This window comes from Rutidosis leptorrhynchoides, chromosome 3 (assembly GCF_046630445.1).
Source record: "Rutidosis leptorrhynchoides isolate AG116_Rl617_1_P2 chromosome 3, CSIRO_AGI_Rlap_v1, whole genome shotgun sequence".
Classification (NCBI taxonomy): domain Eukaryota; kingdom Viridiplantae; phylum Streptophyta; class Magnoliopsida; order Asterales; family Asteraceae; genus Rutidosis; species Rutidosis leptorrhynchoides.
Genome location: NC_092335.1, coordinates 509,115,891 through 509,260,069, shown reverse-complemented (window position 1 = coordinate 509,260,069; position 144,179 = coordinate 509,115,891). Strand labels below are relative to the sequence as shown.

General features: G+C 33.5%; 3 protein-coding genes and 1 pseudogene across 3 annotated transcripts; 1 reads left to right on the top strand and 3 right to left on the bottom strand.

The window, feature by feature from the left end:
• Positions 1-39,229: 39,229 nt before the first annotated feature.
• On the bottom strand, positions 39,230-46,397 carry LOC139898266 (protein NUCLEOLAR FACTOR 1). Its single transcript, XM_071881003.1, has 25 exons — positions 46,311-46,397; positions 46,122-46,235; positions 45,117-45,261; positions 44,911-44,999; positions 44,623-44,791; positions 44,304-44,439; positions 44,087-44,210; positions 43,904-44,004; positions 43,696-43,827; positions 43,502-43,582; positions 43,238-43,413; positions 42,909-42,981; positions 42,738-42,797; positions 42,573-42,611; positions 42,365-42,450; positions 42,020-42,084; positions 41,857-41,903; positions 41,700-41,759; positions 41,333-41,404; positions 41,085-41,114; positions 40,905-40,999; positions 40,715-40,820; positions 40,230-40,292; positions 40,053-40,124; positions 39,230-39,919 (listed from the first exon to the last, which is right to left on the bottom strand). The coding sequence occupies exons 1-25, from the start codon at positions 46,339-46,341 to the stop codon at positions 39,845-39,847; spliced, it is 2,241 nt and encodes a 746-aa protein (XP_071737104.1). The 5' UTR covers positions 46,342-46,397; the 3' UTR covers positions 39,230-39,844.
• Positions 46,398-55,762: 9,365 nt separating this feature from the next.
• On the top strand, positions 55,763-118,630 carry LOC139901841 (probable protein phosphatase 2C 44; annotated as a pseudogene).
• Positions 116,042-117,526, bottom strand: LOC139896361 (leucine-rich repeat extensin-like protein 2). Its single transcript, XM_071878992.1, has one exon. The coding sequence runs from the start codon at positions 117,524-117,526 to the stop codon at positions 116,042-116,044; it is 1,485 nt and encodes a 494-aa protein (XP_071735093.1).
• A 22,944-nt stretch (positions 118,631-141,574) lies between the features above and the next one.
• Positions 141,575-142,759, bottom strand: LOC139901840 (leucine-rich repeat extensin-like protein 2). Its single transcript, XM_071884513.1, has one exon. The coding sequence runs from the start codon at positions 142,757-142,759 to the stop codon at positions 141,575-141,577; it is 1,185 nt and encodes a 394-aa protein (XP_071740614.1).
• Between the last annotated feature and the right edge of the window lie 1,420 nt (positions 142,760-144,179).

The following is a 144,179-nucleotide window of genomic DNA, read 5'->3' as shown; positions in this document are numbered from 1 at the left end:
AGTTCATCAAGATTATCATTAAGTCAATTATGGATAGATATATTATGAAATGGTATGCATGCCGTCAACTTTCGATGTAAAGGAAGTTTGTCCTTTAAAAACGAATGCAATGTTTGTAAAATGTATCATATAGAGGTCAAATACCTCGCGATGTAATCAACTATTGTGAATCGTTTATAATCGATATGAACGGGTTCTTTCAGTTGGTATCAGAGCGGTGGTCTTAGCGAACAAGGTCTTGCATTAGTGTGTCTAACTGGTAGTTGTTTAGATGCATTAGTGAGTCTGGACTTCGACCGTGTCTGCATGTCAAAAGTTTTGCTTATCATTTCGTGTCAAAAATTACCTTCTTATTATTCTTAGGGAATCATTTGCTTATCATTCTTAGTCTAGACACTTCTTACTGCATTGATTGCATGAATAGTGTATAGACAAAATTTATATCTTAGAGTATCTGTTACTGTAAACTTTGCCTGACATATTCCGTAAATTCCTCCGTAATCTAAGGAAATATTTTGTTATATATATATAAATATTCTATGTAATTAGAATACCATCCAATATCCGAAAATCATTTCATATCGAAAATTCTTTATTCAATCGTACGAAATAGAACTCGCCACTAGTTCAAGTTCCTCGGATTTCGACAGCTATTCCGACATGGATGTCCACCTAAGCTCCGAAAACAGTATGACCGGAATGAACTAACCAATTAGCCATCATCTATTTTGGATGAATTGAAGATGGGTTCGTAGTCTACTTAATCACTGGAGACAAGAAGAAGGTGATCCCTTCCACCCACCTTATTGCCCTCTCAAAGATGAACCTGAAGCACTTACCGGCGAACCTATCCGAAACACCATTTTCAGCCTCATTTCCAGGGTATCTCGACACGATTATATTCTATCCACAATTATAAAGCTTATTCATCCACTTGTTCTGACCGACAATCATACCGGAGTAATAGCAGAAGTCAACGAGCTTCGCGCCCGAGTTGTAGCCTTGGAAAATATGGTGCAAAATGTACCAGCTTCAACAACATCACCGGCACCAACAGTACCACCAACAGTACCACCAACAACCCAAGTTTCAACGTCACACGCCTCAACATCTTATTATGTACCTCGAGCATAATCATCGTTCTACATATCGTTCTACATCAATCATCTTCGTTCTACATGGTAATTATGTAATCTCTAATGTTATAGAGATTATGTATTCTAGTTTTGACGGTAAACCAAATGAGTTTAATACTACATTAACTCATTAAATCCACGATTACATCTGAAGAAAATATATATGTATATATGTTTTCATAAAGATTGTAATTAAAATTTTTTTGTACAAACTGTTAATGGTAAAAATATTTTAACGGGTAGGTAATACCCGAGGAATATTCAGATTGCACATTAATCAGTTACACGGTACATTCTGCGAATCTGGTTTAACAGTCATTTACTATCCTACTTACATTCACCGATATATGAACCTGTTCACCACAAAATAACCATTTTTCATTCATTTTCATAATTGGATTTTGACTTATCAGAATCCAACAAGTGGCATAATGAAGAAAACATTGGACAAATAAAATTTGTTAGAAACCAACAATTTAACTATGAGAAGAATTTTGTTAAGAATCCACGCTAACTGTTCCTAGCTAACTGTTCCTAGCTAACTGTTTACATTCTATTTATCGCAATTTACATTCTCGCAATTTTATTTATCGTCATTTAATTTCTGTTATTTATTATACGCACTTTAAATATCGGGACACGTATACAAAGTTTTGACATATCATATCGACGCATGTATATATATTATTTGGAATAACCATAGACACTCTATATGCTGTAATGCTTGAGTTTGCTATACAGGGTTGAGGTTGATTCTACAATAATATATATACTTTGAGTTGTGATCGAGTCTGAGACATGTACACTGGTCACGATACGTATTATTTAATTCAAATATTATATATTAAACTATATATGAATTATTGAATTACTAACTGTGGACTATTGTGACGATCGCTCCAAATCCATATGGATGAACACGTCATTCATTGATTTCATTGCGAGGTATTTGACCTCTATATGATACGTTTTGTAAACATTGCATTCTTTTGAAAAGGCATATCATAAATGAATATTTAATTCCAAGGTTTTTGACATCTGATGATTTCTACATATAGACAATCACTGTAAATAATAGTTTACAATAATACTTCTGTTGACAATGCAGTCAAAATAGATACATGATGATGGTTTTGTGAATGCAACGTTTTCTTGAATAAAGCATGCAAGACTCCATGCACATAGCTTGTATAACATGTAAACAAACAGCAGAAGACTTCTAGGGAACCTGAGAATAAACATGCTAACAAGTGTCAACACAAAGGTTGGTGAGTTCATAGTTTTAATGTTTTGCATAATCTGTACATAAAGGTGGATCACAAGATTTCAGTTGTTTCATCCAGAAACGTTTATCAAAATATTCTACGAAATTGAGCAACCTGGTAACTAAACTTAACGTATATATAATTTGTACCCTTTGTATAATCATCTTAATAAATACACGCAAACCAACGTGTACGCTTCTCAAATAGCATACGTCCGTTAAAAGGCTAGTGCTCTAGCTCGGACGGGGATATCAAGCCCTATGGATCCATATACAACTACTCGCGCCCACCAGTTCTTATAACCGGCAGTTACTAGTTACCAAAGCTAAGGGATTTTCGGTTCAAACTCGGTGTAGAATTTAGTATATACTTGTATCCATTGCGTTTAAAATAAAGTGCATGTATTCTCAGCCCAAAAATATAGATTGCAAAAGCAATTAAAAAGGGAGCAAATGAAACTCACCTTAGCAGCATATAAAGCCGTTCACCAAAATGTGATTGAAACTCGGATTACCAAATAACCGTAGATCTCAACCTAGAGAACATATGTTGGTCAATAAATGTCTATCAAGCTAGGTCAGGTCATAGTGTATCATAATCCTAATGCTCGAGATCGACATACAAAAGTTATCCAAAGTCGTTTCAAAAAGTCAATTTTGACAATAGTTCAACAAAACGAGACATACCTTATATAAGGAGTCATTTACTCGGTTGGTAATATTTAAAAGTTCACTTTATCAATCTCGTAAACAAGTTGTTTAAATCTTAATTGCAGATTCAAAAGCAATTTCAATTAACGTCAATCATAATTCAGTTGATTATATCTTTTAATCCGTTCATCGAAACTATTCGGTGTCTAAATGAAAAGTTATTGATTTTTCGCCAGCTTTCCGAAAACATGTATATCATATACCTTTTACCAGTAATATATGTATTTAATTCGTGATTCATTATAAACTGTTTAACGACGAAATTTAGCATACAAACATGTATAAATATATATACTCGAGCACTAGACATGGATACACAATTAATGTATAAAAGATAAAATATAAATGCTTACGTATCAATATTGTGATTCAATATTGCAGAAAAGTACGTAGACACAACATAGATGATAACAGTAGGTTTGACTTGTAAATAATACCCATGAACATTACCCATAACCTTCATAGCTATAACCCATAATTTCCTTAACTTTATCCCGCTCAAAAACCCATTTTTGAAAGTGACACGCTCATAACCTCGTCGTAGTATTTTATGTATATTACTAATTAATAATTAATAATACTAATAATTAATAAGATTAATAATAATATTAATCTTAATAATAATAATAATAATAATAATAATAATAATAATAATAATAATAATAATAATAATAATTTAAATACGGAGGAAGTAACATAAATAAATATGTGTGTGATTGAAATGAAATCGTTTGAATTTATAGAATCTTTTCTGAAAAAGTACCCCATGCGATCGCATGGGATTTGTGCTTCAAGGCCATGCGATCGCATGGCACCCTGGGACAGCTCACAAATTTTTAACTTCTTGTTTGTCGACATAATATATTATAATATATATAATATATATAATTTAAATAATTAATTATATATTATATTAAATTTATGTGCATAGTTGACTTGTAATTTTCGTTCCGATGACTCGTAGGTTGTCACTCGACTTATATCCCGGTTCCGGTTTCTCGAACGCATTTTTGTACGCTTAGAAAACTCGCAATTTACGTTTTGTGACTCGTACCTTTGTCAAAATATAGTCTTAAATTATCAATAAACTATATCATTCAAAGTGTATCTTAAACTTTCGAGTCTTTTGGTCATTTACTTCTATAAATCGTTGTCTCACTATTTGTTAATATATATATAATAACAAATCGTTTTATGACCAAGTTAATACATATTTTCAACATTCATAAACACGTTTTAAATATACGTCGCAAGTTATTCATATAATTAATATTCTAACTTATCATATATATTCAAATAAATATTTAAACCAATAAGTTTAATGTACAGTATCAAACAATTAATACATTGTTACGTTTTCAAGTTATAGTATATATATATGTATCTATATACATATAATTGTTCGCGAATCGTCAAGAATAACCGAAAGGTATTTGAATATATGAAAGTAGTTCAAAAATTTTGAAATTCAGTTTTACAGACTTTACTTATCGTGTCGAAAACATTAAATCATTTAAAGATAACGGTTAAATTTGGTCAGAAATTTTCGGGTCATCACAACTATCAACTGAGGACCAACATTGGACAATTAAAATGAATTAAAATATTGATTATAACATATGAAACTAAACAATTCTTCAAGTTTGCCACTTGATTTCATCTTAAACCTCATTTGTATCTTGACAATTACAATCTACGTTCAAACCTTTCTTGATTCTTGAAAGCACCTCAATCGAGAGGATGAACCAACCGCACTTCGTCTACGGAAGAAAAGATTGATGCATATAGTTATGCACCTGAAAACACTCGGAACTTGAGTAAACGTTTAACAGCATCTGTGCTAACTCCTTTGGCGTTGTTATTACCGAAAATAACTTTGCAATCCCTTTTTAAAGTAGCAAATTTTGTCACAGCTCCAGCAAGTCAATCTCGACTTTTCGTTTGAAACAACCTTATTATAATCTTGATATATACGCGTGCTCTTTTATTGTTACCGGAGAACCTTTTATGTCCCACCATTGTACCATCAGCGTTTAATCATCTAAAAATACAATTCTCTTGAAACCACCTCGGATTGATAACCGACGATTCAGATATGGCTGCATTAAATGCAGAGGAAACAGTAAAGTTGTAGATGGCCTAAATGGCCAAGAGTTTGATGATAAAGAATGGAGTGTTGGGAACGCTCAATAGAAAATTTGGTACTGAAAAACAGATTGAGCTAACCATGAAGGAGACCAAGGATAAATACAAGAACCAAACCCTATATTCAAAGAATCCAGGTAATTCTGGATCCGTTGAAATCCTTAGAGGATATCTTGCTCTGAAGTCATGTTAAAATCTTGCGGAAAATTTTTCTTCACCAACCTTCGAACTTAGAAATTCCAAAAAAATATCATCATAAATATCTTTGATATTTCTGAGGATATTTTCATAAATATTTTTGTCCGAAATTATCTACCTCTTCGTGTTTTCTGTATTCCGTTATATTGGAAACTTCTGTAAAATCTAAGTATAAATTATGAATGAATTGTGGAGAAGTGTAGGGAATTGAAACACGAGTTAGTATAATATAATGGCGCTTGACCAACGTGATTATATTACAGTAAGTCATGCTGAGTTGCTAATGAAACGTGATGATGGTTCACAGTAGATCATACCATTATCATGTGCCATGTACATAATTCTTTCATTCTGCTTAACTTCTGAACATATCAAGAAAATATAATCTTGATAGTTCTATTTTCAGTAATTCTGGTAATTTGACAAATTAAATCGTGCTATTACCTTTCTTTTCTGCTTATAATTATAGTTAGGTTCATTCAAAACTTCATATCTACGAATTCTGGACCATTATTCGCTCGACTTAAATTAGGGAAAAGAAACAAAAGCGTGGAGCTTCGAAATATAAGGGAGAATATAAAGCCCAATACCGACACAGAAATCACAAACCGTGTATATCAATACGTATAGCAACGTAAATACATGGGAGAATGAAAAATACTATAACCCTAAGGTAATAGTAGAAGTGAATAGATTCCTCCGGTGGTAAATGGAAGAGAAGAATGACAGATACGATAGTCAGGACAAGTACAAGGATCAGAACTGGATTAAACATTTTCAAACTTTTTGGAAATGTGAATTAAGAAAGAAATGATTGAAGTGATGAAAGATAATGGAACGGAAAAAGTAAATTTATATGGAAATATCCGACAAAGCAATCGAGAAAGATGATCGCATTTAATTAAAGAGATCTTAAATTCCATAAATCCGGAAGAATCATATCTTATAGATTTCCAAGATTTTCTTTTAAATCTCTTGAATTCCGGAATTCAACCAAGACAACGTCAAAAGTTAAGACGCACCTCATTTTCTAAATTCAAACGTGACTACGTCAAAAGTAAAGACGAATATCTATTATCCTATCTCAATCTTTTGTGATAGTTCCACTCATACGCTTCGATTAATCGAATCATTTTATCTAAATTATTCAATGGTGATAAAACTCTATTTATCAACTCATATTCATCATGAAAACATTTTTATTGTTAGCCATGACCACCTCACTCAAATTTCGGGACGAAATTTCTTTAACGGGTAGGTACTGTGACGACCCGGGAATTTCCGACCAAATTTAAACTTAATCTTTATATGTTTCCGACACGATAAGCAAAGTCTGTAATGTTGAATCTCAAAAATTTTGAACTAGTTTATGAAATCATTTGACCTTCGACTGTTCTCGACGATTCACGAACCTTTAATCTTAAACTGAAATGTAAATATAAATAATTATATATGTAAATAATTATATATAATAAAATAAATATATTAAATGTAATTACAAGTTTAATTATAAGTATTATACGATTATTATTACCATTTCATTAAGAATTATTATTATTTTTATAAATAATTATTATTATCATTATTGTAGTTGTGATTATGAGAAAATAATACATTTTATTATTATGAACATTAATAATATGAATATTATCATTTTATTATTATTTGTATTAATATTATTTATTTATATAATTATTATTATTACTAATACATTTATTAATTATTAGTATTTATTATATAATTTGTAAATCAAGAAAATTGTACAATTCTGTTCCTTGTTGCAATCAAACTGTATGAGATTTTGTTTCTGTCTTTAGATTATTACTTGCTGGACATCAATTAGCCATTACACAACAAAATCAGTTTTCCTTCGTTATCTACTTTGATTCTATTATATTTTTTATTCGATCTTCTTTGTCTGGTTAATACTGTCAACCACTCCACCTATAAGTGAATCGAACTGTTAAAGTCTTGCAAGTACCCATCATCTTTATCAATTAAAAAAATTTCAAACCAATCACCATGAAACCACTTTCACCATAAACATATTCATGCATCGGAGTTATAGAGATATATATCTACTCATCTTCACAAACCCATCAACACCATTTTAAACTCTACCAATCTTCTTGCAATATGATCAACACAACCATTAACAGACTCGTATTTCTTCTATTTCTTCGATCATTACAAGCAAATCAACAAACCAAAACCCGTGTGTTCTTGCTTTTCATTCATGTACCCATAACTTATTCAACACACACAACCACATATATAATCATCATCTTCGGCAACCATCACCTCCTTTATCACCATTGTAAACCCACAATGACTTCTTAATACCCTTTTCGTGAACTCACTTCACCTTTACCATATTTCGATTTTCAAAGATCACGATCAAACCACATCATCCTATCATTATTGATCACCAACTCGACAAACTCCATCACCTTTAAACTTAAACCGCCACCACCGCCACTTTGTCTCTCTCTCTCTCTCTCTCTACCTCACCATCTTAATTACTTGCGAACTTAAAAAAAACACCACAACCATTAACCCGTTAAATTAAATTTATGTTTCGTACGAGTAAACGCCACTCTACAACCAATTTATATTTAGGAATGCCGTCCACAATTAAATATAGATCAAGTTGCTGTTTGGCGTAATATTAATGTATCATGGCCGACACATTAGGTATCCTACTTGATTTAATTAATTCACCATTTCAACTTCTTTTTATAAATACAAGAGTGTTACTCGGTAAACTACAAAACATAAAATATTGGGTAGGGACGTGAAATGGGATCCAAGGCCTTTCTTTTTTCAAAGTGTTGATAATAAAATTGGTTGGTTGATAATGGAACGTGATTGAGGTGGTGTGGGACAAGTTATAAGCATCATGGCCGACATGTACATATAAATTGGGACGTTTCCTGTTTCTTTTTTTTATATATAATCATAACAATTTTTAGTGGAGCATTATTATATAGGTGATGGAAATTTTGTCTAGTAATTATGATAAGGAAACATGATACATGTACAATAAGGGAATAATAATTAGAATTAAGATGATGATGATGATGATGATGAATACAATATTAATGATATTGAAGATGATGACTGTGATATCGTATGGTGATGATAGAAGCACGGTTATGATAGATGATGATGTTTATGAGATACGCGATAATTGATGATGATGTTATGAGCATAATAGAAGATTATGATAATGTTATAGTGATGAATACCGAAGGTAGATAGTGACTTGCGTTTTACATAATTTTTTTTCTTTTCATCTTCGTTCCTTTTCCTGTTTCCAGCTGGGGTCGAGAACACCCAAACTAAGTATTGGACTGATCTTATTTTTGGCCGTGAATTATTATATTGATGTTGGGCCACATAATTTTATTTAGGAGTTGCAATTTGGGCTAGTGATGTTGAGCCTCCCAATTATTCCTCAGGAAAATTAAGAATGATGATATCGTGTATTCATTATGAGGGTGATTAGCAAAATAAATGAAGATCATGGTGATGATAAAATGAATGATGCATTTATGATGATGGTTAGATTAGATGATGATGATTTGGGTTTGAAGAAGAGGAAACTGTTCGGACACAATAAATAATTAACCGAGCAAATTAAGACAAGAATGGTCATATGGTTAGATGGTTTGGGTGTGGTTGTTAAACGAAAGGTCGTGGGTTCGAGCCTGGTCCAGGGCTATTCTTTTAGAAAAACTTTTCCAAAAGGGTATACCTTTTCTTTTCTTTCATTTTTTTTATTATTATTATTTTTAATGTAAGTAGTATTATTATTGAAACTAATTTTTTTAAAAATTTTCATTTTTATTATTAGAACTATCATTATTATTATTATTATTAGAATTATCATTATTTTTATCATTATTATTTTCATTATCATTTTTATTATTATTTCTAACACTAATAATATTATTTTTATTAGTATTATTAATATATCAAATAAAGATTTTCTGTATAAAATATATTATTTACATAAAACATAACTATATTAATATGTTTGTAATAAATATTAATTACCTATTCAATGTATATAAAAATAAATATAGTTAATTTAGTTATTAATGAAATGTACAAGTTACTAAAATAACAATTAATAATAATATCTAAATTTGTTCAATTACCATTATATGTGTTAATAAATATATGAATAATATAGGTTCGTGAATCCGAGGTCAACCCTACACTTGTTAAAAGACGTCATATGTATTTTTACTACAAAATACAGTATGGTGAGTTCATTTGCTCCCTTTTACTCTTTACGTTTTTTGGCTGAGAACACATGCAAATGCTTTTTTAACTGTTTTACAATATTTATATGCGTGAGTTCATTTGATTCCCTTTTACTCTTTACATTTTTGGGACTGAGAATACATGAAAGGACCCGTTCATATACATTATAAACGATTCACAATAGTTGATTACATTGCGAGGTATTTGACCTCTATATGATACATTTTACAAACATTGCATTCGTTTTTAAAAGACAAACTTTCTTTACATTGAAAATTGACAGGCATGCATACCATTTCATAATATCCACTATCCAACTATAAATTAATTTAATAATAATCTTTGATGAACTCAATGACTCGAATGCAACGTTCTTCGAAATATGCTATGAAAGACTCCAAGTTATATCTTTAAAATGAGCAAATGCACAGCGGAAGATTTCTTTAACACCCGAGAATAAACATGCTTTAAAGTGTCAACCAAAAGGTTGGTGAGTTCATTAGTTTATCATAATCATTTATTTTCATCATTTTAATAGACCACAAGAATTTCATTTCCAGTTCTCATAAATATACGTCACATGCATAGAGACAAAAATAATCATTCATATGGTGAACACCTGGTAACCGACATTAACTAGATACATATAAGAATATCCCCTATCATTCCGGGATCCTCCTTCGGACATGATATAAATTTCGAAGTACTAAAGCATCCGGTACTTTGGATGGGGTTTGTTAGGCCCAATAGATCTATCTTTAGGATTCACGTCAATTAGGGTGTCTGTTCCCTAATTCTTAGATTACCAGACTTAATAAAAAGGGGCATATTCGATTTTGATAATTCAACCATAGAATGTAGTTTCAATTACTTGTGTCTATTTCGTCAAACATTTATAAAAGCGCATGTATTCTCAGTCCCAAAAATATAAAGGGTAAAAAGGCAAATGAAACTCACCATACTGTATTTCGTAGTAAAAATACATATAACGTCATTGAACAAGTGCAAGGTTGGCCTCGAATTCACGAACCTAAATTAATTATATATAATTATGTGTTGGTCAATATTTGTCTAACAAATTAGGTCAAGTCATAGTGTACCACAATCCTAATGCTCGAGACTAATATGCAAAAGTCAACAAAAGTAAATTTGACTCAAAATAATTTCCAAAAAATCTATACATGATTAATATATAGTTTAAATATCGTCGTTTTATATTTTTAAATATTTTTAAAAGATTTATTAGAGTAATAATATAATTTATTTATTAATAAATAAAATTTTATATTAAATTTATGTAATAAAATATACTTTTATATATATTAAGTAATAAAATTTATAGGGTTCATTTAATATCATAAAGATAATATGATAGGTATTATTAAAGTAAGTTATTACACGTAGTAAAATATGTTTGTATCACATATTTATTTGATAAAATAATATCTATAATGATAGTAAGTAAAAGTTGTATTATTTTGTAATAATTATTATTATTATAAAAATATCAATATTTATAATTACTAAGATGACATTATGATAAAACGATAATTCTAATTATGATAACTTTAATATTTACGATAATTTTTAAAATTATCTTTAAAATAATAATTCTATTTAAAATAATAATAATAATAATATTTTATAGTAATAATGACATTTCTATTAAAATGATAATTTTTGTTAAAATGATAGTTTTACTACTAACGATACTTTTAATAATAATAGTAATGATAAAAATAATAAGAACGATAATTTTATCTAAATCAATATCTTATAATATTTTAATTTCATCATGATACTCTTACTCATTATTTCCTAATCGTTTCGTTTAATAGCTTTTAATCGTCTTTTATATCGTGTTCATAATAATGATAATAATAGTAATCAAAATAATTAGGTGTTACAAATATTTGTTTTAATTACACTAATATTAATAATGATAGTTACTATAACATTATTAACGATAATACTAATAATTATCTTAATGATAATATAGTAATAATAATAATAACAATAACAATAACCATTTTTAAATAATGATATATATATTAATAATGATAATAATAATAATAATAATAATAATAATAATAATAATAATAATAATAATAATAATAATAATAATAATTGGATAATAATAATAATACTAATTATAACTTTAACGATAATAACGATAGTAATAATAAAAAAAAATAACAATTTTTAATGATAAATCCCTTTTATTGATAAAGATAATAATAATGATAATAATAAGATAAAACTAGAACGACGATAAAAACGACGATAATAATAATCAATTTTAATAAAAATATCAAAAATTCAATTGATTATAACTTCTAATCCGTTCATCGAAACCATTCGATATCTAAAGAAAAAGTTCTTAATTTTTCGCTAGCTTTCCAAGGACATGCATATCTTATACCTTATCTCAACCGCAAGTGTAACTAATTCAATATTCAACCTAACCTGTCTAAGGGCAATATCAAAAGTACAAGCATGCATAATCCTAAATACTCGAGCACTAGTCGGGGATACACTATTAGTATGTAAAAGTTAAATTATGAGTACTCACGTATCAATATTGAGATTCAATATTGCAGGAAAGGTACGTAGACGCAACGGAAATGATAAACACTATATTGACCTCATGAGCATACCCATGAACCATACTCAATCACCTCCATAGCTATAACCCATAATTTCCTTAATCCTATCCTACTCGAAAACCAATTTCGAAATCACTCGGACAGCACTCCGTCGTAATATTTTATGTATACTAATAATATCTTGAAATAATACGGAGTAAATATATATATGTAAATCGATTGAGAGAGTTTAGAGAAAAATATTTTCAAGTTTCTATGAAATAATGAAACCTATTGAATTCTATTTATAATAGATTTTTGAATTATTAAAGTGAATTATTAAAGTATGAATTATTAAAGTGAATTATTAAAGTATGAATTATTAAAGTGAATTATTAAAGTTAAAGTAAAGTAAAAATAAAGTAAAGGTAAAGTTTAAGTATAGTAAAAGTATAAAACTATGTACGTATAATACACGTATAAATATATATAATATTAATTTAAATTGTTATATATATTTAATAAAATAAAATATAAATATCGTTATCTTTATCATACTAGTTAAGTAATGAGTTGTCAAAAGTGGTTCTAGATATTTATAAAAGTTATATACGTTTTAATAATAAAGTTCTTTTTAAACTAAAAACGTTTTTGTACGTTTGAAACTAAATAGATCAATCGAGTCTTTATAAGATTCAATCTTCCACTATCCTTTGTCTAGTTCTCAATGATTGACAATTTGTTCTTATTTATAAATCACTTTACCATTTTCCGAATATTGTTAAAATGGAAAGGTTTCTCAAATCAACGTGGGCCTTTCAACAGAGACTTGTAATCATAATTCAATATATCTGATAATTCAATCATTTGATCTTATCTTCTAATTCCATTGATAAACATTTTGAAACAGATACAATCATATAAAGTATTTAATCTAATATTTTGTTTACGTTTCAAGTTATAATATATATACACATATACATATATAATCATATTCGTTTAATGGTTCGTGAATCGTTAGAACTTGGTCGAGATTGAATGAATGTAGGAACATAGTTTAAAATTCTTGCAATTTAACTTAACAAATATTGCTTATCGTGTCGGAAACATATAAAGATTAAAGTTTAAATTTGGTTGGAAATTTCCGGGTTGTCACAGTACCTACCCGTTAAAGGAATTTCGTCCCGAAATTTGAGTGGAAAGGTCGTGAATGATAATAAGTATTTTTCATGATGCATACGGGTTGAAAATTAGAGTTTTATCATCAGCGAATAATTTGGATAAACAATCCATTTATATGAAGAGTACGAATGAAGCTAACATAGAAGAGTGAAATGAGTAAGTGTAGATTCATCTTATCATTTGACGTAGATATGATTGATTCCCAGATTTCAAGGGATTTGAAGAAAATCTTCTTAATAAGATTTGACTCTCCGGTAATCAAGGGAATTAGGATCTGCTTTAAATGCGATCGTCCATTTTAATTATTCTGTAGGAGATTTTCTTATAAATTCACCTCCTTCGTTTCCTTACAACTCACACCTTCTGTTGATGCATTTTATGCAACTCCCAATACATCTACCCACGTCCATTGCAGGTACAATAGTTTACAGGCCACCATGATTGCTCGTTATTATCCTATCCGTGTTTGTATGTGGTTACAAGAACTGCAGGAACGAGATTTAGATGTTTGACTATGTTAGACTTAGTCAGACGTACGAGTGAAGCCTCACTAGTACGGCTGACAGGCTCATACGCACGGTTGATGCTGAGCTAAGTCACAATTACAACCTAAATGAGAAGACACGAGTGAGTGATCACCCGTACGGCTGATGAAGCCAACTCGTACGTGTGATGAATGAATCGTATGGGTGAGTCAACAGCAGGGGTATATAAAGTCTTATATTCTTCATTTTAGGTTAAGCCTCTCATTTGTTACACACACTCAGATCTAGTGAGCTCCTCCGATTCTCACTCAGTCCAAATCACCCAGGTGGTGAATAATAGCTCTAGGTGTTGATCTAATCACACTTGATTTAGTTGTGGTTTGACTAAATTAATCAAAAAAAAAAAAAACTTAACCTATTCACTAGAGGGTTTGATTCACTTATTCCGCCATTATGTGAGTTAAATCTGTTGATTTCTAAGTTCCTAGTCATGTTTCATCACCTTCTATTCTTTTACCCTCAACTCATATTTTAAAGTATTCATCAATATGCTCCATCCAGTTCTGATTCTCGATATACTTCTAACTTTCATATCGGTCATTCTTCTTTTTCATCTACCGTCAGAAGAATCTATTTACTTCTACTATACTCTTGGGTTTATAGTGTTTCTAGTTCTCCCGTGTCTTTATATTGCTATATGCATCGATATATATGGTTTATAATTTCTGGTTTTGTCGTTGGAATTTATATGTTCCCTTATATTTCAAAGTCTCTGCTTCTGTCTTCTATAATCATTATCATTCACAGTTAATGCTCTCTTTTATTTGCTACAATTTATACCCCAATTTCTATTTCGGAGTTTTGTCCTTTCGTTTCTTCTTCTTGCGATTAAGCACCACTTGTAATGGTCCAGAATTCACAGATATGAATTTCGGAATGAACATTGTTATTGTTCTAGGAAGGAAATTGTGATGGCACGATCTTGACTTGTCAAATTACTAGAATACCTTGGAAAAGGCCGAATCATCAAGAAATATTTTCTTGATATTTTAGAGGTTAAATAGAATACAAGAGTCGTATAACATGGCACATGATGATGTTATGATCTGTGAATCATCACGTTCCATTTAGAAACTCAGCATGACTTACTGTAATATAATCACATTGATCAAGTGTCATTATATTATACTAATTCATGCTTCAGTTCCCAACATTACTTCAAAATATTCCTATTTTAAACTTGAATGTTTCAGAATTTAGAAACTAAAATAGTTTCTTTTATGATGTAATACAGATAGCGCGAAGAGGTAAATGATTTCAAATAAGAAAAATTAAGAAAATATCTTCAGAAATATGGAGGATATTTATAATGAAAGATATGATGATATTTTAGAATTTCTAATATCAGAGGATGATGAAGAATATTGTCCGCAGGGGTTTAGAGTCAGGAGCAAGGTATTCGTTAACGACTTCAGCAGGTACTGAATTATTTGGATCCTTTGAATTCAGGTTCAGTCTTTGTAATTTGTCCTCAGCCTCCTTCCTACTTTGCTCAATCCGTTTTCCAGTTCCAAAACTTCTCTTTTTCTGCGCTTTACCAGCACACTTCATCATTATAATCCAGCTTTTACTGTTTAAAGTCGTTTATAGTTTTTGCTGCTTCATCAGCATTTTTTTTTTCCATTTTTGGAGAACCAATTCGTAGTTCGGAGTGTTTTTCAGAAACTTCACATTCAAATTAAGTCCAGAAGATAGACGTTATATATACACATATAACTGTTGGCGTAGACATCCTGCGAGATTTCAAAATACTGATTGCTAATTCCCAATGATACGTATGGCAATTCTCATTACAAGATGCGAATGAGTAAATGATGGGGTTTCAATGAATAATTATAATGACTTTTTGGAGAGGCTAAAGTCAAAGGGTAATGAAGTTGTTGGTACATCTGCTAATAATGTGGTGGAATGTAAAAGGTTCCCTGGTAACGATGGTGTATATCTCAAGGTTATAATAAGGTTAGTCTGACTGAAAAGTCGAAGTTGACTTGCTGGAGCTGTGACAAAACTGGCTACTTTGAATAGGAGTCGCAAAGTTATTTTTGCTAATAAATGGCAAAGAATCTGACGCGGATACATTGTTTAAACTTTTACTTTGGTCAAGAGTTTTTCGGGTACATAACTGTGGGTAACATGTGGTTGGATCATCATCTCGATTGCTCATCATTCGAAGTGTCTTCAGAAATTTTCGAAGGGTTTGAACACAGATTGTAATCGTTAACATACATTTGATGTTCTAACACAGTTTTGAAGTCAAAATATAGCTTGTGAAAGATGTAAGGATCTAAGAGTGATGATTTTGGTCATATCTCAAGTTAAATTTTGAGATTTCAAAATCAGAATATGTAATTAAATTTTGAATGAGTATGGTTGTTTTGATTTCTATAAAAGAATGTATATTGTTGTGAAAGTAGGGAGTATAATGGATGATTTGCTGAATTAGATTCGAAGAATGTAACATATTAATTGTGAATTTATATATCTCTCGGGTATTACCTACCCGTTAAAAAAATTTCACAATTAATATTTTGTACAAAAGAATTTTATTACAGTCTTTATGAAAATATATATATATGTATATTTTCTTCAGATGTAACATAGATTTAATGAGTTAATGTTAAATTAAACTCATTTAATTTACGGTTTTTTTTTTTTTTTTTTTTTTTTGACATATCCCTAAAGGCTTTAAAAAGTACATAACTTTTACGCAGTATTTCTTTAATGACATTGAAATTATGAATCAATACTTCGTTATTTGTTGATGTATGATGTTCGGTTCGTGGAATTCTTGTGAATTTCGCAAAGTACGAATGATGTTATCTGAAAAGTTTCGGGTACATCGATGATGAAAGTGTAAAATCAAATATATACTTGATTTATTATGAATTGAAATTTGTTGAATTGCGACAGAGATTGTAGTTAACACTGGTTAAGTTGCGGCCGAAGGACGTACATTATTGCATATTTGTAATATGAATTAACCGAGTAGTTAAGATTCACACACAATAGCTTAGCACGGAAAGATTTATTTCAAATATATATATATATATATATATATATATATATATATATATATATATATATATATATATATATATATATAATATACATATAATTTCTTCAGAGGGAATGAGTTAATTCTTCATAACTCGTTGATACAATATACACGTTATTGATTCGTAATGATGTCCACAGTGATTCTTGAACTGGCGGAGTTTGTGATGTTATCGGTGTTGTTGATTCGGATGTTGACTGTACTGACGATGCTGGTAACGCTGACGGTACTGTTGATGCTGTTGGTAAAGCAAGTTTAGCTTGTTAATCACACACCATTTTTGTCAGGGTTTCTACTCTTCCTTCTATCATTTTGGTTCGTTTAACTGATTTATGGTTAGGGCTAGATTAGATAATCTCTAAGACTTTAGAGATTACATAATCGCCGCGAAATGTTTCTCCAATGAAGTTATGAATTAATACTTCGTCAGTTATTGTTGTTGGTACTCCTTGGTATCTATGGTGCGTATGACGTTGATGCTCGTGGGACAGATTGTGAAGTTGAGGTTTACGACGCGGTTGTGGTTGGAGGTGGTAATGGTACTGTTGGCGTTGATGATGGTGGTACTGGTTATGCTGCTGGTGCTGCTGCTGGTGTTTGTAATCTTTGCACCATATTCTCCAAAGCCACTACCCGAGCGCGAAGCTCGTTGACTTCTTCTATTATACCGGGGTGATTGTCGGTTCGGACGAGCGGATAAATATAATCTAGAATTTGATGTAGTATATAATCGTAATGAGATACTCTGGAAATGAGAGAGAAAATGGTGTTTCGGATTGGTTCGCCGGTAAGTGCTTCAGGTTCTTCGTTAAGAGGGCAATGGGGTGGATGGAAGGGATCACCTTCTTCTTGTCTCCAATGATTGAGGAGGCTACGAACCCATCCCTAATTCATCCAGAATAGATGATGGCTGATTGGTTGATCCATTCCGGTCACACTGCTTTCAGAGCTGGAGTGGGATTCCATTTCGGAATCCGAGGAACTTGAATTAATGATGAATTTCATTTCGTACGATTGAATATGGATTTTTCGATATGAAATGATTTTCGGTTATCGGATGGTATTCTAATTACATAGAATATCCATAGATATAGAACAAAAGATTTCGTAGATTACGGAGGAATTTGCGGGATATGTCAGGTAAAGTTTAAAGTAACAGATACGATAAGATATGATTTAGCAGATACGCTAAGATATGAATTTTGTCTATACACTACTCATGCAATTAATGTAGCAAGACGTGTCTAGACTAGTAATGATAAGCATGTAATTTCCTAAGAATGATAAGCAGATGATTTCCGACTAAAAATGATAAGCAAAACTTTTGACATGCAGACACGGTCGAAGTCCAGACTCACTAATGCATCCTAACGACTTATCAGTTAGACACACTAATGCAGACATGGTTCGCTAAGACCACCGCTCTGATACCAACTGAAAGGACCCGTTCATATACATTATAAACGATTCACAATAGTTGATTACATTGCGAGGTATTTGACCTCTATATGATACATTTTACAAACATTGCATTCGTTTTTAAAAGACAAACTTTCTTTACATTGAAAATTGACAGGCATGCATACCATTTCATAATATCCACTATCCAACTATAAATTGATTTAATAATAATCTTTGATGAACTCAATGACTCGAATGCAACGTTCTTCGAAATATGCTATGAAAGACTCCAAGTAATATCCTTAAAATGAGCAAATGCACAGCGAAAGATTTCTTTAACACCTGAGAATAAACATGCTTTAAAGTGTCAACCAAAAGGTTGGTGAGTTCATTAGTTTATCATAATCATTTATTTTCATCATTTTAATAGACCACAAGAATTTCATTTCCAGTTCTCATAAATATACGTCCCATGCATAGAGACAAAAATAATCATTCATATGGTGAACACCTGGTAACCGACATTAACTAGATACATATAAGAATATCCCCTATCATTCCGGGATCCTCCTTCGGACATGATATAAATTTCGAAGTACTAAAGCATCTGGTACTTTGGATAGGGTTTGTTAGGCCCAATAGATCTATCTTTAGGATTCGCGTCAATTAGGGTGTCTGTTCCCTAATTCTTAGATTACCAGACTTAATAAAAAGGGGCATATTCGATTTTGATAATTCAACCATAGAATGTAGTTTCAATTACTTGTGTCTATTTTGTCAAACATTTATAAAAGCGCATGTATTCTCAGTCCCAAAAATATAAAGGGTAAAAAGGCAAATGAAACTCACCATACTGTATTTCGTAGTAAAAATACATATAACGTCATTGAACAAGTGCAAGGTTGGCCTCGAATTCACGAACCTAAATTAATTATATATAATTATGTGTTGGTCAATATTTGTCTAACAAATTAGGTCAAGTCATAGTGTACCACAATCCTAATGCTCGAGACTAATATGCAAAAGTCAACAAAAGTAAATTTGACTCAAAATAATTTCCAAAAAATCTATACATGATTAATATATAGTTTAAATATCGTCGTTTTATATTTTTAAATATTTTTAAAAGATTTATTAGAGTAATAATATAATTTATTTATTAATAAATAAAATTTTATATTAAATTTATGTAATAAATATACTTTTATATATATTAAGTAATAAAATTTATAGGGTTCATTTAATATCATAAAGATAATATGATAGGTATTATTAAAGTAAGTTATTACACGTAGTAAAATATGTTTGTATCACATATTTATTTGATAAAATAATATCTATAATGATAGTAAGTAAAAGTTGTATTATTTTGTAATAATTATTATTATTATAAAAATATCAATATTTATAATTACTAAGATGACATTATGATAAAACGATAATTCTAATTATGATAACTTTAATATTTACGATAATTTTTAAAATTATCTTTAAAATACTAATAATAATAATATTTTATAGTAACAATGACATTTCTATTAAAATGATAATTTTTGTTAAAATGATAGTTTTACTACTAACGATACTTTTAATAATAATAGTAATGATAAAAATAATAAGAACGATAATTTTATCTAAATCAATATCTTATAATATTTTAATTTCATCATGATACTCTTACTCATTATTTCCTAATCGTTTCGTTTAATAGCTTTTAATCGTCTTTTATATCGTGTTCATAATAATGATAATAATAGTAATCAAAATAATTAGGTGTTACAAATATTTGTTTTAATTACACTAATATTAATAATGATAGTTACTATAACATTATTAACGATAATACTAATAATTATCTTAATGATAATATAGTAATAATAATAATAACAATAACAATAACCATTTTTAAATAATGATATATATATTAATAATGATAATAATAATAATAATAATAATAATAATAATAATAATAATAATAATAATAATAATAATTGGATAATAATAATAATACTAATTATAACTTTAACGATAATAACGATAGTAATAATAAAAAAAATAACAATTTTTAATGATAAATCCCTTTTATTGATAAAGATAATAATAATGATAATAATAAGATAAAACTAGAACGACGATAAAAACGACGATAATAATAATCAATTTTAATAAAAATATCAAAAATTCAATTGATTATAACTTCTAATCCGTTCATCGAAACCATTCGATATCTAAAGAAAAAGTTCTTAATTTTTCGCTAGCTTTCCAAGGACATGCATATCTTATACCTTATCTCAACCGCAAGTGTAACTAATTCAATATTCAACCTAACCTGTCTAAGGGCAATATCAAAAGTACAAGCATGCATAATCCTAAATACTCGAGCACTAGTCGGGGATACACTATTAGTATGTAAAAGTTAAATTATGAGTACTCACGTATCAATTTTGAGATTCAATATTGCAGGAAAGGTACGTAGACGCAACGGAAATGATAAACACCATATTGACCTCATGAGCATACCCATGAACCATACTCAATCACCTCCATAGCTATAACCCATAATTTCCTTAATCCTATCCTACTCGAAAACCAATTTCGAAATCACTCGGACAACACCCCGTCGTAATATTTTATGTATACTAATAATATCTTGAAATAATACGGAGTAAATATATATATGTAAATCGATTGAGAGAGTTTAGAGAAAAATATTTTCAAGTTTCTATGAAATAATGAAACCTATTGAATTCTATTTATAATAGATTTTTGAATTATTAAAGTGAATTATTAAAGTATGAATTATTAAAGTATGAATTATTAAAGTGAATTATTAAAGTATGAATTATTAAAGTGAATTATTAAAGTTAAAGTAAAGTAAAAATAAAGTAAAGGTAAAGTTTAAGTATAGTAAAAGTATAAAACTATGTACGTATAATACGCGTATAAATATATATAATATTAATTTAAATCGTTATATATATTTAATAAAATAAAATATAAATATCGTTATCTTTATCATACTAGTTAAGTAATGAGTTGTCAAAAGTGGTTCTTGATATTTTTAAAAGTTATATACGTTTTAATAATAAAGTTCTTTTTAAACTAAAAACGTTTTTGTACGTTTGAAACTAAATAGATCAATCGAGTCTTTATAAGATTCAATCTTCCACTATCCTTTGTCTAGTTCTCAATGATTGACAATTTGTTCTTATTTATAAATCACTTTACCATTTTCCGAATATTGTTAAAATGGAAAGATTTCTCAAATCAACGTGGGCCTTTCAACAGAGACTTGTAATCATAATTCAATATATCTGATAATTCAATCATTTGATCTTATCTTCTAATTCCATTGATAAACATTTTGAAACAGATACAATCATATAAAGTATTTAATCTAATATTTTGTTTACGTTTCAAGTTATAATATATATACACATATACATATATAATCATATTCGTTTAATGGTTCGTGAATCGTTGGAACTTGGTCGAGATTGAATGAATGTATGAACATAGTTTAAAATTCTTGCAATTTAACTTAACAAATATTGCTTATCGTGTCGGAAACATATAAAGATTAAAGTTTAAATTTGGTTGGAAATTTTCGGGTTGTCACAATACATGCGCTGCTTTTACAACTTCTATATTAAATGCTTTTGAAATACATTTTGAACTGCGAATACATGAAATGCTTTTATAAGTGTTTGACGAGATAGACACAAGCAAAACATTCCTCGAATGAATTATGTGGACGTGATAATTTCCACAATTGATATGAATATTTTTCCCCCTGATTATTATTGCTTGGTAACCTAAGAATTAGGGAACATCACTAATTTTGGGAATTAGTGCACGCCTAATTGACGCGAATCCTAAAGGTAGCTACCGGGTTTAACACCCCCACCCAGAATTTCACTAGACGGAAGGGCTAGTGGGCGTGGTGTTTAGTACTTCGAAGTTTATATGATTATTATACAGACGAGATGTTCTGTTTTGGGGATATTATTATGCGCATTATATGTTAAGATCGGTTACCAAGTCAAGCTATGAAAAGTGAATGTTATGTATCGAGAGAATGATTTTATACACAGGTTATGTGTATGTTATTTTTGTGCACGAGATATGTGTACGGTTACTAAGATTTATGAAAGATGATTTCGTACACGAGAAAGGTGTACTGTATTTAAAAGATATCGCATGTACATTACAGGTGGGTATAGGATTCGGGCCCATTTGTACCATGCAGCATTTAAATCTTGTGGTCTATCAAAATGATGAATTTTATTGTTTACGATAAACTTATGAACTCACCAACATTTTAGTTGACACTTGAAAGCGTGTTTATTCTCAGGTATGAAAGAAATCTTCCGCTGTGCATTTGCTCATATTAGATATATTACTTGGAGTCATTCATGACATATTTCAAAAGACGTTGCATACGAGTCGTCGAGTTCATCAAGATTATTATTAAGTCAATTATGGATAGATATATTATGAAATGGTATGCATGCCGTCAACTTTCGATGTAAAGGAAGTTTGTCTTTTAAAAACGAATGCAATGTTTGTAAAATGTATCATATAGAGGTCAAATACCTCGCGATGTAATCAACTATTGTGAATCGTTTATAATCGATATGAACGGGTCCTTTCAAGTGTGGGGGGCTTTTGTGGTGTTACTTGAAAGAAAGAAGGGAAAAGGGGAAAAAAAAGTTGAAAAGGCAAAAATACCCCTGACACTATTCATAAAAGGGGAAAAAAAGTTGAAAAGATGAAAATACCCCTGACACTATTCATAAGTTTTGTCTAATAGGTAATATGGTAATTACCTTGATGAGCAGATTTTTTTTAAAGGAAATAATATAATAACCATTTTTATATTAAATAAACACTAGCAAAATGTTACGAAGTATAACGATTTATCACATATCTTAACGACCTTATAACTAAAGTCTACGATTGCAATGATTCTAAAACAAATGGCAACCCGAATCAATTCAAGAACACAAATTTTAACATGACCTTAAAACAACAACGATCTTAAAACTCTCGCTCAAATTGGCTCAAAAACACAATTCCTAAAAAATAGCTACAACATATAAACGATCTAGCTTTTCAAAAAAAAAAAAAAAAAAACATATAAACGATCTAGCCATTAAAAATATCCCTCATTATCCGATACAAAACACAATACATGATCACTTATGGGTAGTCGCTCGATAGAAAGCATGGAATCAGACCGTTTGGCCTGAAGCAACAACCACAAAACCCTTCAAAATCTAAACTAAAAAAATCTGACCACACAATCAAAACAAAATAAATTAATATTTTCACTCAGGGGCGGACCTACAGTGTCCTCAGTGGTAGCACATGGACACCAGTGAAATACGCGATCTAGTGGAAAAAAATTGGGGTTTTAACTAGTTACAGTAGTGGATAGTGTAAATTTCTTTATGTGACACCACTAAAATCAGAGAATTAAGGGCAGATCTAGCTTGAGGCAATCGGAATTTTTGTTTATGGAATTATAAGTATTTCTATGAAAAAATGGTTGAAGATAAGTTGTTTGAAGTTACAGAGAAGATGGTATACAAGTGAGTAAGAAAAAGAGAGTCATGAAAGAGAAGGATAAAATGAGTGGTTGACAATGATGTAAAATGAGTTGTTTAATATTTATTTATTTTAGTTGTAGGATTTATAAGAGAGACCTCACATCTAGGAATGTCAATGGATCGGATATGGAGCGAGTGATACCGTATCCACATCCATATCTATTTAGTTTTTGTTCATCCATATCCATATCCATATCCGTTTAGTTTCATGTCATCCATTCATATCCATATCCAGTGGATTAAGCGGGTTAATGGATATCCAATGGATATTAAAAAAATGTTATGCTATTTTCTAATATGCGATTAAAGTAAAAATGTGGTATAGCAGAAATAAATATAACATGACATATTTAAAATCTATCCATAAGAATGTGTAATCTTTGTCGAAGATATAACAAAATTTGTTAAATTTTACTATAAAACATGGATTATGAAAAATTAAACATGAAAATTGTAAGTTTATTTTATTAGATATGCGTGTTTTATTGTAATATATTATAGTTATTTCATTATAAGGTTGAAAGCAAAATATAAATTTAACGATAAATGAACTTGTAATAGTAAATATGTAAGCATATATCTATATTTATGTATTTGTGTATGTATTTCGAGTGGTAATGGATATATCCATGGATGAAACTTTTCATCCATGTCCATATCCTTATTCATATCCATTTAGGTTCATCCATATCCGTATCCATATCCATTTATGTTCGTCTATATCCATCACGAAGCGGGTGGATCGGATGGATATCCACCTAATCGGGTGGCCATTGCCATCCCTACTCACATCTAACTAGATGCCCATATGAGTATATGACCAATTGATCGTTTTTTACTACTCCGTATATATATCAAATCAAAATAATTAATATTTAATTTATTTCATAGAGAAAAACGGTGGTGATATCAAGTGTATGGATAATTCATATATTTATATTTTATACAGTATTATATTTAACTAATAAGATGTAGTCTCAAGTTTATAGAATTAAATTTTAAAATTATCATATGAGAAAATTTATTAAAATTTTTATTATTTAGCTTATGTAATGTCTTAACATTGTGTTATGTAATTTATCAAATCTTAATTTTTAGTAAAAATTTTTTACCCCATACAAAAATATTTCTGGATCCGACACTGATTGAAATAACCATTTTAATAGAAAAGAATATTAAGTTTTTAACCAATGACACCACTAACTGTCATTCCTAGATCCGCCACTGTTTTCACTTCTTGAGAAAATTAAAAATGATCAATTTGGCCTGAATAATTTAAAAGTTATTTGTGTTATAATTCAGTAGGCTTATAACTACCTTTAGTGATTTGATTCTTGATTTAGAATACTAAAATGAAGTGTAAGAACAAAGATGATAATGGAGAGAAAGAAAGAAACACTTTGTAAGTGTGAGAAATGGTGCAAGTTTAATGCTTGCATTCATGAGTATTTATAGTCTAAAATCTCAATATAAAAATACATACTTTGTGTACCAAAATTGACTATATGTATACACCAAAATTGACTATCCATATCTAAATTATTATTATTATTATAACACTCCCCCTTGGATAGCAATTTTATTTTGTTGAAGATCAACTATAAATTACTGCCTCGTTAAAAACCTTGCTAAAGAAAACCCAGTGGGAAAAAACTTTAGCTAAGGGAAAAAGAGTGCAGCATGGAGTTGACTCCCCCTCAAGTAGACATCGCTTCAGCTGTTACATCTTTTGAACATGTCTCATGCCAATGTTATGAACGTGTGTTCTGAAAATAGCAGTTGGAAGTGCTTTCGTGAAAAGATCAGCAGAGTTTTTGCTAGATTGCACATATCTCATTTCAATCTGGTTGTCCTTAATGAGATTTTGAGTGTATGAGAAGAATCTAGGTGGTATGTGTTTTGTTCGGTCACTTTTGATATACCCTTCTTTCATCTGTGCTATGCAAGCTGCATTATCTTCATAGATAGTTGTTGGACTTTTATCGCGTTCTAGTCCACAAGAATCAGTAATGAGTTGTGTCATTGATCTCAACCAAAAACATTCTCGAGTAGCTTCATGTAATGCAATCACTTCGGCATGATTTGACGATGTAGCAACAAGTGTTTGTTTTTTGAGAACGCCATGATATTGCAGTACCTCCATTTAGGAATACATATCCAGTTTGAGATTTAGCTTTATGTGGATCAGATAAATAACCTGCATCTGCATAACCAACCAAATCTTGTTTTGATTCGTTAGAATAAAATAATCCTAAATTAGTAGTTCCTCGAAGGTATCGAAATATGTGTTTGATCCCATTCCAGTGTCTTTTGGTAGGAGCAGAGCTGAACCTTGCCAACAAATTAACTGCAAAAGAAATGTCAGGTCTTGTACAATTTGTAAGATACATAAGAGCTCCAATTGCACTAAGATATGGTACTTCTGGTCCAAGAATGTCTTCTCGATCTTCACATGGACGAAATGGATCAGCTTCAACATTGAGTGATCTAACAACCATAGGAGTACTTAATGGTTTTGCCTTGTCCATATTGAAACGTTTCAAAATCTTTTTAGTATATGTTGTTTGATGTACAAGTAAACCATTAGGCATATGCTCAATTTGTAAACCAAGGCAATACTTGGTTTTTCCGAGATCTTTCATTTCAAATTCTTTCTTTAGAAGTTGAATGGCTTCATGGATCTCTTTATTTGTACCTATGATGTTAAGATCATCAACATAAACAGCTATGATCACATATCCGGATGTTGTTTTCTTAATGAAAACACAAGGGCAAGTAAGATTATTTGTATACCCTTTGCTTATCAAGTAATCACTTAATCGGTTATACCACATACGTCCCGATTGTTTTAACCCATATAAAGATCTTTGTAATTTAATCGAATACATTTCTTTGGGTTTTACATTTGATGCTTCTGGTACCTTAAATCCTTCAGGTATCTTCATATATATATCACTATCAAGTGATCCATATAGATAAGCAGTCACAACATCCATGAGATGCATTTCTAAATTTTTAGAAACTGCCAGACTGATTAAGTACCTAAAAGTAATTGCATCCATAACAGGAGAATAAGTTTCTTCATAATCAATTCCCGGTCTTTGAGAAAAACCTTGAGCTACAAGTCTAGCTTTATACCTTGTAACTTCATTTTTCTCATTTCTTTTTCGGACAAAAATCCATCTGTATCCTACAGGTTTCACATCTTTAGGAGTGAGAATGATGGATCCGAAAACTTTTCTTTTATTGAGTGATTCTAATTCAGCTCGTATTGCTTCTTTCCATTGAGCCCAATCATGTCTATTTTGACATTCAACCATAGATGTTGGTTCTGGATCATCATCATTATTCATGATGTCATATGCAACATTAAATGAAAATTTCTCATCAAGATTTTTCATTTCATTTCGGTTCCATAATATTTTTGAATATGCATAATTGATTGCAATTTCTGTATTGACATCATCAATCTCCTCTGCAGTAGGAGTACTGATTTGTGGTTCTTTTTGAACACTTTCTTTTACTTCATTATCAGCTGATTTTCTTTTTCGAGGATTTTTATCCTTTGAACCGATTGGTCTTCCACGTTTCTGACGTGGCAAAGATTCATGAGTGACGTTATTGCCAGCTTTTGGAATTTCAATTCGAGCTGGAGTATTTACTGCTGGTATATATGATTTTGTCACCGTTTTTGTATCTGTAAATGCATCAGGCAATTGATTTGCAAGTTCTTGTATATGCATTATCTTTTGAACTTCTGTCTCGCATTCTTTTGTGCGAGGATCAAGATACTTTAATTGAGGTTCACACCATGAAACATCATTTTCTTTATTTTTCATTTCTCCCCCTAATCTAGGGAACAATGTTTCATTAAAATGACAATCAGCAAAACGTGCTGTAAAAACGTCACCTGTCATAGGTTCAATATACCTTAATATTGAAGATGTTTCATATCCAACATATATTCCCAACCTCCTTTGAGGACCCATTTTTGTACGTTGTGGTGTCGCAATTGGAACATACACTGCACAACCAAATGTTCTAAGATGGGAAATATTTGGCTCTTGACCAAAAGCAAGTTGTAGGGGGGAATATTTATGACTTGCACTTGGTCTGATGCGAATCAATGCAGCAGCATGTAAAATTGCATGACCCCATATAGATACAGGGAGTTTTGTTCTCATTATCAATGGTCTAGCGATTAACTGTAAACGTTTAATCAATGACTCGGCTAAACCATTTTGTGTATGCACATGAGCAACAGAATGTTCAACAACAATTCCTATAGACATGCAATAGTCATTAAATGCTTGAGATGTAAATTCACCAGCATTATCAAGTCTCACCCTTTTAATGGTGTAATCAGGAAAATGAGCTCTCAATTTAATAATTTGGGCAAGAAATTTTGCAAATGCCACATTACGGCTTGATAACAGACAAACATGAGACCATCTGCTAGATGCGTCTATTAGAACCATGAAATATCTAAATGGTCCACATGGTGGATGAATTGGTCCACATATATCACCTTGAATTCTTTCAAGAAACATTGGTGATTCTTTCTCAACCTTAAGTGGTGAGGGTCTAGTTATCAATTTTCCAAGAGAGTAAGATGTACATGGAACCATTGTATCATGATGGATTTTTCTATCCTTTAGTGGATGTCCATGAGTACATTCAATAATCCTTTTCATCATTGTTGATCCTGGATGGCCTAATCTGTTATGCCATAAACTGAATACACCAGGATCAATATATTTTTCGTTAACTACCATATGTATTTCTGGTACATTTATATGTGTATAATGTAATCCAGAACTAAGTCTTGGCAGTTTTTCAACCACATGACTCTTGTCAGTGATACTTAAATATTTCTCATTTTCTGTTGTCACTGACTGATAATCATACCCGTTAAGGTATATGTCGGAGAAACTCAATAAATTTCTGCTTGACTTGGGAGAAAATAAGGCATCATTTATTAAAAATTTTGTACCATTTGGTAGTATGAAATTTGCCTTTCCTATCCCTTTTATCAAGTTAGCAGGTCCTGATATTGTATGTATAGTTCCTTCCGTTGGTTTTAGATCAATAAAATATTTCTCGGATTTAAGTATAGTGTGTGTAGTTCCACTGTCTGCTATACAGAGATCTCCACCACTTGATTGATGTTGTATTCCAGCAAAATTCATATTGAACTTCATATATAAGAAATAAATAGTGAGTACATTAATATTACACAATATTTTAAACGCAAATAGATAGTACTGAAACATTTAGCAAACATAATGACAAAGACAGACGATATTAAATCGTTTATTTTTCAAAAAACACACAACTTAAACATTCAAGAAATCTTCATATAAATCAGATGGTTTCTCAGTGACTGTTGGATCAATATTATCCACAAAATTTACTTCCTTTTCTTTACCTTTCAGCGAATCCTGATACATCTTAACAAGATGTTTAGATGTTCGGCAAGTATTAGCCCAGTGGCCCATTCTACCACATCTGTAGCAAGATTCTTCAGAATTTTTAGAAGAATTTTCTTCAACATCTTGTTTAATGGGCTTGTTTTGTGGTTGATATTTATATTTTCGTGGATTACTATTTCTTTGACCACCACGGCCACGACCACGACCACGTCCACGCCCATTACCATTACCATAAGGATGGTTTCTACCATAGTTATGGCTTTTGGCATGATGATGGTGATGGTTATTATAACCACGACCTTGCCCGCGTCCTTGTCCCTGTTTATAATTATTTGCAGTATTTGCTTCAGGGATTGCAAGTGTACCAGTAGGACGGGATTGCTGATTTTTCATTAATAGCTCATCATTTTGCTCTGCAACTAAGAGATATGAATTAAGTTCAGGATATGTTTTGAACTTTAGCATTCTCAAATTTCTTTGCACTGTGATGTTTGCAGCATTCATTGTGGAGAAAGTTTTCTCCATCATGTCTGCATCACTAATTTCATGTCCACAGAATTTAAGTTGTGAACATGTATTATACAGAGCTGAGCTGTATTCATTTACTTTCTTAAAGTCTTGGAACCTTAATGTTCTCCATTGTTCCATTGCAGCTGGAAGTAAAATTTCTCTTTGATTATTGAATCTGCTTTTGAGACCTTCCCATAAAACATGGGGATCTTCTACAGTCACATAATTATTTTGTAAGCATTCATCAATATGTTGATGAATAAAGCAACATGCCGTAGCTTGTTCTTTTTCAGAACAAGTGTTGTTTTCATTTATGGTTTCAAGAATGCCCATTGATTTAAGATGCATTTTTACTTTTATAACCCATGGCATGTAGTTGTTTCCAGTTGATTCTAAAGGAGTAAATTTAAGCTTTTCCAGATTCGACATTTTCTATTATCAAAAATTAAAACAAACATCATGATAAATTAGAGTCAATTTATATTCATAAGTATATAAACATTAAACATAAATTTAATATAACATAAATGATAAGTAGGTGACAGTGTCGACCATGTGTAAGCAATCATAAATAAATGTTATATAACAAAAATATAAATATTAGTAAACATAAATGAAAATTTGGCGACAGTGTCGACCATATATTTTTTCAGGTGGTATAACCGACCTATATCATTCTGGTGGTATAACCGACCATATATCATTTTGGTGGTATAACCGACCATATATCATTTTGGTGGTATAACCGACCATATATCATTTTGGTGGTATAACCGACCATATATCATTTTGGTGGCAGAGCCAACCATATTTAGTATTAAGATTATCGTGCTGATAACGTGTTATAATTCAGTGGGCTTATAACTACCTTTAGTGATTTGATTCTTGATTTAGAATACTAATAATGAAGTGTAAGAACAAAGATGATAATGGAGAGAAAGAAAGAAACACTTTGTAAGTGTGAGAAATGGTGCAAGTTTAATGCTTGCATTCATGAGTATTTATAGTCTAAAATCTCAATATAAAAATACATACTTTGTGTACCAAAATTGACTATATGTATACACCAAAATTGACTATCCATATCTAAATTATTATTATTATTATAACAATTTGATACGCCAAATGTGTGGAATCGTTTTCTATTGGTAGAATATTCACAAACGAAAAACATCAAAGTTTGAGCTGTATTTTAACGTACTAAATAACTATTTTGAATCGGAATTTTTCAGATAAGTGTGTTTTTTTCATTAAAATTAAAAAATTGAGTGATACCACATGTGGATATATTAGTATAAAAAATACTTCAACAACGTATACGTAGGACTTCAAATATCCATGTTCTCAACGTGTCACTCAAAACCCTTAACAAAACAACATAGTTGTTTTGTTGTTACTGTTTGATATATTTGGAGCTACCGTTACGTAACGATGTTATTTTTGCTAACAGGTTGATGAAGAAAGAGATGCTTTTTGATTCCGTTTGTATTTTTTCATTCAATTGGATCCGTGGTCGTAGTAATTGTAATCTACGTTGGGACTTATGGCTTTTGAAGTCGTCGTAATTCTGTTGATGCGTTTTCTAGTTGTTCGTTAGGGAGACTTTTTTAATAAAATTTGTCGTTCCAAAAAAAAAAAAAACATAGTTGTAAACCGTTAGATTTCGTCACGAGTTCAAAATAATTGAGAGTGACTAAAAAACGAGTTGAAATTGATCACGAGACAACTCAATTAAGCCACGAATGAATAAAAACACTTACAAATAAACGTAAAAATCTTACTCATTCACCAGTTCCATCTAGGGATGTCAATAGATGTCCGATTCATTAGATATCCATCCGATCCGATCCATATAAAAGGATATGGATGATCTAAATGGATGATAAATGGATATGGATATAAATATGGATGATGTGAATAATTAGTGGATCGGGTATGGATGATAAGATCTCATCCATAGATATATTCATTTACCACCCGAAATACATAAATACTTATAAATATATACATATTTACTTAAATATATGTGTTTACATTTACATATCCTAATATATGTACACTATAAACTTTTAAAATGTTATCGAAAATATAGATTTTGAAGATACAACTATGTGAATAGTATTAAATTTGTATATCTTGCATATATTACATATTTTTGTTAAAAATACTTTGACGATTTCATTTCATAATAGGAATATTTTTAGAAAAACTTAACATCTAACGGATACCCGTTTACCCATTTCATCCAACGAATATGGATGAATAAATTATATTTAAATAGATATGGAAATGAATATGGACATGCCCTATCTGGTCATCCCTAGTTCCATCACTTCACTCGCAAAAATAAATTTCATATTTCATTTTATATGATAAAATTACAACGTTTGAATTGGATTGTGTAAACATACCACTTAAAGATACATATATAAATAGTCAACAACAAGTATTAACATCATTATGGTTCCTAAAATAGATTATTTTTTCTATAAAAGAAAAAAAAAACTTATGCTATATATTTAGATTTTAGATTATCTCTGAAATACGAGTGTATATATAAACATCAACATTTGTTACAAAGTGTACATGCCCAAATCCATATATCATTCATGTATTTAACACACACACACACACACTGTTTGAGAAAAGTTTATACAATCTAGCTATTTGATACAGTGTAGTCTAACTTTTGTAAAGAAGAAGAAAAACCATACAATTAATCAACCAATCACACAATCATATGTCCTTAATTAACATAGACTAATAACAATTACCAAACACTAATCATCACTTAAATCAGACTCTCTTCTCTTAAACGAAAACTCTCTGACTGTAGACAAAAGTGGCTTCCATGCAAAAGCTCTCCTCCTAGCAGCAAGATCAATTTTCTTGTTATTCTCTTTTGAATTCTCACTTGACTCATTATCTTGTTGGCTAGCCGAATGGTCCTTGGCTATGTTACTAAGCTTCTTAGTAAGTGATCTAGCCGAAGAGGGTGGCTTGTTCTTGGACCGATTTGGTGAAGGAGGTGGCTTGGCCACGGACCTATTATGAGATGCAGGGGCTTGATTATCAGCCATGGACGGGCTAGCCGAAGGTATGGTCTTGGGTATGGACCGGCTAGCCGAGATTGTTGGCTTGGGGTTCGACCGCCTAGATGAATTTGAAGGTGGTTTGGTCATGGGCCGATGTGTTCTGGCTATGTGGGTGAGTTTTCTTGTAAGGCAGATCAAGTTGTCTGAAGACTCGTTGAACCGAAGAATAGAGTTAGGTAAAAGAAAGTAGATTCGTCCTGGTTCGAGTTGTGTGTCGAGTTTTAATGGTACTAACCCATATTGCATAATTCGGATCGGAGTAGTAACAAAGTATTTTTGAAAAATACCGATGACACGATTGACTGTGGTTGGAGGTTCAAAGTCTTCTACATATCCATCTAGGTGAACCACTCTTGCAGTGCTAAAAGTTGGTCTTGATGTTGGTTTTCGAAAGCAACAAGCATCCATGATGTAGCGCCCTTAACGGATGCACGAACGTGAGACCGTTTACTAGATGGCTCGGTATGGTTGCACCGGTTTCTCCATCTCTCTCTGTTACTCTCTTTCAATAGAGGTTTATTTTTATATAGAGGAAGTGACGTATACTATTCCTTCACTTGCAAGTGTTTGAGACCTTTGTATTTATAATCTATAAGATGTGTACTTTTAGAGTACTAGTGGCTATTTAAAATAAAGGGCATGGTATTATTGTTTACTACTGTTATTTACTCCGTATAAAATAATGTCATATTGATATATTAACATCTTTTTCATTGGTTTCACATACAAAAATGATTTCAAATAGTGTATGGACCTGGTTATATCTGTCAATTGAGACTCATACTCTCAAATTTGGGTCAAATGGGTCAAACTTTCGGGTCAATTGGGTCTTCAAAAAATTTAGGCGTGCCAATGTAAATCAAAACTTAAAAAAACTCTAATGAGTTTTTCTTTAACCTATTGGATCCTATACAAAATATAGAAGAATGAGTCAAATGGGTATCAAATCCTAAAGTTCAATAAATAGAGATATGTCTGATGGGTCTTGTGAATTAGTCAAATGGGACGAGTATAACAAGATTCATCCGTCAATTATTTATGAAAGCATTAATGGAATATCTATTGTGCATATAAATATATTCTTATATATATAAAGACAAAATAAATATTAATAACTAATAAGAAACAATAATAACTAAAACAATATAACAAATGAAAAAATCAAAAGTAAAAGTATATGACTTGTTTGGACCCCCATTACCCGTTTCGACTTGTTACCCAAACCGACCCAATCTGACTCGTTTAAAATTTTCACCCGTTTGACTCATGACTCATTTCAACCAAAAACCGTTTTGACCCCGTTACCCAAACCGACCCCGTTACCCAAACCGACCCAAGCTGACCCCGTTGCCAAGTATAGACCAGGTGCACCTTTGATTTATTGTGTCTTTCTAATACGTGGGTACATAAATATATAATGTCGAAAAGTGAGGTATAAAATGTGAGATGTTGACAGTTAGTTATTCATTTATTTTCTCACGGGAATACATTAACTTTGTGTTACTTTGGCGACCCACCAAACCCACCTCCAAGAGTCAAATACATGTAAAAGATCTCTACTGGAACTATGTGTATGACATGTCGACCTATACCCGGGAGTCAAAGAGAATACCTGACGTACCCGATGATCAGATCTGCACAGAGTCATGTTGATTACAGCTGGAGAGTCCAAGGAAGGGAAACAAAGTGATACTAATTGAAAAATGAAGAAAACTTGACTGGTTAGTGTGGTTATCGAATCCGAATTCATATATTTGCTTAACATAGATCCAAGGTCGCTTACTCTGCAGCCGTAATTCTCGTGTACATGTATATGCGATCTCATGATTTGTTGTGTTTTCTAGTTTGGGCTCACATTTGGTGGTGCCCTTTTGTATTGTAAACTTTGTTGATTCATATTATAATCCACCTTGCATTTCAAAAAAATAAAATAAATAATAATAATAATAATAATAATAATAATAATAATAATAATAATAATAATAATAATAATAATAATAATAATAATAATAATAATAATAATAATAATAATAATAATAATAATAATAATAATGTCAAGCAACACATTTTGCAATTAGTATCACTTTGTTTCCCTGTCCTTGGACTCTTGAGCTGTGTGACAACCCGAAAATTTCCGACCAAATTTAAACTTGATCTTTATATATCTCCGACACGATAAGCAAAGTCTGTAATGTTGAAATCTCAAAAATTTGAACTGTGTTCATGTAATCAATTACTCTTCGACTGCTCTTGACGATTCACGATTAATTATAGATATATATATATACATAGGTGTAATTATTAAATTGAGATATATTAATAAAACATTTAACGGTTTAATTGATATGAATATAAATTATGAGATCTATTTTATGACTTGGAAACGTTAACAATGTGTTGGATGAATAATACTTTACATGAACGCATTTGTTTTGATATAAGTTTAATATATTTATCAACAAGATTAAAAGATAATATTAAATGATTGAGTTATATGATACATTGTGATATGAGTACGGGTCTACGTTGAGAGGTCCGCTATGATTTAAGAAATCTTTCCTTTTTAACGATATTCGAAAAATGGTAAAGTGATTTACAAGTAAAAAACAAATGTGTCAATTAACGGGAACTAGACAAAGGTAGTGGAAATTCCTATTTGAATCTTAAATCAGGTTTTATAATATTTTCCTCGTGACTTTGATAAAATAACTATTTTAGTTTTCATTTTACTTAAAGTAAAGGTAAGAACGTGGAGTTTGAATAGTTTAGATGTTGGATACCGACGTATAATTAAATTGACACTGTATCCTAAAGTGATTTCATACATTCATTTAATCTTTGGACTTTATCTCACGCCTCATCAACAAATGGTAATTCAAAAACTTGAAATTTATTAAGAGTACATATAATTTTACTTTTTGTATGATATAAGGAATTCTATAATTTTAAACTTTTAAGATAATTCTTATATATTTAGTTTTGTAAAACAAAATGTTCATATTTAGTTGATATAGTTTCGAACGTACAAAAACGTTTACAGTTTAAAAAGAGCTCTATTATTAAAACACTTGATAGGACAACTTGTTTAGGAATTTTAAAGAATTTAATTAAAGTTCGAATTACAAATTGAAATTTTTTTTTTTATTATTTCAAAAAGATAAGAGTATTACTAAATAATAATATCGAAACGATTTTAAACCTTGAAATATAATTAAGTTCTGAAAAACTATATATTATAAATATTTCAAATTTATATTTCGAAATGAATATATATACATGTATATTTTTCAATGTAATAAAAATTTAATATTAAGTTATAAAACGTTTTGAGTTAAAAATAATACAATTATATATATGTGTATATGTATATATAACGAGACGTTGATTTATAAAAGCTAATGACCAAAACACTCTAACATTCAAGTTACACTTCGAATGATTGAGTTATTAACCAACATATAAATATATATACTTAATATAGGTTCGTGAATCCAAGGCCAACCTTGCACTTGTTCAATGACGTCATATGTATTTTTACTACGAAATACAATATTGTGAGTTTCATTTGCTCCCTTTTTAAATGTTTTTGCAATATATATTTTTGGGACTGAGAATACATGCGCTGCTTTTATAAATGTTTTACGAAATAGACACAAGTAATCGAAACTACATTCTATGGTTGGATTATCGAATCGAATATCACCCTTTTTAGTCTGGTAATCTAAGAATTAGGGAACAGAAACACTAATTGATGTGAATCCTAAAGATAGATCTATTGGGCCTAACAAACCCCATCCGGGTTACGGATGCTTTAGTACTTCGATTTTATCATGTCCGATGAGAGTCCCGGAATGATGGGGATATTCTAGACGCGTTTTGTTAATGTCGATTATCAGGTGTTCACTATATGAATGATTTTTATCTCTATGGAGTTTGTGCGAAATGCCTTATATGAGATGTATATTGAAACGAAAAATGAAAATCTTGTGGTCTATTAAAATTATGGAAATGATTGATTATGATAATCTAATGAACTCACCAACCTTTTGGTTGACACTTTAAAGCATGTTTATTCTCAGGATTGAAAGAAATCTTCCGCTGTGCATTTGCTCAATTTAAAGATATTACTTGGAGTCATTCATGGCATATTTCAAAAGACGTTGCATTCAAGTCATTGAGTTAAGTAAAGATTATGATTAAGTAAATGACAGATTAGATCATTTATAGTTGGATATTATGAAATGGTATGCATGCCTGTCAACTTTCGATGTAATGAAAGTTTGTCTTTTAAAAACGAGTGCAATGTTTGTAAAATGTATCATATAGAGGTCAAATACCTCGCAATGTAATCATATGTTATTGTATTCGTTCTTATGGATTAGGACGGGTCATTACAAGCTGTAATCAACATGACTATGTGCAGATATTCTCCTTTGAATCCCGGGTATAGGTCGACCTGTCAAACACAGAGTTCCAGTAGAGGTCTTTTACATGTATCTGACTCTTGAGGGTGGATTTGATGGGTCGCCAAAGTAACACAAAGTTAAAGTATTCTTGTGAAAAAATAAATGAATAATTATCTACATCTCACATTTTATACCTCACTTTCGTTCAATTGTGTATTGTATGCTACTTTAATTTCGAAAGCTAAACGTGTGTATTTGCTATGAAATAATGCTCCCAGTGTGGATAGGATAAAAGGTAGGTAGTATTTTCAAAACCCAACACACTTTTACAAGTGATGCCAAATTCCTATGTCCCTCTCAAAACCTAACACAAATTTGTATCCTTAGTTTGAAACACATGTATTTAGGTTCTTAAAATAATTTTTGAGGTATTTCATTAAATGATTCTATGCTTTTTATAAGGTGGATGATTCTTATATCACTATTTTATAAATATTATATTGTACAACACTCATAAAGTTTATTGGTGTATGACCTAAAAGGTTCTTGAAGCATGTAATGTCCAACAACGAGAAGTGTTTCGAGGTCGTATAAAAGAACATAGAAATTCGTTGAAGAAATATACGTTTGGGAAACATATCGTCGCTCGCTTTGAACACTTATATGGCGAAGGTGCGTACTTGTTAATCTTAGAGCAGTACATGTTCCGCCTAGTTTCTTATTTTGTTTAGGAAAATATTACTGGTTTTTTAAGTGATATGATATGATCATTTAGATGGTTTTTCATCAAGTTTCATGAGATCTCAAAATAACATAAAAGATTGAATCTTTCGAAATTTTCTTTTGTCTCGGTGAATGTATGAAGCAGAACTTGAGGCATCGGCTTTGTAGGTTGCAGTTAATCGGTGATCACGATCTTTATGTTAGTCTTGAAAAACCAAGAAAGGTACAATTCAAAGGGGAGTTATCAGATAGTAGTTTGACATATAGCAGGTGTGACGGTATTCACAAAAGCCAAAAGCCCGGTTTCGAGTCGGTTGACATCTGTTATAAAATTGTAATTTCATCTTTATAGTTTAATGCATAAGGTTTAGGCAGAATAGATAATTCTTCTTAGTGATGTATATAGCTAAATTACATGTTTCAACTGTGTGGTTGTTCAACTACTCTAAATTAAATTTAAGGTTTACTGTAAAAAGAAAGAAAGAAACATGCTGCTGTTATTCTTTTGTTCAAGTGTGTGAAATACACAATGTATGTGAAGCTGTAACACGTGAAGATGGATTTAAAACATTGGAACATTACCTGACAAGGTCAATGATCTAACATTGATTCTAAAAGCATAGTTACCATACTATATTTTTATCTGATATTATAGTTTACATGCTCATATATGATATGGGAATTTGATATTTCCACTATTGAATTCGATAAATTAGTTAACTAAGTACTTGTACATTTACTTGAATGTCATCCTTACCTTCCGCCTGCTTATCACCCGGCAGCCTGTACAGGGTTCCAAACTCACCGACAATACAAGTATTTGAATGTCATTCTCACCTCATTCAGGGTTCCAAACTCATTGATGGCAACTAAACACGAGGTAGGGCTCATTGCAAGACTTAACCCAACACCTTACGGCATGAGCTTACAATAGCCATGCATCACCTGTGTCGGTAAATAAGTTAGCCCATGGATTCCTTACTCAATTGGACGTTACTGTTGATAATCAGTGGTGGTTCAAAGTCCACTACTTGCTGGTAGCAAATTCAATGCTACTATAACTCTAAATTTGGTGAGACTCAAACACTATTCACGATGGCATTTTGGAAAATGCCCCGAACTTTGGGGCTATTTTGGTAACCCTTTTTTTTTTTAATTAAAAACATATTATAGGTAACCTCTCAACTAAAGGTAAATAGCTAACACATACAATGATATTCCCAGGCAAACAACCAGAGTATTTAATGGCACAAAACTTAATCAAAATTGCCATTTGGGGTACATTAACTATAAGTATTTCAGGTAACATATAAAGTACACTAATAAACTTAAGTTAAAATAATGGTGACGCTTAAATCAGCTAAAATTACATTTTCTAAAAATAACTCACAGAGTCACAGGTTACCCGGTTTGATGAAGCAAAACTAGTTCTTCACAACGAAGGATCAATAATCATCACTCAGAAGTAGAGCTCCAATAAAAGTATCATAATCATGAAATTACCCTTTTATAGGTATGCAAGTTTTTTAGTTATATTCCATTATTACTAATGGAGACTAAAAAAAGTGTTATCTAGCAGAAAGTGAAGATTCGTTTATCTGATGTCATCATTCTCTTAGCTGGTGCGGTACCAACAATTCTCTCCAGCTGAACACAAACAAGTACATAAAGTCATTTACTTGTAAACGGGTCGACTTGTCTCATGTTAATCTCTAACGGGTCAAATCATCCTATGTATGTTTAAAATTTTAAAAAAGTGTAACAAAGAATAAATTGTTACCCGAAGAAGATCAAAGCGAGAGAAGAGTACTGTGCAGTTCATGCTGTTTGATCCTTCAAGCATATTGACAATCTGCAGTGACACATACACACTATAAGTTCCTTTTTATAAAAAAAAAGATAGTATTAAACGGTTTTAGTAACATGAAAAATAAGGGTAAAATTGGAAAATGCATGCCTCTGGGTAATATTCTTTCCTCTCGGGAAGAGAATAGATGATTAAATTCTGAATGCCTCGAATCTGTTATCAATTAAAACACATTATTAAAAATAAAAAAATGTAAATAGACTTTGAACTTGATCATATTAATGAAAACGTTTAAGCACAACAAGAATATTTAAATACTGAAAGAAAATCAAGCTTCACACTTTTGCCCAATTTCTTATTTTAATTATCTTTTTATAACTAGTGCCATAATTATCCTCACATATGATTTTACTCCAATAAAATATGTAACAATCTAACAAAAATATTTTCGAAGTTTTACGCGCTCTAAATGAAATTCGAGTGCCTTTTGCACCGTTTTGACCCCTTCAAACCAAAATTCGAGCCAATTTTTATTATTCAAACAATTGGACTTCTTAAAGATATAGCATAACAACCCAAAATGACAAACTTTATACAAATAAGTAATAAATAAATGACCAATTCTATTAAAATACCTTGTATCTATTGTAAAAGTGGCATCTTTCAGTGTACAACATGATTTTCTTCTTTCCTTGAAAGAACCAAACTCGTGAACGAGATATATCACTCTGTGCCATGGACCTAGTAGACATATAATCAAAGAATACATAATTAAGTGAAATGAAGACTCCGTAACAAAATAAAAAAATAAAAATAAATGCTCACTCTTGAAGCAGACACATGGATGCATCTTGTGACATCAAAAAGCTACGTATCTGAACATACTCAAAATATGAACTAATAAAGATCATAATTCCACCCTGCGTAAAAAAATATAATCATTTACTAGATAACACAAGTTTTTAAAGAAATTGATTATGCATTAAAATAATTATAATAAAGTACCTGAACAGAATCTTTGATTTTTGGAAAGACCTACAACAAACATGGAAAATGTCAAGTTAACTACTAAATCAATCTTAGAAAGTACTAGGCAACCCGGGGAGTACTCGGATGTTGACCAAGTTTGACTTTGACCAATCTTGACCGAACTTGACTGATTTTCCGAGTAATCCCAAGTTTTGAAAGATAATACGAGTAATCCCGAGTTTTGGCAGAGTTTGACCAAGTTTGACCGAGTAGGAAAAATGTACCTTTTTCTTAAAGTAATCAAGGCGTGCATCATCAGACTCTACTATTGATTCAGTATCAAAACGCTCATAAATCTGAATGTTCAATGATCAAAAACATGTTAGTAAAAATGTGTTCCCGCCTAAAATAGGGTGATAAACTACACTACAAAGAGTCAACGGTACTGTTCATAGATAAAAAAAATGGGAGGTGATACACACCCAAAATTGATCCATCCACACTTTTTAGCACAAAATTGACAGTTATAACCCTAAGTTTATCTAGGGAGTTGAACCTCTATAATTATAAATTAAGGGTATAATATGGATCAATTCTTGGTGTGTGAGTATCACCTCCCAAAAAAATTACTGAGATTCATGAGATACAAACCTGTCTCACTTGAAGCAAAACTTTTGGAAGAACACCTTTGTGCTCGCATGACAGTTTCACCTGCAAAATCAAGCTTCAAACTTTAATTTGTGAACCAAAAAATATTAAATGAGAATAAATTTTGTGACTATAACAAAAAAACAAAATAATTCCTCACCCGTCCTTCATAGTTGAGGCAAAGGTTGTTGTACAACAAGTTTATATCTAGTAGATGAAAATTTTCAGAAGTAAGATATATTCAAACACAGAATAAATACAGTGCACAGATTAAGTAAATGTTATATACATATATACAAGTATACCAACCTATGTGGTCTTACCTGGATTTGTATGCGATCCTAAAATGATTGTCTGCCGATAAAACCGAGCTTGTTCATCAAGATACCTACATATCAAAACGGATTAAGAATGCATACCTACAATTCAAGCTTGTTGTAATACTTATATGGCTATGGACCAAGATAATCATATCCATACTCTCAAATTTGGGTCAAATGACCCATTAACCGTTTCGACCTGTTACCCAAACCGACCCAACCTGACCTGTTTGGATCAGTTTAAAATTTTTACCCGTTTGACCCATGACCCATTTCATCCCAAAACCGTTTTGACCCGTTACCCAAACGGACCCAGCCTGACCCCTTTTTCCGGGTATAGAGTAATACCATGGTCTTATGCGCATTATATCAGTACGTTGCTTTGAAGGTAAACGATTCAACTGCTCAACAACCGTATTCACATGTGACCAATTCTGCACAAGTGATGTTATGAAACTTATCAGCATAGATTTGTAAAAAAAAATTAACTACTTGAATCCAATTTTAGAGGGTCGAAGTGTATAATCGAACAGAAATTATATTAGGCAAAGTTTACCTGCTTTGCTATAACATCTGCATGATCAACAATTAACACCTATTCACAAAACCTCCATCCATTAGCATGTAATCAGCTAAAAAAGGTCTTTTTAAATAAATAAATAAATAAAAGAAATAAAGCACGTGTCTTTTACTATATACCAGAAAAGTGTTACCGAATTACCTCAATAGATGAGAGATAATCCACATCTTTTTCCTTTTTAGATTCAGCCGCCTCCATTTTCTACAAGTAACAAATCAAAGATGCAAAATTAGCCAAAATGAAAGGTGATTAAACATGATGATAATATACAAAGTAATTTAAGAAAGATAAAAGTAACTTTTATATACTCACCAAGATCAAACCGAGAGGAGAAGCAATAATAATGTCTGATGTATAAAAATCACTATACAACTTCACAGTTTTCCTACAAATAATTCAAGATCAAAAAACATTTGATAACCGGTTATACTGTTTCCTACATAAATAGCACCTTGAAACTGGCATTATATCATAAAGTTAGATTAGATTATTTAATAAAATTTGGACACACGTGTTTCGGGTCAGCCCAACATGTACAAAAGTTACCCATTTTTGACTCGTTACCAAATCCCAAACAAACATTTAATCTTTTGCTACCTCTAAATAAGATAAATGAGATACTTGTCTGATACAAAACTTACTTCGTAAATTTGATGCCAACCACGAAATCATCGATGTTTTTCCCTCCAAAAATTGACTGGTGGTCAACTGGTTTTGACTTTTTCCATGGGTTAGAAAGACCATCCTTATCTTCGGGATCGTTAGACAGTCCAGCACCAAATTCATCAGTAAAACGACCAATATGGTCAACATTAACCTAGTCAAACCAAAATAAATAAATAAAAGGTAAAAAAATATTCTTTTAAATCCATCACAATTTTGTACACCATAAAATTTACCATTACCTTATTCCCTGGAGGAGTCAGCTGAATAAGCCTATTGACTACACGATACGCAAAACTTGCGAACGGTAATAAGATCAATATCTGAAAATTGTAATTATTAGTACCATAAGTTGATATAGCAGTGAGAATACAATCATACATACACCATTTCTTTTCTGTTTTTCTATATAACATTAAAAATTACTATAATTTACCTTAGGACGAGTAAACCCTTGGTCACGAAAATCCTCACCGACTACAACTTCCTCGTCCTTAGACTCTTCAATTTTCGCCAACTTTTTATCATTCTTTGTCACAATATCTCTTGTTTTAAATACATGATTTAGCTGCATAACAAAAATAACCCATTGTTGACCCGTTTAGTTGATAAAAAAGATGTACAAAACATGAAAAACTACACACCGAGTGCAACAAGTAGGCATCCATGATACTCTTGTCTTCTTCTTTGCCTTTAAGATAAAACGGTTTTTTGTTGTGGTGCAATATGTCTCGATAGCTGTTACCTATACATATATGTATCTTTAAGCAAGTAATAATTCTAATACTTCAAAATGAGTTCAAAAAAGTCTATTTTTATTCACTTACAAAGAGTAAAAAATGATCTTTGTCTTGATGAATGAAGATCATTCCCTCCAGACGCCTTGTAAATGTCTAACCAATGATCGTATAATTTTGAATTTAAACCATAAGGAGCATTCATGTATGAATCCTGTAATCATCATCATTATAAAATTATAAAAAAAAATGTAAAAATAAAAGAATAATTATATAACGGGTCAAAAATGTTGCATAGTAGCCAAACCTCTAAACGCAGCTCTTTAGTTGATACCCACTTGCAGTTAGCAGCAACAACTTCCCATTTATATTTCCCTTTTTTAGTTGATAGACTTTCAATTTCTTCTTTCGATAACTTGTAGTTTAGGTGAGTAGAGAACGAACTGCACGAAAATCACAATTCAAAATAATATAAAAAATACATATTCAACAAAAATGTAATCATATAATATATGGTTCACTAATCAGATCCTTTGTGCTATTCAAAAGTTTAAAACTTTACTTATAAAACCAAATATAAAGGAGAGATACACATCCAGAAAGTAAAATGCGAGTTAGCACAACACCTTGAGCTTTCAGATTCAATTGAAACAGAATGATCGTTCTCTGTTACTTCATCTCCATCCATATCAGATGTCTCATCATCATCATCATCACCATCAGCATCGTCACTAGGTTTTCCCATAGAAAGATCACTTGGATCCAAATCGCCACATTCAGACCCACTTTCAGACTCTAATTAACACACACACACACACACACACACACACACACACACACACATAAAAAAGACAGTTAGTACCACAAAAGGATGAGAAACCTCTAGAAACTGAGTTAATTTAAGTGTTTCTTACCATCTTCATCTTCTTCAGAATCGCCTAATGATCCCATATCATTTTCCTTATCTTCATCGGTGTCACTTTTACCTTCTTCTGCACGTTTTCTACACATTGTAGAAGCAAGTAACCAAATAAAGTCTTATCTACATACTCCAATATGCAAAAAATATATGTATAAACACTAAGAGGAAACAAAGATTGTTTCATACGAAACAGGCTACCTCCATTTGTAAGCATCAGCAATCGATTCATTAGCTGACCCAAGTGTCTTCAACAAATTATCATACATTGATGGTTCTTTGTGAATTGCCACTTCTTCTTGTTCCTCTTCTGAGGCAATATCCGATTGTTCCTCGGATAAAACACCTGCAATTGCATTTATGTAAACATCAATAATTGCAACGTTGTTGCAACTTATCCTCTAAGCATATCAAACAATGGACCAAAGATCGAAATAATAACATAAGCTAACCTGCAAAAAGGTATACTCAAATGTTATCCGTGTAAGAGGTGCCTCTAGATTATTTACTAATCAATGCTTCGATAAATAGAATTGTTTCAAAACATATGATTATTTACAGGTCTGATTTTCAGTTTCATATCAACACAACAAAACCAATTAGAGCATGATGAAAATACATAATTATCCAACAAGTTTAACAGACTTTTAGTCTCATCTTACATCACAAAAAATGTCATTTATCTTACTTATTCTGTATCCCTGAAATGACAACCAAATATCTAATTCTGATTATTTAGCATCACATAATCAGTTACAAGATGCACACACATCCAAACACCCCCTTAATCATACAATAGAACCATGCCTCAAAGGAGTTGTTTCGATTAACTTCTTTTCATTGCTTACGAGCTAATTTTATTGGATCGTTAAAAAGCCAATAAGCTCCAAATATTTTGCCCTATGAAGCTTATCATGTGAGCTTATAGTGATAATCTCCATAATAAAAATCAAAGATGCCCATAAACCATGAAAATAAGCTAATCCAAACACCCCTAGTCAGCCTACTTAAACGATACATAATTTTCTAACAAATTAGCAACTAAAAACATATCCACTATACTTGTAATCACAGTTTTCACATATGCAATTTCAGGTAACAAATTTATGCAAACAACAGTCAATGAAATTCACACTTTTCATACCAAATTACATTGATTTATGTGTTTTAACAACACTTGCACTACATCTTTTGTATGTGTTGTACCTGAATCACTTGGAGAAGATGAATCATTATTTAAAAATTTCTCATCTTCAATCTGTTTATTTCGTCTAGGGCGCTTATACTGCGTGGATTCATTTGATTTTGAACCAATGGATCCTGTAACAACAGTGAATTTCAAAATTAAGACAACTGAAAAAATAAATAATGAAAAAACAGATATGAGAAAATTACCTCGTTTTCTACCAAACCTAGGTTTAGCCATTTATTTATGATTATAACAAGTGAAAATGACGGCGAATTGGAAGAAGAAGAAGAAGAAGAAGAAGTTTGTAATAAGGGTTTAAGGGTTTGCTGTGAAAAAAACGTTCCTTGGTGCTGTTATCTGATGCGTTAACTTGGTGCAGCTGCGATGTTTATTTTCCAGGCTGCTCAACATTCAAATGCTTTAATTAAAGGTTTTTATTTCAGTTTGGGCTTGGTATGACATGGGCCTCGAGTTGTTAGTTTTTAGTGTAATCCTTTCTTTGTTCAAGTTTTTTCTGTTTGGATGTTTTTAGGCCTGGCTATGTTACGGCTTTTATTGTAATCCTCTTGGGCTTCATCTGTCTATTGGATAATACTTCCTCTATTTAAATGAACTAGGAAGTGGCCGTTGGCCCACTTCGTTGGGCCAGAAAATTTGCTACTAAACGAAGTTTGTTAAAAAAAAAAAAGAAAAAAAAAAAAGTACTGTAGCTATTTTACTGTAGCTGGTTTGCTACTAAACGAAGTTTGTTAAAAAAAAGTAATGTAGCGATTTTACTGTAGCGGTACTGTTCATTGCTGCCGGCTGTTATATATATTGATAATTATTTTATAGTGATTGAGAAAGATGTATGTAGTAAGCCACTCTATTTATCTGAAGGAGGAGTGATTCGTACACCACTAGAAATTATCCATACACCACTAAATATGCTTTAAAGGGTCGTACAATACAACACTATACATATTTAGTGGTGTATGGATAATTTTGGTGGTGTACGAATCATCACCCTTAACTCAAAGGCTCGTTGGGTACGCATTACGTGATGGTGTGTGAAGAGTTTCCTTTTAACGTGTGAGTGAGTGGCATATGATCGCGAAAGTAGTTATGTCCGCTAAGTGATGTCAATGTCGTTTTATAAAAAAAAAAGAGTATAGTCTACGCACATTAGTGTGTGACCCGTTTGTAACCAACACCGTCACACTCCATTTGATAAACATTATTATTATGAATGAACAACATAAAATGAGGTTTAATTACTCTATTAACTTTTTTTAATAAATAAAATAATATAACCATCTGAACTCTAAATATTCATCATGAATTTTTGTGCCATTTAGCCCTAACACCCCATTAGACCACGGATAATGGTGATTGTGACGTGAAGTGGATAATGTGCACTTTTTTAGGTAAGTCAGTTACTGGACCATGGCAGGGAATGGGGGAGTTGTAATAGGGGGCTTTTGTCAAAGGTTGTTGAGGCGTTTGTGGGTGATGTGACAAAATATAAATGAATGTTGGGTTAAAAAGTGGTTAAAATGGTAGGAAAAGAATTTAAAAAAAAAAAAAAAAAAAAACCCACAAACGCACCAAAAGTCTTCCGTCTTCTTTTGACAAAAGCCCACAAACGCCCTATTTCGGGCATTTGTGAGGCGTTTCTCGAGACAACTAGGCGGCATTGGGGGGAATCACACAGTGTTATTTGTGGTCTTAGCAAAATCCTGAATCATTCCATTAAAGGTTTGTTCAAAAATCTGACTTCAAATAACCACACTTTCATAGATGTGTCCGAACTCACTTATACTTTAATTTAACGCTTAACTTTTTAACAAAAGAAATTACATTTTTACATTTTTCATTATAAAAAATTAATAAAATCTCAGGAAACCATTATGTTTTTGTTTAGAAAATAAGAAGAAATTATTGTTTGATGGAGAAGGGTGGAATACTTCAAAAAAATCAAGGTATGTTTTCTATTTTATATTTTTTGTTTAATTTTTTGATTCAGTTCTTGAATAGTTGTTATTGTTGGTGCATGTAATCCCTAGTTCTTAGTCATTTGTCGTTTAATACATTTGGTTATTTAATAACATTTACTCTGTGACTATTGATTTGCTATGTGCGTGTGTGTGCTTGAATATTTTATTTCAATAGTTAAACCGTACACAGTTGACCGAGTGTGTTGACACACACGACCGACTGTGTCTAAGATGCTGGATATGAAATGTCCCGTTCATATTGATTATAAACGTTCCATATTAATTGATTTCGTTGCGAGGTTTTGACCTCTATATGAGACATTTTTCAAAGACTGCATTCGTTTTTAAAACAAACCATAACCTTTATTTTATCGACAAGGTTAAAAAGTCACCACCTAGATTATCAAGAAATGATAATCTACAATATCACACTTACACACTACCAATACATATTGGTTTACAATATTAATATGTTACAACAAAGTAAATCTCGAATGCAGTTTTAAACAATATTATACAAGCATGCTAACACCAAATCTTGTCCATATTTTAGCATGCAACAGCGGAAGCTCTTAATAATCACCTGAGAATAAACATGCTTTAAACGTCAACAAAAATGTTGGTGAGTTATAGGTTTAACCTATATATTTATCAAATCGTAATAATAGACCACAAGAATTCATATTTCAATATACATCCCATACATAGAGATAAAAATCATTCATATGGTGAACACCTGGTAACCGACCTTAACAAGATGCATATAGAATATCCCCTATCATTCCGGGACTCCCTTCGGACATGATGAATTCGAAGTACTAAAGCATCCGGTACTTTGAATGGGGCTTGTTGGGCCCAATAGATCTATCTTTAGGATTCGCGTCAATTAGGGTGTCTGTTCCCTAATTCTTAGATTACCAGACTAAAAAGGGGCATATTCGGTTTAATAATCCAGCCATAGAATGTAGTTTCATTTACTTGTGTCTATTTTGTAAAATATTTATAAAACTGCATGTATTCTCATCCAAAAATATTAGATTTTAAAAGTGGGACTATAACTCACTTTCACAGATTTTTACTTCGTCGGGAAGTAAGACTTGGCCACTGGTCGATTCACGAACCTATAACAAAGATGTACATATATATCAAAGTATGTTCAAAATATGTTTACAACATTTTTAATACGTTTTAATGTTTTAAGTTTATTAAGTCAGCTGTCCTCGTTAGTAACCTACAACTAGTTGTCCACAGTTAGATGTACAGAAAAATAAAGCAATATATTTTATCTCGAATCAATCCACGACCTCGTGTATACAAGCCTCAGGCTAGATCACAACTCAAAGTATATATAATATTTTGAAATCAACCTCAACTCTGTATAGCTAACTCCAACATTACTGCATACAGAGTGTCTATGGTTGTTCCGAAATATATATGTATACATAGATAGGTCGATATGATATGTCAAAACATTGTATTCGTGTCTATGGTATCCCAAGATTACATAATATATTAGAATACATGTATAATACAATATGAGTTAGCTAGGATATGATTAATATAGATTTGTTACCAATTTTCACGTAGCTACAACAAGAAAAATTATCCAATCTTATTTTACCCATAACTTCTTCGTTTTAAATCCGTTTTGAGTGATTCAAGTTGCTATGGTTTCATATTGAACTTAAGTTTATGAATCTAAACAGAAAAAGTATAAGTTTATAGTCAGAAATATAGATTACAAGTCATTTTTGTAAAGGTAGTCATTTCAGTCGAAAGAACGACGTCTAGATGACCATTTTGGAAAACATACTTCCACTTTGAGTTTAACCATGATTTTTGGATATAGTTTCATGTTCATAAGAAAAATTATTTTCCCAGAAGAACAACTTTTAAATCAAATTTTATCATAGTTTTTAATTAACTAACCCAAAACAGCCCGCGGTGTTACTACGACGGCGTATATCTGGTTTTACGGTGTTTTTCATGTTTTCAGGTTTTAAATCATTAAGTTAGCATATCATATAGATATAGAACATGTGTTTAGTTGATTTTAAAAGTCAAGTTAGAAGGATTAACTTTGTTTGCGAACAAGTTTAGAATTAACTAAACTATGTTCTAGTGATTACATGTTCAAATCTTCGAATAAGATAGTTATACATATATGAATCGAATGATGTTATGAACATCATTACTACATCAAGTTTAGTAGGTAAACCTACTGGAAATGATGAAAAAATAACTTGAGCTTCAAAGGATCTTTGATGGCTTGAAAGTTCTTGAAATAGAATCATGACACAAAAACAAGTTCAAGTAAAATTATTACTCGAATTAAGATAGTTATAGTTATAGAGATTGAATCAAAGCTTGAATATGAATATTACCTTGTTTTAGAAAGATAACCTACTATAAATAACAAAGGTTTCTTGATCTTAGATGATTGCTTGGAATGGATTAGGAAACTTGGAAGTAAACTTGTAAACTTGGAAGTGTTCTTGATGTGTTCTTGAGTAATTGTTCTTATGATGATTACAGGTAATAACCAAAGCTTGTATTTGATGATTTTTGCTGGAAAAATAGTAACTTAGACGTTCATGGAAGAGTGTGTGTGTTTTGAGAGAGAATTGGGAAGAAAATTGGAAGTGAAATGGAGTAGGTGGTGAGTGGTGAAGGTGAGTGGGGTTAAAAGGAGTTCTTGTTTTTGTTTCCTTGCTCATAAGTCATACTAGTTGTCTAATTGTTGGTTCCACATGTTTTTTGACTATCTAGGGCTGCTAAGAGCTGAATTATTATGTGTATATACCAATAGTATATACGTTTAGGAGCTGGGTGTTGTACGAGTACGAATACGGTTGCATACGAGTAGAATTGTTGATGAAATTGAACGAGAATGTAATTGTAAGCATTTTTGTTAAATAGAAGTACTTTGATATGTGTCTTGAAGTCTTCCAAAAGTGTATTATTACAACATAATACACTACATGTATATACATTTAACTGAGTTGTTAAGTCATCGTTAGTTGTTATATGTAAGTGTTGTTTTGAAACCTTTAAGTTAACGATCTTGTTAAATGTTGTTAACCCATTGTTTATAAAATCTAATGAGATGTTAAATTATTACATTATCATGATATTATGATGTATTAATATATCTTAATATGATATATATACATTTAAATGTCGTTACAACGATAATCGTTACATATATGACTCGTTTCGAAATCCTTAAGTTAGTAGTCTTGTTTTTACATATGTAGTTCATGGTTAATACACTTAATGATATGTTTACTTATCATTTATCATATTTAAACATAGTGTAACAATATCTTAATATGATTCATATGTATTTAGTAAGACGTTGTTATAACGATAATCGTTATATATATCGTTTCGAGTTTCTTAATTCAATAAACTCATTTTTATGTATAACACTCATTGTTAACATACCTAATGAGATACTCACTTATCATAATATCATGTTAACTATATATATATCCATATAAATGTCATCATATAGTTTTTACAAGTTTTAACGTTCGTGAATCACCGGTCAACTTGGGTGGTCAATTGTCTATATGAAACCTATTTCAATTAATCAAGTATTAACAAGTTTGATTGCTTAACATGTTGGAAACACTTAATCATATAAATATCAATTTCATTTAATATATATAAACATGGAAAAGTTTGGGTCACTACAGGATATATACGGGACTTGACCTCCTTTGAGAGGTTACACATCCTAATAACCCCAATTCGTTTACTTTGCATTCCAGTCGATCCCAATACTGAATACCACCGAATACCATCATTTAGTAGTTGTCCTAATCTAGATTAAACCCTAGGTTCGACTAGTTCGACCAGATACGACCCAATATTTGATTTACCTTCGTTCTAGTGATTTCCGCCACTAGATCGGATTACAAGCGTCCTAAGATCCATACAAACAACGTCTACATTTATAATGATAATGATGTTGAAATTTTGCTTTCATGTATTATAATCATAGTAAGTTAGTAACAGTTATAGGTTGCTAATTTCAAATTAATATGATTACTAATTACTAATTTGTTCGGATTTTTGAATGACTGTAATTTATATAGTTCTCATTGAATATTATGGTTAAAATTTTGTTGTAAATTTGGCATGCAGAAAGTTTTTAATTTTTCGCATAACTATTATCCTTGTTTGAGTGAGTTGTTGTGCTTATATGATTTAGTTCATCGGTTTCAAGGTTTTCTTCCGGGCAGTGATGGGGGCGGGGTAATTATCGCTGCATCAGAATAGTCGAAACGGGAGATGATCGCAACGGGTGGTTTTGTCCCCCTCGAGTAATCCCAATCGCTGTCAAAAAAAAAAGTTCATCATTACTTTGTTTACAAAATGTACACTCAGTTTGTATGATGAATACATAATAGTGTAGATTTGATTTTTGAAAGTTTACATAATGTGCTTATTGTACTAAAGTTTATTTACATGGTTCCACCAGTTTATACTACCTATTGTTTATCGATATGAAAGGGAAAATAATGTTGGTGATTTTAGCATGATCCAACGTTATTTTAGTTGATTGGATTGCTAAGTTGGAAGTGTTTTCGAACCATTGATACGTTACACGAATTCGAAGAGTGTGGAGTACACGTTCGTAAAACGTGAGGTGGTTTAAGGCTTCATTTTGGACTTGGTAATGATATTTGGAACTTAAGGAATGCGAAACGCGACTTGAAAAGGCCATACACACGAAAACCATGAGCACGAAATTGAGATGCTGGACACAGGGTTAAGCCGCGGCGCGGCTAGGAAGCCCGTGACGCGGCTTAAGGCGTGGTTTTGAGGTCGAGCTTTTTGGCCTGTTTTAAAGTGGGATACTTTGTTAGCCCGCGGTGCGGGTCTCAAGGCCGCGGCGTGGCTTAATGCTGTTTCGCTGAAAAGGTGTCTTTCTTACCCAAAAGGCACATTCGAACCCCAAACGTTTTGGGGTTGTTCCAGGGCATTTATTTGCGGCTTTTCTATGTTTTTAGACCATTTTAAGTCTAAATACATGAATGTTAACTACCAAGTCACTAATGGGTATGAATCAAAGGTTGTGACTATTCAAGAAACCTTTTGACTCATTATAAATACACCCTTTGTGTATTTGAAAAAGGTTTCAGAATTTTGATCCTTTTACACACTTCCAATTTCAAACAATTAGAAGATACATCTCTGCAATTGTTTGATTGTTATCTTTTTAGCCAAGACGATAATCTTATCTTTGTCTTATCCCAATCGAAACTTCGTGTAACCCGTGGCTAATAGGGTCGAAATATTCGATTAGGAAAGTGTTCACACGATTCAAAGATCAATCCGGAGTCATCACCGTTTCAGGCATGAAGTTTTTTCAACCCCGGTTTCTAACAATCTAATCGAATATTTTGATTTCTATGCCCGGAGAAACGGTGGGAGAAATGAGTTCCAATTTGATGTGAAGTGTGAAGGATTTGAATTGTGTTGATGGCAGAATTTCTATGGTCTTATGGGATTCATTTTGGATGTGCATAAGGGATTTGATCATCATGTTGATGGGTTGAAGATTCAAGTGAAGGATCTCATATTGGTTTCATTCATAATTACAAGTACACATTCTCTGTTCATTTTCTATAATGATTTATAGTAGGAATGTGTTAATTGTGCATGTTTAAGGATCCACTGATGCATATCCATTAATTGATATTTTGAGTAAATGATTCAATTGTGATAATTCAATATTAGAAAGATTTTCTTATGAAAGTTTTCATCATTTAATTAATGGATACATACGTGTTTGGTGGGCATCAATTTTCGTTGGAAAGTCGGTGGATCCTATATGTGTTTAATAGGTTGTTTTTATTATTATGATGAATCATTTCATTGCATTAGTATTGCGATGGTGATGATGATTAATATATGTGATGACCATAAGTTTTATGGTTTCATGATATGACACTGTATTAATTTAACAAAGTCAATGAGAAATTAAAGTCAATTTGGTGAAAAGCCACATGTACGGTTATTAGTATGTGTGGTGTGGTTAGAATTTGCAGATTTATGTTAATGTAAATGCAAATTGAGATCCACCATTTCATGATTAAAGGCTTTATTAACTTTCATGCTATATTGCCTTTAAATGAATTTGGCATTTCTCCCCATGCGTGATTGAGAGGGGATGACGGTTATTGGATCAGAATTTTAATAAAACATAACCAAACTTGTTGAGTCTAGCTTTCCCCCATTCGATATTGGAGAAAGGAACATTGATTTTCATGTGAGTGTCAATTGATAATTATCATAATATAAACAACCCATATACAGAGTAATTTCTTTCTATGTATGATTAATGGTTAGTGAAACCATGCATAATCTACTTTTTAGAAAAGAATTACTTGAATAATATTAAACATGGATGTGATGTCAATAAAAGAAATTGTTTATATATTCTTTGAATATTGACATGGAAACCCCCTGTTATTAACAATCGCGATTGTTGGTAAGACAATGGATTAATTGATGACAATCGTTATTCTAATTTAACGGGTGGTAATAATCCGTTGGAGAAGTTACAAGACAACATTGTATGGTTGTGAAGTAACAATAAATAATCATGAAATCTTTATTCATTGGTGATATATGTCCAAAATCTTTTGATGTTTATCAAAATGGTACAAGTAAGTGAAACAAATATGTATTAATATGGAATGAGGATTTGAAGTTGCTTGATTGATAACAAATGATACCGGTACAGTATGAACATTGTTTATGCTTGAAATTGGTGGTATGGTGTATGTGATTACATCAAGTGACCAATGTAGCATGGTGATGGAAAGATTAAGCATAATCTAGTGGAATTCATTGTGATGGGACTTAAGTATTTTAATACTTGTAAAAGCCAACCATGGACTATGGTTTAATTCACAATGTGAATCCTTAAAGCATATTAAATTATTTTGAGTTACTATTGATCAAGAGGTTTGTACATCTACAAGTTGTTGGATTTTAACACTTGGTATAGATGGGGTATCTTGGATCAAAAGGTTGATGTTGAGATTATAGATATTATAAACTTGTTGTCATTACTTCTTGGATTTAGAAGTAGATTGACTAGGGTAGGTTTATAATCATAATCTCATGCCTAATGTAATGGTAATAATTGTGTACACAAGGATAATGGGGATACATTATCAAGGGTGTATGAATTATAGGTTACATTGATTACTTATGAGAGGTGGATATATGCTAGGACTAATCAATCAATTAGTTTGAATACTCACGAGTTTCTTATGGTAAAATAAGGACTTGGTAAATCCTTGGTTTAAAGGATTGTAAAGAAAAGGAAATTGATTGAAGACATAATGAATGAGATGAAAATTCGTGGTGATCCCTAGTGATGGGATGTCACGTGACTAAGGCATGTATTTGAATGTACAAGTGAAAGTCTAGCTAGACACTTATGCCTTAGACAATTTATGTTTCGTGAGGTTTATCACGAATGAAGTGATGTATGTGGATTTTGTTGGGTTACAACAAAAGTTTGACTAAATCACTTGAGAAAAGCATTAGATGGTAGTGCGCACAAGTTGGCTAATGTTTTGGGATTGAAGTCCATTTAAATCTTCCTTAGTGGGATACCCAATTCCCTTATAGTACAACACTAGGAGCTGGATTCAATGAGGAAAACCTACTATCTGAATATTGGAACACAGTTAATATATGATCCCAAAGTATGTGTTCGGACCCGTGAGATAAAGAAGGTTGAAGTTAAATACTTCTTAATAGTTATCTTGAAAAATTGCATCACGGGAGCAAGATTAAAAGAAACTACATATGTGAACATGAGGTTAAGCCGCCTCAATAAAGCTTGGAACTTTGCTTTTGATATGTTCATGAGAGGATTGAGACACAAGGCTTATAATAGTGTCGGGTTAATTGTTAGAAAGTATGGAACTAATGTGTATATTATCGACAGGTTTTCAAATGAATTGATGGGTTCAAACGTTTAGAGCACCCTGATTTTCTAATTCTTGCACGTGTAATATACTATGTGTAAATTCAATCCATGTGACATTTACACTTATGCATTAGTTTCTAATTATTGGTATATTAGTAATCAAGGATCATACTAAAATGGGGGGGAATTGTTGGTGATTTTAGCATGATCCAACGTCATTTTAGTTGATAGGATTACTAAGTTGGAAGTGTTTTCGAACCATTGATACGTTACACAAATTCGGAGAGTGTGGAGTACACGTTCGTAAAACATGAGGTGGTTTGAGGCTTCATTTTGGACTTGGTAATGATATTTGGAACTTAAGGAATGCGAAACGCGACTTGAAAAGGCCATACACACGAAAACCATGAGCACGAAATTGAGATGCTGGACACAGGGTTAAGCCGCGGCGCGGCTAGGAAGCCCACGACGCGGCTTAAGGCGTGGTTTTGTGGTCGAGCTTTTTGGCCTGTTTTAAAGTGGGATGCTTTGTTAGCGTGCGGCGCGGGTCTCAGGGCCGCGACACGGCTTAATGCTGTTTCGCTGAAAAGGTGCCTTTCTTACCCAAAAGGCACATTCGAACCCCAAGCATTTTGGGGTTGTTCCAGGGCATTTATTTGCGGTTTTTCTATGTTTTTAGACCATTTTAAGTCTAAATACATGAATGTTAACTACCAAGTCACTAATGGGTATGAATCAAAGGTTATGACTATTCAAGAAACCTTTTGACCCATTATAAATACACCCTTTGTGTATTTGAAAAAGGTTCCAGAATTTTGATCCTTTTACACACTTCCAATTTCAAACAATTAGAATATACATCTCTGCAATTGTTTTATTGTTATCTTTTTAGCCAAGACGATAATCTTGTCCTTGTCTTATCCCAATCGAAACTTCGTGTAACCCGTGGCTAATAGGGTCGAAATATTCGATTAGGAAAGTGTTCACACGATTCAAAAATCAATCCGGAGTCATCACCGTTTCAGGCATGAAGGTTTTTCAACCCCGATTTCTAACAAATATTATAGATATTGATCAACTAGACACCAAGCGTCTAAAATTAAAACTTGATGTTATTAGTGATTGAGATTTCTAAGTGACTGGAAGAGACCGTTACTTGATCAAAACGATATGTAAATTAAGAACTTTTTCATTTGGTAAAAGCGATAATTGATTTTACGATGGAATGACATGAGGCAGCGTGCCTTGATCCATATATCGTTGAACTCTGTTACAATGGAACTTTAGTTAACAGGAATTACCATATAACATAACATCACGTGCATTGTGGGTTTAAGTATTATGTCGCCTTAATTCTAGATTTATTTTATTTTTTGTCAGATCTATTTGTGCATCTCAAAGACTTAGATCCCCAAAGCTTCTTGCTTTCTTGATTAGAGTTCTTATTTAGGGTGCGTTTGATAAAACTGAATGATTTAGTGCTGAATGATTCAGAATCTGAATGGTCCGGAGCCTCTGAATAAAGTTTGCTCTGAATGAAAATAAGCTGTTTGATAATCATTTAGAATGAACGATATGAACTGACTAAAACTACCTTATTAACGTGTGATATGAATAAAAAATTCAATATACTTGTTAGTTAGGTGATCTGGATATGATCTGAGGAGAATATTATAGATAATTTGGGCTCTTAATGGTTAAGAGAGTATTTCATCTCTGAATGGTTCAGAACTAAATTTTGAACCACTTAGCACCATATTATCATTCAGAGGTCAGAAACAAACACACTGAATGCTGAACGGTTCAGCATTCAGTGCTGAACCATTCCATTAAGAGGCAAACAAACGCACCCTTAGTCAGGTATATCTTATGATAACTCAAGAAGTGTGCTTAAAGGCAAACACAAAAATAGTTTTTTACATCACAAGAATCAAAAATCGCGTTCTGCTTGTATTGAATGGAAGTTTGTACTGATAGTTTTTATGGTGATATCTTACATAGTTATGGTTCGCGATTAAGATGTTTCGATGATATATGGATACTAAAAACGTATATCTAAATTTTTTCAGTTTGTATGATATGCATATAGTTATACTGACAGATTTATTGTATATATCTATATTTATGATTTATGATTTTTTATTAATTTCTTATTATCCCTTGACATTCTGCAGCCAAGTTTTTGGAAAGAACCAGAAAAGGCAATAAAGAACGCCTATCGTTCAACTGACAAATTTATCCTCGAAAGTGCTGGGCAATTAGGACCTGGCGGTTCAACTTCAGTTACAGCAATCGTAATCACTGGTAGAGATCTGGGCAAAATGGGCGGGTCAGGTATGTTTAGTGTAAGAAGGTAATGAAGGGTAACATTGCCTTGGCTGGTTATATTGACCTGAAACACTTCTTGTAAAATTTTTGTTTTCTAAATAAGTATTGTGTTAGATATGATTACAAATACTTTATATCACACAATATCTAAATAAAATTGATTTTGGATTTTGTTTTTTTAACAACAACCTTTAGGGCTGTTAGTAAGATGTATAAATATATTGAGTAAGATGTATAAATATATTGAATAAGATGTATAAATATATTGTACACTTGAGTAACTACCATTTAAAAGTCAATATAAAACCTCTAATTACAACAATTTTGATGCATCTTAACAACAACCTTTAGGTCTGTAATTAGAAAAATACAATGATTTAAGGATTATATGGGCTTGAAAAGTTAATTTGTTAGGGTTTTGAGACCTTTTCTTTGTGATATTTAATTTGAGTTCTTACTCTTCATTATGTTTTCAAGTAACTGTGTCATAATTAAGTAATTCCAAAAAATCTTTCCTCCGTAAAGATTTGCTCCCAACCTACCACCTCCGTACAACCGCACATTTCCTCCGTCCAACCACCCTTCTCCGGTCTAAATGCTAACCTAAATTCAGCCTCCGTTTTCGTTTCCAATCATTCTCAAATTCCCACCACTTCACAACCCATTCCCTTTACCTCACCTCCTTCGTTAACACATTCATATGCCGATGCTATTTTTAGAAACAAAACTAATAAAGATGCAGGTCCTGATAGGCGTGCAAACGAAGACAACCATACGGCAGAATCAGATGGAGATCAGAATGGTAGAAAGGTTTCCACGGTGTTCGTTGGTAACATTGCCAGATCTTCAAATCATATGGTTTTAAGCAGGGCATTTAGGAGTTTCGGGTGGATCCTAAATATTGCCTGGCGTCAGAGGAGAAGTTTTGCTTTTATTACATTTGCTAACCATAGCCAAGCAACATATGCGGTCACCTCAACGAATAACAAGATGTTGCAGGGAAAGAGAATCAAAATGGGTTATGCCAAGTTGATAAGGGTTCTGATGGGTCTAATGGTAATGTTAAGGATAAGTTTCACAAGAATTTCCAACAACATACGAACAAAAGGGAGCACTTTTACAAATCTCAAAAGAAGGAATTTCATAGTAGAAATGTTAATGGTAATTTCATCCAACTTCAGCTCAATGAAGAGATAAGCGCAGTTATGGACTATCAGTGCTTATTATCGATAAGGTGAAATTCTCTAAAGAAAAACTTGCTGTGTGGATCTCCAATCGTAAGGCTTTAATCGATAAAATCTTCTTTTGGGGAGAATATGGAGCGTTAGTTTATTGTGCTGATAACGTTAGTTACCAGAATTTATGTCACGGTTCTGTAATGGGGGTTAAATGTGATGACTTTTTAAGAGTTATTGAGATGAAAGAAAGAAGTGGTCGTTTTTGTAGGCCAACATGGATCGAAGTTGCAGGTATTCCAGTGGATTATGGGGGCATTGATAATCTATCTGCCGTGATGAAGAATTTCAGAGATGTGCTATTCATCTCTAAATTGTCTTACGACCTTACTCAAGCAGCTTCAATGTTTGTTTTCATGGAGGTTTTTGAAGCTAAACCTATTAATCGCGAGTTTACTGTTGAGCTAAAAAATAAGAAAAATATTTCTTTATGGGTTCATGAGGTTGGAGATGATTTTGATCCTAATGTTCACATTGATTCAAATGATAATGAGGCCTTTATTGATGAGATCAATAAGGGTGTAAGATTCATTAACTCAAAGGAGGATGGACTTGTAAGTGATGATAATGACAATGGTGAAAATAATGATGAAGACAACGACTGCCATGGGTTGCTATCACTGGAAAAAGTGAACTCGCCTGAAAAAAAAATCAATGGAGAAAGATCTTGCTACTCCTTTTCAGCCTATTGTAGAAGAACACGTCATCAACAATTCAAATTTCGAATTGTCTGATCTTCAAACGGGAAACTTAAAGGATCCATCGGGTAATAGCCTAAGGTCAAACCCAAATTTGAATCTAGATGTGTATGAGAAGTAAAAGGGTTCGGTTTTAATGAAAACATCAGAATCCGAGCCTGGTAAGGGAAGAGAAAGAGGCAGCTATGGTGATAGGTGTCCTGCAATTTTGAAAGTCAACCTAGAATCCCAATTTTGTATGGCTAATAAGGTTTCACTTATATCTGATGGACATGGTACATGCCATATATACCTTTCATCCAACATTTCATCCTGCATTTTGCTCTTGATGACAAGATCATCTACATATGCTTCAAGATTGTGGCCAATTTGATTTTCAAATGCGCTATCTATCAATCGCTGATATGTCGCGCCAGCATTCTTAAGTTCAAATGGCATCTTGATATAGCAATATATACCTTTGCCCGTACGAAACGCAGTTTTATCTTCATCTTCCTCCGCCATCGGTATTTGATGATATCCCTTATAAGCATCAAGAAAGCACTTAAAAGGATATTCATTCAGTGCTTCAACCTTCAAATCAATTTCTGGCAGCGGATAGTTATCTTTAGGACATGCTTTATTGATATCTGTGAAATCAATGCACATCTGCCATGATCCATCGGGCTTTTTAACAAGCACTGGGTTCGCAACCCACGTTTGATATTTCACCTCTCGCAAAATGCATGCTTTTACAAGCTTAGCTACTTCTCCAGACAACCATTGCATTCGGTCTGGAGCCATGCCTCTGCACTTTTGAATTATTGGCTTTAGCGCAGCATTTACATTAAGTCTATGTTCCGCTATTTTTCGCGGAACACCAGTCATGTCTTGCTCACACCATGCAAAGACATCCATGTTTGCAATTAGCAGTTGCACTAGTTTCTGCTTGATATTTGCATCTAGATTACTGCCAATTTTAATTGTATGCTCTGGATAAGTGCAATTTATAATAGCCAAGTTTTCTTGCGCATTGGCTGTTTCAACCACTGCGCCCTGCATATTAACGTTTGCACAAATTGGTTGTATGATTGCAGAATTCATCGTTGCAACACCTTTACACATTGCAAATTTTATCATTCCATGTATAGTCGAAGGGATTGTGCCAAATTTAGATAGCGCAGATCGTCCCAGCAACATATTATAGCGTGAAGCAGATCGCATAACATACAGATCTAGCCATGCTTGGCGCATCAATTTTGTATCTGTTTCATCAACAAGCTCAATTTTGAGCGACAATTGCCCAACCGGCCATGCGGATTCTCCTGCGAAGCCTGATAGCGAAACTGCAGTAGGTATCAACTCTGCTCTAATACTTTTTGGCAACTTGCGAAAGCATTGCTCATATATGATATCTACACTGCTTCCTGTATCCACATGCACTTTCATAATTGTAATTCCAGAGTTTGCAATTTTGCAAGATATAACAACTGGCGAATTAACCATGCCATAATTTTGCATTGGCGAGAACGTTATTGGCGCGAGCTGCCATTTTTCAAGTGTTTCTGCGGCTTTTCGCTTATACACTTTCGTTTGCTTATTGCGTGCACATACTAACTCTTTATTGCACATTTGCAGCTCTTCCGGCCGATTTCGCTTTATTTTTACCAAATTGATGACTTCAAAATCATTTTTATATTTGTTGTTTCGCCGATTTTGAAGTCTTAACAGCTTTGCAGCTCTCTTAGCGACTACCTTGTCATTCAACTTTTTCATTTCCTTCTTAAATTAAATTATCAGATATTGTAAATGAATTGCTCTTCAAATCATGAAACAAGAACATGACTATAATTGAATTCGCAATTAAATCATTCGATTACACAGAATAGATTTACTGAATTCAATTTTAATTCAGGTCCCACGGATGGTGCCAATTGATCAATCCTAAATTAGATGCTACAATCTAATTTAGGAGTTGAGTGCAATGAGGGGTGGATGGTGTTGATAATGTTTTTGGGACCTTATGATCGTCTTTCACTTATATTCAAGTGATCAATCACCATGTCCCGGTCTTGATCGCATTACCTTGGCTTGATTATGATTTAGGCTTGGGCGTATTCACAAGAGAACCATAAAAACCTTAGCAATTGCACAGAATCAACAACCTAAAATGAGAGGCCAAGCACCCTATTTATAGGCTTCGGATTTCCGCGGAGCTAACAACCGTGCAGCACTGACATATCCGCAGTAGTTGTGTGGGACACTTTCGCTATTATTCTTTGCGCATGTTCCGCAGAGTTTAAACACAGCGCAAAGTTACTTGCTCATTTCTGCGGTTTTGTTTGCTTTTGCACTTGAGTTTCCTTTTGCACTTAAAATATACATATATATACCTATATATATGATCAGTACAGGCCATAGGGAACCTAACAAGCCTTTTGTCTGTTCCCCAATAACATACAGGCCCAATTTAGGCAATACTCATGGGCCAGCAAACGTGCCAAGCAAAATAATTGAGCCCATGACTAGTGAAAAGGGGAATAAAAGTCCTATTGAAATTCCAGACGATCCTACCTTTTTTCATGCTACTCGATTTTCACATGTTAATCAAGATCGTCACAAGTGCCCAACCTTAAATTGTAGATCTTCATGTGCTTGGTATAAAAAAAATTCTTTGTAATCCAAAGCATTAGCAAAGAACGATGTAAACGCCACTTCTCATCAAAGCCCTTCAAAGTCAAACAGGAAAAAGAAAGATAAAGCAAGAGACTTTACTGAGGAAGTTGAGTCTGGTTCTATCGAGTTCGCTTGTAACGAAGACATTGTAGACTAACAAGAGGTACAGTCTATAGGCTTTGCAAGAAAACCAATTAAGGTTCATGGAAAGGTTTTAAAGCCTAAGAAGGTTCATAAAGAAAAGGAGGTGTTTGGGAATTTCCTTGAGGGTATGTACGATAGTAGCGAGCGCCTGAACAAATCCAAATAATGAATATTGCTACGTGGAACACTAAGGGACTTGGGTGTAAAGATAAAGGAAGATGAGTGGGAACTTTAATTAATAAGTTTCAAGTTCAATTTATAGTGATTCAAGAAACAATGGTTGAAAACGTGTCCCCTTGTGTGCTTAGAGATATATGGAAGGGCGTAGATTTTAATGGGGTCCAAGTGTCTTCTCGGGGTCATTCGGGTGGATTGTTATCAAGTTGGAGAGAAGACTTCTTCAAATTAAAAGATCACTTCTAAACCCAAAATTGGAAACTAATTAATGTTATCGGAATATTTTTGATCCCAAAAAATAATGCCAAAGGTAAGAACAATGAGTATGGTAACTATTTAGAAGGATTGCTCGATAGCAACGAACATCCTTCTAAATCCAATTAATGAAGTTAGTTACTTGGAATACTAGAGGCCTCGAGAAAAAGGAGTAAAAACCGAAGTTTATTTGCTATATGGTAAGCGAAAATAAATACAAGCAAAATGCCAATTTGGAGATGTATAGTTCTTGACGCCTGTGGCAATCCCACTTGGGGTAACATTCTATCAGACACATAGCATAGCAATGGCAGCAAGCTGAAATGTCCCGTTCATATTGATTATAAACGTTCCATATTAATTGATTTCGTTGCGAGGTTTTGACCTCTATATGAGACGTTTTTCAAAGACTGCATTCATTTTTAAAACAACCATAACCTTTATTTTATCAATAAAGGTTTTAAAAAAAACATTACGTAGATTATCAAATAATGATAATCTAAAATATACTGATTACACACGACCATTACATAATGGTTTACAATAGAAATATATTACATCGACATATATTTCTTGAATGCAGTTTTTACACAATATCATACAAACATGGACTTCAAATCTTGTCCTTATTTTAGTAGGCAACAGCGAAAGCTCTTAATATTCACCTGAGAATAAACATGCTTTAAACGTCAATAAAAATGTTGGTGAGTTATAGGTTTAACCTATATATATCAAATCGTAACAATAGACCACAAGATTTCATATTTCAATACACATCCCATACATAGAGATAAAAATCATTCATATGGTGAACACCTGGTAACCGACATTAACAAGATGCATATGTAAGAATATCCCCATCATTCCGGGACACCCTTCGGATATGATATAAATTTCAAAGTACTAAAGCATCCGGTACTTTGGATGGGTTTGTTAGGCCCAATAGATCTATCTTTAGGATTTGCGTCAATTAGGGTGTCTGTTCCCTAATTCTTAGATTACCAGACTTAATAAAAAGGGGCATATTCGATTTCGATAATTCAACCATAGAATGTAGTTTCACGTACTTGTGTCTATTTTGTAAATCATTTATAAAACCTGCATGTATTCTCATCCCAAAAATATTAGATTTTAAAAGTGGTACTATAACTCACTTTCACAGATTTTTACTTCGTCGGGAAGTAAGACTTGGCCACTGGTCGATTCACGAACCTATAAAAAATATGTACATATATATCAAAGTATGTTCAAAATATATTTACAACACTTTTAATACATTTTGATGTTTTAAGTTTATTAAGTCAGCTGTCCTCGTTAGTAACCTACAACTAGTTGTCCACAGTTAGATGTACAGAAATAAATCGATATATATTATCTTGAATCAATCAACGACCCAGTGTATACACGTCTCAGGCTAGATCACAAATCAAAGTATATATATTTTTGGAATCAACCTCAACCCTGTATACCTAACTCCAACATTACTGCATATAGAGTGTCTATGGTTGTTCTAAATAATATATATACATGGGTCGATATGATATGTCAAAATATTTGCATACATGTCTATGGTATCCCAAGATTACATAATATATTAGAATACATGTATAATATAATATAAGTTAGCTAGGATATGATTTGTATAGAATTGTTAATATTTCCCATAGCTACAAAAATAAAAAAATATCCAATCTTGTTTTACCCATAACTTCTTAATTTTAAATCCGTTTTGAGTGAATAAAATTGCTATGGTTTCATATTGAACTCTATTTTATGAATCTAAACAGAAAAATTATAGGTTTATAGTCAGAAATATAAGTTACAAGTCGTTTTTAAAAGAGGTAGTCATTTCAGTCGAAAGAACGACGTCTTGATGATCATTTTGAAAAACATACTTCCACTTTGAGTTTAACCATAATTTTTGGATATAGTTTCATGTTCATAATAAAAATCATTTTCCCATAAGAACAACTTTTAAATCAAAGTTTATCATAGTTTTTAATTATCAAACCCAAAACAGCCCGCGGTGTTACTACGACGGCGTATGTCCAGTTTTACGATGTTTTTTGTGTTTCCAGGTTTTAAATCATTAAGTTAGCATATCATATAGATATAGAACATGTGTTTAGTTGATTTTAAAAGTCAAGTTAGAAGGATTAACTTTTGTTTGCGAACAAGTTTAGAATTAACTAAACTATGTTCTAGTGATTACAAGTTTAAACCTTCGAATAAGATAGCTTTATATGTATGAATTGAATGATATTATGAACATCATTACTACCTCAAGTTTTCTGGATAAACCTACTGGAAAATAGACAAATGGATCTAGCTTCAAAGGATCTTGGATGGCTTGAAAGTTCTTGAAGTAGAATCATGACACGAAAACAAGTTCAAGTAAGATTTCCACTCGAAATAAGATTGTTATAGTTATAGAAATTGAATCAAAGTTTGAATATGAGTATTACCTTATATTAGAAAGATATATTACTGTAAATAAGAAAGATTTCTTGAGGTTGGATGATCACTCTACAAGATTGGAAGTAAGCTAGCAAACTTGGAAGTATTCTTGATTTTATGAAACTAGAACTTGTAGAATTTATGAAGAACACTTAGAACTTGAAGATAGAACTTGAGAGAGATCAATTATATGAATAAAATTGAAGAATTAAAGTGTTTGTAGGTGTTTTTGGTCATTGATGTACGGATTAGATATAAAGGATATGTAATTTTGTTTTCATGTAAATAAGTCATGAATGATTACTCATATTTTTGTAATTTTATGAGATATTTCATGCTAGTTGCCAAATGATGGTTCCCACATGTGTTAGGTGACTCACATGGGCTGCTAAGAGCTGATTATTAGAGTGTATATACCAATAGTACATACATCTAAAAGCTGTGTATTGTACGAGTACGAATACGGGTGCATACGAGTAGAATTGTTGATGAAACTGAACGAGGATGTAATTGTAAGCATTTTTGTTAAGTAGAAGTATTTTGATAAGTGTCTTGAAGTCTTTCAAAAGTGTATGAATACATATTAAAAAACTACATGTATATACATTTTAACTGAGTCGTTAAGTCATCGTTAGTCGTTACATGTAAGTGTTGTTTTGAAACCTTTAGGTTAACGATCTTGTTAAATGTTGTTAACCCAATGTTTATAATATCAAATTAGATTTTAAATTATTATATTATCATAATATTATGATGTATGAATATCTCTTAATATGATATATATACATTAAATGTCGTTACAACGATAATCATTACATATATGTCACGTTTCAAAATCATTAAGTTAGTAGTCTTGCTTTTACATATGTAGTTCATTGTTAATATACTTAATGATATGTTTACTTATCATAATATCATGTTAACTATATATATATCCATATATATTTCATCATATAGTTTTTACAAGTTTTAACGTTCGTGAATCACCGGTCAACTTGGGTGGTCAATTGTCTATATGAAACCTATTTCAATTAATCAAGTCTTAACAAGTTTGATTGCTTAACATGTTGGAAACACTTAATCATGTAAATAACAATTTCATTTATTATATATATAAACATGGAAAAGTTCGGGTCACTACAGTACCTACCCGTTAAATAAATTTCGTCCCGAAATTTTAAGCAGTTGGAGGTGTTGACGTATCTTTTGGAAATGAATGCGGGTATTTATTCTTCATCTGATCTTCTCGTTCCCAGGTGAACTCGGGTCCTCTACGAGCATTCCATCGAACCTTAACAATTAGTATCTTGTTTTGCTTAAGTCTTTTAACCTCACGATCCATTATTTCGACGGGTTCTTCGATGAATTGAAGTTTTTTGTTGATTTGGATTTCATCAAACGGAATAGTGAGATCTTCTTTAGCAAAACATTTCTTCAAATTCGAGACGTGGAAAGTGTTATGTACAGCCGCGAGTTATTGAGGTAACTCAAGTCTGTAAACTACTGGTCCGACACGATCAATAATCTTGAATGGTCCGATATACCTTGGATTTAATTTCCCTCGTTTACCAAATCGAACAACGCCTTTCCAAGGTGCAACTTTAAGCATGACCATCTCTCCAATTTCAAATTCTATATCTTTTCTTTTAATGTCAGCGTAGCTCTTTTGTCGACTTTGGGCGGTTTTCAACCGTTGTTGAATTTGGATGATCTTCTCGGTAGTTTCTTGTATTATCTCCGGACCCGTAATCTTTCTATCCCCCACTTCACTCCAACAAATTGGAGACCTGCACTTTTTACCATAAAGTGCTTCAAACGGCGCCATCTCAATGCTTGAATGGTAGCTGTTGTTGTAGAAAAATTCTGCTAACGGTAGATGTCGATCCCAACTATTTCCGAAATCAATAACACATGCTCGTAGCATGTCTTCAAGCGTTTGTATCATCCTTTCGCTCTGCCCATCAGTTTGTGGATGATAGGCAGTACTCATGTCTAGACGAGTTCCTAATGCTTGCTGTAATGTCTGCCAGAATCTTGAAATAAATCTGTCATCCCTATCAGAGATAATAGAGATTGGTATTCCATGTCTGGAGACGACTTCCTTCAAATACAGTCGTGCTAACTTCTCCATTTTGTCATCTTCTCTTATTGGCAGGAAGCGTGCTGATTTGGTGAGACGATCAACTATTACCCAAATAGTATCAAAACCACTTGCAGTCCTTGGCAATTTAGTGATGAAATCCATGGTAATGTTTTCCCATTTCCATTCCGGGATTTCGGGTTGCTGAAGTAGACCTGATGGTTTCTGATGCTCAGCTTTGACCTTAGAACACGTCAAACATTCTCCTACGTATTTAGCAACATCGGCTTTCATATCCGGCCACCAAAAATGTTTCTTGAGATCCTTGTACATCTTCCCCGTTCCTGGATGTATTGAGTATCTGGTTTTATGAGCTTCTCTAAGTACCATTTCTCTCATATCTCCAAATTTTGGTACCCAAATCCTTTCAGCCCTATACCGGGTTCCGTCTTCCCGAATATTAAGATGCTTCTTCGATCCTTTGGGTATTTCATCCTTTAAATTTCCCTCTTTTAAAACTCCTTGTTGCGCCTCCTTTATTTGAGTAGTAAGGTTATTGTGAATCATTATATTCATAGATTTTACTCGAATGAGTTCTCTGTCCTTCCTGCTCAAGGCGTCGGCTACCACATTTGCCTTCCCCGGGTGGTAACGAATCTCAAAGTCGTAATCATTCAATAATTCAATCCACCTACGCTGCCTCATATTCAGTTGTTTCTGATTAAATATGTGTTGAAGACTTTTGTGGTCGGTATATATAATACTTTTGACCCCATATAAGTAGTGCCTCCAAGTATTTAATGCAAAACAACCGCTCCTAATTCCAAATCATGCGTCGTATAATTTTGTTCGTGAATCTTCAATTGTCTAGACGCATAAGCAATCACCTTCTTTCGTTGCATTAATACACAACTGAGACCTTGCTTTGATGCATCACAATAAATCACAAAATCATCATTCCCTTCAGGCAATGACAATATATAGGTGCCGTAGTTAGCTTTTTCTTCAATAACTGAAACGCTTTCTCTTGTTCATCCTTCCATTCAAATTTCTTCCCTTTATGCGTTAATGCAGTCAAGGGTTTTGCAATTCTGGAAAAGTCTTGGATGAACCTTCTGTAGTAACCAGCTAGTCCTAAAAACTGGCGTATGTGTTTTGGAGTTTTCGGGGTTTCCTACTTTTCAACAGTTTCTATCTTTGCCGAATCCACCTTAATACCTTCTTTGTTCACTATGTGACCGAGGAATTGAACTTCTTCCAACCAAAATGCACACTTTGAAAACTTAGCGTACAATTCTTCCTTCCTCAATACTTCTAACACCTTTCTCAAATGTTCACCGTGTTCTTGGTCATTCTTTGAGTAAATAAGTATGTCATCAATGAAAACAATGACAAACTTGTCAAGGTATGGTCCACACACTCGGTTCATAAGGTCCATGAACACAGCTGGTGTATTAGTTAAACCAAACGGCATGACCATAAACTCGTAATGACCGTAACGTGTTCTGAAAGCAGTCTTTGGAATATCATCTTCTTTCACCCGCATTTGATGATACCCGGAACGTAAGTCAATCTTTCAATAAATAGACGAGCCTTGTAGTTGATCAAATAAGTCGTCGATTCTCGATAGTGGGTAGCGGTTCTTGATGGTAAGTTTGTTCAACTCTCGGTAGTCGATACACAACCTAAATGTACCATTTTTCTTCTTGACAAACAAAACAGGAGCTCCGCACGGTAATGTGCTTGGTCGAATGAAACCACGCTCTAAAAGTTCTTGTAATTGGCTTTGCAGTTCTTTCATCTCGCAGGGTGCGAGTCTGTAAGGAGCACGAGCTATTGGTGCAGCTCCTGGTACAAGATCTATTTGAAATTCAACGGATCGATGTGGGGGTAATCCCGGTAATTCTTTTGGAAATACATCGGGAAATTCTTTTGCGACGGGAACATCATTGATGCTCTTTTCTTCAGTTTGTACTTTCTCGACGTGTGCTAGAACAGCATTGTAACCTTTTCTTATTAGTTTTTGTGCCTTCAAATTACTAATAAGATGTAGCTTCGTGTTGCCCTTTTCTCCGTACACCATTAAGGGTTTTCCTTTTTCTCGTATAATGCGTATTGCATTTTTGTAACAAACGATCTCTGCTTTCACTTCTTTCAACCAGTCCATACCGATTATCACATCAAAACTCCCTAACTCTACTGGTATCAAGTCAATCTTAAATGTTTCGCTAACCAGTTTAATTTCTCGATTCCGACATATATTATCTGCTGAAATTAATTTACCATTTGCTAATTCGAGTAAAAATTTACTATCCAAAGGCGTCAATGGACAACTTAATTTAGCACAAAAATCTCTATTCATATAGCTTCTATCCACACCCGAATCAAATAAAACGTAAGCAATTTATTGTCAATAAGAAACGTACCCGTAACAAGCTCCGGGTCTTCCTGTGCCTCTGCCGCATTAATATTGAAAACTCTTCCGCGACCTTGTCCATTCGTGTTCTCCTGGTTCGGACAATTTCTAATAATGTGTCCCGGTTTTCCACATTTATAACAAACTACATTGGCATAACTTGCTCTGACACTACTTGCTCCGCCATTACTCGTTACGACACCATTTGTTCCTTTCGTTCTGTTAACCCCTGGTTCGTAGACCTCACACTTTGCCGTGCTATGATCATTTCTTTTACACTTATTGCAAAATTTGGTGCAGAACCCCGAGTGATACTTTTCACACCTTTGGCATAGCTGCTTCTGATTGTTGTTGTTGTTGTGGTTGTTATTGTTGTTGGAATGATTGTTGTAGTTGTTGTTGTTGTTGTTGTTTTGTCATTTGTTGTAGTTGCGATTGATGTTGCGATTGTTGGGATAGTTGTTGTTGTTTTGGTGACTCTTATCACCGTTTTCCTCCCACTTTCTTTTGACTAGCTTCACGTTGGCCTCTTCGGCTGCCTGTTCTTTAATTCTTCCCTCAATCTGGTTCACTAGTTTGTGAGCCATTCTACATGCCTTTTGTATGGAGGTAGGCTCGTGTGAACTTATATCTTCTTGGATTCTCTCCGGAACCCTTTCACAAATGCGTCGATCTTCTCTTCCTCATCTTCGAACGCTCTCGGACACAATAGGCACAATTCTGTGAATCGTCTTTCGTACGAAGTAATATCGAATCCCTGTGTTCGTAACCCTCTAAGTTCTAACTTGAGCTTATTGACCTAGGTTCTGGGACGGTACTTCTCGTTCATCAAGTGCTTGAATGCTGACCATGGTAGCACGTAAGCAGCATCTTGTCCCACTTGCTCTAGATAGGTATTCCACCATGTTAACGCACTACCTGTGAAGGTATGTGTAGCGTACTTCACTTTGTCTTCTTCAGCACACTTACTTATGGCAAACACCGATTCAACTTTCTCGGTCCACCATTTCAATCCGATTGGTCCTTCGGTCCCATCAAATTATGAAGTTTTGCAGGTAGTGAATTCCTTGTAGGAGCATCCTACACGATTTCTTGCGCCGTTAGCTGTATTGCTAGATTCAGAGTTATTGTTGGTATGTAGCGCGGCCTGTACTGCGGCTATGTTTGAAGCAAGAAAGGCACGAAATTTCTCTTCGCTCATATTCAAGGTATGTCGAGTAGTCGGTGCCATTTCCTTCAAAATAGTCAAATGACACGAGTTAATCATATAGAATATCAAGAGTAGTCAATAGTATTTCGTAGCGTAATATGAACTTATTTATAAAAGCTCTTTCTTCATATTAGCGTTTTATACTCTTTAATTCGGGTAGTACCTACCCGTTAAGTTCATACTTAGTAGCTAACATACCATTTCAACTACTACAAATGTATATGAAAAACTAATCACAAAAAAAAATCATATTCAAACCTTTATAGAATAACTTGCAAACTTACAATACCGCTATTTTACATATAGCATGAAATATAGCACATAAAACTTTGATACAAAGTAGTTGCGAAGATAATTCTAGCTAATAAATAAGGCGTTCAGCAAAGGCAATAAAGACACGTAATTCATACGTCCAGAAACAAGTCATGCATTCTGGTTTTACTAATACCACTTCCCATCCTTGGTTTTGTGGAACATAACCATTGTGACCGATAGTAAGACAATGTGTTGTAACGTCGTCAAAAGGATGAAGGTTACGTAATGACCAACAGTCTCGTAATAACCTAAAAACCTCATTTCTTACCCCAATTACTGACTCCGTCACTTGTGGGAACGTTTTGTTTAATAGTTGTAGCCCGATGTTCTTGTTCTCACTTTAGTGAGAAGCGAACATTACTAACACGTAAGCATAACATGCTTCTTTATGTTGCATGTTAGCCACTTTTTCTAAATCACGAAGTCCTATATTCGGATATATTGAGTCAAAATAATTTCTTAACCCGTTGCATAAAATATCATTTGGGTTCCCCGCAATATATGCGTCAAAGTAAACACATCGTAACTTATGGATTTCCCAATGTGATATCCCCCATCTTTCGAACGAAAGCCTTTTATAAACCAAGGCATTCTTGGAACGTTCTTCGAATGTATTACAAACTGATCTCGCCTTAAATAGTTGTGCCGAGGAATTCTGACCGACTCTAGACAAGATTTCATCAATCATGTCTCCGGGTAGGTCTCTTAAAATATTGGGTTGTCTATCCATTTTGTGTTTTTATACTGTAAAATAGACAAGAGTTAGATTCATAAAAAAAATACTTATTAATACAAGCAATTTTTACATATATCATAAAGCATAAGCACACTATATTACATATATTACACCACACGAATACAACTATCTTATTCATTGGTTCGTTTTGCCAAGTTTCTAGGGATATATGATGTTCCCCTAATACGAGCCGTCGTTTTCCACATTGGTTTAGAAAAACCTGGTGGTTTAGAGGTTCCCGGGTTATTGTCACAAGTTAAGAAATACGGGTGTTGACGGTACATATAAAGTTCATCGGGTTTGGAATCAAATTTCTCTATTTTTATGCCCTTTCCCTTATTATTCTCTTTTGCCTTATTAAATTGTGTTGGGGTAATTTCTATAACATCATCGGAATCCTTGTCGGGATCCGATTCATCGGAGAATTGGTAATCCTCCCAATACTTTGCTTCCTTGGCGGAAACACCATTGACCATAATTAACTTTGGTCGGTTGGTTGAAGATTTTCTTCTACTTAACCGTTTTATTATTTCCCCCACTGGTTCTATTTCTTCTTCCGGTTCCGATTCTTCTTCCGGTTCCGATTCTTCTTCCGGTTCTGTCTCTTCTTCCGGTTCCTCTTCGGGAACTTGTGAATCAGTCCTCGAATCATTCCAATTTATATTTGACTCTTCATTATTATTATTAGGTGAGTCAATGGGACTTGTTCTAGAGGTAGGCATCTATCACATAATATCAAACATGTTAAGAGATTAATATATCACATAATATTCACATGTTAAAAATATATAGTTTCCAACAAAATTTGTTAAGCAATTATTTTTCAAGTAAACACGGTCGAAGTCCAGACTCACTAATGCATCCTAACAAACTCGATAAGACACACAAATGCAAAATTCTGGTTCTCTAAGACCAACGCTCGGATACCAACTGAAATACAGTTGGGGACAACCACCGTCCCACCCAGTGCCTTCTCAGCTAACCACCTGGTGACCACTGAGTGTACCTCAGAGACTAATTTTAGGGCCTGCCTCTCGGCTACTGCCAACCCTCGTAAGGGATCGCAAGGAGTAAGATTCAATGCTTCGTCACAGGTAACACTGTGAGAACCTCCTTTACGACTAACCCGACACACAAGGACAACATTATACCAGCTCTCATGCCAACTGAAATGTCCCGTTCATATTGATTATAAACGTTCCATATTAATTAATTTCGTTGCGAGGTTTTGACCTCTATATGAGACGTCTTTTAAAGACTGCATTCATTTTTAAAACAACCATAACCTTTATTTTATCAATAAAGGTTTTAAAAAAAAACATTACATAGATTATCAAATAATGATAATCTAAAATATACTGATTACACACGACCATTACATAATGGTTTACAATAGAAATATATTACATCGACATATGTTTCTTGAATGCATTTTTTACACAATATCATACAAACATGGACTTCAAATCTTGTCCTTATTTTAGTATGCAACAGCGGAAGCTCTTAATATTCACCTGAGAATAAACATGCTTTAAACGTCAACAAAAATGTTGGTGAGTTATAGGTTTAACCTATATATATCAAATCGTAACAATAGACCACAAGATTTCATATTTCAATACACATCCCATACATTGAGATAAAAATCATTCATATGGTGAACACCTGGTAACCGACATTAACAAGATGCATATGTAAGAATATCCCCATCATTCCGGGACACCATTTGGATATGATATAAATTTCGAAGTACTAAAGCATCCGGTACTTTGGATGGGGTTTGTTAGGCCCAATAGATCTATCTTTAGGATTCGCGTCAATTAGGGTGTCTGTTCCCTAATTCTTAGATTATCAGACTTAATAAAAAGGGGCATATTCGATTTCGATAATTCAACCATAGAATGTAGTTTCACGTACTTGTGTCTATTTTGTAAATCATTTATAAAACATGCATGTATTCTCATCCCAAAAATATTAGATTTTAAAAGTGGGACTATAACTCACTTTCACATATTTTTACTTCGTCGGGAAGTAAGACTTGGCCACTGGTCGATTCACGAACCTATAGCAAATATGTACATATATATCAAAGTATGTTCAAAATATATTTACAACACTTTTAATACATTTTGATGTTTTAAGTTTATTAAGTCAGCTGTCCTCGTTAGTAACCTACAACTAGTTGTCCACAGTTAGATGTACAGAAATAAATCGATATATATTATCTTGAATCAATCCTCGACCCAGTGTATACACGTCTCAGGCTAGATCACAACTCAAAGTATATATATTTTTGGAATCAACCTCAACCCTGTATAGCTAACTCCAACATTACTGCATATACAGTGTTTATGGTTGTTCCAAATAATATATATACATGGGTCGATATGATATGTCAAAATATTTGCATACGTGTCTATAGTATCCCAAGATTACATAATATATTAGAATACATGTATAATACAATATAAGTTAGCTAGGATATGATTTGTATAGAATTGTTAATATTTCCCGTAGCTACAAAAATAAAAAAATATCCAATCTTGTTTTACCCATAACTTCTTCATTTTAAATCCGTTTTGAGTGAATCAAATTGCTATGGTTTCATATTGAACTATATTTTATGAATCTAAACAGAAAAATTATAGGTTTATAGTCGGAAATATAAGTTATAAGTTGTTTTTGTAAGAGGTAGTCATTTCAGTCGAAAGAACGACGTCTTGATGATCATTTTGAAAAACATACTTCCACTTTGAGTTTAACTATGATTTTTGGATATAGTTTCATGTTCATAAAAAAAATCATTTTTCCAGAAGAACAACTTTTAAATCAAAGTTTATCATAGTTTTTAATTATCAAACCCAAAACAGCCCGCGGTGTTACTACGACGGTGTATGTCCAGTTTTACGGTGTTTTTCGTGTTTCCAGGTTTTAAATCATTAAGTTAGCATATCATATAGATATAGAACATGTGTTTAGTTGATTTTAAAAGTCAAGTTAGAAGGATTAACTTTTGTTTGCGAACAAGTTTAGAATTAACTAAACTATGTTCTAGTGATTACAAGTTTAAACCTTCGAATAAGATAGCTTTATATGTATGAATCGAATGATATTATGAACATCATTACTACCTCAAGTTTTCTGGATAAACCTACTGGAAAAGCGACAAATGGATCTAGCTTCAAAGGATCTTTGATGGCTTGAAAGTTCTTGAAGTAGAATCATGACACGAAAACAAGTTCAAGTAAGATTTCCACTCGAAATAAGATTGTTATAGTTATAGAAATTGAATCAAAGTTTGAATATGAGTATTACCTAATATTAGAAAGATATATTACTGTAAATAAGAAAGATTTCTTGAGGTTGGATGATCACTCTACAAGATTGGAAGTAAGCTAGCAAACTTGGAAGTATTCTTGATTTTATGAAACTAGAACTTGTAGAATTTATGAAGAACACTTAGAACTTGAAGATAGAACTTGAGAGAGATCAATTAGATGAAGAAAATTGAAGAATGAAAGTGTTTGTAGGTGTTTTTGGTCGTTGGTGTATGGATTAGATATAAAGGATATGTAATTTTGTTTTCATGTAAATAAGTCATGAATGATTACTCATACTTTTGTAATTTTATGTGATATTTCATGCTAGTTGCCAAATGATGGTTCCCACATGTGTTAGGTGACTCACATGGGCTGCTAAGAGCTGATCATTGGAGTGTATATACCAATAATACATACATCTAAAAGCTGTGTATTGTACGAGTATGAATACGGGTGCATACGAGTAGAATTGTTGATGAAACTGAACGAGGATGTAATTGTAAGCATTTTTGTTAAGTAAAAGTATTTTGATAAGTGTATTGAAGTCTTTCAAAAGTGTATGAATACATATTAAAACACTACATGTATATACATTTTAACTGAGTCGTTAAGTCATCGTTAGTCGTTACATGTAAGTGTTATTTTGAAACCTTTAGGTTAACGATCTTGTTAAATGTTGTTAAACCAATGTTTATAATATCAAATGAGATTTTAAATTATTATATTATCATGATATTATGATGTATGAATATCTCTTAATATGATATATATACATTAAATGTCGTTACAACGATAATCGTTACATATATGTCTCGTTTCAAAATCATTAAGTTAGTAGTCTTGCTTTTACATATGTAGTTCATTGTTAATATACTTAATGATATGTTTACTTATCATAATATCATGTTAACTATATATATATCCATATATATTTCATCATATAGTTTTTACAATTTTTAACGTTCGTGAATCACCGGTCAACTTGGGTGGTCAATTGTCTATATGAAACCTATTTCAATTAATCAAGTCTTAACAAGTTTGATTGCTTAACATGTTGGAAACACTTAATCATATAAATAACAATTTCATCTATTATATATATAAACATGGAAAAGTTCGGGTCACTACACAAGCCCTCACCTGTTTGGAATGAATTGATGAAATGTCAAAGAATGGATGCATTATTTGAGATTTTATGTTCGCAAAGTTAGAGATGGAACATCAGTAAAGCTATTCAAGGCGGTGTTATGGTGAAAAAAGTTTCAAGATATAGGTGACGTTTGAGAGAATACGGTTGATAATTGTGGTTGATGTTGAATAAATATTGTATCGTTTGTTCATATGCTCTTACATGTTTCATGGTCATATAACATTTGGATGTCATTCTTCGAATGATGGAATATTTGTTGGGTGATGTCTTCGTTAATTCTAGAATTTTCGTTTGATTATTGTAACGGGATGGGTCCTAAGGCGGAAAAAGCATGGAGATTTATTGGCCTGACAATGTTTTGGGCAATTTGGTTCGCTATGAATGAGGTGGTGTTTAATGGTTCATACACTTATTACGTTTCGATAGTGGCAAGAATCAAGCTATAAGTATCTCAATGGTTAGTGAATGTGAAATCTTGCAAAAGGTATCAATTTCATGTTTGGTTAGATATCTTATGGATGCTACTGTGAAGATGCTAAGGTGAAGTGCTACTGTGTAGTTTGACCTTTATTTCTTTTAGTGCTAATATCAAGCATTTGGTCATTATAGTATTGATTGTACTTAGTCTAATGAGGTTAAGTCTAGTGGGCAAGTAAAGATTGTAAGTCCATTTTGACTCCATCATGTACTTATATGATTTTTCACCTTTTCGTGAAAAATCTTTTATTAATTTTATTTCCAGTTTTTTGCCAAAAAAAAATTAAGTAATTCCAAAATATAGTGAATATGTCAATATTTATATAGGTGATGTACCTCGAGTCAACGGTCAACTTGGCGTTGCTCGTGCTTTTGGAGACCAAAGCCTTAAAGCACATCTAAGTTCAGAACCTGACATACGACATGTACCGATCAACTCCACCATAGAACTTATAATATTGGCAAGTGATGGGTTATGGAAGGTCAGTTATTTACTCTTTTTGACCTAGTTGACCCGTTCAACCCGTTTTATATAACTTTATAACTTTAAAGCTTACATTTTCGTCCCATTACTGTCAAAGAATAATTCAAATTGATCCATTTATTCATATGTTTTTTGAACGGCAATTTTTTGGCATCAAATTGGTGTTTTGGAAATATAATCACTAGTCGTTAGTGATTTTGGCGTTTTTGAGACTTATGTCAAAATGGGTTGACTTTGATTGGGTCGAATTTGGTAATGACACTAATTTTGGATTAAATGGATGTTAAACACTTTTGTTAAGTGTTAAATGACGTTTTTAAATAAAAGTAATCGTGGGAAGTGATTTTGAGTCAAAGTGATATTTTAACATAAGTCAAATGTGGTCAAAAGCAATATGGGTCAATATTACACGTGTTGGGGTTTTGGTGTAATTGGCGTTTGAAATAATTACTACCTAAGTAGTAATTTAGTGTTAAGACCTAAGTTGGTCTAATTGGTGTCAAGTATAATTTGGGTTAAGTTATACTTGTTTGTATGGGTCGGAATTACCACCCATAGTGATAGTTGGTTTGTGTCCATTAGGTGTTAAATGGGCGGGTTTTGGCGAGCAAGGTGTGATGTAACGACCCGTCAAAATCGCTATTGACGCGGCACGTTAATCATTGATTCCACAGTGAGGTTTTGACCTCTATATGATACGTTTTGATAAAATATTGCATTCATTAAAATAAGTGACTTTCTAAACATAGAAAGTTATAAACATGTGGGCGAGTGCTTAGGTATAAGCAAAACCCCAAAATACATAAGTCTTTAATTTACAGGTTGACATCACAGTCCAATTATTTATTACACAACGCAGTTTTATTTTGAATGCAATAAACTTTGTACAAAGCATGAGAGACTCCATGCAGGCAACAAGCACATCACAGCGGAAGCATTCTAAGGACCTGAGAATAAAACATGCTAAAAAGTCAACACGAATGTTGGTGAGTTATAGGTTTAATTGCTCGAGTCATAAACATATATAAAGATAGACCACAAGATTTCATCAAAAGTTTATCAATAGATTCTACGTAACAGAGCACCCTGGTAACTAAACTTAACGCTATAGTGATAATTACCCCATTCGTTTTAATACACGCAAACCAACGTGTCTTAAACTCAAATAACATACGTCCGTTAAAAGGCTAGCGCTCTAGCTCGGACGGGGATGTCAAGCCCTATGGATCCATATACAATTATTCGCGCCCACCAGTCCATATCCTATGTACTGGCAGCTACTAGTTACCAAAGCTAAGGGATTTTCGGCTTAACTCAGTGTAGAATTTAGTATGTACTTGTGTCTTATCGCGTTTAAAATAAATTGCATGTATTCTCAGCCCAAAAATATTTAAAGTATTTAAAAAGGGAGACTATAACTCACAGTTCAATATTGTGATTCAATATTGTAGGAAAATAGCGTAGACGTAATGATGGTAGACGACTGTATGGTTGGCCTTGGATTCTAGAACAATACCCCGAACAATACCCAATATTACCTTAGCTTGAAACGGTTTGAAACCCGAATTAAAATACCCTCGTAAATACCTTATTATTATTAAACTTAAATTATAATATTAAAATTATAAATATAAATATTAAGAGAAATATATAAAACTTCGTCGAACAAACTGCGTATTTATATTACTTTTCGATTTACTGTAGCTCATGCGATCGCATGAGTTTTCAGTGTTTTTGCCATGCGATCGCATGGCCGCCTTTTCTGTTTTTGTTTGCTAGTTCGTCGACATCAAATAGTATTTTACTGTAGCAAATAGTATTTTACTGTAGCAAATAGTGTTTACTGTAGCAAATAGTGTTTTACTGTAGCAAATAGTGTTTACTGTAGCAAATCACTGTAGCAAAGTCGTTTTCACTGTAGCACTGTAGCAAAATACGGTTTACTGTAGCAAATAGTATTTTACTGTAGCAAAGTCATTTTTACTGTAGCAATTAATGTTTTACTGTAGGAAAGTCGTTTTTACTTGTACATCTTATAATATATATATATATATACATACATATATGTATATTTACATAATGTTAAATCATAAAGAGAATTGGTTTAAATTAGTCGAAATTTTTCGGGTCATCACAGTACCTCCCCGTTAAAGAAAATTTCGTCCCGAAATTTTGAGTAGTACCTGTTTCATGAGCGATATCAGTGAACAAATGTGGATACTTTTGCTTCATTTGATCTTCACGTTCCCAAGTAAACTCGGGTCCTCGTCTTGCGTTCCAACGAACTCTAACTATCGGTATTTTGCTTTGTTTTAATTGTTTGACCTCACGGTCCATGATTTCAACAGGTTCTTCGACAAAATGGAGTTTATCATTAATTCGTATTTCGTCAAGAGGAATTACGACATCCTCTTCAGCTAAACATTTCTTCAAATTTGACACGTGAAATGTGTCGTGAACACTACTAAGTTCTTGCGGTAGCTTTAATCGATAAGCAACTGCTCCAATTCTTTCGGTGATTTCAAAGGGTCCTACATACCTAGGACTTAGCTTTCCTCGTTTACCGAATCGTACAACGCCTTTCCAGGGTGACACTTTCAACATGACTTTGTCGCCCACTTGAAATTCTAGCGGTTTTCTTCTTACATCAGCATAACTCTTTTGGCGACTCATGGCCGTTTTCAATCGCTGTTGTATTTGAATGATCTTTTCGGTGGTTTCGTGAATAATTTCTGGTCCAGTAAGTTGTCTTTCTCCTACTTCACTCCAACAGATAGGAGATCTGCACTTTCTACCGTAAAGTGCTTCAAATGGTGCTGCGTTGATGCTCGTATGATAGCTGTTATTGTATGAAAATTCTGCCAACGGTAAGTGTCGATCCCAACTGGTTCCAAAGTCAATCACGCATGCCCGTAACATGTCTTCCAATGTTTGTATTGTTCTTTCACTTTGACCATCTGTCTGTGGGTGATAAGCGGTGCTCATATCTAATCGAGTTCCCAATGCTTTTTGTAATGACTGCCAGAAACGTGATGTGAATCGGGTGTCGCGATCAGATATGATAGAGATGGGTACACCATGCCTGGAAACTACTTCCTTCAAATATAGGCGTGCTAATTTCTCCATACTGTCTGTCTCCTTTATTGGTAGGAAGTGAGCTGATTTAGTTAGACGATCAACTATCACCCAAATAGTATCATGACTACTTGCAGTCCTTGGCAATTTCGTAATGAAATCCATGGTTATTCTTTCCCATTTCCACTGCGGAATTTCTGGTTGTTGCAGTAATCCTGACGGCTTTTGGTGCTCAGCTTTAACCTTTGCACACGTCAAACATTTGCTTACATAAGTAGCAATTTCTGTCTTCATATTAGGCCACCAATAAAACTTCTTGAGATCGTGGTACATTTTCCCGTTTCCTGGGTGAATTGAGTACCTCGTTTTGTGTGCTTCATCCAGTACTAGTTGTCTTAGGTTACCATGTTTTGGTACCCATATCCTACCAGCAAAATACAGGGTTCCATCGGCTTTTACTTCAAGTTGTTTTTCTAACCCTTTGCTCATTTCGCCTTTTTCGTTTTCTTCTTTTAAAGCTTCTAACTGTGCTGCTTGAATTTGCTTTGTGAGATCAGTACGAATTGTAATATTCAAAGCTCGAACCCTAAGAGGTTTTACTCTTTCTTTTCGACTTAAGGCATCAGCTACAACATTAGCCTTTCCGGGGTGGTAACGGATTTCACAATCGTAATCGTTTAACAACTCTACCCAGCGACGTTGCCTCATATTGAGTTGTTTTTGATCAAAAATATGCTGAAGACTCTTATGGTCGGTGTACACTGTACACTTGGTGCCATATAGATAGTGTCTCCATATTTTGAGTGCAAAAACTACAGCTCCAAGTTCCAAATCGTGTGTTGTATAGTTCTTTTCATGAATTTTTAGTTGTCGTGAGGCATATGCGATAACTTTTGTGCGTTGCATTAATACACATCCTAAACCTTGGCGTGAAGCATCACAATAGATCACGAAATCATCATTTCCTTCCGGTAATGACAAAATGGGTGCAGACGTTAACTTCTTCTTTAATAACTGGAATGAGGATTCCTGTTCCGTGGACCAATCATACTTCTTTCCCTTTTGAGTCAATGCAGTTAAGGGTTTGGCAATTCTAGAGAAATCTTCAATGAATCTTCGGTAGTAACCAGCAAGACCTAAGAATTGGCGAATTTGTGTTGGAGTCTTCGGGGTTTCCCATTTACTAATGGCTTCGATCTTGGCGGGGTCAACTTTAATTCCATGTTTACTGACAACATGGCCCAAAAATTGTACTTCTTGTAACCAGAAATCACACTTCGAAAATTTTGCGTACAATTCTTCTTTCTTGAGTATCTCCAGTACCAGTCTTAAGTGTTGCTCATGTTCTTCCTTGTTCTTCGAGTAAATCAATATGTCGTCGATAAAAACAATGACAAATTTGTCTAAATACGGTCTACAGATGCGATTCATTAGATCCATGAATACTGCTGGAGCATTAGTTAATCCAAAAGGCATGACTAGAAACTCATAGTGACCGTAACGGGTTCTGAACGCGGTTTTAGGAACATCTTCTTCCTTCACTCTCAGCTGATGATATCCGGAGCGTAGATCAATCTTAGAATAAACACTTGATCCTTGCAATTGATCAAACAAATCATCAATCCTCGGTAATGGGTACCGATTCTTGATCGTTAATTTGTTTAATTCTCGGTAATCTATGCACATTCTCATAGATCCATCCTTCTTCTTGACGAACAGAATAGGAGCACCCCAAGGTGAAAAACTAGGACGAATAAATCCACGGTCCGATAATTCTTGCAACTGGTCTTGTAATTCTTGCATTTCTGAAGGTGCAAGTCTATATGGGGATCGGGCTACAGGTGCGGCTCCTGGTATGAGATCAATCTGGAATTCTACACATCTGTGTGGAGGTAGCCCCGGTAATTCTTCTGGAAATACTCCGGGATATTCTCTTACAACCGGCATATCATTAATGCTTCTTTCTTCAGTATCGATCTTCTTTATGTGTGCCAGAATAGCATAACAACCTTTTCTTATAAGTTTCTGGGCCTTCATACAGCTGATAAAGTTCAGCTTTGAGTTGCTCTTCTCCCCATAAATCATTAATGACATTTCATCCTTACGAGGGATGCGAATTGCTTTCTCGGCGCAAACAACTTCTGCTTTTGTTTTGGACATCCAGTCCATGCCAACAATTACGTCAAAACTTCCTAATTCTACGGGTATCAAATCGATTTTGAAGGTTTCACCAGCGAGATTCATTTCGCAACCATGGCAAATTTTATCGGCTTTTATCAGTTTACCATTAGCTAATTCTATAGTATATTTATCGTCTAGAGGTAATGATGCACATTTTAGTTTAGAACTAAAGTCTTTACACATATAACTTCTATCAGCACCCGTATCAAACATAATAGAAGCTAGTTGATTATTAATGGTAAACGTACCCGTGACAAGATTAGGATCCTCACGTGCTTCACTGGTACTAACATTAAATGCCCTCCCACGTGCGGGTTCTTTGTTCTTCTCCTTATCAGGGCATTGATTTATAAAGTGACCAGACTTCCCGCATCCAAAACATTTCTTGACATCGGTCAGTTTTGTCTTTACTTCAGAAACGGTGGCATAACAATCTTTCGCCACATGTCCTTTCTTGTTGCACTTATCACAGACCACTTGACAATAACCTGCATGATGTGTGTAACATCTTTTGCAGAACGGATGGGGTCCCTTATAGTTTGGACTTGCAGTTGCCCCATCTTGTTTACCCTTAAAAGTTTCTTGTTTCTTCAGATGAGTACTTTTGCCCTTATAGTCTTCCCATTTCCTCTTTCCTTCAGTTGTCTTGACTTCGGTAATTGGTGCCTTAATCGAACTCTCTGTGATCTGGTCCATGAGTTGGTGTGCCATTGTCATGGCTTCCTGCATCGTATTTGGTTTGGACGATGTAACATTTCCTTTGATATTGATCGATAAACCGTCAATATACATTTCTATCTTTCGTTTCTCGTTTGGCACCAATTCGGGACACAACAAGGCTAGTTCCATGAAACGCTTTTCATAGTTATTGAGATTCGCGCCGATAACCTTCAGATTACGTAACTCAGATTCCATTTTTCTGATCTCGTTTCGAGGACAGTACTCCTCGATTAGCATCTTTTTCAGTTCTTCCCAAGAGATATCATATGCCGTATCTATTCCTTCTGCTTTAGCATAATTGTTCCACCAAGTAAGTGCACCATCTTGCAACGTGCACGAAGCATACTTTGACTTGTCTCCGTTCGCACAATTACTGATTTTGAAAACGGACTCCATCTTTTCAAACCATCGGGTTAGACCGACTGGTCCCTCGGTTCCACTAAACGTCTGTGGTTTGCATCCTTGAAAAGTTTTGTATGAGCATCCGTTTCGTGAATTTGTGTTTACGGCTGCTGCTTTGGCTGCTGCTTCGGCTGTTGCTTTTGCTGCTTCGGTTGCAGCAATTCTTTCATTCACACGTTTCTCGACTAGTTGCTCAAACTCAGCATCCGACATTTGAGACATGTTTCTTCAATAAACACAACAGATATAATTTAATCATATAGAATATTATAGGTAAAATGAGTTGTCAATAGTTAATCGTAGCATATTAATAATATGAACCGATTATTATAAAAGCCTTTTCTTCTTATTAGCATTTTATAATTATTTCTAGGGTATTACCTACCCGTTAAGTTCATACATAATAGCTAGTACCAGGAATTAACTACTAAAATCCTAATAATATTCCACTATGAAAAATTATAGCGAGTTACTACATTATTATGTATTAATAATAATAAGAAGTAGTAATAATACAAATAATCATTCCATGCATTTATTATTAATAAACCAAAATAATACCATACAATACTGATATTTTACATATGCTTATTTTACATAACAAGATAGAGTAGCACACATAAGCAATAAAATAGCGCATGGAAGATTTATGGTTGCGAGGTCGTTCATTCAGAACTATCAGAAACTTCTTCCCATTTGGTTCTCTCTGCCAATTGTTTGTGTGCACATGGTCCGACAGACATTCTGGCAGTGTATTTTATTTTTAGTTGGGGTTTTGAGGTACCCGTTGCCTCAGTGGGTTTAATACAATAAGGGTGGTTACGGATCGAATGGTCCTGTTCTTTTTTAATAACTAAGGACATTTTATTATTGTGGTTGTTTTTATTATCTATTGCAAGTTGGAATTTCTCCTTAGTGATCTCTTTTATTTCATTAGCGAAATCCTCCTCCTTACTGATCTCGTCTGATGACGAACTGTCTGAGTCATGTGTAGGAGAATATGATGACGAACTGCAAGAATATGTACCGGTGGTCATGAACCGAAATCTGCCAGGCGTAATCGGCACAACCCGCCCGTCGGCGGTATATCTGGACCAATGTCCATATTTGTTTAGAAATGGACGATCCTCTTTTACTCCAGGGATCATGGGTCCATGCCAACGATACTGTGGCTCCGGAAAACTAAAGCTGGGTGGAGCTGGAACCTCCTCTGGGTTTACCGGGAGTTGAGATTCCCCGGCTAACACAATTTCTTCTTTAATAGGTATTGGAACGCCCTTTTCAGTTGTGGATAGAATAGATTCAGTGTCCGATTCCGAGTCGTACAAAATGATAGGATTAGAGGAAGTCATCTATCACATAATTGAAACAACAATTACGTTAGCATATAAATATATCACATATAATGTTTTTGACCAAATAATAAGCAAAAATCAGGAAAAACAGATATGGTCATAGTCCAGACACACTAATGCATCCTAACAATTACCAGTTAAACACAATAATGTAATTTCTGGTTCCCTATGACCTCAAGCTCGGATACCAACTGTAACGACCCGTCAAAATCGCTATTGACGCGGCACGTTAATCATTGATTCCACAGCGAGGTTTTGACCTCTATATGATACGTTTTGATAAAATATTGCATTCATTAAAATAAGTGACTTTCTAAACATAGAAAGTTATAAACATGTGGGCGAGTGCTTAGGTATAAGCAAAACCCCAAAATACATAAGTCTTTAATTTACAGGTTGACATCACAGTCCAATTATTTATTACACAACGCAGTTTTATTTTGAATGCAATAAACTTTGTACAAAGCATGAGAGACTCCATGCAGGCAACAAGCACATCACAGCGGAAGCATTCTAAGGACCTGAGAATAAAACATGCTAAAAAGTCAACACGAATGTTGGTGAGTTATAGGTTTAATTGCTCGAGTCATAAACATATATAAAGATAGACCACAAGATTTCATCAAAAGTTTATCAATAGATTCTACGTAACAGAGCACCCTGGTAACTAAACTTAACGCTATAGTGATAATTACCCCATTCGTTTTAATACACGCAAACCAACGTGTCTTAAACTCAAATAACATACGTCCGTTAAAAGGCTAGCGCTCTAGCTCGGACGGGGATGTCAAGCCCTATGGATCCATATACAATTATTCGCGCCCACCAGTCCATATCCTATGTACTGGCAGCTACTAGTTACCAAAGCTAAGGGATTTTCGGCTTAACTCAGTGTAGAATTTAGTATGTACTTGTGTCTTATCGCGTTTAAAATAAATTGCATGTATTCTCAGCCCAAAAATATTTAAAGTATTTAAAAAGGGAGACTATAACTCACAGTTCAATATTGTGATTCAATATTGTAGGAAAATAGCGTAGACGTAATGATGGTAGACGACTGTATGGTTGGCCTTGGATTCTAGAACAATACCCCGAACAATACCCAATATTACCTTAGCTTGAAACGGTTTGAAACCCGAATTAAAATACCCTCGTAAATACCTTATTATTATTAAACTTAAATTATAATATTAAAATTATAAATATAAATATTAAGAGAAATATATAAAACTTCGTCGAACAAACTGCGTATTTATATTACTTTTCGATTTACTGTAGCTCATGCGATCGCATGAGTTTTCAGTGTTTTTGCCATGCGATCGCATGGCCGCCTTTTCTGTTTTTGTTTGCTAGTTCGTCGACATCAAATAGTATTTTACTGTAGCAAATAGTATTTTACTGTAGCAAATAGTGTTTACTGTAGCAAATAGTGTTTTACTGTAGCAAATAGTGTTTACTGTAGCAAATCACTGTAGCAAAGTCGTTTTCACTGTAGCACTGTAGCAAAATACGGTTTACTGTAGCAAATAGTATTTTACTGTAGCAAAGTCATTTTTACTGTAGCAATTAATGTTTTACTGTAGGAAAGTCGTTTTTACTTGTACATCTTATAATATATATATATATATACATACATATATGTATATTTACATAATGTTAAATCATAAAGAGAATTGGTTTAAATTAGTCGAAATTTTTCGGGTCATCACATGTGATCCCTCAGCTAAGAGGATAATTGTGTCGGATTCTCTTTTAGAGAATGTATATTTATGTGTATATTGTGCCTATGTGCGATATAGGTAACTATTTGCTCGGATATGAGGATGGAGATCATAATACACTACTTGTGCGGACATTCCAAGGTGAGTGGAATAATTATACGTGTATGTATATAGTGTATTTACTTGTGTGGGATGCGTTGTGGGTTAAAGTTCGTGAGTTCGATACCACATCATGTTTGGCATGAGATGAGGGTTTAAGTTCGTGAGTTCGATACCTCATTTGTCATGTGGGTTGGCGGGTGATGTGGGTTAAAGTTCATGAGTTCGATACCACATCATTTCGTGTGGCGTGAAGTGTGGGTGTAAAGTTCGTGAGTTCGATACCACATTGAGCTTGACGGGTGGGTTTAAGTTCGTGAGTTCGATATCACTCAGGGGGTTAGTGATACATTAGCCGGGTAAGTATACTAATGGTTGTTGGGAACACCTATGGTCATTCGCGAGTACCATTCCCTTTAGATTTTGGTTAACCATGGTTATGTGTCGTAGTATAGCATATTATATTGTTCGGATTATATGCTATTGTTTGTGCTTGCTTGCGTATTGGAGATTTTAGCGTTATACTTTGCGATGGTATGCTAATTGTAAGACCCAAATATTTATTGGGCATAAGAGTATTTATGATGTACATAAAGTTTGTGAAGTGAAGTGTAAATGAAAAGCACAAAAACTGATCTGACCATATGGCGCGCCAGGTTTGAGGGTGCGCGCCGCGCACCCTTCATGTGGAAGATTCTTGTTTTAATTTAATTTAAACGTGGGGCATTTTGGTCTTTTCACTTGAGGCCGGATTTAAGGCCACTAAAAGGCTGGTTGGGGTCTTTAGTTCACATCCACCAACCTTATCATCTCTCCCATTAAAGCTCTAGAGTGAGAAACACTTTGAGAGAGAGAAAGCTCAAATCAAGGAGGAAGAAGTTAGTTTCGGGCCAAAGCGCGTGTTTTAAAGTTGTTCATCTTATCACTAGCTAAGTTGTGATTGTGGTGGTAAGCTCTAATCTTGATTTTCTTATTTAATTTGTTTAAGGGTTAGGGTTTTGGGTTAGTGATGAACATAAAACCCATTATTGGTGATTTTGGGGGTTTCGGGTAAGATTGAGTCATGAGGACTCAAGAATGATTAACCTAGGGTTTCAAAGTGATAATTGGTGTCTATGAGTCTTAGATGGTTAGTTAATCACTAGCACACCTTGATATTTTGTAAGTGGGTGTTGTTTAGGTATGTTGATGACCCAAATGGGTGTGTTAACCTTGAATTGGGTCCAATGAGTCTTTTATGACCTAAGTTGCTTAATGAGTATGAAAATGCGTTAACCTTGTGTTAAAAAGTGTATTAAGACCATAATTGGCTAGTGTTAGGGTTTTGGCAAAGTTGACCTAATATTATGATTAAGAGTGCAAATGGGTCGAAATTGCACTATGGGCCAAATGACACTAGGATGGTGAGTGAGTTGGTTGACCAACTTGATTGTGTGGTTGATTGTATGCATGATGTAATAGGTACGTTACATTGAAGGTTGCAAGTTCGGTTATCATTCACCAAAGGCGTTAAGGTGAGTGGAATAATTATATGTGTGCGTATATAATGTATTTATTTGTGTAGCGTGAGGTGTGAAGTGTCGACGTGTTAAGACGCCACATCTCACGTGATGAGTGAAGTGTCGATGTGTTAAGACACCACTCGGGGGTGAAGTGTCGACGTGTTAAGACACCACTCCGGGAAGTATAACGGGTGAAGTGTCGACGTGTTAAGACGCCACCCGGGGTGAAGTATCGACGTGTTAAGATGCCACCCGTGGGGTTAGTGTACGACGCGTTAAGTACTCTAACAGTTATTATGAACACCGATAGGAAATGCGAGTACCATTCCTTTGTACGATTGGTTAACCATGGTTGTGTGTTGTAGTGTAGCATATTCTATTGTTCGTGTTATATGCTATTGTTATGCTAGCTTGTGATGTCGGAGGTTAGTAGCGTTATACTTTGAGATTGGTGATGTTTCGCGAGGTGTATATAAAATACTATTAAATTTTACAAGGAAATACTATTAAATACGATACAATTTTACACAAGATATTTATTTATTTATAGAATGGATATACTTAAACCTTGCTACAACACTTATAGGCAGTGTATCTAATCGTACAGTAGTGTAGTTTTTAGTAAGTCCGGTTCGTTCCACAGGGAAAATCTTTAAACAAAGCTTAACGCTATATTAGTTTACTTTTATAAAAATACAAATATATATACAAGTAATATTATTATTATAAAGGGGGATTTTTACCGTTTAATGACCGGTTTGTCGATTTTAAAACTTTAGTCGCAGTTAAAACCAAATGTAAAATATTAAAAATAAATACAAGACTTAAATTAAAGTGTAAAGTAAATAACGATAATGAAATTGCGAATAATAAAAGTGCGATAAAATAAACTTGCGATAATTAAAAAGTACGATAATTAAAAGTGCAATTAAATACAATAACGATAAATAAAAATGCGATAATTAGAAGTGCAATTAAATATAAAATAAAGGAAATTAAATATGAAATAAAAGAATTATGCTTATTTAAACTTCCGTAATCATGATGTTTGACGTGTTGATTTTAGTTTATTCCCATGGGTTAATTGTCCTTTGTCCTGGATTATTTAATATGTCCGTCTGGTTTTTGTCCATAACAGTCCATCAGTCATAAATATAAAGTGCGAGTGTCCTCGTCAAATTATTCTTATACCCGAAGTTAAATATTCCAACTAATTGGGGACTTAAACTGTAACAAGATTTTAATACTTTGTTTAATAATTACACCAGAATGTCTACTGAGTGTAACCCAAGGTTTTAATATTTTGTTATCAATTATACCAAGTGTCCTTGTACATAATTTCACCCCTGTTTTAATTATTCTAGTGGCTATTAATCCATTCCCGTGTCCGGTTAAATGAACGATTATTCGTACATATAAATACCCTGCACATCGTGTCCGATCGAGTGTAAATGGTTATTTATAGGGACGCCCAATTGTAAATCTTTATATTGACATTAACAAACTATCATTTAGTTAAACAAATATAAAGCCCATTAATAGCCCATAGTCTAATTTCCACAAGTGTCGTTCTTTTATCCAAACCCCAATTATGGTACAAAGCCCAATTACCCAATTTTAGTAATTAGCCCAACATCATGATTACTTCGGATTAAATAAGCATAATAATAACTTAGCTACGAGACATTAAATTAAAAAGGTTGAACATAACTTACAATGATTTAAAATAGCGTAGCGTTACACGGACAGAATTTCGACTTACACCCTTACAACATTCGCAAACATACCCTTATTATTAGAATTATAATTAAAATTAAAATTAAAATATAAATTATAAATATAAATATTACGTATGAATGGAGAAGAGAAAGATAGATGGATTTTGTGGTGCACCAAAGCTCGATTTTTATAGGCATGTGGGCTGGAACTGGGGCTCATGCGATCGCATGGATTTATGCCTTCCAGGCCATGCGATCGCATGGCCAGCTGGGGAGGCTCACATTTGGTTGTTTTCTTCTGCCGACGGTTTTATAAATAAATATAATATATTAAATAATTATAAGAATTATTTAAATATTATATTATATTTATGTGCATAGTTGACTTGTAATTTTTAGTCCGTTGCGTCGAGCGTTGAGAGTTGACTCTGGTCCCGGTTCCGAATTTTCGAACGTCCTTGCGTACAATTTAATATCTTGTACTTTTTGTTTTGAATCTTGTACTCTTGTAATTTTGAGACGTTTCTTATCAATAATTGGAACCTCATTGATTGTATTTTGTACTTTTGAGCTTTTTGGTCGTTTGCGTCTTCAATTCGTCGAATCTGTCTTTTGTCTTCACCTTTTATTATTTAAGCGAATATCACTTGTAAATAGGACAATTGTAACTAAAAGCTTATCTTTCTTGAGGAATAATGCTATGAAATATATGTTTGTTTTTAGCATTATCAAATATTCCCACACTTGAGCGTTGCTTGTCCTCAAGCAATATCGTCTTGAAATACTAGAATCACTTCTTTATTCTTCACACTTTGTACATCAGTGACTTCTATACGGCGGTATAAACAATGGTAGTAACGATATGGTTTACAGTCCCATATGACTATATAAAAATTTAGATCCATTAAGGAAATTGGATCTTTATGAAAACATTTGATCTTTTGAAAATTAAATCTAGTTTTTACCCTAGATAAGTTTTCCGGAATAACCCTTCACCGGTGTTTGCAAAATATTTTTATGGGCTTGGTGGGTTTCAGATTTGAAAATTTTAGCTCAAAACTTGCGGTTTTGTGTCACCCACTTGCTAACCTTGTATTAGGAAAGCAACACGTCCAGTTTACTTGTCCCGTATATTACCTTTCGATAAACTACCGTCCGGTTGTAAAGGAAAGCGTTGAACAAGCAACTGTTAAGGCAATGTCCCCTGACATGCTTTTAATTATGGTCTATAACGTGTCGGACACAATTACTATCCTTGGTAGGAGCAATAGTAAAGCTCACCCTTATGATTTTTCGGGCTGGTACAAGGTCCTGTCTTCGACCATGCTATGCAACCACCGTTCTTACGGTTGACACCCGATTTGGTTCAGGTGACCTAATGAATTCCAGGTGAATTCCTAGGATTTTACGTTCAATGGTAATGAACGCATTGAAAATAGGGTTTTCAGAAAACAAATCGGTTTGTAATTTTGATCAAAATATTTTCTCGTTCAAGCTCGAGTTTAGATATCATTGAATTCCATGAGTTTGAATTCTCAATCTTTAAGGTCAATCTCTAGGATTGAGTAATATCAGGCTTAAAAGCTGATTTTTAATCTTTAAGGAGATTATCCTTTCTGGGGATCTGATTCATTAGTCTTATCCAGCTAATTTGCACGGTGCCCCCCCCCCATTTTACGAGATAAATCCTTCTCATGGTTAGGATCAATCTGACCACTTGGCGACCCTGTTTGATGCTGAGGTCCGTGGATTTCCTGCTGATTTTAGTGATGACTTTTCTAGGTTTTTCGTCAACCTACAGCTGGTCTGGACGACAACTTCATGACCTAACTCAAGAAGCGCGTTTCTTTTTCGGAAGACTTTACTTCCTTTTAATGATGGAATTGATTCATCGTGTAGATCCATATTTTCTTTTCTTTCATCGGGTAAAATAGTTTAGTTTAGACCAAAGCAAAAGTATTTTCAGTTATTTGTTACAGAAATATGTGACATATGTTTAAGATAACTTGGTAATTTTTCCCACACTTGGCTTTTATTTTCCTTTTTATGGTTCTCTATTCCATTTTAAATGAATTTTAACATTTTGGTTTGTTTCTCAATTTATGTCCTTTCCGAGGTAACAATAATTTCGGTGTTAACACCTAGTTTTATCGTTCATAAATATGTATAAACATGATTTTGAGTTCATTTAATTGAAAATTTTGAAAAATTTTACTAGAATTGGGTAGTCAGTATATAAGACTAGGGCTGTTCTTTATTATCAGAGAGCACTAGATTCTAATACAACTACTACGTTACTAGTATTTTTAATGGTAACCAAGTGTATAAAGATAAAAATTTTAAAAATCCGAAAGAATTTAACTCCTTCCCACACTTAAGATCTTGCAATGCCCTCATTTGCAAGAAATCAGTACAATTTAAATTATTGAGGGTGATTAGCGTAGAAATGATTAAATTTTACCAAAGTTTCCAAACATATTGGCGTTTGTTTGCTAAATGATAAATGGTGCATATCATTTGTTCATTTCGTCTGTTGTTACATCACATTTATTTGTCATCTTGTCGTCAAAATTAGTAGCTTTTGCTGAACTTAATGCCAGTCTTTGAAAATGCGCTGTTTTACCCTGTTTTGTACAATCGACAATATACATACATACAAATATAATCATGCATGGCAATTTGAAATGGGACTTAATATCCCACTTTCAAATTCTAAATATGAAATATTAGTACACAATAATAATAAAATAATAAAAATTACACAAATATATCCAATAACATAAGTTTAAACATGAAAAAGTCAAAAGATAAAAACAAAAAAATCATAAAAATAACCAAATGGAACTAAATCAGTCTGGATAGGGGTTCCAGTTCATCTCATCGGGTGGGTTCCATTGTTGGTTATAGGTGTTCTGATAGGCTTGGTTATAGTCATACCGGTTAAAGGGTGGTCGGATATCGGGGCTATGTGGCGGAAAATGAGCAGGTCGCGTAGGTACATAGTTATTTGGTACCTGATATGATAGCTGGCTCATGATTTGGTGCTGATGAACTAACCAGCTATCATGTTGGCATCGCCTATAATCCTCGTATACTCGCTTGGAGTTCCACTGCTCATACATACTATGTCTTGCCGTGTTCGTCATTGCTTCCTCATCTATACGAACGTGGACGTCAAGAATAGCATCTCGAAAGACATCCCTAATGTCTTCCGCCTCCTCCATTTCCTCGTCTGAGCCTCTCTCTACCTGAGGATGAGATCCCTCATAGGGTACTGCCTAGTTACGTCTACTTTTCAATACCTTAGCACCCACATAAAATTTCAATCCTAAGGGCTCAGCCTGTTCTCTACAAATCTGTAATGGACCCCCTTGGTTCCTATCAACACCTAAATACTCTCCAATGAGAGTAACAAAAATACCTCCTCCTATTATACTCCCGTCCTGCATTCCCTCTACCATTTTAGATAAATAAAAAGCAACACAGTAAGGAATATTGACAAAGCTTCTAGGATCCCGAATACACTTTAGGTAGAATAAATCATATAAGGTAATTTTTTCTTTATTATGACCTCTTTGTGTAATCGAGTTAGCCAAAAATCTATGAATAATACGAAGCTCGGCTCTGTCAATATGTGTATAGGAGTGTCCTCCTGCTCGTGTAAAAACATCAAAATGTGACATACGCCTCCAAATGGCGTCAGCGTCAAAGTTACTATCTACCCGTTCACCATAATGAATCAAGTTTGTACAATCGGGTAATAGCAACTCACCAGGAGTATATATCTGTAAGGCCCTGACCATGTCCAGCATGGACATTCTGTACATCCTACCGCCAAGGATAAACCTAAGAAATCTTCTATCATCTATTCTAACTATATTTGTATCAAGTGATACAGTACTCATCAACTCAACACACCATTCCTTATATACGGGTCTACGAATGGTGAAAAGACGTTTCTAATCTGTAAAAGAAGAACTGCCATACCTTTGAACTAAAAGCTGTCTAACACGGTCAGCTAGATGGACCGTTTCCAAAGGGGCCCAATCGATTACCCTTGGCACCTCTACATTTTTTGTTACCAATTTGAATTTGTTCCTTTGATATGTCTCGTAATCTCTCCATCTTCTATCAAATCTCAGATTAGGATGTAGAGTGTGCTCAGGAATCGTTGGGAATTCTACTGGCGACCTCATTGGGAATACTATGAATTCATCAACAAACTGTACCGGATCATAATAAGGTATGTGCTGATCAGGCTGTTGTTGTTGTTCCTGTTGTGGTTCTTGTTCGTGTTGCATTTCTGGTTCTGGTTCTGGTGCTGGTGCTGGTCGTCTAGATGATGATGCTCCTGAACCTCCAGTATCGGCTTTCTGCAAAACACATTAAACACAAAATTTGTGCATCCAAATATGCATTAGTGTTAGCAAAATAACAACTTAAAACAATCACTATAACATGTTAAATCAAAATTAAACTTATACACATTTTCACAATTTTTCACAATTCTACACTTTTCAAATAAGCACATATGAAAATGTATACAAAATTCATAAGCATTTAACTCAAATAACATGTCAAACTATTCATTACTAATAATTAAACAAGTCTCAAATGGCAAATATATCAAATTAATCAAGTTCATGAATTTTGGACTTAAAAAGTCCACTTTAATCTCCAAAAATCATGTTTAGGATCATTGTTTGGATCATTTAACTATCTAAACATGTTACACTACTCAATTTAGCAATAATTCATGACAAAAATCGGCCATAACCTTTTTATATCAAAAAGCCCCAAATTGCTCAAGAACATAAACCCTAGATTTCTAAAAATTTTGAAGTTTTTGGCTTCAAATCATGTTAAATAGCATCAATCTAGGTTATACATGCATAAAATACTAACAATTTAACACTAATTACACTAGAAATTAACAAAATTGCATTAGGTAAAAAAATTGGTAATTATCACAAAAACTAGGAATTTATAGAGTTTAGGGGTGTAATTTTTACCAATTTGCTGAAGAATGAGAATCTAGGCATGATTAGAGCAAGAATTTTGATGAATTACGGTGGAAAAATGGCGAAAATTGGTGAATATTTGGGTGAGTTTCGTGAATGTATGTGTGTGTTTGTGTTGAGGCAGAACCGAGCTGCTGTATGTATCAGGCCTGCATTTGGTCCCCATGCGATCGCATGGGTTCCAAGTGCAAACCTCATGCGATCGCATGGGGTGCCGGCTACAGTGATTTCAGTTTTTTTTTTTTTTTTTTTTTTTTTTTTTTTTTTTTATAAAACCTTATACTTTATAAAACTTATAATTAATTAAATTTTAAAAATTTTGTTTTCCTTTAGGAGCGAGGGCGTTTCGGATCGTTGTCCTAGTCTGTCCCTCGACAAAATTTTAAAATTTGTCAAATCAAAGCGCGGTTTTTAAAAGTAAAGATTTTTGGGTTTTTTTTTTTTTTTTATGTTTTTGGCTTACTTTAATTCAATAAGATTAAAAATAATGATAATAAAAGTTCTCGTCCCTCCCTCGGGTAAAGCAATTTCGGTTCAAAGACCTAGTCTTCAACTTACGACGAATTTTAAAAATCATATTTTTAACTTAATGAGATAAAGTAAATTTTTGTTTTTAAATTCACACAACTTAAATATAAAATTCAAAATTAATATTAAAAATTCACACCAAACTTAAAATTTGAAATGCATAAAATTAAAAATTCATATTTTAAAAATTAAAAATTCACACCAAACTTAATTTAAAAATTCATATTATAAATTCACACCAAACTTATATTAATTTTTCAAATATTTACAATTTTAAATATATTGATTTTACAAAGTTTACAATATTAATTTAAGATTTATATATTAATTTTAAAAACATGGTAAAAATAAAATTAAAAATCTTTTTGGCTTTTTATCCCACTTTAATCAATCAAATATTATCAAAAATATACGCCCCTCTTTTCGGTAAAGTAATTTCGGTTCCAAAACCTAATTTAACTCATGACGAATTTTTGAAATATTTTGTGTTGATTGATTAAAGATATTTATACCTTAAGAATAAACGTTAAATTTCGCAGTGATGTAATAAATTTTTGAATGATATCAATAATTTCGGTCGCCAAACCTAATTTTATTTAATACCAATTTAATACTTTATAGCGAACAAATTAGCGTTTATTATCAAAAGGTTAAAAATAAAAATAATAAAAATAAAAACTGTACAGACATACCTTTGAAATAGATTTCTTAGTTATACGATCTATCCCATTCATAAGATAGTCGGTTTAATTGGTTTTCCATGGCTACATAGGCGTAACCTCGAGCATTCAGTGTCTTTTCTTCTAAACATATGAACGGTCCATCTCTGCATAAAGTAACAAATTCGGTATTTGAATAGGTTTGATTATTTGAACATTTACCTCCATGTGACCATTTTCCGCATTTGTGACATCTTTCTAGGTGTCGTGCTCTTCTTTTCGCTGCGGATTTTGATTTTCCTTTACCAAATTGTAACTTATTATCTTCGCATCTGGATTCTTTTCTAACTCCGTCCAATCTTTCTCTGATTACTGATACTATTTCACTCGGTAGTGTGTCATTATTACGTTTAGTGATCAAAGCGTGTAGCATTAGACCATGGTTTAGTTCACATGCAGTCTTCATTTTGTAAAAACCTAAAAAAATAAAAATTCAGAATGGGGGGAGAAGACTAGTTCTTTAGGGTCTGCTAGGGAAAGACCATTCGGGTTCCATTTTCGAGAACTACACGAAAACAGACAATCTAACTCTAACAGAAATACATATTATCCTTTAAAGACTTGATTCTCCCCACACTTAGTTAGCTGTGGTGTCGAAATTGTGATTAACTTCGTTGTCGACTTCCATCGGACTATCTATGTAGTGTTTAACTCTGTGACCATTAACTTTAAATTCAATCCCATTTGAATTTATTGATTCTATCATTCCGTATGGGAAAACTCTTTTGACTATGAATGGTCCAGACCATCTTGATTTCAATTTTCCAGGAAATAGCTTGAATCGTGAATTGAAAAGAAGAACTCTGTCTCCTTCCTTAAATTCTTTTAAACTTCTGATTCTTTTATCATGCCATCTCTTCGTTCTTTCCTTATAGATTAACGAATTTTCGTATGCTTCATGTCTTAATTCTTCTAATTCGTTTAGTTGACTTAATCGTAGACGTCCGGCTTCATGTAAATCAAGATTACATGTCTTCAAAGCCCAAAATGCTTTGTGTTCAATTTCTACTGGAAGATGACATGCTTTTCCATAAACAAGTCTAAAAGGTGTGGTTCCAATTGGAGTTTTGTAGGCTGTTCTAAAAGCCCAGAGTGCATCCTCCAATTTAATGGACCATTCCTTCGGATTTGATCCTACGGTTTTCTCTAGAATTCGTTTTAAAGCTCGGTTGGTATTTTCAACTTGTCCACTTATTTGTGGATGATATGCGGTGGAGATTTTATGAGTTACTCCATATCTTTTAAGAACTTTCTCAAGTTGATTATTACAGAAATGAGTTCCCCGATCACTTATTAAAGCTTTCGGTGTTCCAAACCTTGCAAAAAGACGTTTTAAAAAGTTGACTACAACTCGTGCATCGTTAGTTGGGAGAGCTTGTGCTTCCGCCCATTTAGATACATAATCAATGGCTACGAGAATATAGAGATTATTATGAGATTTTGGAAATGGACCCATAAAGTCAATACCCCAAATGTCAAATACTTCACATACTTGGATGACATTTTGTGGCATTTCATCACGTTGACTTATTTTTCCGGCCCTTTGAGAAGCATCACAGGATTTGCAAAGAAGGCGTGCGTCTTTGTAAATTGTAGGCCAATAGAATCCAGCATCATAAACTTTTCTTGCTGTTAGTTGAGGCCCATAATGCCCTCCTGTTGGTCCTGTGTGACAATGGTTTAAAATTTTACTAGCTTCATCTCCAAATACACATCGGCGTATTATTCCATCTGGACAACTTTTAAACAGGTGTGGATCTTCCCAAAAATAGTGTTTTATATCACTGAAGAATTTCTTTCGTTTTTGGTACGATAATCCTTTTTCAAGGAATCCACAAACTAAGTAGTTTGCATAGTCTGCAAACCATGGGATTTCATTATAATCTATCTTCAATAGATATTCATCAGGAAAGTTGTCTTGTATGGCCGATTCATTTAGAACTTCTAATTCGGGATTTTCAAGACGAGAAAGATGATCAGCGGCGAGATTTTCTGCTCCTCTTTTATCTCGGATTTCAATATCAAACTCTTGTAAGAGTAAGATCCAACGGATTAATCTTGGTTTAGCATCTTGTTTTGAAAATAGGTATCTAAGAGCAGAATGGTCAGTATAGACCACCGTTTTTGCTAGAACGAGATATGATCGAAATTTGTCAAAAGCAAAGACAATAGCAAGGAGTTCTTTTTCAGTAGTTGTATAGTTCGTTTGTGCTCCTTGTAACGTCCTACTAGCATAATATATAGGTTGAAATCGTTTTTCAATCATTTGTCCTAAAACGGATCCCATTGCAAAATCACTTGCATCGCACATTAGTTCAAATGGTAGATTCCAATTTGGTGTTATTATGATCGGCGCATTAGTGAGTTTCTCTTTAAGAATATTAAAAGATTTGATACATTCATCTGAAAAGATGAATGGAGCATCTTTTTCTAGGAGTTTATTCATAGGAGTGGCAATTTTAGAAAAATCTTTTATGAAACGTCGGTAAAAACCGGCATGCCCTAGAAAACTCCTAACTCCACTAACATTGGTGGGATGTGGAAGTTTAGCAATTACATCTACTTTAGCTCTATCCACTTCAATTCCTTCTTTTGAAATTTTATGACCAAGAACGATGCCTTCTTTAACCATGAAATGGCATTTCTCCCAATTAAGAACTAGATTTGATCGTTCGCATCTAATAAGCATTCGTTCCAGATTAGCTAGACATGATTCAAATGTATCACCGAAGACTGAAAAGTCATCCATGAAAACTTCCATGCATTCTTCTATCATGTCATGAAAAATTGCCATCATACACCTTTGAAAGGTTGCAGGGGTGTTGCAAAGTCCAAATGGCATGCGTTTGTAAGCAAAAGTACCATAAGGGCACGTGAACGTGGTTTTCTCTTGGTCCTCGAGTGCTATTGGAATTTGAAAATATCCGAAAAATCCATCTAGAAAACAATAGTAACTATTTCCGGCTAATCTTTCCAACATTTGATCAATGAAAGGTAAGGGAAAGTGATCTTTTCTGGTGGCGTCATTTAATTTTCTATAATCAATACATACACGCCATCCTGTTACAGTCCTAGTAGGAATAAGCTCATTTTTCTCATTTGTAATGACAGTCATGCCACCCTTCTTAGGCACGCATTGAACTGGGTTTACCCATGGACTATCAGAAATTGGATAAATTAGATCTGCATCTAGCAGTTTAATAATCTCTTTCTTAACTACATCTTGCATATTAGGATTTAGTCTTCGTTGGCGTTGCACATACGTTTTATGACCTTCTTCCATAAGGATTTTATGTGTGCAATACGAAGGACTTATTCCTTTAATATCATGAATCTTCCATGCAATGGCTGGTTTATGAGCTTTCAACACAGAAATGAGTTGTGATTTCTCATTTTCAGTAAGAGAAGATGATATTATTACAGGTAATTCAGATTCATCATGTAAATAAGCTTATTCCAAATGGTTTGGAAGTGGCTTTAACTCTAATTTCGGTGGTTCTTCTATCGATGATTTATATCGATATCTGTCTTCTTCTTTTAGCATTTGAATTTCTTCTGTTGTTGGTTCATATCCATTAGCTATTAGTGTAGCTAACATTTCAGCTTCATCAATTGGTTCATTACCTTCTCCTAAAGAACATTCTCCTGTTCCTTGTAATTCTGGAAATTCTTCTAATAATTCTGCATGTGCATCTATAGTTTGAATATAATAATATGTATCATCTGCAGATTGTGGTTATTGCATTGCTCTATCAACTGAAAAGGTAACACTCTCATCCTCTATACTTAGGGTCAGTTTCTTACCGAACACGTCTATCATTGCTTTAGCCGTGTTTAAGAATGGTCTTCCTAATATGAGAGGAACTTGAGAATCTTCTTCCATGTCCAAAACAACAAAATCTACTGGAAATACTAAAGTACCAACTTTAACTAGCATGTTCTCCATTATCCCTCTAGGATATTTTATTGATCTATCGGCTAGTTGTATGCTTATTCTTGTTGGTTTCAATTCTCCAAGGTCTAGTTTAGCGTATAGTGAATATGGCATTAGATTTATACTAGCACCTAAGTCTGCCAATGCTTCTATTGAACTAAGACTACCCAGAAAACATGGAATTGTGAAACTTCCTGGATCAGATAGTTTTTCTGGTATCTTATTCAACAGCACTGCTGAACAATTAGCATTCATAGTAACAGCCGAGAGTTCTTCCATTTTCTTTCTATTTGAGATTAGATCTTTCAAGAATTTAGCATATCTAGGCATTCCTGAAATCACATCAATGAAAGGAAGATTTACATTTATCTGTTTAAACATATCCAAGAATTTAGATTGCTCGGCTTCAAGTTTCTCTTTCTTCATTTTACTCGGGTAAGGAAGTGGTGGTTGGTATGGTTTAACATAAGGTTTAGCCTTAACTGTGTTATCTTCATTAACCTTTTCAACTACCGGTTCTTTTTCCTTATCTTGATCAGGTGGTGGTTCTTGTGGAGTAGGAATAGCTTCATCAGAAGTTACAGGTATTTCAGGTGGTTTAAGTGTTGTACCACTTCTTGTGGTAATGACTTTAGCTGTTTCATTCCGGGGGTTAGCATTTGTATCACTAGGTAGACTTCCCAGTTTTTTTTCACCTATTAACCTTGCTAGGTTACTTACTTCTTGTTCTAGATTTTGAATAGAAGCTTGTTGATTTCTAAATGCTTGAGCATTTTGTTCATTAGTTTGTTTCTGAGATGTGAAAAACTGCGTTTGAGTTTCAACTAGCTTCGTCATCATATCTTCTAAATTCGGCTTTTTATCATCGGTTTGTTTTGAAAATTAGGTCTTTGCTGATTGTAATTATTATTGGATACTTGTTGATTGCTAGGACCTTGTTGGTTGTTGTATGGAATATTTCTGTTATAATTCTGGTTTTGATTGTAAATCGGTCTTGGCGGTTGATAATTATTCTGATAATTATTTCCAGGCCTTTGGTTTATGTATGAAATATTCTCACTTTGTTCCATTGTTAATTCAATACTGAGACAATCTTTTGTCAAATGTGGTCCTCCACACTGCTCACAACTAATTCGTATTGAGTGAATATCTTTAGTCATCTTTTCCATTCGTCTCTCGACAGCATCTATCTTTGTGGAAATGGAATCTAAGTCATGGCTAGAATCGGCTCTAGCTGCTTTAGATGATCTAACGATATCTTTTTCTTGGTGCCACTCATGTGAGTGGGAAGCAGTGTTATCAATAATTTTGTAAGCATCAGTTTCGGTTTTCTTCATAATAGAACCACCAGCTGCTATATCTATGTCTTTCCTTGTAGTGATGTCGCATCCTTGGTAGAATATTTGTACTATTTGACAGGTATCTAAACCATGTTGCGGACATCCTCTTAACAATTTTCCAAATCTAGTCCACGCCTCATATAGAGTTTCATTCGGCTTCTGTGTGAATGTAACAATTTCTCCTTGGAGTCTTACGGCTTTAGATGCAGGAAAGAATTGTTTAAGAAATTTTTCAACTAAAACGTCCCATGTATCAATCGCCCCTTCAGGTAACGATTCCAACCAATCTTTGGCTTCTCCCTTTAAAGTCCAGGGAAATAACATGAGATATATCTGTTCATCCTCCACTTCTCGGATTTTAAATAGTGTGCAGATCCTATTAAAGGTACGTAAATGTTCATTTGGATCTTCCTTCGGCGCACCACTAAATTGGCATTGATTAGTCACCATGTGTAGAATTTGTCCTTTGATTTCATAATCTGGCGCATTAATGTCTGGATGAGTAATTGCGTGACCTTGGCCAGTGCGTTTAGCTCTCATTCGGTCTTCCATACTTAAAGGTTCCAGATTCTCCATAATTGAATTTGTTGAATCGGAATCACTAGAGGATTCTGATTTAATGGTTCGTTCCTCAACAATCTCTGTTTGAATGATTGGTGGTTCCGGAGGAAAGTTTAGTGGTTCAGGATCTATGAATCGTCCCTGAATATTCTCCGGATTCTCAATTGTGAGGTCGGGTTCAAAAAATGGATTATCGGAAATTTGAACTGGAGTACTTGGTCGACTGGATGATGATTCTAAAGAAAAATCAACGGCGGTAATATTTGCTAAATGTCTTGATCTAGTTACAGGTGGTGAACGTACAAAAGGTGGTGAACGTCTTGCTCGGTGCATTCACTGAATATCCTATTAGTTTTTAAAAGGAAAGAAAAATTATACTAAGTTATCCAATCAATAGACTTTTCTGATTTTGCCCACGTTTCGAATAGTCAAAAGATGCAGCAGAGGGGCAGGATTCGTTTGGTCTCAATATAATTGAGGACTGTTTGGCTCCAATAACCCGGTCCACGTACAAATCCAACTATTACTACGAACCAGAAAATTTTGATGTCTATCAATTTAACCACTTAAAATAAATTTTCGTAATCTTAAGAAAATTAGATAAGAAGTAGAATAAAAATTTATGTCCTAAAACTAGAATAGCGAGAAATAAGAAAGAAAAAGAGTTCGTCGAAAAGGTCAAAAAAGAAAAATGGTTGAAAAATAAAAGGTGACGGAAAAATAAAAGAAACTTATAAAACTTAAAAACACTCGACTAACCTAACCTTATTACTACAACTAACTTAAAATTATAATCGCATATTGAGATTATTAATTGGAATGATAATTGATACATAGGTAAAAGTCGTCTAAAAATATTAAAGCTTACAGGAAAAACTAAATCCCAAATGAAAATAACTTAAAAAGAAACTAAAACTTAAAAAAGCGTCGCAAAATTCTAAAGTACCTAAATCTTAGTCTAAAGAAAAAGCACTTAAGGAATTTTACGGCAAAGCCTAAAAATCTAGAAATAAAAATAACTATGGCAAAAACTATGAGTTAAAAATAAATACGAGCGAAAAATACAAAAATTACGCTAAAACTATTAAAAAGAGACAAAATATAAAAATATACAAAAAGTTGTAAAAAATACAATTTTTATAAAAATATTATTTTTATATTATTTATTTAATAAAACTATTAATTTTACAATTTAAATAAACTAATTAAACTAAAAATACAAATTAATAAATAAAACTAAATTAATATATTAATTAACTAATAAACCCTAATTAGGGTTTTAATAATAATAATAATTAAAATATACTCCGTAATTAATGTAGTTGCAGTCTGGCGTGTCAGATGGGCTCATGCGATCGCATGAGTCCTAAACTATCCGGCCATGCGATCGCATGGGCTAGGGTTTCGGGCCACAGAGTGGGCTGCTACAGTACCGGCCGAATTAATAAATTTTTTTTTTCTGTTTTTGCTGTAAAATATAAAATATATTTATAAATTAAATAAAACTTATATTTTTACAAACTAAAAAAATAGAAATAAAGAAACTTTATAAAACTTAAATATTTACCTAACTCTTAAAAAAATATATTTATATTTTTGTTTTTCTTTTAATATTTTTGAATATTTAAAACGTATTTTTACAAAAGCGTACTAAAAATAAAAATCTTTTTTTTTTATATATTAGCGTTGCGCTTCCGGCTTTTAAGCTAGATTGATTCCCCGGCAGCGGCGCCAAAAATAACTTGATGTTTTGCGAGGTGTATATAAAATACTATTAAATTTTACAAGGAAATACTATTAAATACGATACAATTTTACACAAGATATTTATTTATTTATAGAATGGATATACTTAAACCTTGCTACAACACTTATATGCAGTGTACCTAATCGTACAGTAGTGTAGTTTTTAGTAAGTCCGGTTCGTTCCACAGGGAAAATCTTTAAACAAAGCTTAACGCTATATTAGTTTACTTTTATAAAAATACAAATATATATACAAGTAATATTATTATTATAAAGGGGGGTTTTTACCGTTTAATGACCGGTTTGTCGATTTTAAAACTTTAGTCGCAGTTAAAACCAAATGTAAAATATTAAAAATAAATACAAGACTTAAATTAAAGTGTAAAGTAAATAACGATAATGAAATTGCGAATAATAAAAGTGCAATAAAATAAACTTGCGATAATTAAAAAGTACGATAATTAAAAGTGCAATTAAATACAATAACAATAAATAAAAATGCGATAATTAGAAGTGCAATTAAATATAAAATAAAGGAAATTAAATATGAAATAAAAGAATTATGCTTATTTAAACTTCCGTAATCATGATGTTTGACGTGTTGATTTTAGTTTATTCCCATGGGTTAATTGTCCTTTGTCCTGGATTATTTAATATGTCCGTCTGGTTTTTGTCCATAACAGTCCATCAGTCATAAATATAAAGTGCGAGTGTCCTCGTCAAATTATTCTTATACCGGAAGTTAAATATTCCAACTAATTGGGGACTTAAACTGTAACAAGATTTTAATACTTTGTTTAATAATTACACCAGGATGTCGACTGAGTGTAACCCAAGGTTTTAATATTTTGTTATCAATTATACCAAGTGTCCTTGTACATAATTTCACCCCTGTTTTAATTATTCTAGTGGCTATTAATCCATTCCCGTGTCCGGTTAAATGAACGATTATTCGTACATATAAATACCCTGCCCATCGTGTCCGATCGAGTGTAAATGGTTATTTATAGGGACGCCCAATTGTAAATCTTTATATTGACATTAACAAACTATCATTTAGTTAAACAAATATAAAGCCCATTAATAGCTCATAGTCTAATTTCCACAAGTGTCGTTCTTTTATCCAAACCCCAATTATGGTACAAAGCCCAATTACCCAATTTTAGTAATTAGCCCAACATCATGATTACTTCGGATTAAATAAGCATAATAATAACTTAGCTACGAGACATTAAATTAAAAAGGTTGAACATAACTTACAATGATTAAAAATAGCGTAGCGTTACACGGACAGAATTTCGACTTACACCCTTACAACATTCGCAAACATACCCTTATTATTAGAATTATAATTAAAATTAAAATTAAAATATAAATTATAAATATAAATATTACGTATGAATGGAGAAGAGAAAGATAGATGGATTTTGTGGTGCACCAAAGCTCGATTTTTATAGGCATGTGGGCTGGAACTGGGGCTCATGCGATCGCATGGATTTATGCCTTCCAGGCCATGCGATCGCATGGCCAGCTGGGGAGGCTCACATTTGGTTGTTTTCTTCTGCCGACGGTTTTATAAATAAATATAATATATTAAATAATTGTAAGAATTATTTAAATATTATATTATATTTATGTGCATAGTTGTCTTGTAATTTTTAGTCCGTTGCGTCGAGCGTTGAGAGTTGACTCTGGTCCCGGTTCCGGATTTTCGAACGTCCTTGCGTACAATTTAATATCTTGTACTTTTTGTTTTGAATCTTGTACTCTTGTAATTTTGAGACATTTCTTATCAATAATTGGAACCTCATTGATTGTATTTTGTACTTTTGAGCTTTTTGGTCGTTTGCGTCTTCAATTCGTCGAATCTGTCTTTTGTCTTCACCTTTTATTATTTAAGCGAATATCACTTGTAAATAGGACAATTGTAACTAAAAGCTTGTCTTTCTTGAGGAATAATGCTATGAAATATATGTTTGTTTTTAGCATTATCAATTGGTATGCTAATTATATTGCTAGCATGCATGCGGTAAATGTGTAAGTGATTGCAAGTAAGTAGGTTATTTATGTATATGTATAATTATTGCATTCACTAAGCGTTAGCTTACCCCTCTCGTTGTTTACCTTTTTAGGCTCCGGCGTGGATAAGGGTAAAGGTATTTGCTTGGATTAGTGGCTCTCGGGGGATTAGCTTTTGGAAGTTCGACCAAGATATGGGTAGTTTAAACCCCAAACACCATGCTCTAAGTGTCGTTTGGAAGTTAAATTTTTTGTGGTCGAAACTTGTATTTTGTACGAAATTCGTAATTCGGGACGATGTGGGCCCGGTGTAGTAAAACTCATTATTATTATGGAAATCTCTTAGTTTTACTTATTGTAATGTGTTGTGAAAACCGTTTCGTCTAAAAGTATCAGGAAGCGGGAAATCTTTTCGCGAGAAAAAGACAATTGGGACAGCAGGAAATGGAGCGGCGCGCCCTATAATGGAGCAGCGCTCCATTTGGCCAAAAACCTGTTTTGTAAAAAAAAAAGTGTGTTTCGGTTGGATAACGGGTTGGGTCGTTACAAGTGGTATCAGAGCATGGTCTAAGGGATTTAGGCGACTTGAGATAGGTGCCAAGATTTAGACTTTATTGCGTATGCGTTTTATGCGGGACTTGTAGGAGACGGGTCGGACCGGGATTGGTTAGAGCATTGGTTTATGTGAACTAACCTAGTGTTAATTGTTTTTTGTTGTGTTTTCAATCGTCGAGCTAAATAGACGCTGTACTAGCAAGTTAATGCGACGTGCTCACGTAACAATGACTAGCTACCATTGTTACGGGTTCAAATCGTGTCAAATAATCGATGTACGATGATTGTCGAGCAAGATGGGCGGTGAGGTGTATATATATATATATATGTGTGTGTGTGTCATGTCTTTCGTTTCATTATTTAATCTATTCCGTTTTATAGAATGAAGATGAGAAACGGATACGACACTAATGACGGAGGTATGAGCGAGGACGCCGAGTTCACAGCCAAGGTTGAGGCCATTATGCAAAGGCGTCATGCGGCCTTTTTGGAGGATGTTAAGAAGATGTTCTTAGATTCGATTGAGGAGCAAGTAGTCAATCTAGTCAAGGAACAAGTAAAGGCTGTCCTCCACGAAGATAATGTGGGAAGACGAGACTTTTTCTACAAAAATTTCAAAGTTGCTCAACCTCCCACTTTTGATGGCGAACGGGATCCACTAAAGAGCAATCGTTGGATTTCGATATGGAGGGGGCTTTCCGTACTTGTGAATGTCCTCTTGATAACAAGGCGAGGTACGGGAGTAGTATGTTGAGGGGTGATGCCAAGTTATGGTGGGACGCAAAAATCCAACTCTATGGCGAAGAACAATGTATGGAATTCACGTGAGATGAATTCAAGGCGGAATTTTTCAAGGAGTACCGAACTTCGGCCGATCTTTCTAGGCTTAAGGATGAGTTACGTGCTCTAAGGCAAGGGTCAATGGATTTGAACACTCTCAAGTCCACTTTCTTGTCAAAGACCCAATTTTGCCCAGAGTATGTCGATAATGATCACATGTTGAAGGAAGACTTCTATCGAATCTTGAACAAAAACTATCAAGAAAAGATTAGTGTAAACTCGGTGAAAACTTTTGATGAGTTGTTCGATATGGCCAAGGGTTTCGAGTCGCTCGTCTTGAGAAAGAGTGGCTTTACTTTTGGCAAAAGAAAGTTTGAAGGTTCGAGTCATCCGAACTTTTCAAACAAAAAGAACAAGAAGGGTTCCGAAAGTGTTAATAGTGTGAAGAAGAGTGCTTCCGAGGGTTTTTATTTTATGTGCTACAATTGTGGACAAAAGGGTCATATGGCTCGTGATTGCCCGAACCCCTCTTCCGCAAGCACACTCACATGTTTTAATTGTCAAAAGCAAGGACACCGAAGGTCGTAGTGTCCCGAGTTGCGGGGTGATCATGTTAAGAAGTTGGAGAAAGCGGTGGGTACGGCTCGGGGACGAAATTATTTAATGACCAATGATGAGGCCAAGAAATCTAACAAAGTTGTCTCAGGTACTTTCATGGTTAACTCTAAACCGGAAAGGATACTATTTGATAGCGGTGCTAATTTATCGTTTGTGTCTCCTCAATTTGTGTCTAAGCTTGATAAACTGCTAGCTAAGTTAAGTCATCCGGTAAAAGTTGAAATAGCGGATGGTAAGACGGTGCTAGGGGTTGATGTTTGTAATGATTGTGATGTTGTGCATGGTGCCGAAATCTTTAAAATCGATATTATCCCGATGACCTTGGGTGAGTTTGATATTGTCATTGGTATGGATTGGCTCGATCGTTATAGAGCCGATATCGCATGTCATGAAAAGTCTATTCGTGTGAAGACCCCAAGTGGGGGAGAGTTAATTATTCGTTGGGAGAAACGGAGAAGACTTGTGCCATTATGCACTTACGAACGGGCACATCGTTTTCTTAGTAGTGGTGGCATGGCTTTTCTTGCCCATGTAGTTGATACTCGTGAAGAGCCACCATCCATTCGTGAAATTTCGGTGGTTAGTGAATTTGAAGACGTTTTTCCGGATGAATTACCGGGTGTTCCGGCGGAAAGAAAAGTTGAATTTCGCATTGAGTTGGTTCCGGGGGCTACCCCCATTGCTAAAACTCCTTATCGTTTAGCACCAACGAAAATGAAAGAGTTGTTAAATCAAACCCAAGAGTTGCTTGAAAAGGGTTTTATTCGACCGAGTGCTTCGCCATGGGGCGCTCCGGTTTTATTCGTGAAGAAGAAGGATGGTAGTATGCGAATGTGCATCGATTATCGGGAGTTAAACAAAGTGACGATCAAGAACCGTTATCCATTTCCTCGGATTGAAGATTTGTTTGACCAACTCCAAGGTGCGACGTATTTTTCAAAAATTGACTTACGGTCCGGCTATCACCAAATGCGGGTCCGTGAGGAAGATATTGAGAAAACGGTTTTTCGAACGCGCTACGGACATTTTGAGTTTGTAGTTATGCCTTTTGGTGTTACGAATGCACCGGCGGCATTCATGGATCTTATGAACCGAGTGTGACAACCTATGTTGGACAAGTCGGTGATAGTGTTCATTGACGCCATACTTGTCTATTCGAAGGGTATGAAGGAACATGAACATTATTTGCGTGAGGTGTTGAAGACGTTGCGGAAGGAGAAGTTGTATGCTAAATTCTCCAAATGTGAATTTTGGCTAAGGGAAGTTCAATTCCTTGGCCATATTGTGAACAAAGATGGTATTCAAGTAGATCCGGGGAAGATAGAGACGGTAAAAAGTTGGGGACAACTGACTACACCTACAGAAATTCGAAGTTTTCTCGGATTGGCCGGTTATTATTGTCAGTTTATCTAAGACTTTTCTAAGATCGCTTCTCCATTGACGAAGTTGACGAGGAAGAATGCGAGATTTAATTGGAAAAACGAGCAAGAAATTGCTTTTCAATTGTTAAAAGAGAAGTTATGTCAAGCTCCGGTGTTAGTGTTGCCGGAAGGTGTAGAAGACATGACGGTTTATTGTGATGCTTCTTTAAATGGGATCGGGTGTGTTCTAATGCAACGAGGTAAGGTCATCGCTTATGCCTCTCGACAATTAAAGGAACACGAAAAGAGATACCCGACTCATGATCTTGAATTGGCGGCGGTGGTTCATGCGTTGAAAATTTGGCGCCACTACTTGTATGGTGAAAAGTACTACTTGATGAAGAACATAAGTCAAAGTATTTTATTCATCCGGGTGCGACAAAGATGTATCTTGATTTGAAGAAAGAGTATTAGTGGTCGGGCATGAAACGTGATGTTGTAAAGTATGTTGAACAATGTGTCACGTGTTTGCAAGTTAAGGCCGAGCACCGAAAGCCGTTTGGTATGTTACAACCGTTGGAAGTCCCGAAATGGAAATGGGAGCACATTACCATGGATTTCATTACAAAGTTACCAAAGATGGCAAGAACCCAATTTGATACGATTTGGTGATAGTTGATCGATTGACGAAGAGTGCTTTGTTCCTTCCCATTCGTGAAACGATATCGTCAGAGGCTTTGTCAAAGTTGTTTATCAGAGAGGTGATATCAAGGCATGGGGTTCCTATATCCATTATTTAGGATCGAGATACTCGTTTCACGTCTCGGTTTTGGAATTAGTTTCATGAAGATATGGGTACACAATTGAGAATGAGCACGATGTACCATCCTCAAACGGACGGTCAAACTGAACGTACGAATCAAACATTGGAAGATATGTTACGGGCATGTATTATCGATTTCGGTGGTAGTTAGGATGAGCACTTGCCTTTGGTGGAATTCTCGTACAACAATAGTTACCATGCTAGTATTGGAATGCCACCATATAAGATGCTTTATGGGCGAAGGTGTCGAAATCCTATTTGTTGGGGTGAAGTAGGACAAAGGGAAAGCGGGAGTACCGATTTGGTTTTAGAGACAAATAACAAGATTGAGATGATTCGGACTCGATTGAAGGCGGCGCAAGATAGACAAAAATCTTATGCCGACAAACGTAGGCGACCGATTGAGTTCCAAGAAGGTGACATGGTGATGCTTAAAGTTTCGCCATGGAAAGGTGTTATTCGGTTCCGAAAACGGGGAAAGTTATCTCCTCGGTTTATTGGACCATTTAAAATTTTAGCTCGTGTTGGTGAAGTTGCGTATCGTTTGGAATTACCCGAAGAGCTTGCGGGGATCCATAATACATTTCATGTTTCCCATCTTCGTAAGTGTCTTGCGGATGATTCTTCATGGGTGCCATTAGACGAGATTGAGCTAAACAACAAGTTAGAGTATATTGAAGAACCGATAGCTATACATGATGAAAAGGTGAAAATGTTGAGAAATAAAGAAGTGAGAACTTTTAAAGTTCAATGGTGTCGTAGCAAAGGTTCCGAGTTTACGTGGGAACCCAAGGAGTTTGTGTTAGTGTATCTTTCCGCTTGTCATGCGGCTTGGATCGCGAGGACGCGCTCCGATTCAAGTGGGGGAGAGTTGTAAGACCCAAATATTTATTGGGCATAAGAGTATTTATGATGTACATAAAGTTTGTGAAGTGAAGTGTAAATGAAAAGCACAAAAACTGATCTGACCATATGGCGCGCCGCGCAGGTATGAGGGCGCGCGCCGCGCACCCTTCATGTGGCAGATTCTTGTTCTAATTTAATTTAAACGTGGGGCATTTTGGTCTTTTCACTTGAGGCCGGATTTAAGGCCACTAAAAGGCTGGTTGGGGTCTTTAGTTCACATCCACCAACCTTATCATCTCTCCCATTAAAGCTCTAGAGTGAGAAACACTTTGAGAAAGAGAAAGCTCAAATCAAGGAGGCAGAAGTTGGTTTTGGGCCAAAGCGCGTGTTTTAAAGTTGTTCATCTAATCACTAGCTACGTTGTGATTGTGGTGGTAAGCTCTAATCTTGATTTCCTTATTTAATTTGTTTAAGGGTTAGGGTTTTGGGTTAGTGATGAACATAAAACCCATTATTGGTGATTTTGGGGGTTTTTGGGTAAGATTGAGTCATGAGGACTCAAGAATGACTAACCTAGGGTTTCAAAGTGATAATTGGTGTCTATGAGTCTTAGATGGTTAGTTAATCACTAGCACACCTTGATATTTTGTAAGTGGGTGTTGTTTGGTATGTTGATGACCCAAATGGGTGTGTTAACCTTGAATTAGGTCAAATGAGTCTTTTATGACCTAAATTGCTTAATGAGTATGAAAATATGTTAAACTTGTGTTAAAAAGTGTATTAAGATCATAATTGGCTAGTGTTAGGGTTTTAGCAAAGTTGACATAATATTATGATTAAGAGTGCAAATGGGTCGAAATTGCACTATGGGCCAAATGACACTAGGATGGTGAGTGAGTTGGTTGACCAACTTGATTGTGTGATTGATTGTATGCATGATGTAATAGGTACGTTACATTGAAGGTTGCAAGTTCGGTTATCATTCACCAAAGGCGTTAAGGTGAGTGGAATAATTATATGTGTGCGTATATAATGTATTTATTTGTTTAGCGTGAGGTGTGAAGTGTCGACGTGTTAATACGCCACATCTCACGTGACGAGTGAAGTGTTGACGTGTTAAGACACCACTCGGGGGTGAAGTGTCGACGTGTTAAGACTATTCACTAAGCGTTAGCTTACCCCTCTCGTTGTTTACCTTTTTAGGCTCCGTTGTGGATAAGGGTAAATGTATTTGCTTGGATTAGTGGCTCTCGGGGGATTAGCTTTTGAAAGTTCGACCAAGATATGGGTAGTTTAAACCCCAAACACCATGCTCTAAGTGTCGTTTGGAAGTTAAACTTTTTGTGGTCGAAACTTGTATTTTGTACGAAATTCGTAATTAGGGACGATGTGGGCCCGGTGTAGTAAAACTCGTTTTTATTATGGAAATCTCTTAGTTTAACTTATTGTAATGTGTTGTGAAAACCGTTTCGTCTAAAATTATCGGGAAGCGGGAGATCTTTTCGCGAGAAAAAGACAATTGGGACAGCAGGAAATAGAGCGACGCTCCATTTGGCCAAAAACCTGTTTTGTAAAAAAAAAAAATGCATTTCGGTTGGATAACGGGTTTGGTCGTTACACTAATTAAATTGCTAGCGTGTATGCGGTAATTGTGTAGGTGATTGCAAGTAAGTAGATTATATATGTATATGTATTATTATTGCATTCACTAAGCTTTATGCTTAGCCCTCTCGCTGTTTACCTTTTTATAGGTATTGTTGATGCGGAGTTTACCTAGTTGCTAGACTAGGGTTGTTAGACGTGGCTTAAGCTTGGAGGATTAGCTTTTGGATATTAAACGCGGATTGGGGATTTGTTAGTCCACGGGATAATGCCCTTGGAATCGGGTTGGGTTGTAGAGTCCTAATCCGTCAAAATATATAAATGGGTCAAAATTGCCACTTTCATGTAATTATGGGTAATTGGAATCCCAATGGGTCGTAATGTACTTTTATTGATTAAAAACCCGGATTATTTGATGTTGAAAAGTGTTGGTATTGGTTTTGGGGTTTAACGGAACTCGGGTTGGGCGAAAATGGTTTTTCATGCTTAAAATGGGCTGCAGTGTTTTCCCAGCTTTAACGTGCGCCGCGCGTAGGCCTGCGCGCCGTGCAAATGGCCATTTGCTGGTAGTCAGATCTATTGTCAAGTTCTGACCTTGTTTCACGTTGTAAAGCGCGCCGCGCACCCCAAATACGCACCGCGCATTTGGTCTGGCTGAAATGATGCTGTTTAAAAAAAAAACGTGTTTTCTCGTGTTAAGTTTTGGGTTCGTTACATGAAAGGTCATGTCCGTGTCCTTCATGTTACGTCTGCACTGTTTGATGACTTTAGATCCAGTTTGAGCGTTCGCGCTGCTCCCGCTACAACTGCGGGGGCTGTTAGACGATATAGATTGATAGCCCGTATATTTCATATTATTGCATATTACTGGCCCGTGTTCTATAAGGGTCCACTATTAGTCCATTAGGTTTATCTCCTGTTGACTATATATCTATGATGTACCGCTGCATTATTCATTCAATAAGAAAACATATGTCGTATTTTATATCTTAACATTGTGAAGGGTATGCTTTATTTGTTCTCATAATACATACTCAGATTATCATAGAATGACATATGATATAAGTAGTTAAGTTTTACCTTATACTTAACAGACATCAACCAGCAGCACACTACTCTTCTACAACCTCTTGATTGTGTATTAGTTATTCAATATGTATTAATTTGACTTTGACTATTTAAGAAGAAAGAAAAGTCTAGTTTTATAACCTTCTAGTCTATAATTTCATACCTTACTTGTTAAAAAGTAATAATTTATAAAGAGTTAACCGGGTTTTTACCTTTCATGTTATTCGGAAAGTTACTCGGAAGAAGATTGCCTAATCAGGTTTAAGGTTATCTCGTGATCGTTTCTAACCATCTATTTTATTTAACATGACATTTCTTGTCAAGCACCGAGTCGAATTTATGTTAGAATTTATTGTCTGTGTATAACAAACTATGTACCTACTTTAAATTTCATAAAAAGTACAATTTAACCAAGTAATTAACAGAATAATAACTAAATTGAATGTTGAGTAAATAGGATATATAGTTGGCTGAACAACATATCAAGTATCAACAGAGTTAGCAGAAAGTAGAATAATAACTAATAGCTTCTTGTATTAAAAGAGCCATGTGATGAAATGAAAGCACATGAATTGGTCATTATGGGTACACTACAATTATTCATCTTTTATTTTATCACATGTTCATCTAAGTGTTATAAATAATGCTGTATGCCCATGACGTTCTCAATAGTTTTGAGCATCATGATCGAGACATAAAACTGAGCCCCGTTATAAACATTAAATTTTTTTAATACATACAAAAAGATAATAATACTAAAACTATCAATTCAAAAAAGTTCTTAAAAAAGAAATAACAGTTTATTTTATTCACAAATATTGCCACTTTATGGGAGTGATCCTCACACACAACTTTTTGATCCATGTACACCTAATTACCTATTTTACCCTTAATTATATTACTTTAATAATATAAGTTCAACTCTCTAGGTGTATAACTGTGATTTTATGAGACAAAAGTGTACATGGATCAAAAAGCGAGGTGTGAGAATCAACTCCCCTTTTATTATAGTTAAACTATTATTTTTTAAAATTTTGAGGCCCTAAAATATTTTGAGCCCTATACAGTTGCACACTCTACACATATGTACTGAAGACGCTTTTGTGTATGTCTATATATCAAGATTCTTAACTACACAAATACAAGATACAGTGATTCCAAGATCCTAAAATCACCACTACTCCATTATTTTAAGATCTCTAGTACCATACATATATAATTTTCACGTGTCTAAAATCATCAAAATTCACTCTATTCATAATAAACAAAAACACCTTTGAATGTTAATAATATAACTGCATAGTGTACACATAAATAATAAATAGCCTAATTTTGAAACTTGAATACTTATGCAACATATGATTATGAAATGTAAACATACCAAACACACAAATTACATCAAATCAAGCCCCCTAAACCCCAAAAAGTCCAATATAGTTATAATTATATATCAAAAGATAAATCTCTGCCTCTTTTCCTTAAATTTTTTGAAGAAAATCATGGTGGATGTTGTGTATGTATAGATTTAATAAGATTCTCCGATTACTGGTCGTGGTGATAGATGTGATTAATGATGAGGTGGTGAATGATGGTGGCCAGTGGGAGGTGGTGGTGGTGGAGTTGATAGAGTACAGCCGACTAATGGTGGAGGTGATTGGTGGCTGCTAGGTGGTGGTGATTGGTAGCTTCCTGGCGGTGATTGATGACTACCATGTGGTGGCGATTGGTGGCTTCCAGGTGGTGATTGATGACTTCCATGTGGTGGTGATTGGTGGCCTCCTGGTGGTGGAGATTGATAGCTTCCAAGTGGTGATTGGTGGCTACCAGGTGGTGGCGATTGGTAACTTGCAGGCGGTGATTGGTGGCTTCCTGGTGGTGGAATGGTTGGAGACGTCACCGGTGGCTGCGGTGGTAGTTGTGGAGACGGTTGACCTGAAGGAAGCATTGGAACCGTACTCGAACCACCACAATGCAAATTCCTACAATCAACAAGCCTTGCATCACTAGAACCACATTGCCTAGCAGACCTTTGATTAAATCTTCCAACAATACAATTCTGCCCATCATCAAATACCTTACCGCCACCCGAACACGACGACGCTTCACCCTTAAAATAATTAAATGAATAAGTAAAATTCAACAATCGCGGTAACCTACAAATAGCATCAGGCACCACCCCGGTCAGCCTATTATGCGCCACATTCAACTGTTCGACACTTCTCATTCCCGCTATCGTACCCGGTAACGGGCCTTGTAAGTTATTAAAACTAACATCGAAAACCGTTACTTGTTTCAATAACCCGACCTGAACCGGAATACAACCGGTTAAGTTATTATTCATTAGAATAATCTCATTTAATGTTTTTCCCATTTTCCCAATGCTCGGGGGAATACATCCCCCGAGATCATTATTCGCTAGAACCAAAACAGATACCGGAGAATTACCTAAATTCTCTGGTATTCCAAACCTAAACTGGTTATCATTCAAGAAAACCGCGTCAAGGTTTTTATCAAACAATGCACGTGGAAGCGGCCCTTCAAATTCGTTAAACCGGAGATCTAAAAACTGTAAATGAGGCAATGACAAGACTATTATTGGGAATAGCCCAACGAAACGATTATTACTCAAATCGAGTTCATACAGTAATCTTAAATTCTTAAAAGTTATCGGGACCGTCCCACAAAACCGATTCGAGTTAATATGAAAAAGAGCAAGATCGGTCAAAAGGCCAAGTTCGTGTGGCAGGTAACCCGCGATATTCGCGTGGTTTAGATCAATCCCCGCGACAACCCGAATAGATGGGTTGAATGGAAACGGGGCGCAGTACACGCCTGTGTAGGAACATACATTCGGGCCGACCCAATTAATTGTAAAGCCAAATGGGTCGGACATAATAGCTTGTTTCCATGCTTGTAGAGCAATGTAGGCTTGTATAAGTCTTGGGTTTTCGAAAGTGAGAGCTGGGGTGGTGGTGGTGTTGTCTGCGGCGGCGGACAGGTGGAGGACGGAGGCGGAGAAGAGGAGGGTGAGGAGGAGATACGGTGGAGGCATGGTGGTTGGGTTTTGGAGAAAAAGTGGAAATATATGAGAGTAAATAGGAGAGTGAAGGGGACTGTGCATAAATGGGACAACAAGTAGTTATTGCTTAAGTTTCCCACCAATGTCAGAATTTAAAGCTTTGGTTTTTATATTGTTGTTTAGGTTTATTTATTTATTCATCTTTTATTTTATATTATTTATCTATTTGTTTACTGTGGATTGATTGAGGTCTAAATTATTAACCCTTTATCTAAAGAAAAAATAGGCTATAAATAGTAAAAAAATACATCTCTTAAAGCATTAGTCTTAATATACTACATTAGGCATGGTAATTTGTGTTGTTTGATTAGACTCAAAAGACATTTTAATTATTAACAATCACATAAATATTAAGTTTACCATCTACAATAGAATTACAAACTTGGTTGAGTTGTTTCAAAATTGTTTTGGTCGATAACTCACCTGTGTTCGATTCTCAGCTTTGTTCTTTTTTTTTTTTTTGGGTAAAACATACCCCCACATTACACAAACATTTTAAAAAGCATAACCACATTACACAACATTGTTTACCTAATTATTTTTTTTCTTCTTAATACCTTTCAGTTTTGTATTCTTTTCCATGTAAGCAGTGTTGTAAAAAACCCGATTACTCGCCGATTAATCTCCGATTACTCAGTTTGAAGAAAAATCCATTCCGATATTCCAAAATCCGTTTAATTATTCGGTCAACGTCGATTAATGGGTCAAAATCGATTTTGGTAACCAAAATAAGGTCAGTTGTTTACTCTTTTGACCCATTCGAACCGTTCAACCCGTTTTTATTTTTAAATAATTTTATATAGCTTACATTTTCGTCCCATTACCGTCAATGCATAATTCAAATTGACCCGTGTATCCAGTATGTGTGCAAATATCCACCTCTACTAGTATGTGAAATAGTATTATCGTTACCTCACGTTTGAACGACAGCACCAAGATTAACAAAACTAAGTTTTTGTTTAGGTGATGGGCAACCATGAGGCAATTGATATGGTGAACTCCATAAAAGACCCTTTAGCAACAGCTAAATGTTTAACAACAGAGGCATTAGCAAGAAAAAGCAAAGATGATATATGAAATGTCCCGTTCTTATTGATTAAAAACGTTCCATATTAATTGATTTCGTTGCGAGGTTTTGACCTCTATATGAGACGTTTTTCAAAGACTGCATTCATTTTTAAAACAAACCATAACCTTTATTTCATAAATAAAGGTTTAAAAAGCTTTACGTAGATTATCAAATAATGATAATCTAAAATATCCTGTTTACACACGACCATTACATAATGGTTTACAATACAAATATGTTACATCGAAATCAGTTTCTTGAATGCAATTTTTACACAATATCATACAAACATGGACTCCAAATCTTGTCCTTATTTTAGTATGCAACAGCGGAAGCTCTTAATAATCACCTGAGAATAAACATGCTTAAAACGTCAACAAAAATGTTGGTGAGTTATAGGTTTAACCTATATATATCAAATCATAATAATAGACCACAAGATTTCATATTTCAATACACATCCCATACATAGAGATAAAAATCATTCATATGGTGAACACCTGGTAACCGACATTAACAAGATGCATATATAAGAATATCCCCATCATTCAGGGACACCCTTCGGATATGATATAAATTTCGAAGTACTAAAGCATCCGGTACTTTGGATGTGGTTTGTTAGGCCCAATAGATCTATCTTTAGGATTCGCGTCAATTATGGTGTCTGTTCCCTAATTCTTAGATTACCAGACTTAATAAAAAGAGGCATATTCGATTTCGATAATTCAACCATAGAATGTAGTTTCACGTACTTGTGTTTATTTTGTAAATCATTTATAAAACCTGCATGTATTCTCATCCCAAAAATATTAGATTTTAAAAGTGGGACTATAACTCACTTTCACAGATTTGTTTACTTCGTCGAGAAGTAAGACTTGGCCACTGTTGATTCACGAACCTATAACAATATATACATATATATTAAAGTATGTTCAAAATATATTTACAACACTTTTAATATATTTTGATGTTTTAAGTTTATTAAGTCAGCTGTCCTCGTTAGTAACCTACAACTAGTTGTCCACAGTTAGATGTACAGAAATAAATTGATAAATATTATCTTGAATCAATCCACGACCCAGTGTATACGTATCTCAGTATTGATTACAACTCAAACTATATATATTTTGGAATCAACCTCAACCCTGTATAGCTAACTCCAACATTCACATATAGAGTGTCTATGGTTGTTCCGAAATATATATAGATATGTCGACATGATAGGTCGAAACATTGTATACGTGTCTATGGTATCTCAAGATTACATAATATATAATACAAGTTGATTAAGTTATGGTTGGAATAGATTTGTTACCAATTTTCACGTAGCTAAAATGAGAAAAATTATCCAATCTTGTTTTACCCATAACTTCTTCATTTTAAATCCGTTTTGAGTGAATCAAATTGCTATGGTTTCATATTGAACTCTATTTTATGAATCTAAACAGAAAAAGTATAGGTTTATAGTCGGAAAAATAAGTTACAAGTCATTTTTGTAAAGGTAGTCATTTCAGTCGAAAGAACGACGTCTAGATGACCATTTTAGAAAACATACTTCCACTTTGAGTTTAACCATAATTTTTGGATATAGTTTCATGTTCATAATAAAAATCATTTTCTCAGAATAACAACTTTTAAATAAAAGTTTATCATATTTTTAATTAACTAACCCAAAACAGCCCGCGGTGTTACTACGACGGCGTAAATCCGGTTTTACGGTGTTTTTCGTGTTTCCAGATTTTAAATCATTAAGTTAGCATATCATATAGATATAGAACATGTGTTTAGTTAATTTTAAAAGTCAAGTTAGAAGGATTAACTTTTGTTTGCGAACAAGTTTAGAATTAACTAAACTATGTTCTAGTGATTACGAGTTTAAACCTTCGAATAAGATAGTTTTATATATATGAATCGAATGATGTTATGAACATCATTACTACCTCAAGTTTAGTAGGTAAACCTACTGGAAGTGACAAGAAATGATCTAGCTTCAAAGGATCTTGGATGGCTTGAAAGTTCTTGAAGTAGGATCATGACACAAAAACAAGTTCAAGTAAGATTTTTACTCGAATTAAGATAGTTTATAGTTATAGAAATTGAATCAAAGTTTGAATGTGAATATTACCTTGAATAAGAAAGATAACCTATTGTATATAACAAAGGTTTCTTGATCTTAGATGATTACTTGGAATGGATTAGAAAGCTTGGAAGTAAATTAGTAAACTTGAAGGGATTTTTGAAGTGTTCTTGAAATGTTCTTCCTATGATGATTATAGCTTGATTCTTGAAGTGATTTTTGATGAAGATGATGATTAACTACTAGAAAAATACGTTCATAATAGTGTGGGTGTGTTGAGAGAGAATTAGAAAGAGAATTGGAAGTAAAATGGAGTGAATGATGAGTGGTAATTGGTGAGTGGTGAGTGGGGTTAAAAGGAGTTCTAGTTAGTTGACTAGCTCATGGTAGAAGTTAAAATTGATTAGTCATACATGACATAATCAAGAGTGGAATCCCATGCTAGTTCCTATTGGTATATACCCATAGTAAGTACGTTTTGAAGCTGTGTATAATACGGGTAAGAATAAGACTAGAATTCTTGATGAAAGAAAAGAATGGGAAAGTAACTGTAACCATTTTCGTTAAGTATGAGTATTTTGATATATGTCTTGAAGTCTTCCAAAAGTATTTTAATACATCTAAATACACTACATGTATATACATTTTAACTGAGTCGTTAAGTCATCGTTAGTCGTTACATGTAAGTGTTGTTTTGAAACCTTTAAGTTAACGATCTCAATTAATGTTGTTAACCCATTGTTTATTATATCTAATGAGATGTTAAATTATTATATTATCATGATATTATGATATATTAATATATCTTAATATGATATATATACATTTAAATGTCGTTACAACGATAATCGTTACATATATGTCTCGTTTCGAAATCCTTAAGTTAGTAGTCTTGTTTATATGTATATAACTCATTGTTGATATACTTATGGAGATACTTACTTATCATAATCTCATGTTAACCATATGTATATCCATATATATATCGTCATGTCGTTTTTACAAGTTTTAACGTTCGTGAATCGCCGGTCAACTTGGGTGGTCAATTGTCTATATGAAACATATTTCAATTAATCAAGTCTTAACAAGTTTGATTGCTTAACATGTTGGAAACATTTAATTACGTAAATATCAATCTCAATTAATATATATAAACATGGAAAAGTTTGGGTCACTACAGTACCTACCCGTTAAATAAATTTCGTCTCGAAATTTTAAGCTGTTGAAAGTGTTGACGAATCTTCTGGAAATAGATGCGGGTATTTCTTCTTCATCTGATCTTCACGCTCCCAGGTGAACTCGGATCCTCTACGAGCATTCCATCGAACCTTAACAATTGGTATCTTGTTTTGCTTAAGTCTTTTAACCTCACGATCCATTATTTCGACGGGTTCTTCGATGAATTGAAGTTTTTCGTTGATTTGGATTTCATCTAACAGAATAGTGAGATCTTCTTTAGCAAAACATTTCTTCAAATTCGAGACGTGGAAAGTGTTATGTACAGCCGCGAGTTGTTGAGGTAACTCAAGTCGGTAAGCTACTGGTCTGACACGATCAATAATCTTGAATGGTCCAATATACCTTGGATTTAATTTCTCTCGTTTACCAAATCGAACAACGCCTTTCCAAGGTGCAACTTTAAGCATGACCATCTCTCCAATTTCAAATTCTATATCTTTTCTTTTAATGTCAGCGTAGCTCTTTTGTCGACTTTGGGCGGTTTTCAACCGTTGTTGAATTTGGATGATCTTCTCGGTAGTTTCTTGTATAATCTCCGGACCCGTAATCTGTCTATCCCCCACTTCACTCCAACAAATCGGAGACCTGCACTTTCTACCATAAAGTGCTTCAAACGGCGCCATCTCAATGCTTGAATGGTAGCTGTTGTTGTAGGAAAATTCTGCTAACGGTAGATGTCGATCCCAACTGTTTCCGAAATCAATAACACATGCTCGTAGCATGTCTTCAAGCGTTTGTATCGTCCTTTCGCTCTGCCCATCAGTTTGTGGATGATAGGCAGTACTCATGTCTAGACGAGTTCCTAATGCTTGCTGTAATGTCTGCCAGAATCTTGAAATAAATCTGCCATCCCTATCAGAGATAATAGAGATTGGTATTCCATGTCTGGAGACGACTTCCTTCAAATACAGCCGTGCTAACTTCTCCATCTTGTCATCTTCTCTTATTGGCAGGAAGTGTGCTGATTTGGTGAGACGATCAACTATTACCCAAATAGTATCAAAACCACTTGCAGTCCTTGGCAATTTAGTGATGAAATCCATGGTAATGTTTTCCCATTTCCATTCCGGGATTTCGGGTTGTTGAAGTAGACCTGATGGTTTCTGATGCTCAGCTTTGATCTTAGAACACGTCAAACATTCTCCTACGTATTTAGCAACATTGGCTTTCATACCCAGCCACCAAAAATGTTTCTTGAGATCCTTGTACATCTTCCCCGTTCCAGGATGTATTGAGTATCTGGTTTTATGAGCTTCTCTAAGTACCATTTCTCTCATATCTCCAAATTTTGGTACCCAAATCCTTTCAGCCCTATACCGGGTTCCGTCTTCCCGAATATTAAGATGCTTCTCCGATCCCTTGGGTATTTCATCCTTTAAATTTCCCTCTTTTAAAACTCCTTGTTGCGCCTCCTTTATTTGAGTAGTAAGGTTATTATGAATCATTATATTCATAGATTTTACTCGAATGGGTTCTCTGTCCTTCCTGCTCAAGGCATCGGCTACCACATTTGCCTTTCCCGGGTGGTAACGAATCTCAAAGTCGTAATCATTCAACAATTCAATCCATCTACGCTGCCTCATATTCAGTTGTTTCTGATTAAATATGTGTTGAAGACTTTTGTGGTCGGTATATATAATACTTTTGACCCCATATAAGTAGTGCCTCCAAGTCTTTAATGCAAAAACAACCGCGCCTAATTCCAAATCATGCGTCGTATAAATTTGCTCGTGAATCTTCAATTGTCTAGACGCATAAGCAATCACCTTCGTTCGTTGAATTAATACACAACCGAGACCTTGCTTTGATGCGTCACAATAAATCACAAAATCATCATTCCCTTCAGGCAATGACAATATAGGTGCCGTAGTTAGCTTTTTCTTCAATAACTGAAACGCTTTCTCTTGTTCATCATTCCATTCAAATTTCTTCCCTTTATGCGTTAATGCAGTCAAGGGTTTTGCTATTCTGGAAAAGTCTTGGATGAACCTTCTGTAGTAACCAGCTAGTCCTAAAAACTGGCGTATGTGTTTCGGAGTTTTCGGGGTTTCCCACTTTTCAACAGTTTCTATCTTTGCCGGATCCACCTTAATACCTTTTTTGTTCACTATGTGACCGAGGAATTGAACTTCTTCCAACCAAAATGCACACTTTGAAAACTTAGCGTACAATTCTTCCTTCCTCAATACTTCTAACACCTTTCTCAAATGTTCACCGTGTTCTTTGTCATTCTTTGAGTAAATAAGTATGTCATCAATGAAAACAATGACAAACTTGTCAAGGTATGGTCCACACACTCGGTTCATAAGGTCCATGAACACAGCTGGTGCATTAGTTAAACCAAATGGCATGACCATAAACTCGTAATGATCGTAACGTGTTCTGAAAGCAGTCTTTGGAATATCATCTTCTTTCACCCACATTTGATGATACCCGGAACGTAAGTCAATCTTTGAATAAACAGACGAGCCTTGTAGTTGATCAAATAAGTCGTCGATTCTCGGTAGTGGGTAGCGGTTCTTGATGGTAAGTTTGTTCAACTCTCGGTAGTCGATACACAACCTGAATGTACCATCTTTCTTCTTGACAAACAAAACAGGAGCTCCCCACGGTGATGTGCTTGGTCGAATGAAACCACGCTCTAAAAGTTCTTGTAATTGGCTTTGCAGTTCTTTCATCTCGCTGGGTGCGAGTCTGTAAGGAGCACGAGCTATTGGTGCAGCTCCTGGTACAAGATCTATTTGAAATTCAACGGATCGATGTGGGGGTAATCCCGGTAATTCTTTCGGAAATATATCGGGAAATTCTTTTGCGACGGGAACATCATTGATGCTCTTTTCTTCAGTTTGTACTTTCTCGACATGTGCTAGAACAGCATAGCAACCTTTTCTTATTAGTTTTTGTGCCTTCAAATTACTAATAAGATGTAGCTTCGTGTTGCCTTAAATAGTTGTACCGAAGAATTCTGACCGACTCTAGACAAGATTTCATCAATCATGTCTCCGGGTAGGTCTCTTAAAATATTGGGTTGTCTATCCATTTTGTGTTTTTATACTGTAAAATAGACAAGAGTTAGATTCATAAAAAAAAATACTTATTAATACAAGCAATTTTTACATATATCATAAAGCATAAGCACACTATATTACATATATTACACCACACGAATACAACTATCTTATTCCGACTCGCTTGTTTCTTCTTCTTCGATTTTGGTTCGTTTTGCCAAGTTTCTAGGGATATATGATGTTCCCCTAATACGAGCCGTCGTTATTCACATTGGTTTAGAAAAACCTGGTGGTTTAGAGGTTCCCGGGTTATTATTACAACTTAAGGACTTCGGGGGTTGACGATACATATAAAGTTCATCGGGGTTGGAATTAGATTTCTCTATTTTTATGCCCTTTCACTTATTATTTTCTTTTGCCTTTTTAAATTCAGTTGGGGTAATTTCTATAACATCATCGGAATTCTCGTCAGAATCCGATTCATCGGAGGATTGGTAATCCTCCCAATATTTTGCTTCCTCAGCGGAAACACCATTGACCATAATTAACCTTGGTCGGTTGGTTGAGGATTTTCTTTTACTCAACCGTTTTATTATTTCCCCCACCGGTTCTATTTCTTCATCCGGTTCCGATTCTTCTTCCGGTTCCGATTCTTCTTCTGGTTCCGACTCTTCTTCCGGTTCCTCTTCGGGAACTTGTGAATCAGTCCACGAATCATTCCAATTTACATTTGACTCTTCATTATTATTAGGTGAGTCAATGAGACTTGTTCTAGAGGTAGACATCTATCACATAATATCAAACGCGTTAAGAGATTAATATATCACATAATATTCACATGTTAAAAATATATAGTTTCCAACAAAATTTGTTAAGCAATCATTTTTCAAGTAAACACGGTCGAAGTCCAGCCTCACTAATGCATCCTAACAAACTCGATAAGACACACTAATGCAAAATTCTGGTTCTCTAAGACCAACGCTCGGATACCAACTGAAATGTCCCGTTCTTATTGATTAAAAACGTTCCATATTAATTGATTTCGTTGCGAGGTTTTGACCTCTATATGAGACGTTTTTCAAAGACTGCATTCATTTTTAAAACAAACCATAACCCTTATTTCATAAATAAAGGTTTAAAAAGCTTTACGTAGATTATCAAATAATGATAATCTAAAATATCCTGTTTACACACGACCATTACATAATGGTTTACAATACAAATATGTTACATCGAAATCAGTTTCTTGAATGCAATTTTTACACAATATCATACAAACATGGACTCCAAATCTTGTCCTTATTTTAGTATGCAACAGCGGAAGCTCTTAATAATCACCTGAGAATAAACATGCTTAAAACGTCAACAAAAATGTTGGTGAGTTATAGGTTTAACCTATATATATCAAATCATAATAATAGACCACAAGATTTCATATTTCAATACACATCCCATACATAGAGATAAAAATCATTCATATGGTGAACACCTGGTAACCGACATTAACAAGATGCATATATAAGAATATCCCCATCATTCCGGGACACCCTTCGGATATGATATAAATTTCGAAGTACTAAAGCATCTGGTACTTTGGATGGGGTTTGTTAGGCCCAATAGATCTATCTTTAGGATTCGCGTCAATTATGGTGTCTGTTCCCTAATTCTTAGATTACCAGACTTAATAAAAAGAGGCATATTCGATTTCGATAATTCAACCATAGAATGTAGTTTCACGTACTTGTGTCTATTTTGTAAATCATTTATAAAACCTGCATGTATTCTCATCCCAAAAATATTAGATTTTAAAAGTGGGACTATAACTCACTTTCACAGATTTGTTTACTTCGTCGAGAAGTAAGACTTGACCACTGTTGATTCACGAACCTATAACAATATATACATATATATTAAAGTATGTTCAAAATATATTTACAACACTTTTAATATATTTTGATGTTTTAAGTTTATTAAGTCAGCTGTCCTCATTAGTAACCTACAACTAGTTGTCCACAGTTAGATGTACCGAAATAAATCGATAAATATTATCTTGAATCAATCTACGACCCAGTGTATACGTATCTCAGTATTGATCACAACTCAAACTATATATATTTTGGAATCAACCTCAACCCTGTATAGCTAACTACAACATTCACATATAGAGTGTCTATGGTTGTTCCGAAATATATATAGATGTGTCGACATGATAGGTCGAAACATTGTATACGTGTCTATGGTATCTCAAGATTACATAATATACAATACAAGTTGATTAAGTTATGGTTGGAATAGATTTGTTACCAATTTTCACGTAGCTAAAATGAGAAAAATTATCCAATCTTGTTTTACCCATAACTTCTTCATTTTAAATCCGTTTTGAGTGAATCAAATTGCTATGGTTTCATATTGAACTTTATTTTATGAATATAAACAGAAAAAGTATAGGTTTATAGTTGGAAAAATAAGTTACAAGTCGTTTTTGTAAAGGTAGTCATTTCAGTCGAAAGAACGACGTCTAGATGACCATTTTAGAAAACATACTTCCACTTTGAGTTTAACCATAATTTTTGGATATAGTTTCATGTTCATAATAAAAATCATTTTCTCAGAATAACAACTTTTAAATCAAAGTTTATCATAGTTTTTAATTAACTAACCCAAAACAGCCCGCGGTGTTACTTCGACGGCGTAAATCCGGTTTTACGGTGTTTTTCGTGTTTCCGGGTTTTAAATCATTAAGTTAGCATATCATATAGATATAGAACATGTGTTTAGTTAATTTTAAAAGTCAAGTTAGAAGGATTAACTTTTGTTTGCGAACAAGTTTAGAATTAACTAAACTATGTTCTAGTGATTACGAGTTTAAACCTTCGAATAAGATAGTTTTATATATATGAATCGAATGATGTTATGAACATCATTACTACCTCAAGTTTAGTAGGTAAACCTACTGGAAGTGACAAGAAATGATCTAGCTTCAAAGGATCTTGGATGGCTTGAAAGTTCTTGAAGTAGGATCATGACACAAAAACAAGTTCAAGTAAGATTTTTACTCGAATTAAGATAGTTTATAGTTAAAGAAATTGAATCAAAGTTTGAATGTGAATATTACCTTGAATAAGAAAGATAACCTACTGTATATAACAAAGGTTTCTTGATCTTAGATGATTACTTGGAATGGATTAGAAAGCTTGGAAGTAAATTAGTAAACTTGAAGGGATTTTTGAAGTGTTCTTGAAGTGTTCTTCCTATGATGATTATAGCTTGATTCTTGAAGTGATTTTTGATGAAGATGATGATTAACTACTGAAAAAATACATTCATAATAGTGTGGGTGTGTTAAGAGAGAATTAGAAAGAGAATTGGAAGTGAAATAGAGTGAATGATGAGTGGTAATTGGTGAGTGGGTGAAAGGACCCGTTCATATACATTATAAACGATTCACAATAGTTGATTACATTGCGAGGTATTTGACCTCTATATGATACATTTTACAAACATTGCATTCATTTTTAAAAGACACCTTTCTTTACATCGAAAGTTGACGGCATGCATACCATTTCATAATACATCCAACTATAATTGACTTAATAATAATCTTGATGAACTCAATGACTCGAATGCAACGTCTTTTGAAATATGCCATGAATGACTCCAAGTAATATCCTTAAAATGAGCTAATGCACAGCGGAAGATTTCTTTAATACCTGAGAATAAAAATGCTTTAAAGTGTCAACCAAAAGGTTGGTGAGTTCATTAGTTTATCATAATCAATCATTTCCAATTATATAATAGACCACAAGATTTCTGTTTATAAATATATGTACACTCGTAAGTGTATAAAACTGTTCTGCTTATGTTGAGGCCTCAGTAACCAACCTTAACAATAATATAATAAGTCATCTTCGCAAAGATGGATACGTACACTCGCAAGTGTATAAATAATCCTCGAAGTACTAAACATCCGCCCACTAGCTCTTATGTCTAGTGCAGCCTACAGGATGGGGGTGTTAAGCCCGATAGATCTATCTTTAGGATTCGCGCTTACATGCTCTTATAACATGTAACTAAATTACCTAGCACATCAATCCGCAGAATATCATTTTTAATCACTTGTCTCTATTTCGTAAAGCATTTATAAAAGCAGCGCATGTATTCTCAGCCCAAAAATATATATTGCAAAAGCAATTAAAAAGGGAGCAAATGAAACTCACAATATTGTATTTCATAGTAATTAAGCATATGATGGCCTTGAACAAGTGCAAGGTTGGCCTCGAATTCACGAACCTATATTAAGTATGTATATTTATATGTTGGTCAATATGTGTTTCAACAACTTAGGTCAAATCATAGTGTATCACAATCCTAATGCTCGAGACTAATATGCAAAAGTCAACAAAAGTCAATTTGACTCAAAATGATTTACAAAATCTATACATGTTTATTATATAACTTAAATAGTCATTTTAAATCTATTTATCGGATTTAATTAGAGTAAAAATAATATAAATCATTTATTAGTAAAAATTTATATATAAAAATATACTTTTATAGATTTTAATAAAGTTTATAAGGTTCATAAAAATATAGTGGTATGTATTATTATTGTGATTATATTACATGTGGTAAAACTATCTTTGTAGCCCATATTTATTTGATAAAATAAATATTGATAATGATAATAATAAGTAAAAGTTGTATTATTTGGTAATAATAATAATTATTATTATTATTCTACTAATAATAATAACAATATTCATATTTACTAATGACGATATTAATTATGATAAAATGATAATTCTAATCGTGATAATTTTAATAATAACGGTACTTCTTAATATTAACAGTAATAATAATATTTTGTAAAAATAATAATTCTATTCAAAATGATAATTTGTTAATAAATAATAATAATAATAATAATAATAATAATAATAATAATAATTAGATAATAATTATGACGACGATAATACCGACGATAGTAATAATAATCATTTTAATAATAATAATACTGAAATTAATAATAATTCAGTTAACTATATCTTTTAATCCATTCATCGAAATCACACGAGTTCTAAATGAAAAGTTCTTAATTTTTCGCTAGCTTTTCAACGACATGCATATCATATACCTTATCTCAGTAGCATGTGTATATAATTCAGGATTCAACATAACCTATCTAACGACAATATCAAACGTACAAGTATGTATAATCCTATAAACTCGAGCACTAGTCAGGGATACATTAATAATATATAAAAGTTAAGTTATGAGTGCTCACGTATCAATATTGCGATTCAAGGAAAGGTACGTAGACGCAACGAAGACGATAAACGTTAGGTTGCCCTCGCGACCAATACCCTCGAACAATACCCATAACCTCCATAGCTATAACCCATAATTTCCTTAGCTCTATCCCGTTTGAAAACTTATTTTAAAATGCCTGAACATAACTTCGTCGTAGTATTTTATGTATACTAATAATATCTTGAAATAATACTAAGTAAATATATATATGTAAATCGATTGAGAGAGTTTTGAAAAATATATTTTCAAGTTTCTATGAAATAATGAAACATATTGAATTCTATTTATAATAGATTTTTAAATTATTAAAGTGAATTATTAAAGTATGAATTATTAAAGTGAATTATTAAAGTATGAATTATTAATGTGAATTATTAAAGTATGAATTATTAAAGTATGAATTATTAAAGTGAATTATTAAAGTATGAATTATTAAAGTATGAATTATTAAAGTGAATTATTAAAGTTAAAGTAAAGTAAAAGTAATGTAAAGGTAAAGTTAAAGTATAGTAAAAGTATAAACTATGTACGTATAATACGCGTATAAATATATATAATATTAATTTAAATTATTATACGTAGTATATATTTAATAAAATAAAATATAACTATCGTTATCTTTATCATACTGGTTAAGTAATGAGTTGTCAAAAGTGGTTCTAGATATTTATAAAAGTTATATACGTTTTAATAATAAAGTGTTTTTTTTAATCACTTTACCATTTATTCCGAATATTGTTAAAAAGGAAAGGTTTTCTAAATCAAAGTGGACCTCTCAACAGAGACTCGTAATCATACAATGTATCTGATAAATCAATCACTTGATATTATCTTCTAATTCCATGGATAAATATAGTGAAACAAATACGTTTATGTAAGATATTATACATTTAATACTTTGTTAATATTCTCAAGTTATAATATATATTCATATATATATATAATCATATCTATTTATATAATGGTTCGTGAATCGTCAGAATTTGGTCAAGATTAAATGAATGTATGAACACAGTTTAAAATTTTTGAGATTCAACTTTACAAACTTTGCTTATCGTGTCAGAATAATATAACGAAAAAGTTTAAATTTGGTCGAAAATTTCCGGGTCGTCACAGTACCTACCCGTTAAAGAAATTTCGTCCCAAAATTTGATCGAGGTCGTCATGGCTAACCATAAAAATATTTTCATGACGAATATGAGTTGATAAATAGAGTTTTATAATCATTGAGTAATATAGATAAAACAATTTGATTACGCGAAGAGTATAAGTGAAGCTATTACAAAAGAGTGAAATGAATAAATGCAGATTCGTTTTAACCAGTGACGTAGTCACGGTTGATTTCTGGATTTTAAGGAATTTAGAGGAAATCTTCATCATAAGATTTGGTTCTTCGATAATTAAGGAAATTAGAATCCTCTTTGGTTAAATGCGATGATCTGTCCTGATTGTTCTGTCTGGTACTTCACTATAAATCCACCCTCTTCGTTTCCTTACAACTCACACCTTCTATTCTTTCTCCCTCAACTCATATTTTAAAGTATTTGTCAATATGCTCCATCCAGTGTTGATTCTTGATATACTCCTCACTTTCATATCCGTCGTTCTTCTTTTTCATCTGCCGCCGGAAGAATCTATTTACTTCTATTATACTTTTGGTTTTATAGTGTTTTTAGTTTTCCCGTGTCTTTATATTGCTATATGCATCGATATATATGGTTTATAATTTATGGGTTGTCATTGGGCTTTATATCTTCCCTTATATTTCCAAGTCCCTGCTTCTGTCTTCTATAATCATTGTCATCTACAGTTAATGCTCCATTCTATTTGCTGCAATTTATACTCTCATTTCTATTTCGGAGCTTTATTCTTTCGTTTCCTCTTCTTGCGATTAAGTACGGTATATAATGGTCCAGAATTCGTAGATATGAATTTTGGAATGAACATAGTTAATGTTCTAAGAAGAAAATTGTAATGGCACGATCTTGATTTGTCAAATTACCAGAATACCTCGGAAAAGACCGAATCATCAAAAAAATATTTTCTTGATATTTTTAGAGATTAAGTAGGATACATGAGTCATGTAACATGGCACATGATGATGTTATGATCTATGAATCATCACGTTCCATTTAGAAACTCAGCATGAATTACTATAATATAATCACGTTGATCAAGTGTCATTATATTATACTAACTCATGCTTCAGTTCCCAACACTACTTCAAAAATATTCATACTTTAAACTTGAAGGTTTCAGAATTTAGAAACTAAAATAGTTTCTTTTATGATGTAACACAGATAGTGCGAAAAGATAGCTAATTTCGGATAAGAATAATTATAAAATATCTTCAGAAATATGGAGGATATTTATAATGAAAGGTACGATGATGTCTTAAAATTTCTAATATCAGAGGATGATGAAGAATATTATCTGCAAGGTTTTAGAGTTAGGAGCAAGGTATTCGATAATGACTTTAGTAGCTACTAAATCATTTAGATTCTTTGAAGGCAGGTTTAGTCTTTGTGATTTGTCCACAGCCTCCTTCATACTTTGCTCAATCCGTTTTTCAGTACCAAATCTTCTCTTTTTCTGAGCTTTGCCAACATACTATCCTTTATCATCAAACTTTTTACTGTTAAGGTCGTTTATAGTTTTTGCTGCTTCATCAGCATTCGGAGAACTAGTTCGCAGTTCAAGGTATTTTTCAGAAACTTTACATTCGAAGTATGTAAGTTTTGAAGGTAGAATTTATATGTATATATAACTGTTGATGTAGACATGCTGCGAGATTTCAAAATACTGATTGCTAATTCCCGATGATTCATATGGCAATTCTCGTTACAATATGCAGATGAGTAAATGATGGCATTTTGATAAATATAATGATTTTTTAGAAAGTCAGTGAAGTTGTTGGTAAGTTTATTGCTAATGTGGTGGAACATAAACGGTTCCCCGGTAACGATGGCAAAAGAGCAACGTATATATTGAGGTTATAATAAGACTGTTTCAACTGAAAAGTTGAGGTTGACTTGCTGAAGCCATGACAAAACTGACTACTTTGGAAAGGAATTGAAAAATTATTTTAGCTAATAAATGCCAAAGGGTCTGACACAGATACATATTAAACTATGACTTTGGTTTCGAGAGTTTTTCAGGTACATAACTGTGGGTAACATGTGGTTGGATCATCATCTCGATTGTTCATTATTTGAAGTGTCTTCAGGAATTTCGAATGATTTGAACACTGATTGTAATCGTTAATATACATATGATGTTTTAGTACAGTTTTGAAGTCAAAGTATAACTTTGAAAGATGTAGAAATCTAAGAGTGATGATTTTGGTTATATCTGGAATTGAATTATGAGATATCAAAATCAGAATATGTAATTAGATTTTGAATGAGTATAGTTGTTTGATTTCTATAAAAGAATGTATATTATTGTGAAAATAGTGAGTATAGTTGATGATTGTTGATTCAGATTCGAAGAATGTAACATATTAATTGTGAATTTATATATCTTTAGGGTATTACCTACCCGTTAAAAAAAAATTTCGCAATTAATATTTTGTACAAAAGAATTTTATTACAGTATTTATGAAAATATATGTGTGGATATTTTCTTCAGATGTATCATAGATTTAATGAGTTAATATTAAATTAAACTCATTTGATTTACGGTTGAAAATAGAATTGAATAATCGCTAAACTTTAGAAATTACATAACTTTTACAGAGTATTTCTTCAATGTGATTGAAATTATGAATCAATACTTCGTTATTTGTTGTTGTTGGTATTCCTTGGTATCTATAGAGCGTATGACATTGGTGCTCGTAGGACAGATGGTAAAGTTGAGGTTTATGACGCGGTTGTGGTTGGGGGTGATAATGGTGCTGTTGGCGATGATGATGGTGGTACTGGTTATGCTGCTGGTGCTGCTGCTGGTGTTTGTAACCTTTGCACCATATTCTCCAAAGCCACTACCCGAGCGCGAAGCTCGTTGAGTTCTTCTATTACACCGGGATGATTGCCGGTTCGGAAGAGCGGATACATAAAATCTAGGATTTGGTATACTATATAATCGTGATGAGATACTCTTGAAATGAGAGAGAAAATGGTGTTTCGTACAGGTTCACCGGTAAGTGCTTCAGGTTCTTCGTCAAGAGGGCAATGTGGTGGATAGAAAGGATCACCTTCTTCTTGTCTCCAATGATTAAGGAGGCTACGAACTCATCCCCAATTCATAGATGATGGCTAATTGGTTGATTCATTCCAGTCACACTACTTTCGGAGCTTGAGTGGGATTCCATTTCGGAATCCGTGGGAGTTGAACTAATGACGAATTCCATTTTGTACGATTGAATAAAAGATTTTTCGATATGAAATGATTTTCCGGCTATTGGGTGGTATTCTAATTACATAGAATATCTATATATATAGAACAAAAGGTTTCGTAGATTACGGAGGAATTTACGGATTATGTCAGACAAAGTTTACAGTAACAGATACGCTAAGATATGAATTAGCAGATATGCTAAGATATGAATTTTTGTCTGTACACTATTCATGCAATCAATGTAATAAGATGTGTCTAGACTAAGAATGATAAGCAGGTAATTTCCGACAAAAATAATGAGCAAAACTTTTAACATGCAGACACGGTCGAAGTCCAGACTCACTAATGCATCCTAACGACTATCAGTTAGACACACTAATGCAGACCTGGTTCGCTAAGACCACCGCTCTGATACCAACTGAAAGGACCCGTTCATATACATTATAAACGATTCACAATAGTTGATTACATTGCGAGGTATTTGACCTCTATATGATACATTTTACAAACATTGCATTCATTTTTAAAAGACAACTTTCTTTACATCGAAAGTTGACGGCATGCATACCATTTCATAATACATCCAACTATAATTGACTTAATAATAATCTTGATGAACTCAATGACTCGAATGCAACGTCTTTTGAAATATGCCATGAATGACTCCAAGTAATATCCTTAAAATGAGCTAATGCACAGCGGAAGATTTCTTTAATACCTGAGAATAAAAATGCTTTAAAGTGTCAACCAAAAGGTTGGTGAGTTCATTAGTTTATCATAATCAATCATTTCCAATTATATAATAGACCACAAGATTTCTGTTTATAAATATATGTACACTCGTAAGTGTATAAAACTGTTCTGCTTATGTTGAGGCCTCAGTAACCAACCTTAACAATAATATAATAAGTCATCTTCGCAAAGATGGATACGTACACTCGCAAGTGTATAAATAATCCTCGAAGTACTAAACATCCGCCCACTAGCTCTTATGTCTAGTGCAGCCTACAGGATGGGGGTGTTAAGCCCGATAGATCTATCTTTAGGATTCGCGCTTACATGCTCTTATAACATGTAACTAAATTACCTAGCACATCAATCCGCAGAATATCATTTTTAATCACTTGTCTCTATTTCGTAAAGCATTTATAAAATCAGCGCATGTATTCTCAGCCCAAAAATATATATTGCAAAAGCAATTAAAAAGGGAGCAAATGAAACCCACAATATTGTATTTCATAGTAATTAAGCATATGATGGCCTTGAACAAGTGCAAGGTTGGCCTCGAATTCACGAACCTATATTAAGTATGTATATTTATATGTTGGTCAATATGTGTTTCAACAACTTAGGTCAAATCATAGTGTATCACAATCCTAATGCTCGAGACTAATATGCAAAAGTCAACAAAAGTCAATTTGACTCAAAATGATTTACAAAATCTATACATGTTTATTATATAACTTAAATAGTCATTTTAAATCTATTTATCGGATTTAATTAGAGTAAAAATAATATAAATCATTTATTAGTAAAAATTTATATATAAAAATTTATATATAAAAATATACTTTTATAGATTTTAATAAAGTTTATAAGGTTCATAAAAATATAGTGGTATGTATTATTATTGTGATTATATTACATGTGGTAAAACTATCTTTGTAGCCCATATTTATTTGATAAAATAAATATTGATAATGATAATAATAAGTAAAAGTTGTATTATTTGGTAATAATAATAATTATTACTATTATTCTACTAATAATAATAACAATATTCATATTTACTAATGACGATATTAATTATGATAAAATGATAATTCTAATCGTGATAATTTTAATAATAACGGTACTTCTTAATATTAACAGTAATAATAATATTTTGTAAAAATAATAATTCTATTCAAAATGATAATTTGTTAATAAATAATAATAATAATAATAATAATAATAATAATAATAATAATAATAATAATAATAATAATAATAATTAGATAATAATTATGACGACGATAATACCGACGATAGTAATAATAATCATTTTAATAATAATAATACTGAAATTAATAATAATTCAGTTAACTATATCTTTTAATCCATTCATCGAAATCACACGAGTTCTAAATGAAAAGTTCTTAATTTTTCGCTAGCTTTTCAACGACATGCATATCATATACCTTATCTCAGTAGCATGTGTATATAATTCAGGATTCAACATAACCTATCTAACGACAATATCAAACGTACAAGTATGTATAATCCTATAAACTCGAGCACTAGTCAGGGATACATTAATAATATATAAAATTTAAGTTATGAGTGCTCACGTATCAATATTGCGATTCAATATTGCAGGAAAGGTACGTAGACGCAACGAAGACGATAAACGTTAGGTTGCCCTCACGACCAATACCCTCGAACAATACCCATAACCTCCATAGCTATAACCCATAATTTCCTTAGCTCTATCCCGTTTGAAAACTTATTTTAAAATGCCTGAACATAACTTCGTCGTAGTATTTTATGTATACTAATAATATCTTGAAATAATACTAAGTAAATATATATATGTAAATCGATTGAGAGAGTTTTGAAAAATATATTTTCAAGTTTCTATGAAATAATGAAACCTATTGAATTCTATTTATAATAGATTTTTAAATTATTAAAGTGAATTATTAAAGTATGAATTATTAAAGTGAATTATTAAAGTATGAATTATTAATGTGAATTATTAAAGTATGAATTATTAAAGTATGAATTATTAAAGTGAATTATTAAAGTATGAATTATTAAAGTGAATTATTAAAGTATGAATTATTAAAGTGAATTATTAAAGTTAAAGTAAAGTAAAAGTAATGTAAAGGTAAAGTTAAAGTATAGTAAAAGTATAAACTATGTACGTATAATACGCGTATAAATATATATAATATTAATTTAAATTATTATACGTAGTATATATTTAATAAAATAAAATATAACTATCGTTATCTTTATCATACTAGTTAAGTAATGAGTTGTCAAAAGTGGTTCTAGATATTTATAAAAGTTATATACGTTTTAATAATAAAGTGTTTTTTTAATCACTTTACCATTTATTCCGAATATTGTTAAAAAGGAAAGGTTTTCTAAATCAAAGTGGACCTCTCAACAGAGACTCGTAATCATACAATGTATCTGATAAATCAATCACTTGATATTATCTTCTAATTTCATGGATAAATATAGTGAAACAAATACGTTTATGTAAGATATTATACATTTAATACTTTGTTAATATTCTCAAGTTATAATATATATTCATATATATATAATCATATCTATTTATATAATGGTTCGTGAATCGTCAAAATTTGGTCAAGATTAAATGAATGTATGAACACAGTTTAAAATTTTTGAGATTCAACTTTACAAACTTTGCTTATCGTGTCAGAATAATATAACGAAAAAGTTTAAATTTGGTCGGAAATTTTCGGGTCGTCACAGTGGGGTTAAAAGGAGTTCTAGTTAGTTGACTAGCTCATGGTAGAAGTTAAAATTGATTAGTCATACATGACATAATCAAGAGTGGAATCCCATGCTAGTTCCTATTGGTATATACCCATAGTAAGTACGTTTTGAAGCTGTGTATAATACGGGTAAGAATACAACTAGAATTCTTGATGAAAGAAAAGAATGGGAAAGTAACTGTAACCATTTTCGTTAAGTATGAGTGTTTTGATATATGTCTTGAAGTCTTCCAAAAGTATTTTAATACATCTAAATACACTACATGTATATACATTTTAACTGAGTCGTTAAGTCATCGTTAGTCGTTACATGTAAGTGTTGTTTTGAAACCTTTAAGTTAACGATCTCAATTAATGTTGTTAACCCATTGTTTATTATATCTAATGAGATGTTAAATTATTATATTATCATGATATTATGATATATTAATATATCTTAATATGATATATATACATTTAAATGTCGTTACAACGATAATCGTTACATATATGTCTCGTTTCGAAATCCTTAAGTTAGTAGTCTTGTTTATATGTATATAACTCATTGTTAATATACTTATGGAGATACTTACTTATCATAATCTCATGTTAACCATATGTATATCCATATATATATCGTCATGTCGTTTTTACAAGTTTTAACGTTCGTGAATCGCCGGTCAACTTGGGTGGTCAATTGTCTATATGAAACATATTTCAATTAATCAAGTCTTAACAAGTTTGATTGCTTAACATGTTGGAAACATTTAATCACGTAAATATCAATCTCAATTAATATATATAAACATGGAAAAGTTCGGGTCACTACAATATATCTTGCATTGTTATAGGATGACTAATCACTTAGTCCATGATCATAAAAACGACTGCAATTTGGCAACACATCCGTCTTATTTTTATTGGCTTAGATGCTTATGTTATATCATATGGGTAGGTTATATCAAAATGAAAATATATACCAACTTAGCTCACAGTCATCAAAGGAAGCATATGTTCATAAAGCTTAAAATGCACCCCTTTCTTAATCTCCTGTTTATTGTACTTCTTATTTTATTTTAGATATTAAATTAATTTTTGGTTTGTGTAAATGTTATGCAAAAGTAAGACATTGTAGGGGATTCATGTATAGCTTTAAATTTTATACTATTGTGAAGGGTGTGCTTTCTTTTTCATAATACATACTCAGATTATCATGACATATGTTGAGTTTTATCTTATATCAATAGATATTCAATCTAGCAGCATCACTAATTTTCTACAACCTCTTGATTGTTTATTTGTTAATTAGTTATTAGTACAGTATTAGTTTGACTTTGACCATATGAGAAGAAGAAAGAAAAGAATAGTTTTAGGTCAGTATTATTTTCATCATAAATTTTGATACATCCATTAACACTATGTAATAGGTAATAATCCTATATACATAAATAGTTAGTATATTAAGGTGGATCCCTCAAAAATTATGATGAAAATATAGTTTGCCTTAGTTTTTACCTTCTACTTTGATCATTGCTACAGGTGTAAACGAGTAGAACTCGACTAAGCTCGAGTAAGTTCTACGCGAATCGACCTCGTAATATAGCTCGACTCATTTACACCTTGCATACTTTTTCTTCAAATAGAACTAATAAAATGTGAATTTATTGTAGAATTTATGGTGTATTGTATATATAATAAACTTTATACTTTGTTTAACTTTTATAAAATGTACAATTTGACCAAGTAAAAGATCGGAATAATGATACAATTGAATGTTAAGTAAATACCATATATAGCTGGCTGACCAACATATCAACAGAGTGAGCAGAAAACAGAGTGATAGTCACTTGTAATGTTTAAAGAGCCATGTTATGAAACCACATGACTTTGTCTTTAAACCATCCACACAGGTATGTGTGTGTGTGCGCGCACTACAATTATTCATCTTTAATTCCGTCACATGTTCATCTAACCGTTACAAACTATTACTCAACTACACAGATACAGTTATTACAAGATCCTAAAAAACAACAAACTACTGCGCTATTATATGATTCTTTGTCACGTGTCTAAAGTAATCGAAATCGCCATATTCATAATAGGCCGGTAAACATAGATAAAACATATGTATGTCGAGTTATACTGAAGCAAACATGAATACATGTTCCTATACTGTTGTACACAATGCAAAAGTCAAAGTCTGTTTGAATGATGATGAAATGGATGCTAAAATGACAAAGATTCAGGTGCGTCTCAACAATTTGAAGGCTCTAGGCGAAAATAAAAGTAGTACTTATGCACGTTTAATTTTTAAATTCATATAAAAAGATAATACTTAGATTTATTTATTTACAATATATTTAATTATTTAAAATTACAGTATTACGACTTTAATTGACAATTCTTTATTTAATTAAACGGAATATTTTGAGAAAAGTATATAGATATTCAAAATTTTGAGCCCTTTAAAATTTTTGGGCCCTAGACAGCTGTCTATCTTGTCTATGCTCAAAGACGCATCTTCAAAGTTTATTACAACATTGACAATATAACTACATTGTATATATACATACATAAACAATAAGTAATACTGTAATGAATAGCCTAATTTGAAAACAAAAATTTTTACTACAATATATGCAATATACAACACATATGATATATGATATGATTATGAACTGTAAAAATACTAAACAAACAAATCACATCAAACTAAGCCCCTTATTTTTGACAAAAAAATAAATAAAAAAATAAAAAAAAATAATAATAAAAAAAATCAAAGTAAGCCCCTTAATCCCCAAAAAGCTCTAGAGAACTATGGATAATAGTATTTTTCCTTGTAATAGTATTTTTGAAGAAAATGAATGGCGGCTGTTGTATATGTATAGATTAATAGTATGGAATTATTGGAGGTGGTGAAGTGTAGGATACTCCAATTACTGGTGGTATAGGGGTGTTATCTGATGGTGGTGGTGGGTGTGATTGATAATGATGAGGTGGTGAACGATGGTGGCTAGTGGGTGGTGGAGGTGGCAGTGGTGGGGTCGGTAGAGTGCAGCCGACTGATGGTGGAGGTGGTGGCAATTGGTAACTTCCCTGTGGATATTGGTGCCATCTGTGTGGTGGTGATTGGTGGTTGCCCGGCGGTGATTGGTGACTTCCGTGTGGTGGTGATTGATGGCTGCCAGGTGGTGGTGATTGGTAGTTGCCCGGTGGGGGTTGATGGCTTTCATGTGGTGGTGATTGGCAGCTGCCTGGTGGTGATTGATGACCACCAAGTGGTGGCGATTGGTGACTCGGGGGTGGTGATTGATGACTTCCATGTGGTGGTGATTGGTGGCTTCCAGGTGGAGATTGGTGGCCTCCTGGTGGTGGCAATTGGTAGCTTCCAGGTGGAGATTGGTGGCTGCCAGGTGGTGGTGATTGGTAGCTTCCAGGCGGTGATTGGTGGCTTCCTGGTGGTGGAATGGTTGGAGACGTCATCGGTGGCTAAGGTGGTAGTTGAGGAGACGGTTGACCAGAAGGCGGCATTGGAATTGGCCCCGTTGTCGGAGGCCGAGGCGGCCTCGGTACCAAACTCGAACCACCACATTGCAAATTCCTACAATCAACAGGCCTAGCATCTCTAGAACTACACTGCCTAACAGACCTTTGATTCATTCTTCCAACAATACAATTCTGCCCATCATCAAACACCTTACCACCACCCGAACACGAAGGCGCTTCGCCCATAAAATAATTAAATGAATAAGTAAAATTCAACAACCGCGGTAACCTACAAATAGCATCATGCACCACCCCGGTCAGCCTATTATGCGCCACATTCAACTGTTCGACACTTCTCATTCCGGCTATCGCACCCGGTAACAGGCCTTGTAAGTTATTAAAACTAACATCGAAAACCGTTACTTGTTTCAATAACCCGACCTGAACCGGAATACACCCGGTTAAGTTATTATTCATCAGAATAATCTCATTTAATGTTTTTCTCATTTTCCCAATGCTCGGGGGAATACATCCCCCGAGATCATTATTCGCTGGAACCAAAACATATACCGGAGAATTACCTAAATTCTTTGGTATCCCAAACCTAAACTGGTTATCATTTAAGAAAACCGCGTCAAGGTTTTTATCAAACAATGCATGTGGAAGCGGCCCTTCAAATTCGTTAAACCGGAGATCTAAAAACTTTAAATGAGGCAATGACAAGGCTACTATTGGGAATAGCCCAACGAAACGATTATTACTCAAATCGAGCTCATGCAGTAATCTTAAATTCTTAAAAGTTATCGGGACCGTCCCACAAAACTGATTCGAGCTAATATGAAAAAGAGCGAGATCGGTTAAAAGGCCAAGTTCGTGTGGGAGGTAACCCTCGATATTCGCGTGGTTTAGATCGATCCCGGCGACAACCCGAATAGATGGGTTGAATGGAAACGGGGCGCAGTACACGCCTGTGTAGGAACATACATTCGGGCCGATCCAATTAAATGTAAAGCCAAATGGGTCGGACATAATAGCTTGTTTCCATGCTTGTAGAGCAATGTAGGCTTGTATAAGTCTTGGGTTTTCAAAAGTGAGAGCTGGGGTGGTGGTGGTGTTGTCTGCGGCGGTGGACAGGTGGAGGACGGAGGCGGAGAAGAGGAGGGTGAGGAGGAGATACGGTGGAGGCATGGTGGTTGGGTTTTAGAGAAAAAGTGGAAATATATGAGAGTAAATAGGGAGCGTTAAGGGGACTGTGTGCATAAATGGGACAACGAGTAGTTACTGCTTAAGTTTCCACCAATGTCAGAATTTAAAGCTTGGTTTTAATATTGTGTTATTCATTATTTATTCTATTATATTCATTATTTTTTCTATTATACTACGTATTTGTGTTATTTATATTTGTTTTATTTAATTATATTTAATATTTATTTTATGGATTGATTTGTTCAATTGATTGATTGAGGTTAGGGGTGTTCAGAATATCCGAATCCGAATCCGAATCCGCAATCCGAATTATCCGAAAACCCGATCCGAAAGTATCCGAAAATTCGGATATCTGGATTTTCGGATATCCGAAAATCGGATATCCGGATTTTCGAATTCGGATAGATTTTTCAAAATTTTCGAATATTCGGATAATCCGATATCCGAAATTAAATACACTTATTATTGATATATATTTATATTTACATATATTATGTTATACTTTTATAACTTTAGGGGCCCAATAAGTAAAACTTTGAACATTTAAGAGTTACAGATAGCAAACAACTAGATCTAAAATTGAGATCCGGCTTTTCACTCTGTACGACTCACGAGTCCCAACCCTTATCTAATCTTTGTTAGTTATATTTTGGTTAGAAGGAAAAATGGAGTTTTGTCCCACATTGGTAGAAGAGTGAAGTTGGAGGTGAACCCCTTGGCTATAAAAGGAGGTCATGGGATTACTTTCAAATTGCACCAATCAATACAATTTAAGTATTTGATTATTTCTTTCTTTCTTACCCTTGTTTGAGAGTTGTATTAGTTAAATATTTTGACGTGTGTAGTTGGCTTAAGAGAGTCGTCTATATCATTGTAACAATTTGTGATATAGTGTATTTCTCTTTGGGGGAGGGGGGGGGGGTGGGGGTGGTTTTTCTCCTGTTTTGGAGTTTCCACGTTAAATTTTGTATTGTGTATTGTTCTTATTTCTTTACTATTATTGTTGGGCTGGGTGGTGGGAATTAGTGATGAAATGTCCCGTTCTTATTGATTAAAAAACGTTCCATATTAATTGATTTCGTTGCGAGGTTTTGACCTCTATATGAGACGTTTTTTTTTCAAAGACTGCATTCATTTTTAAAACAAACCATAACCTTTATTTCATAAATAAAGGTTTAAAAAGCTTTACGTAGATTATCAAATAATGCTAATCTAAAATATCCTGTTTACACACGACCATTACATAATGGTTTACAATACAAATATGTTACATCGAAATCAGTTTCTTGAATGCAGTTTTTACACAATATCATACAAACATGGACTCCAAATCTTGTCCTTATTTTAGTATACAACAGCGGAAGCTCTTAGTATTCACCTGAGAATAAACATGTTTTAAACG

Coding starts and splice junctions, on each gene's coding strand:
- LOC139901840 (XM_071884513.1), bottom strand. CDS start 142,759: ATGCCTCCACCGTATCTCCTCCTCACCCTCCTCTTCTCCGCCTCCGTC.
- LOC139898266 (XM_071881003.1), bottom strand. CDS start 46,341: ATGGCTAAACCTAGGTTTGGTAGAAAACGAG. Junction 42,612..42,737: donor ATTATCTCTCATCTATTGAG/GTAATTCGGTAA, acceptor TTTTGTGAATAG/GTGTTAATTGTTGATCATGC. Junction 40,821..40,904: donor TCCATGTGTCTGCTTCAAGA/GTGAGCATTTAT, acceptor TATGTCTACTAG/GTCCATGGCACAGAGTGATA.
- LOC139896361 (XM_071878992.1), bottom strand. CDS start 117,526: ATGCCTCCACCGTATCTCCTCCTCACCCTCCTCTTCTCCGCCTCCGTC.